The 144,179-nt window shown below is 35.7% G+C and overlaps 1 long non-coding RNA gene across 1 annotated transcript; it reads left to right on the forward strand.

The window, feature by feature from the left end:
- The first annotated feature begins 33,494 nt into the window (after positions 1 to 33,494).
- On the forward strand, positions 33,495 to 118,625 carry LOC115831795. Its single transcript, XR_004027291.1, has 4 exons — positions 33,495 to 33,569; positions 65,147 to 65,220; positions 116,675 to 116,736; positions 118,110 to 118,625. It is a non-coding gene; the product is annotated as an uncharacterized LOC115831795 (long non-coding RNA).
- The last annotated feature ends 25,554 nt before the right edge of the window (positions 118,626 to 144,179 follow it).

A 144,179-nucleotide genomic window follows, 5' to 3' on the forward strand; every position in this document is an offset into this window, starting at 1 on the left:
ACTTTGTATTAAAGATGTAGTTTTTACTTTAAATCCCAAACCAAGCAACCATGTTAATGCCTTCATCACCTTTTAAAGGCTTGAATAGATAAAATCTTAAACAGAATGAAAGAAACATTAACAGCACTTTGTCAAAAGACAGAAACACTGCTAATGTGTGAGGGATGCCTTTGTCCCACTAGATAGACAATATTCAAAAGTTCACAGGACTGAAAGGAATGTGAGTTCTTCCAACATTTCACTGAACTCAGTAGGAAAGAAGGTACCTATTAGAAGCACTACTATCTTTGAAGATGGAGGATCCTCTTTTTCAGTAACTAATCTTTTCTACTTTGTTTAGATGAATCCAATGGAAGCTTCAGAAGAAAAAACTGTTACTGATAATCATAGCATCTTTCAGCATAACCTGTTGCAGAGGAGGGTTGAAACTAGCACAGAAGACACATTCCTGGAGGGATGCGTGTCAGGAACAATCAATCCTAGGACCAAGTTTTCCTGACTGCAGTGACAAGTTCAAGGGTGAGCATATGGCACAAGAAAACCAATATGCCTGTTCTCTGAGAATCTTTTTTTTTTTAATAGACCTGGAGAATAAATCTTTTGCTTTGGGATCTTGCATTTTCGTAACGTGGGGGCCAAGCAAGACCTTTCCCCTTGGCCTTCTGAAAGTTCACAGGAAAATCAACTCTCAAAAGGCAGGTTAATAGGAGAAAAGGCACACAAATACATTTAACATGTATACATGGGAGCCTTTGAAACCATCTTTGCAAAAATTATAACTGAGGAATTTATGACAGCGAAAGAGATAGACTTAATGGACTCCATCTTGCTTCTGACCTTTAAGCTGTTCTTGTTCATTCCTGGGCATAGGCCGCACTAACCTGGGAAAGGAATTTAGTTTATAGTTTGACTCTGGAACAAAATTAATTATAGCCCTTTCCCAAAAAGACCCCCTTCTTGCCTTGGGACCAATCTGTCTTTGTAGGACTAACAAATTAACTCCAAGATTGGAAATTACATTTTAGGGGCCATACAGCCTCTGGCTGCAAGGGTCTGAACCTCCCCAAATTGCTCTTGGGGATAACATCACTAATGTAAAACATAAGATCAGTGCTTGAGATATTTTGCAGACCTTGCACTAGCTGGATCTGCTGACACCACCCAGACCTGTAATCTGGCTTCACCAGTTCTGCCATTCCCACCCAGAAACAGAAGACAGCAAGAAAACCTCACTTCAACCCCACTATGATTCCATCTCCAACCTGACCAATCAGCACTTCCCACTTCCCAAGCCCCTACCCGGCAAATTATCTTTAAAAATGCCCATCCTTGAATGCTCAGGGAGACTGATTTCAGTAAAAACAAAACCCTAGTCTTCCGCACAGCTGGCTCTGTGTGAATTAGCCTTTCACAATTCCAATTCCCCTGTCTTTATAAATTGGCTCTGTCTAGGCAGTGGGGAAGGTGAACCTGTTGGGTGGTTACACCTTTAGAGGGTAGGACCAAAGATACAAGGGCAATTTTCCATTTTTATGCTTGGCTTCAACAAAGTATAGACAGCCATGTAGAATATTATTGGACAAGAGAGCATGGACCCAGAAAATTGGAGGCAGGTCTCAGTTAATTTAGAAAGTTTACTTTTCCAAGGTTGAGGATTTAACTGTGACACAGCCTCAGCAAGTCCCGATGACACCCCAACGTAGTGGGGGCACAGTTGGATTTTATACATTTTAGGGAGACATGAGATATCAATCAATATATGTAATAAGTACATTGGTTTAGTATGGAAAGGCAGGACATCTTGAAGCAAGGGCAGGAAGACTCGAAATGGGGAGGGAGTTTCCAGGTCACAGATAAATTTCTGATTAGCCTTTCCAAAGGAGGCAATCAGATATGCATCTATCCCAGTGAGCAGAGGGCTAACTTTGAATAGAATGGGAAGCAGGTTGATTCTAAGCAGTTTCCAGCTTGAGTTTTCCTTAGTGATTTTAGGGGCCCAAGATATTTTCCTTTCACAAGAGTGTGGCCTAATGCTCATAGACTAAATGGGAAAACTCAGCAAGGTCTGTCTGTTCAGATTCTTGGCCTCTCTGAGCATGCCACCTTCCCTCTGGATGTGGGGCAGGAATCTCTCTGGAATAAGGGTCTTATGACCTATAGTCAAACGAGGTGGATCAGATCATTTCTTTATGACCAGTTTTTACACAGATGGAGCAAAAAGAAAATTAGAGTAATATTTTTATGTTTTATGGCTGGCTTTGGGAAAAGGGGTTCTGGTTTGTATGATCCCCCTTGGGGAACAGGGATTCTAGTTTCTATGGCTGGCCTCAGGGGAGAATGAAACTGAGAGATGGAAAGCAGAGAAAAACTTGTGCTTCTTAGACTGATGCTGAGGCCTTCATATTGGGGTATTGCTTTATGAGCCTCAACAATAATAACATAATGAAACCATGACCCCATGCACCTCATCATGTGCAGAAGCTTGTTAAGCAGTAGAGAAAATAAAATAAATTCTGTGGTGAAGCAGGAGAGAGAAAGATGAGAGAGCATGGGAATGAAAGCCTGCCTGTGAGAGGCTTACTCATGGTTAAATGTCTGAATTTTACATGGTTTGCTTTTTCTTAGTAATAAATTTCTCCAATTATGTACTTGTTTTTAAGATAAGTATAGAGAAAGGCTTAAATAAAAATCAACACAGCCTCGACCTAAAAAAATAACTCTTCTCAAGACCTGTACAAACCAATAGAAAACAAATTTTTAATTATGGTATGCTGAAAATGCCATAGAAGCAGGAAGATAAATGCATAGAGCTCCGCTTGCTCAATGGGAATACGGAGGGTTGAAAAGAGTCCTCAGGATCTGATTTTCCCAAAAAGGCATGGTTAAGCAAGGCAATGGAGCATGGTGTGTGAATTCAGGGTTCTGTGAGAGCACACATTGCATGCAGAAAATAGCAACTGGTTTTCGTGGCAAGATATGTGTGGGAGCCAGAAGGACAAGATCATACAACTAATTATTTGTCACACTCTACGTTATTCTGAAAATAATGATGGACTGCTGAAGACTTTTCCAAGTAGGGAACGGACATGCTGTGATCTGCATTGAGATAAATGATTTTGTCTTGTAATGTGGAGGATAAGCAGAAGGGGCTAATACTGCAGGAAAAGAGGCCACTTAGAAGGTGATTAAAATAGTTAACGTAAGAAATAACACAGGCATGTACCAAGATTGTCAGTAGGTTGGAGAAGAAAACACAGATTCAAAGAACATGAAGAATCAAATATTTTGCCACTGATTAAGAAAAAGGGTCATATATAAGAAAAATTGGAATGGGGGATAAGAGTAGGAAAACAAGGTGATAATTTGGTTTTAGCCTTTTTACATCGCTTATTCTTACAGTACTTTGCAATGGATGCTTCTAACAAGTGTTTGGGAATGTAGACCTTTTGTTTAGCACAGAGATGAATATAACTGCTAGAGATTCACAGCTGAGAAATATCAACAGAATTGTTAGCTGGTTGTATGACACTAGATACAAATTTCCAAACAGGGTATACAATAAAAAGTGAAGAAGTCAAAGATATCATAATCTAATGCAAAAATTATCTAGATATATTTTTAGAAGAAATATAACAATATATAAGTGTTATAAAGGAAATTATTGAGAGAAGAGATTTTACTGAATCCTGGAAGACTAGAGCACTGACTATTTTTCTCTTCCCCCTCATACCTACGGAGGTATGAATTTGTTTCAAAGAAAGAAGAGTTTTATAGTTATTAACATTTCTTTAAGTGGCAGTGAGTAGATAGACAGTCTGAGTTCTTCCATTGTGGAGGTATAAGCCTGAGTAATGCAGAGTTGTCCCCAACAGGATCTGCAGTTCTCCAATTTGGCAGTCACCTGCAGGTGCATACTGCTTTAGGTTGAGCCTTGGGCTCTAAAGCAACCTGTGTTGAGACTTGAGGTGTCTGCTCCTGTCTTGTGTGTATGTGTGGTATGTGTATGTGTGCTTGTGTGTGGGGTCTTGTGTGTCCATATGTATATGCATGTGTGTATACTTGGGTATATGTGTGTGCTCATGTGAATACATATATGATCGCTTTCTTCCAAACTGAAATCACCTGAAATGATGCAAAAGTCAGTTGACCCTGTTCAAGTTATTTGATAAATTAACTTCACCAAGCTCTAAAATTTTAAAATGATGTTGCAAGGTAACTATAAAGAGTGACTCCGATATGAAATATCTTTTGAAACTGTTTAAGACTCAGTATACTGTTTTATAATGCAACTGAGTAGATTATTCTAACTTAAATGAAAATTAGGATTTTTTCAAGTAGATATTTGATAAACCAAATTTGCCAGTTTCAGTTGTCTAAAGAAGACTTATATAATTAGATTAGCTTTTGTCCCACTTATTAATAATTTTCACAGATTAATTTTTGCAATTAAGGGTTCTTTTTCATTTTTACCATTTTTAACTGATTAATCGAACACAAGGTTGCATCTTCTTGTTCCAACTGGTTGCTCAAAATACTGATGTTCTAATTTTTATAAATTGCTCCTTTTTTGTCATTAATATATAGAAAATAAACTGCTGCTATTCAAAGTTCTGTTAGCTTATATAATTAGTAGATTACTTTTAAGAAATATATTTTTATATTCTCTATTATAAACAAAAAATTCTCTTTATTATTTTGTAGCAACAGACAAATTACAATTCTAAAATGCAAAACTCTCTCTGTGTGTGTGTGTGTATGTGTGTGTGTGTGTGCACGCACTATTACAATATACCCTATGAAGTCTGTGTTTTTTATTTCATAAATCAAGTGTCAAGGATAATTTCCAAAGACGTATGAGCACATAGGATGCATAAGAAAGGGCATCATGGTAATATAAATAGCTAGTGAATAAATACTTATAATTCTATAAAGACCACTCATTCCTCAAGCCAATCTAATCAGTATCTCTGATGTAATGGATGAGAGTCTGTTAATATTCAGGCAAGGTTCAGAAAATCACATTATCTAAATCAGGTAAGTGATAGATTGAAGAGCTATGTGTATAAATATTAATATATCCTGCCATTCCTGAATTTTCTTTTATCTATTGACTTGAAGTTTTGAGGACAATTATTAATTTCATTTTCTTTAATGTACAGAAAACAAGGTGCATATCTTACATGTACATACTACTGTTATAAACATCACTGCATATAGAAAACAACAAGTTTTGATTAATCAACTGGTTGACTAAAATACTGAGTAAAAAATACTTCTGTTTTAGAGACGGAGTTTCAAGACAATCTGAATGTTTTGAATTGATAAATATGTATACTGAAGAAACACATTTTTATAATTGTCCTTACTAAGGGGTAATTGTCTTAGTATTATTGCTATGGATAAAGAATTAAAGATTTAGAACATATCAATGCCTTACTTTTATTTCTGGCAGTTTGTTTTCATCAGTGCTTTAACATGAGAGTACAGAAGGCATAACAGGCCAAATTTTTTTCACCTGAAGAAAAAAAAAGATAACAATACATGCCTTATAAATAAGAAATTTAATTGTACATTTAATGAGCAATAGAAAAATACTATCACTCACCCATGAAAATGTTTTTTTTTTAAATATATTTTAGTTTTATTTTTGAGACGGCGTCTCCCTCTGTCGCCCAGGCTGGAGTGCAGTGGCGCGATCTCGGCTCACTGCAAGCTCCGCCCCCCAGGTTCACGTCATTCTCCCGCCTCAGCCTCCGGAGCAGCTGGGACTACAGGCGCCCGCCACCACGCCCAGGTAATTTTTTGTATTTTTAGTAGAGATGGGGTTTCACCGTGTTAGCCAGGATGGTCTCTATCTCCTGACCTTGTGATCCGCCCGCCTCTGCCTCCCAAAGTGCTGGGATTACAAGCGTGAGCCACCGCGCCCGGCTGAAAATGTTTTTTAAAAGTAAAGAAATAGAATTACAATTACAAACAATATTCAATATATTTAAGGCTTAATGTCTTGTCATTTCTTTTGTTTTCCTCATTCTGTCCTTACATACATATTGTGTGAGTTATTTATTGTGATATAGCAACTTACTTCAGAATTTAGTGGTTTACAGCAACACACATTTATGACCTCATGATTTCTGTGGGGTGGAAGGCCAGTTGTAACTTAGCTCGTTGCCATTACTGGCTCAACATCTGTAGTGTGGTTTCAGTCAAGCTGTTGATTAGAAATGCTGTCACCTGAAGACTCAACTGGAGTTGGAAAATGCACTTTTTTTTTTTTTTTGAGACAGAGTCTCGCTGTGGCCCGGGCTGGAGTGCAGCGGCGCGATCTCGGCTCACTGCAAGCTCCGCCCCCCGGGTTCACGTCATTCTCCCGCCTCAGCCTCCGGAGCAGCTGGGACTACAGGCGCCCGCCACCACGCCCAGGTAATTTTTTGTATTTTTAGTAGAGACGGGGTTTCACTGTGTTAGCCAGGATGGTCTCTATCTCCTGACCTCGTGATCCGCCTGCCTCGGCCTCCCAAAGTGCTGGGATTACAGGCATGAGCCACCGCGCCCGGAGGAAAATGCACTTTTATGGCTACAAAGTTGTTGCCAGGATTCAAAAATTCCATTGCTAAGCTCGCTCATGTGGCCTCTCCACAGGGTTCTCTGGCAGCTGGCTTCCCCCAGAATGAACAATCTAAAAGACAGTAACAGAAAGACCCAAATCGGAGGCTCTAGTCTTTTTATAATCTAATCTTGGAAGTGATATTCCATTACGTCTGACATATTAATTAGAAGTGAATTAATAAGTCCAATCAACAGACAAGGGGAGAGAATTGCCAGGTAGCAAGAATCATTGGAGGCTATCTTGGAAGCTGCCTGCCATACCTGTTAGCTCTCATTAGGGAAAGTGCCATTCTGTTTAGTTTTCTGGAGCCATCATGGCCACTATATAAACATAAATCCATCATAATATGTACAGGTTCTTGGATTGCTTTGTCAGAAGAGTACTCAACTGTCACTCTGCACTCTTCTGTATGTTTCTTACCTGTCCCCTCTCCCATTCCTCTCAGATATGTCCAACCTTCACCATATTCCTTGAGCCCCTGATGGCTCCCTGTCTTTCCCTCAGCCAGATGGCTGCATATTCCTTTTTCACAGAGAAAATAAAGTTCACCAAGCAGTAGCAATCTCAACTTCCCACCATATCCCCAGCACACACAAACTTACTGGATCACATATTCTTTCTCACTTTTTTCTTTTCAAACTTCCTCTGAAGGGTTTCCTGTGAAGTTTGGAAAGAAAACTTTCATTTTTTGCATTGTGGGGGTAGTTTTTTTTAATTTGCAAAATAATAGAGGTCAATAGACATTTTATTTATTTTTTCTATAATTTTACCCAGCCCTTCTGCGTTGCTGAAAGCAGATTAGGTCTGTTTTCCATGATGAATTAGAGTTTCCCAAACTTTCCTAATGAGAAGAAACATTTGGAAAGCTTTCTTCCTTGGAAATTCTGATTCAGTGCATTGGGTTGAGGGCTCAGGAATTTGAATCGTAAAGAACACTCCGGGTGATTCTTACCTTCAGATAACTTTGGGAAACACTAGGTAGTGTCATTTAAGTAAGATTATTTATTAAATAGTCATTTTAGGGAGAATATGTACTACTGTAGGGAGTAAAAAAACTATGTAATAGAAGGAACTTGGCCCCAAATTAGTTTCTTTGAGATAAAACAGAGCATTCCCTGAATTAAAATAGCTAAAAAGATGACAGACAGAAATATAAACACATTTTAGTCACAAACAAGATGTTGTAGTCTCTAAGTGTTCAAGTGATTGCAATTTCCTGGGCTTTCTTTGGGAAGATTTTCACAAGAAATTGGCTAGTATTGAGCAACGCTTTTAGTGACTTGAACATGTTCTTGTTTATGCTTTTGTTTTTCAGAGAGAAAATGGAAAAGCATTGTGGGAGGAGTTTGTTTTTGTTTTTTAATTTGCCAAATAATAGAGGTCAATGGATTAAGGGGGCTTACTTGGCTTGGAAGAACATGAATATTATTACATTATGCAGCAAAGATGCAGTTGGTGGGAGGCCTCTGCCTTGGCTTGAGTTGACCTGTTACTATAACACACAGATAATTCTTGTAGAAAAAGGTAGATTTGTGACTTAATGAAGCTTGAAGAAAACTAACAAGTTATTGAGTATCTCTTTGTGTGGTTCCAGGCTAAGACTTTTATAATCATTCTAAAGACTAATTCAGTTCTAAGCCAACTTTATTTACTATTACAGTATAGCCACATTTTTAATTAATAGATTAATGATTTGGATCGAATATCGTTCTTAAAGTCACATTTATAAAACACACAGACATACAGAGAGAAATAAATTCTATAAGCATCCTAAATGTTACATTGAAAAAAATAGTATTCCATATGTGTAATTGTGCCAGGCCAGGTGTCCATAAGCAGCCAGAGCAACTAGTTTCCACAAACCCTTTACTATTAATATAATTCTGATAAATGTGTAAATTACACATTAAAGAACTGGAGAAACTAGTACCTGAATAGGAGGGCTGGAATGTGAATACAAACCCATTTAGACCCCACCTGGGTTTTTTCAGACCCTAAAGTCTGATAGAATAATAAAAGCATTCTTACACATACACCTATAGCAGGGCCCACTTAAGATTAAGAAACTTTCCAAGGCTCTAGAGAAAATTTTCCAGATCCCAGACCCTAGTTAAAGATTAGATATAGATGGAATGAAACACTTCACTTGTAGGTGACCTTCCACATGTAGGCATAGAGCTTAAAATGTATATAAGGACTGGAGAAAAACGTATAACTTTAAGTTGGTCTGGTGAGTTACTCTGACGTTCTTCCTGTAACCCATTGCAGAAATAAAATACCTTCCTTCCCAGTCTGTCTATATATCTCGTTGTTGGGCCTCCTCCCAGAATAAGCAGCCAGACCATGTTTGTCCAGGAACGTAAAGATGGACAATCAAAACGCTAGGGTTCTTCCTTTACAGCTTGGAAAAAATCTGGCATTTTAAAATTCATTTAAAAAGTTTAAAATTATGGAATAAATTCACTGACATCATTTAGCTACTTTTATATCTGACTACAGCCTTTTTAAAAAACATGAAACTGAATAAAAATTGAATCTCTGAATGTTTTGAGTCAACATTTAAAACATTTTTTGTTAAAGTTTTCAAAATTAAAATTAGTAAAACATACCACAGAACTATCTCCATATGTCAGGGAGGAAATTGCAGGAGACAAAATAGTGTTTGATGTTAGTTACAACTTAGTAGCAGCGTAGTGAACACTTTGTTAAGCACATTTGAGGCTCTTATGAGACAAAGAAACCACCTCCTATTATGCTTATCTGAAGCAATTTCTAAGAGCAGCACTAGGAGTCTTCCACTTATAAAAATTTAGGTAGTAGGAGATAATCTGACCCTTTTTCTTTACAACCTATACCTCCCTGGGTCCAGCCCAGGCTTCCCTTTCTCAGGAGCCCTTCTGGCTATGACATCTTACATGAACAACCCACCCACTTCTCTGGTACAGCTGCTGATGAAGCAAATCCCAGTAACTATCCTGCAACCTAGGACTTCAACTTAACTTTCCAAAGCATAATTCCCCAGAAGCAGGCACTCTTGATAAATCTTTAGCTCCTACTCTAACAGCTGCTCTCAGACTCTCTTTGGCTGGCTCCTGAGGCCCAGGAAAGTTATGAAGATCCAATCAACAGAGGGGATATTATTTACAACCACTTTAAAAGCTATAAAGTGCTCTAGACCTGTAGAGATTTTTAGTAGTGCTTTTTCTCGTGAAAGGTTTTTATAGATCCCTTTAGAGTGGGCCAGAAGGATTTCAGCAATGTGGAGATATTACAAAAAAAAAAAAAAAAAATTCCCACATTTTTCCAGATGCCAAAATAGCCATAGAAGTAAACATTTATTACTGAATATTTACCATGGCAAAATAGCCATTTTAAGATGCAGTAACATTACTCTTTTTCGTTTCAATGTGATCAATCAGATAAGAATAAAATGAAGAAGAAATCTGCATTTGAGACAGAAATTATAGTGGGGCTGGAGTTTGATAAAATTAGGTAATAAAAAAAGTAATTCCATTTCTGGTATGGATTTTTGTTTTATCCTTTTATGTGGATGTTCCATGTGAACACTGAAATCTAGATGCATACTAATTAGTAATTAATATTCATCAACTTGTGTAACAGTACTCAACATAATGGTGATTAGCTTTATATATTTATAGTATCATGAATAACTAGTTAGAAAAATGCATCATTTTTGTTAAAATTACATTATGTTCTATAGGAGAATTTGTGCCCTGATATTGGGGGAAAATACAATGATGTTTTTAACCTCTGCATCCCAAGGAAGCTGAACGAATTTGTTCATATACCTGGAAAGTAGTAGATAATGAATTTATTTTCTAAAGAGTTCTTTTTTGTCTTATCATCTTATTGATTTTTTTTTTTTTTTACCCGTGGAAGAAATTAGTCTGCCAACAAGTATTTTGAACTCCAACAAGCCTTGGCCTAGGCCAAGGAAATATAGGCATAGGCAACAACTCTCAAGGTCCCATCCCCTCTTGGCTACTCAAAGACATAGCTCTAGCAGTTAACCATTGCCTCTCCTGCATCCTGTTGTTTTCTTTCTAGTGACTATTTCCCTTCAACTCACAAACATGCCGTCATCTTATTGTAAATGCAAAACCTTCCCTTGATGCTACTGTCCCGTTTCACCTTGAACTATCAGCAGCATTTGACCCAATTGATCATTGCTTGATTCTTGGCTTTCAGAACACACCACACTCTATACTTTTTCGTTTTATTTCACAGACAGCTCTTTCTGTTAACTTCTAGTCGCTCTGATTTTAAAATGTGAAATTTCCAGAGCTCTGTCCTTAGACATTTTCTGTTTTCTACCTCAGTTCTGTATGTGTTGATCTCCTCTAGTCTCATGGCCTTAAATTCTACCAATATGCCAACAACTTACAAATTTATGTCTCCAGGCTGGATCTCTTCCCTGAACCCTAGAATAATAAATGTGACTGATGACTTTACATCCCCACTTGGAGATAAGTATCTTAAACATAATATGTCTAAAATTAAATTTCTAATATTCTCCATGAAAGCTGTTCATCCCACAGCTTTCTCTATCTCAGTAAGTGGCAACTCTGTATTTCCATCTACCCAGGCTAGACATATTTAACTGAGTCTTGAATGTATTCTTTACAGCATATATTCAATTTATGATCAAATTCTGTTGACTCTACCTTCAAAATATAATCAGCACTGACTTTTTTTCAACTCCTTCGCTGCTACTACCCACATCTAAGCCTCCCTCATTTGCAACCCAGATTATAGTCTCCAAACTATGCTTATACTTCTTCTGTCTATTATCAACATGGAGCTTCTTAAAATGACAGATCATGAACCCCACTGCCTAAAAACCCAAAACGATTTCACTTTTAATTTAGAGCAATGGCTTAAATCCACACAGTGCCCATGTGTGGATCTAGCCCCCATTCATTCTTACAGCAGGGGCATCATGAATTGTTTCCCCACTCCCTCTGCAGGGTTGATGTTCTTATTGTTGCTTGAGCAGTTAAATATGGTTCTACCTTACTTTTTTTTTTTTTTTTTTTTTTTTTGTGGAGACGGAGTCTTGCTCTGTCGCCCAGGCTGGAGTGCAGTGGCGCAATCTCGGTTCACTGCAAGCTCCGCCTCCCGGGTTCACGCCATTCTCCTGCCTCAGCCTCTCTGAGTAGCTGGGACTACAGGCGCCCGCCACCACGCCCGGCTAATTTTTTGTATTTTTTAGTAGAGACGGGGTTTCACTGTGGTCTCGATCTCCTGACCTCGTGATCCGCCCGCCTCGGCCTCCCAAAGTGCTGGGATTACAAGCGTGAGCCACCACGCCCGGCCTCTACCTTACTTTTGCACTTGCTGTTCTCTCTCCCTGGTATGCTTTCCTTCCGTATATGCTTATAACCTGCTTCCTTACTTTCTTCAGAAAATAATCAACTTTTTTCTTGAGACGGAGTTTGCTTTTGTTGCCCAGGCTAGAGTGCAATGGTGTGATCTTGGCTCACCGCAACCTCCGCTTCCTGGATTCAAACGATTCTCCTGCCTCACCCTCCTGAGTAGCTGGGATTACAGGCATGTGCCAACACACCCGGCTAATTTTTAGTAGAGATGGGGTATCTCCATGTTGGCCAGGCTGGTCTCGAACTCCTGACCTCGTGATCCGCCCTCCTCAGCCTCCCAAAGTGCTGGGATTACAGGCATGAGCCCCCATGCCCGGCCAATAATCAACATTTTAATAAGGGTTTTTCTGGCCACACTATTTAATATTACACTTCATCAAAGCTTCCTATTTCTATGCGCTGTTTTATTTTCTATATAACACGTATCACTTTCTGACATATTATATAATGTACTTGTGATTGACTTTGTTTCTTCACTATCTTACTGTACTTTAGCTCCTTGAGAACAGAAATTTTTATCTGTTTGGTTCATTGCTGTATTCCCAGTGCTTGGCATATAGTAGGTGCCAGAAAATGTGAATGTTGAATGAACACATGAATGGATGAAACAAGCTTAAAATTTAGTTGTGAAAATAAGGTTAACACTTAAGAAAGAAAATAGAAATGGCAGAGGATGTATGGAATTATGACACTAAAGTTCAGAAAAAAAGATAGTAAGGTCTAGAAGCTTTAGTGAACATCTTTGCAGGCATTCTGGGCATTCAGTTACATTCTTAATAACCATAAAATAAAGTTAAATTGGGCATTTGATTAATGAGCTCTGAGAACCTGAATCTCCAACTATATATTTCAAAAAAGATACCCACTCTCTCTCATCTCAGATCACCTCATCAAACTTCTGTGCTGCTGCTGTATACAAATTGTCTATTATGCTTAAATAGTAACTTCTTCGTCTTTACAAGTGGGGAAAATAAGCTCATCTTCCTTGTCCAGGATCAAACACTACCTTCTCTTTGCATTAACTAGATGATAAACTCCATGAGGGTAGACACTGAATCTGTTTTGCAAACCACCATTTCTTCAGTACTCAGTACAAAATAGGAATAAGCATTTTATAGGTATTTGCTAAATGAATTAGTGAATCTTCTCTGACTCTTATATTACTACCACTTTGCCATTTTTGATTTCATGGTATATTTCTCATGCTCTTTGTAGTGTTGTATTATTGTAATGACATGTATTTGTCATATCCACAATAACTTTTCTTTCTTTCCAGCTTTATTGAGTTCTGATTGACCAATAAAAATTATATATATATGAGGGCATACAGTGTGCTTATTTGGTATAGGTGTGTATTGTAAAATGATTAGCACAATCAGGCTGATTAACATATCTATCACCTCACATAATTACCTTTCTTAATTTATGTTGCAAGAATATGCGAGATCTATTCTCTTAGAAAATTTCAAATACACAATACATTATTAAATATAGTCACCATGCTGTACATTAGATCTCCAGAACTTATTCAACTTATAAAAGTTTATAGACTTTGACCAACATCTCTACATTTTCCCTACCTCCCAGTTTCATGTAATTACCATTCCACTATTTCTATGAGTTTGACTCTTTCATTTTCCACATGTGATATCGTACAGTATTTGTCTTTCTGTGTCTGCCTTATTTCACTTAGTATATATATTTCAGGTTCATCTATGTTGTCAGAAATGACAGTATTTTTTTCTATTTATAGTGCCGAACAATATTCCATCGCATATGTACATATAACAGATTTTCTTTATTCATTTATCCATCAATGGACAGTTAGCTTGTTTCCCTATCTTGCTTATTGTAAATAAACAGCAATGAATTTGGGAGTGCAGATATCTTCTTGACATACTGATTTTATTTCCTTTGGAAATATACCCAGAAGTGGGATTGCTGAATCTTACAGTAGTTCTACTTTTAAATTTTGAAGAACCTTCATACTGTTTTCCATAATTGCTACACCAGTTAATATTCCCACCAAGAGTGTATAAGGATTTCCTTTTCTCCACATTCTCACAATACTTGTTATCTTTTATTTTTTTGATAATAACCAACCTGACAATTGTAAGGCAATATCTCATTGTGGTTTTTATTTGTATTTTCCTGATGATTAGTAATTACTTAAAAGAATGCCTTTTATTATACCTGTTAGCCTTTTAGATATCTTTTTTGGCAAGATGTCTTTTCAGGTCCTTAACCCATTTTTTAATAGGGTTATGTTTTTTTCCTATTGAGTTATAGGAATTCCTTGTATATTTTGGTTATTATCATACTATTATCAGCTATATGACCTGGACATATTTTCTCCTATTGCTATGCAGAAACTTTTTAACTTGATACAGTCCCATGTATTTATTTTGCTTTTGTTGTCCATGTTTTCATGTCCTATTCATGAATTAAGTGTCGTGACCAATGTCAAGGAGCTTTTCCTCCATGCTTTATCTTAGAAGTTTTGTGATTTCAAGTGTTAAGCTATTATGATTTGATTTTTGTACATGGTTAAGATAAGGGTTCAATTCATTCTCTGTATGTGGATATTCCAATTTTCCCAACACCATTTGTTGAAGAGATTATCCTTACCCATTGTGTATTCTTGGTGCCTTTGTCAAAAATTAGTTAACTACAAAGGTGTGACTAATTCTGGGCTTTATATTTTGTTCCATTGGTCTATAGTCTGTTTTTATGCCCGAACCATATTGTTTTGATTATTATACCTTTGCAAGATATTTAAAAATCAAGAAGTATGATACTTCCAGCTTTATTCTTCTTTCTTGAGATTGCTTTGGCTATTTTGGGTCTTTGTGGTTCCACATTAATTTTTAGAATTTTTTTCTTTTTGTGAAAAATGCCATGGAAATTTTGATGGGGATTTTGTTGAATTTGTAAATTACTTTGGGTAGTATGGTCATTTTAACAATATTACCTCTTCCAATCCACGAACATGGAATGTCTGTGCATTTATTTGATTTATTTGTGTTTTCCTCAATTTATTTTATCAGTGTTTTATACTTTTCAGTGTACAGATATTTCACCTAATTGGTTAAATTTATTCCTAAGTGTTTTATTGTTTTCGATGTTATTGTAAATGGGGTTGTTTTCTTAAACTTTTTGGATGCTTTGTTTTTAGTGTATTAAAAACACAACTCGTTTTGTATGTTGATTTTGAATTCTGTAACTTTACTGAATTTGTCTATTAATTCTTACAGTATTTGGTGGAGACGGAATAACTTTTAAACTCTTGAGAGTTGGGCTATATCTATTCCATGTTTGCCTTTTTCACTTTTCCCTCTCTAAGAATGTATCATTACAAGGTACTTAATTGGTAAGCATCTACATTGCATGATATATTAGTTAGCTGTTACTGCCTTAAAAATAACTACAAAATCTCAGGGACCCAAGACAATATGTATTTTGCTCATGCTTTTGCAATTCAGTAGGGGTTCGGCTAATGCAGTCTGGGCTTGGCTAGGAGGCTATAACCTGTAGGTTCAGCTTGAAAATGTTCCACATGTCTCTCGTCCGCCTTGGATCAATAAGTTAGCTGGGCTATGTTCTCATGGCAATGTTCTCAGACCAAACTGAGGGTCAGGCTGCTATTTCTCATGGCCCAATAACAAGATGCAGATGAACTGGGAAGGAAAAGAGTTTTATTTCTGTAAGAAAGCCTGGAAATTATTGTCAGGCCAACTCAAAATTACAAAGTTTTCCAGAGCTTATATACCTTCTTAGCTGTATGTCTACATGTAAGTGTGCATTCATCTAAAGACATAAGTGATTAAGTTATTTTAATCTATAACTAAGGTCTGAGCCCTGAAGACCTTCCTCTGGAGCCTCATTAAATTTACTTAATCTAAAGGAGTCCCGGTGCTGGGGTGATTGCCTTTATCTTGTCTCCTGCTAAATCACAGAGGTTTGGGGAGTGCCATCAGACCTCCAATAAACTTGTTTGTTTATTGGGAGTTTCTTCAGACCCCCAGTAGGACTTGTTTAATTCTAAATGGGTCCTGTTAAGAATTCTTTCATTACTTTGTCATGCTTTAAGGTCCAGGAAAGGCCTAGGCAAAACTCTTGGTGGGCTTTCGTTACATTCCACCTTTGTATAAGGGCACTGGCTTTTTTTTAGCATTTAATATTTAATATTTAATTTAACCACTCAGTACTGAAACAGTTGTTATGGAGGCCTGCATTAGTGAGACCTGGCCTGCCACAGTAATGGCAGAAAGCAAGAGAGCAAGCTGAACTGTGCAATGCCTCTGATGGCCTAGGCTTACCTAGAAAACTCGTTTGCACACACTTTCTTTTAATTCCAGGTCTAAGCCAGAAGACAATGGGCAAAGAAATGCACCTTGTCTGTCACTGGTAGAAAAGCTATAGAATCAAATGACAAAAATTGAAAAAATAGGCCAGGGTGAAGAACATGGGCTAAAAATGTCACATACATTGGCTTGATAATGCGATCAGCCACATACATTGGCTTAAAATGTCTGATCATTATACCAGAGCTTGGAGTGTGGAGCTTTACAGGGTTTCACGGCACTTTCATTCATTCCGGAAAACTTTTTAGAGTTCCTACCATGTGTTCAGGCCTTAGTCTAGCTCATGAGGATACAAAATAAATAAAAGACACAATAACATTGTAAAACAAACAGGCAAGTAGTGACCTATTTTACAAAAGAGTTAAGCGATTTGGTTTAGTTTATGCACATAGTAAACAGGAGATCTTAAAATTGAACATAGGTTGGTTTGTCATAAAAATAAAGTCTACACTATTTTCTAATTTACCTATAATTGTGACAGGATTAGAATGCCACTTAGAGTCCATAATGTAAATGCGGAGACAAGGGGAGAGAAAATCTAATTCTATTCTATATCTATATCACTGGATAAAAGAGGGCAGCTTTCTCAGTGAACCATTTATCCCAGGCCATGTGTAAGATATGCTGACATTAGCTAAGATGACTCCTGCGACCTACCTTCTCGTTTTCAGTGAGTGAGATTATACGCATTATTTTGGGGCAATGCCTCCAAAGGAAGAGCCTGTGAAAAGAGACATTACTATAAGTACATGAAAACACACCTTGGAACTTCATTAGTAAAATGAAATCCTGTATTTTTCTTTTGTTGTTACCTTGTGCACTTTAACATTGCCTTCCCTAGAAGCTGTTTCTCATAGGAACATATTGATTTAATCCAGTCTTTAAAGCTGGAGCTGGGAAGTGCCTTGAATAACAATAAGGTTTTTATATGGAATATGACTTAATTTATAGAATAACTGCTGATACAAGATGGCAGATTCATTAAACTGCCTAGCTGATCAATGTACTACCATTTGAAAAGCTAGACGGGGGACTAAATAGCTTTTCACATTGGTTGTCAGACACCCTTTTAAATGTCTTGTTATAAGTTATGACAGATGTATGAGAAACAGCTTTAGGTAATCAGAAAGTCAGGCCAGCAGTTTGAATCTACCAGTGGGGGAAATCACCTATGTACAACAGGTGCTGCTTCTCAGGCTTACATTTTTCAAGGAGCATTCTGTATCAAACCAGAAATAAAATGTGGTTTGCTCTTTCCCTGAGAGAGCAAACAATGGCAGTGGATTACAAATCCTTTATTATAAAGCAGATGCTTCCCCTGTTTTCTCAATTTGCAGTAAATAGAAAGCTCCCTAAGTTCAAGTGGGAGCCTGTTCTTCCTATAATCTGTGCCAGCACAGTTATTTTATATAAGAAAGTCACAGGAGCAGAGACCTTATTGAAGAATTTGGGGCTTCTGGTGCTTATTCTGGAAACATCCATGTCCCTGATACTTTCTAGCCATGAGCACCAGTTTGGGTTGCACAGTTCATTTTTTGGCTCCAAATCTTAGGGAGTTGTCTTAATCAGCCACAGCCAGCCCCGCTCTAACTAGCCCAGTTAGGATTAACAGAGGAGGGAAAAATTCTTGCCTCAAAGAACAGTCATGCAAACTGTACTCAGTTGGCAAGACATCCGAAGTATAGTCCACCAATGGGGAGCCACAGTTATGGACCTGAGAATTTTTAATTTTAGCTCATTTTCAGTGGGAGTTCTACAGCTGTAGCTATGATTTTGAAAATGCTCTAATTTGATATAATAGCGATTATCTTCTAATCGCTTCCCTGCTTGGTGAACTCCTATCCTCCTGTGAAAGGATGTGGATATTGAAGTCTTTTTCATAATTCTGCTCTTATTCCCTTTCATATAAAGTAAAGGTCAGAACATGCCTCCCCTCAAAAAATTCTCTGTACTTTTTCTGTCCTAAATGTCATTTCAAAGCAAGGAAATAAAAACAGTATGAACATAATGTATGTTAGAAATGGTACTTGTGGTTGGGAAAAGAAAAAGAATTGATGACCCCAGCCCCTTATCTGTGCTGTCATTGTCCTATCTGTAGGGTGCCAATGCATTTCAACTCACCTTCCTGTTGAGCTAGTTAGAACAAATGGACTGATAAAGAAAAACAGAGTTGCTTCATTAAAATATGTCATACTTAAGGCTTCATAATGGTCCAGATTCAGTGTAAGCAGGACATGCAGTATACACAGACATGAGTCAATTATAAGAGGTTTAACTAAGAGATTTAACGGGGTGGTCCAGCAGGCAGGTTTCTCAACTATAGGCAAAAAACAGTAGGTATAGACATAGTGAATGGAAAACCCCATTAGAGGTACCCAATGAGTCTGGATTTGAAAGACTAGTCTACGGGTTGGCAAACTTTTTATGTTAAGATCTAGATAGTAAATAATTTAGACTTTGCAGGTCATATGGTCTCTTTTGCAAGTAATGTACTCAACTTTGCTATTGTAGCATGAAAACAATGATAGTTGACATGCCAATGAATGAATGTGGCTATGTTTCAATAAAATGTTAGACTTAGTCAAAGATAAACCAGAGTATGCATCAAGGACTTAGGTTTGAGGTCACAGAGTATTGGGTCAGTTAACTAGATCCAAAATACAATTTCAGAACAGAATCCATGGTAAGACAGATAAGCTGAACCACTGGGGTATACTGTCTGGCAGATTCTTAGAAAACTCCCTGCTCAGACTAAAAGAAATGGTACTCAAATCTAGGTGATACTAAGTACAAAAATGTCCATCTCATCTAGTCCTAAGGCAAGTATAGTTACAGCAACTCTGGAAGATTAGATGAATGACGGAACTAGAACATGACATGAACTAGAACGTGATTAGAAGTAAAAGAATAAGAAAATTATTAATTTTGTCTAAGCAAAATAAAACACATACACTAATACTAATACTGTTTATATTACTTGAGAAATTGCTTATTTTCTCTGAGCTGCAACTTATCCCACAGTTCTATCTTTTATGTAAATGAAATAAAAAGGGTGCTTACTTACCTTAAAAAGTGTTGTGAGGCCAAAAATGAGTTGTGACATATGTAAAGCATTTAATCCAGTATACTTTTCCTGAATTAAGTCCCCTAATAAAAGGTAAGAGCCATTATTATTATTATTAGTTTTTGTGATCTCAATTTGTACTGCACTTAAAAATACACTCTGTCATGTTTTATTGATTTTTTAAAAACTGCTATATTCTATAAAATGGTCTTCTAAAATAATTCATTTTAGGAAAGAATAAATAAAAAAGCCATTGGATATAGATTGAGTGAAAACTTCATTGGATGTAGATATAGAGCAAATACCAAATTTTATTCTGACTAGGATATGACCACTGTGACATTGCACGACAAGGTGATTATTTCTCTCTCCTCCTACTTTTCTTACTCCTTTTCCTGTTTCTTTATGCCTGGACATAGGGAAAGGAAAGAGTGGGAAAAGTTATAGGGCAAATGCATAGCTTCATTTTACAAATCAAATGCAGAATAATGCTTAATGATAACGTGAAGATTGGGGAAAACAGAAAAAATCGATATGCAAATCTAATGGAAGAACTAATATCTTGGATAATAGTAATAGTTCAGAGCATTTTAGGATATATGCTCTACTCAAACTTTGTGGGAAGTCCAGTACTCGAATTTACTCTAAATTCTTTGCTATCTATTTGGCTGTAGCAACTAAAAACTCAACAATAAGAATAGCAATAGCAACTAAAATTAATGTGTTTACTCTAAGGCATTATATTCTGGACTATATACATTAACTAAATGCTCAAAATATACCTAAGAGGCAAACATCATTATTATGCCCATTTTACAGATGGAGAAAACTGACATGCAAACAGGTAAAGAATTTTACCAAGATGGTGCATTAAATAACAGAGCCAGGATTTTCACCCCGAGGAGCTAGCTCCAGAGCCTAAGCACTTAAGTACACAATGATGCTTCACATTTTCAAGAAGCCAATTCCAGCGTTAGTGTGGCCATCTTGTCCCATTAAACCAGAACTTTTTTTGGTTTTGTTACTGAAAGTCCTGCATCCTGGGAACCCTCTGGACAGTGGATCACCCTAACATATCTCACTTAATAAAGTTTGGCTTGTAAAAGAAAAAGACCCTAAGCTGTTAAAATAGATGTCACAAGATCCACTCACTAATGCTCAGGCATTCTGATTAAAAAGGAACTGTCCACACTATCACAAAGTGCATCTGACCTTAGTTTAGATGCAATTGTAACAGATTTGTTTAATTGGCTTCCCAACTAGGAAGGAAGTAGCTAAAGAAATCAAGAGTTGAAATTGACAGAGAAAAAAAGAAGCTAAAATTATAAGGACAAAGTATGAGGACATTTAATGACAATTAATAACATTTAATTGTGCATTAGTTAATGCACTATGTAGGTCAGTGACAAAAAATCTACTTGAATCATCCTCAGCAACAGGAAAAATTTATCAGAAATACTTGTAAAGAAGGGCATGGATGCCATTAGAAGGTGCTTCCTCTTATCACTGCTTCTCTTTCTTGTGGCTTTATTCTTCTCTCAGGCTGCCTCTCTCTTCATGGCTGAAGATAGGAAACAAACACATCCTAAATGTTATATCTTAAGTCATAGAAAAAAAATTGATTATTTTAGTCAAATTTTAAAATCCCACGAAAAGAACCATTGTCCTACTTTGGATCATGCAACCATTGCTGAGCCAAAATATCTGCTGCCAGAGTTGGGGGTCACATAATGGTATGGTTTGGCTGTGTCCCCACCCAAATCTCATCTTGAATTCCTATGTGTTGTGGGAGGGATCTGGTGGGAGGTAATTGAATCATGGAGTTGGGTCTTTCCTGTGCTATTCTCATGATAGTGAATAAGTCTCATGAGATCTGATGTGTGTGTGGTTTTTTTTTTTTTTTTTTTTTTTTTTTTTTTTTTGAGACGGAGTCTTGCTCTGTCACCCAGGCTGGTGTGCAGTGGCACGATCTTGGCTCACTGCAAGCTCCACCTCCCATGTTCACACCATTCTCCTGCCTCAGCCTCCTGAGTAGCTGGGACTACCATCACCCACCACCACGCCTGGCTAATTTTTTTGAATTTTTAGTAGAGACAGGGTTTCACCCTGTTAGCCAGGATGGTCTTGATCTCCTGACCACATGATCCACCCGCCTCAGCCTCCCAAAGTGCTGGGATTACAGGCATGGGCCACCGCGCCAGGCAGAGATCTGATGGTTTTTTACAGGGGAGTTTTCCTGCACAAGCTCTCTCTTGGCCTGCTGCCATCCATGAAAGACATGATTTGCTACAACAGGTGCTGGAGAGGATGTGGAGAAATAGGAACACTTTTACACTGTTGGTGGGACTGTAAACTAGTTCAACCATTGTGGAAGTCAGTGTGGCGATTCCTCAGGGATCTAGAACTAGAAATACCATTTGACCCAGCCATCCCATTACTGGGTATATACCCAAAGGACTATAAATCACGCTGCTATAAAGACACATGCACACGTATGTTTATTGCGGCACTATTCACAATAGCAAAGACTTGGAACCAACCCAAATGTCCAACAACAATAGACTGGATTAAGAAAATGTGGCACATATACTCCATGGAATACTATGCAGCCATACAAAATGATGAGTTCATGTCCTTTGTAGGGACATGGATGAAATTGTGAAACATCATTCTCAGTAAACTATCGCAAGGACAAAAAACCAAACACTGCATGTTCTCACTCACAGGTGGGAATTGAACAATGAGAACTCATGGACACAGGAAGGGGAACATCACACTCCGGGGACTGTTGTGGGGTTGGGGGAGGGGGGAGGGATAGCATTAGGAGATATACCTAATGCTAAATGACGAGTTAATGGGTGCAGGAAATCAACATGGCACATGGATACATATGTAACAAACCTGCACATTGTGCACATGTACCCTAAAACCTAAAGTATAATAATAAAAACAAAAAACAAACAAACAAACAAAAAAAGACATGATTTGCACTTCCTTGCCTTCTGCTGTGATTTTGAGGCTTCTCCAGCCATGTGGAACTCTAAGCCCATCAAACTTCTTTCTTTTGTAAATTTCCCTTCTCAGGTTTGTCTTTATCAGCAGCGTGAAAAAGGACTAATTAGAGTAACAACATGGCAGCCTTGTGTGGCAGACTGCCACTGCTACTATTTGAGACGGTCATTATAGCAGTTACTACTGTTACTGCTTGAGACCACCATTATGAGACTGAACAAAGGGGAATGAACGTAGAAATGAAAACTTAAGACAAAAAAACTGTTTTAAAGGGAGAGGCCAGGGAAAGAAGAAGAGAGCTCCCTGCTTCTAGTGAGCAAAGGCAGCCCCTGAGCTTCCACAGCCCTTCATATTTATTGGGTAGAAAGAGCAGGGAGGAGGAGGTAACGATTGGTCAGTTGCTTAATTGATCACAGTTCACATTATTGCTAACAGGCTTCAGATGTGCCTAATCACAAGAAACACTTGTGCCTGGGTTGTGACTGCCCTCAGCATTCCTTCTGGGTGGCAGACGCAGTTTGTCAGTTTGCCAACATTCTGCATTTATGAGAAGAGTTTGCTGTTTACTCATATAGCCTCCAGTGTTATACTGAGTTGATCATGACCCTCGATCTTTCAGCCTCCAATAGCCTTGAAGGAATCATATTGCTAAGTGGAAAAGAGTGCTTCACAGAAGGACATTGTGAAGATGTTCACCACCATTCTCTGCTGAGCTGTACAGCACACTCCCATACTGACTCTCAACCAACCCCAATACACATTCTCTTTTGCTCTTCCTTTTGTATGTAGATTATTAAAATGTCCCCCTTTAATGAATTTTAAATATCCTACATATAAACAAAAAAGTTTCTCCTCCCCCACCAAAGGGAAAAATTCAACACTTGTCCAGCTAACTATGATTTTTACAGAATTGTTATTTACAAAAATAAGCCAAGCCTGACAAACAGGGTGGAGGTGGAATGGGACAGCATAAAAGTTACTCTTATAAGTTTGGGCTTTCTGTGTGACAGCATAGCTAAAGTCATGGCCTCTTCAAATTAGTCTGCATCATGCCATGATCATACCTCAAACAGTACTTCACTCAATACTAATCAATTTAACAAGCCAAGATACCCAATATGTAATAATAGACAAAAAAAATCAAATTCCCTCTTAGTGAAGAGGAAAGTTAAAAACAGGATCAATATACCTTGATCTAACAGAACATAAGATGTATAGGGGTGGAGATATTTGTTTGTTTTATCGACTGATATATTCCTAGTACCAGTCACATAGCAGTCACTCAATATGTAATTATTTAATAAATGGGCCTCTTTTCTTTGTTGTATTACCTGGAAGTAGAGTGTGTTATTTGATCAACTGATATGGCTGCTGAAATTCTGTTAGTTGTTCTCAGTATTGCCTTGAGAGAGTAAAAGGGATGTATTAAGTTTCTTATGATACTGAGTGATAGATGACTTGCAGTTGACTGCACACTGAACTTCAATCATTAGTCAAAACTTGGGTATTGATCCTCAGTTACTCTCATTCATTGTATGTGTTTCATTTCCTAACTCAAGTACTCAGGTTCTGACAGTATAACCATGACTAAAAACGTAAGCAAGCAACTATCTAGGTTGCAAAGTTCATATGACTGTTTCTTTCTATGCTCCTCTTTTTTTACTGTTAGTTCTTAAATGTTAGCTCTGAAATTCAGGTATTTTGACAGGATTCAGAGAACCTGGTAAAACCTCAAATTTTCAATAATGCTGATTAAATGTCATAATATATTCCATGTTAGGTATGCCTATGGACTTACTGAATATCTTGAGACTAGCATATTATTTTTCATATCTCTAAAAATGGAAATATAGATGAAAGTATGAGTGTTATTTGTAGCTATATAAAGCTATGTGAATTAATAAGTTTGCAGGCTCTATACTTTCTTATATTGAGAAGTCGTGCCTGTATCTGCCATCTGTTATAGTGGCTTCAATGAGGCTGACTTCTGGCTTCAATGCAGGGTATGTAGTCCAAGCCCAGTTCACTAGAGTAGTTCATACCCTCACCCCAGTTAGTGATTCAAGAATGGGTCGGTGACTCCAGTTGAGCCAATAAAAGCCATCTCTGGGAGTTATTTTTCTGGGTTTATGAGTAAAATACAACTCTTACCTCTGGAAATATTAGTAATTCTAGTGCTTCCAGGGATCATATTTGCCAACAAGATAGAAAAGCATTCCTAAAACCAAAGACTACCCAGGGATGAAGACAGAGGCCTGATGATGTTTTCAATTCTTGAATACCAATATGTCTTAAGTCAAATCTACCCTGGAGTTTTCAGTTTTATAAGCCTCCAAATTTCATTTTGACTTACACTAGATATAGTTGTATGGAACTTAGATTGTTTCAACCAAAATGTCCTGATAGAGTTTATAGCAATTTGAAATGCAAATATATAATGAAATATTTATAGGGCTTTTTAATACATTATGGAAGAGTAATATTGAAATAATGCTGGTATGAGAATTTTAAGATATAAACATCTGTGAGGGTACAAATATTATACAAGCATAATTACTAAAGGACAAGTTATAAAGATAGAATGATGTACTCAAAACAATTCTCAGAAGCAGATTCGATTCAGAATAATAGTTTTAAAATCTCTCTATGATTCCAGCAGTACTATGAAATCAATGTGCAAATAATGTTTTCTAAGATCATATATAGTATTTATACTTATTATGTAAATTTTCTTAAAATGTACTTTGAGTTCAATTTTCACAATCAATAAATACAATTTCTTGTTGACTTTCAAATGATAACATGTAAGGAACAGTTTCTTTAACAGTAAGTGAAATTTCTTATTTCTGAAGTGTAAAAATGGAATATTGAGCCAAATAATTTCAACATAGCAATAAATAGCTCTTTTTCATTTAAAGATATAGAAAAGTGACTGCTTCTCAAGCCTATGTTAAATGTGCAGCCATTTGAGTAAAGAAGGGCAATTAAGATAATGTATCTTTTGTGAATATTAAGAACTTGTTTGTAAGACTTGGTAGGTAGGATCATATTTACTTACTGAAGCTAAGAAATCAACTGAGTAGCTCAAACAAAAAGGGCTGTTAGAATACAGCCTAATAATACAGTTTTAGGATAGCATCTTCCACAAAGCACACCTAATGAATTTAAAAGCTTTTTCTTTATAAAATAGACATTTATAAACAAAAGAAACTTTGGGAAGATTCATTGACTCTGTCAATCTCTTCTCTTTTCTTTTTAAAGCTAAGCCTAACTGACATTTTGGGATGATTACCAAAATCAATAGTAATAGAACTACCAACATAATAGCAAGATAGAGAAAAAATTAATGAAATACAAGATAATTTTGTTACATAGCCTCAGAAGAGCTGAAGGCTGTAGGGAAATATTTAAATAAATCTTTTACATCAGTAATAAGCATACACATACTAGTAGATAATAAAAATGACAAGCATGTATTTTGCATAGAAAAAATACATTTGCTAATATTGTCTGTGTGAATAGCATCAATTTCAGTATTCCTCACAAACACGGTTTGTGAAATGAGATTTACACAAGATTTGGCAGTGCATAAATTACTCTTAAGGCATGAAGTATGATTTTCAGAGCCAAATTTACTGTTTCAGAACAACCACACATCTTTAATAAAGTGCTGTGGTACTGTTCTGAATTTTTTCTAGAGGCCAAAAGAAGTCTATTCATTATGTTACAGGCATTTTTATGTCTTCTGAAGTTTAGGATTTTGCTATGCACTGAATAAAAAATAGACAAACAAAACACAGAAACAATAACAGGCACAGAACAAAATAACAGTAAAGATTCATGCTCTGGACAAAATCTTGAATTGGAAGTTGAAGCAAGAGACACAGGTGATAGCATTATTCTCCTAACAACCAAATCTGTGTCCCCAAATTGAACATATCCCAAACTATCTGGAAACAGTTTTGTTCTGTTTTTAAATCAACTGTAATTTGGTGCTAAACTCTTTTTTAAGGTCACTCCAGTCTCTACATTTCTATGATGTTACTGCATTTCATGTTTCCTGGGAAACAAAAAATCTAATTGATAGAAAACAGACACATGCTTTAAACAGCTCTGAATATATAGAAAGACATCCATTTAATTACAGGCAGTGAATTATATAAAAAACTTTGCAAGAATTCTTAAAAATTATTTGACTTCTCATCTCACCATTCTCTATTATAAATTGTTAGCTTTGTCCTTCTTAATAGCACTTTAACCATACCTTTATTACAGTAATCATCTCTTTGTAATAGTGTAGTTGTACAGTTCTCTGTCCTTTCTTTACCCTGCAGTGTGAGTTCCTTGAGGGAAGGACCTGGTTTTCTTTTTGTCTTTTTTTAAAATTTAATGTAATTCTATTTTATTTTCTTGTGATAAAAACATTTAACATGAGATCTACCCTCTTAATAATTGTTTTTCTTTTTTTTGAGATGGAGTCTCGCTCTGTCACCCAGGCTGGAGTGCAGCGGCACAATCTTGGCTCACTGCAACCTCTGCCTCCTAGGTGTCAGCAATTCTTCCACGTCAGCCTCCTGAGTAGCTGGGACTACAGGTGTGTGCCACCATGCCTGGCTAATTTTTGTATTTTTAATAGAGACGGGATTTGACCATATTGGCCAGGCTGGTCTCGAACACCTGACCTCGTGATCTGCCCGCCTCGGCCTCCCAAAGTGCTGGGATTACAGGCGTGAGCCACCGCGCCCAGCCTTAAGGAATTTTTAAGTGTACAATTCATTTTTGTTGACTATAGGTACAATGCTGTACAGCAGATCTCAGAGCTTGCTCATCTAGCTTGACTGAAATTTATGCCAGTTGATCAGTAGTAACTCCCCATTTAACCTCTCCCTAGCCCCTGGTAACCATCATTCCACTTTTTGATTCTGAATTTGACTATTTTAGATACCTCACATAAGGGGAATCATGCAGCATTTGTCTTTCTGTGACTGTCTTATTTCACTTGAAATCCGTGTTGTCGCATATCTCAGAGTTTCCTTTTTTGTTTTTAAAGCTGAATAATATCGCATTTTACGTATATCCCACATTTTTCTTTATCCATTCTCCTGTTTATGGGCATTTAAGTTATTTCCACATATTGGCTATTTTAATAATGATGCAATGAATATAGGATTGATAATATATTTTAAAGATTCTGATTGCAAATAGTTTGGAAAATTATCAGAAGTGGGATTGCCAGATCATATGGTAGGATGGTAGGTGTCTTTTTTGTGTGTGTGGAACTGTCATACTGTTTGCCATAGTGGCTGCACTACTTTGCATTCCCACCAATAATGGTCAAGTGTTCTAATTTCTCCTTATCCTCACCAGCATTTGCTATATATATGTATTAAAACTGAACTGAACCTGGAAATCACCATCATTTGTTACCTTTGGTGGTGTTTCTGTTTTTGAGATATATATATGTCAAATATATATATATGTCAAATATATATATATGTCAAATATATATGTATGCCAAATTATATATATATATATATGTCAAATATATATATATATAAAATAACCATTCTGGTAGGTGTGAGGTAATATATCATTGTGGTTTTGATTTGCATTTTTGTGATAATTAGTGATGTTGAGCACCTTTTATGTACCTTTTGGCCATTTGCATGTATTCTCTAGAGAAATATCTTTTCCACTCTTTAACCCATTTTTAAATCGGGTTATTAGGGTTTTTGTTTTGTTTACTATTGAGTTGTAGGAGTTCCTGTATATATTTTGGAAACTCAACCTTTATCAGATATATAGTTTTCTGATATTTTCTCCCATTGTTTACTTATTTTTTCATTCTATTGTTTCTTTTGACATATAGAAGCTTTTTAGTTTGATGTGGTCCCTGTTGCTTATTTTTGGTTTTGTTGCCTGTGGTCTTGGTGGCATATCCACGAAATCATTTTCAAGACCACTGATGTAAAGGTTTTTCCCTAGGTTTTCCTGCAGGAGTTTTATAGTTTCTCGTCTTGGGTTTAAACCTTTGTTCCATTTTCAGTTGATTTTTGTATATGGTGTAATAAAAAGGTCTAATTTCTTTCTCTTTTTTTTTTTTTGCATGTGGATATCCAGTTTTTCCACCATCATTTGTCAAAGAGACTGTGCTTTTCTCATTTTCTATTCTTGGAACCTTTATTGAAGATCAGTTGACCATACATGCTTGGGTTTATTTCTGGACTCTCTATTGAGTTCCATTGGCCTATATATCTGTCTTGATGTCAGTACTATACTGTTTTAGTTACTGTAACTTTGTAACACATTTTGAATTCAGAATGTTTGATGCTTCCAGTTTTTATCTTCTTTCTCAAGATTGACATAACTATTCATGTGTTTTCTTATCATATAAAAATTTTAGAATTTTATCTATTTCTGTGAAAAATGCCATGCAAATTTTGCTGGGGATTGCATTGAATCTGTAGATTACTTCCAGTAGTGTGGACATTTTAATAATATTAAGTCTTCCAGTCCATGAATGGGATAGCTTTCCATTTGTTTGTGTCTCATCTAACATAAATGTTTTGTTATTTTTAGTATTCAAGTTTTTCACCTTCTTAGTTACATTTTATTCCTAGTTATTTTATTCTTCTTAGTGCTATTGTACATGAAATTGTACAAAAATTTCCTTTTAAGATATTTCAATTTAGTGTATAAAAATGCAACTGATTGTTGTGTGTTGATCTTTTATCCTGAAACTTCACCAAATTCAGTTATTAGTTCTAATAGATTTTTAAGTAGACTCTTTAGAATTACTTATATATAAGATCATAACCTCTTAAAATGACAATTTTACTGTTTCATTTCCAATTTGGTGCCTTTTATTTCTATTGCTTGCTAAATTTCTATGGCTAGGACTTCTAATACTCTATTGAATAGAAACAGAGAAAGGAAACATTCTTGCCTTGTTCCTGATTTTATAGGAAAATCTTTTTTTCATCATTGAGTATGATGTTTAGCTCTGAGGTAATTTCCTTACATTCCAAATTTCTTTCCTTTGTTTTTTGGAGATAAGGTCTTGGTCTGTCAATTAGGCTGGATGCAGTGGTGCAATCATGGCTCACTGCAGCCTCGACCTCCTAGGCTCAAGTGATTTTTGTGCCTCAGCCTGCAAAGCAGCTGTGACTGCAGGTGCATGCCACCATATGCAGATAATTATTTATTTATTTATTTATTTATTTTGTAGAGATGAGGGCTCACTGTGTTGCCCAGGCTATTCTCAAACTCCTGAACTCAAGTGATGCTCCTGCCTCGGCATCCCAAAATTCTGGGATTACAGACTTGAGCAACCATACCTGGCCCTATCTCTGATATCTTGAGAGCTTTTATGATCAAAGAGTACTAAATTTTGTCAAATATTCAAATATTTTTCTACCTCTATTTAGATGATCATGCAAATTTTACTTTTTTCAGGTAATGTAGCGTATGACATTAACTGACTTCTGTGTATTGAACCATCATCTATGCATCATAGAAATAAATCCCACTCAGTTATGGTTGATGATCCTTTTAATGTAATTTTGGATTCAATTTGCTAGTATTTTGTTGAGGATTCTGTGTCTATATTCAGCAGGGATATTGACTTGTTGTTTTCTTTATCTTTGTCTGGCTTTGGTATCAGGAAAATACTGGACTTGTAAAATGAGTTTGGGACCTTTCCCTTCTATTTAGTTTTTTGGAAGAGTTTGAGAATGATGGGCATTTGTTCTTTAAATGTTTAGTAGAATTCACCAGTGAAGCCATCTGCTCCTGTGCTTTTTGTTTTTGGAGGTTTTTGATTAGGGATTCAATCTCCATACCAGCTATAAATCTGTTAACACTTTCTATTTCTTCAGGATTCATCTTGGTAGGTTTTATGTTTCTAGTAATTTATTGATTTCTTCTAAGTTATCCAGTTTGTTGGCATATAATTGGTCATAGTATTGTCTTATGTTCTTTTATTTATTTATTTATTTGAGATGGTGGTCTCACTCTGTCACCCAGGCTGCAGTGCAGTTGTGTGATCAGGGCTCACTGCAGCCTTGACTTCCCTGGGCTCAGGTAATCCTCTCATCTCAGCATTCTGAGTAGCTGAAACTACAGGCACATGCCACCATACCCAGCATTTTTTATTATTATTTCTTGTACAGATGGGGTTTTTGCCGTGTTTCCTAGGCTTATCTCGAACTCCTGAGCTCAAGTAATACTCCCACTCAGCCTCCCAAAGTGCTAGGATTACAAGCATGAGCTGCTGGGCTTAGCCGTCTAATCTTTTTTTTTTTTTGTAGAGTATGTGTTGCAATAACTGTTCCTTCATTTCTGAATTCACTTAAGTCTTCTCTTTTCCTTTTTTAGTTAGTCTAGCCAAAGATTGGTCTGTTTATCTTTCCAAAAAATATTATTACTTTTATTCTTTATTTTGATTCTTTTTCTGTTTTCTATTTTATTTATATTTGCACTAATTTTTGTTCTTTTTTTTCTTTATGCTGGGTGGCCAGACTGTGCTAAACCCATCAGAGTTCCAGGACTGGCAAGGAAGAAACCAGTCCTCTGGGAAGCCTTCTCAGAAAAGTTGGGGCACTGGATATATAACTGACCCTTTCCTTACCCTGGGTGAAGCTGGTGCTAGAGGATCTTATGGCCTTCCACCAGGGACAAGATCTCCAGTTAGGAAGTATCCCAAACTTTAAGCATAGTTTATTCTTCATTTTCTGATTAGTTGTGTAATATGAGTTTGCTTATTTGTTTTGGTGTGTTGTATTTATTTTAGTTTGTCGAAAGGTATTTTCTAAGTCCCTTTTTGATTTCTTCTTTGACCCAAAGGTTGTTCAAGAGTGTGTTGTTTAATTTCCACTTAGTTGTGAATTTTTTCATTTCCTTCGATACTGTTTTCTAGTTTCATTCCATTATGCTCAGAAAGTATATTAGGTACAATTAAAATCTTCTTATATTGTTCAGACTGGTTTTGTGACTGAATATGTAATCTATCCTGGAGAAAGATCCATGTATTCTTAAGAAGAATGTGTATTCTGCTGTTGCTGGGTGGAAGATTCTGTACATGTCTGTTAGGTTCATTCAGTATGTACTGTTATTTAAGTGCCTTATATCCTTATTCATCTTCCATCTTGATGTTCTGTCCATCTTTGAAGGTGTGATACTAAAGTTCCCAAGTAATATTGTATTGCTTGTCTATTTCTTTCTTCAGTTCTATCAATGTTTGCTTTATATATTTAGGTGCTCTGATGTAGGGCACACACACACACATATGTATAAATATTTATAACTGTTATATCTTTCTAGTGTATTGACCCTTTTATCATTTTATAATGACCTTCATTGTCTCTTATGACAGTTTTTGGGTTAAATTTTTTTAATATTTTACCTGGTGTAAATATAACTACCCCTGCTCTCTTTTACTTACCATTTGCATGACATACCTTTTTCCACCCCTTAACTGTTAGCTTGTGTGTGACCTTAAATATGAAATGATGTGGTTTGGCTCTGTGTCTCCACCCAAATCTCATTTCAAATTGTAATCCCTATGTTGAGCGAAGGTTATTGGATCATGTGGGCAGTTCCCTCATGTTGTTTTCATTGATAGTGAGTGAGTTCTCATGAGATCTGATGGTTTTATAAGGGGCTCTTCCCCCTCACTCTCTTTCTCTCTCTCAACTACCGCCATGTAAGATGTGCCTGTTTCCCCTTCCACCATGACGGTAAGTTTCCTGACGCCTCCCTATCCATAAGGAACTGTGAGTCAATTAAACCTCTTTTTATATATATAAATTACCCAGTCTCAGGTATTCTCTACAGCAGTGTGAAAATGGGATAATACAGTAAATTGGTACTGGTAGAGTGGTGTACTGCTACAAAGAAACTTGGAAATGTAGAAGCAACTTTAGAACTTGGTAGTGGTTAGAGGAATAGTTTGGAAGGCTCAGAAGAAGACAGGAAGATGTGAGAGAGTTCAGAACTTCCTAGAGACTTGTTGAATGGTTTTGACCAAAATGCTGATAGTAATGTTGACAATGAAGTCCAGGTTGAAGTGATCTCAGATAGAGATGAGGAACTTCTTGGGAACTGGAGTCAAGGTCACTCTTGCTACACTTTAGAAAAGAGACTGGTGGGGTTTTGCCCCTGCCCTAGAGATCTGTGGAACTTTGAACTTGAGAGATATTATTTGAAATTGGAATTTACATTTTTAAAAAAGAAGCAGAACATAAAAGTTTAGAAAATTGGAAGCCTGACTATATGGTAGAAAAGAAAAACCCATTTGCTGAAAAGAAATTCAAGACAGCTGCAGAATTTTGCATAAGTAACAAGGAGTCAAATGTTAATCACCAAGACAATGTGGAACATTTTTCCAGGCAATGTCATAGATAGACCTTCATGGCAGCCCCTCTCCTCACAGGCCTGGAGGCCTAAGAGAGAAAAATAATTATGTGGGCCTGGCACAGGGCTCCACTGTTTTGAGTAGCTTCAGGACTTGGTGCCCTGCGACTCAGCTGCTCCAGCTCCAGCCCTGGTAAAAGGGGCCAACATATAGTTCAGGCTGTTGTTTCAGAGGGTGCAAACCCTAAGCCTTGACAGGTTACATGTGATATTTGGCATATGCACAGAAGACAAGAATTGGGTGACTATATTTACCAAATGCCTGCACCCCCATTGTATCTAGGAAGTGACTAACTTGCTTTTGATTTTATAAGCTTATAGGTGGAAGGGACTTGCCTTGTCTCACATGAGATTTTGGACTGTGGACTTTTGAGTTAGTGCTGAAATGAGTTAAGACTTTGGGGGACTGTTGGGAAGGCGTGATTGGTTTTGAAATGTGAAAAGACATGAGATTTGGGAGGGGCCATGGTGAAATAATATAGTTTGGCTCTGTGTCCCCGCTCAAATCTCATCTCATTGTAATCCCCACATGTCAAAAGATGGAGGTGACTAGATTATTGGGTGGTTTCCTCCATGCTGCTCTCATGATAGTGAGTGAGATCTCATGAGATCTGATTGTTTTGTAATTGTTTGGAAGTTTCTCCTTCTCTCCTCTATCCTGCCACTTTGTGAAGAAGGTGCTTGCTTCTCCTTCACCTTGTACCATGATTGTAAGTTTCCTGAGGCCTCCCCAGCCATGTAGAACTGTGAGTCAATTAAACCTCTTTCCTTTATAAATTAGGCAGTCTCAGGTATTTCTTTATAGCAGTGTGAAAACGGGCTAATACATGAAGTGAGTTTCTTATAGACAGCATATTGTTGAATCTTGTTTTTGAATTCATTTAGCCAATCTATGTCTTTTGATTGTAGAATTTAATCAATTTACATTTCAATAATTATTGATATAAAAGGATTTACTATTTCCTTTTGTTGCTTTCTGTTTTTCTGTTAGTCTTGTTTGTCTTTATTTATATCCGTGGATTTTCTTAGTTGATATTACTTGATTCTTCTTTTTTCTTTTCTGTGACTTCTGTAGTTTGTTTATGTGTTTACCTGAAGGTTTACATAAAATATTATATAATTATAATAGTCTATTTTAAGCTTATAACAACATAAATTTAACCGCATACAAAACCCTATATGTTAACTACCATACCACCTTATGTTATTGTCATAATTTACATCTATTTATATTGTATATCTCTTAACATTTTTAGTTATGCTTATTTTCAACACATTTAACTGTTATTCTGTAATAAAAAGTGATTTACCTACTTGTATTTTTCTATATATTTACCTTTGCCAAAACTGTCATATTTTCTTATGCCATTGAATTTCTGTTCAGCATTCTGTATTAGTCAGGGTTCTCTTAGACAGACAGAACTAGTAGGATATATATATGTGTATATATATCTATATCTATATATATAGATATATATGTGTGTATATATCTATATCTATATATAGATATATATGTGTGTAGATATATCTACATCTATATATAGATATATATGTGTGTAGATATATCTACATCTATATATAGATATATATGTGTGTAGATATATCTATATCTATATATAGATATATTTTTTTTTTTTTTTTTTTTTTTTTTTTTTTTTTTTTTTTTTTTTTTTTTTTTATATTTATTATATATAGATATATATGTGTGTAGATATATCTATATCTATATATAGATATATATGTGTGTAGATATATCTATATCTATATATAGATATATATGTGTGTAGATATATCTATATCTATATATAGATATATATGTGTGTAGATATATCTATATCTATATATAGATATATATGTGTGTAGATATATCTATATCTATATATAGATATATATGTGTGTAGATATATCTATATCTATATATAGAAATATATGTGTGTAGATATATCTATATCTATAGATATATATGTGTGTATATATATCTATATCTATAGATACATATGTGTGTATATATATCTATATCTATATATAGGTATATATGTGTGTTTATATATCTATACCTATATATAGACATATATGTGTGTATATATATCTATATCAGTATCTATATCTATATGAGAGTTTATTAAGTATTAACTAACACGATCACAAGATCCCACAATAGGCTGTCTGCAAGCTTGGGGAGCAAGGAGAGCTAGTCTGAGTCCCAAAACTGAAGAACTTGGAGTCCGATATTCAAGGGCAGAAAGCATTCAGGATGAGAGAAAGATGTAGGCTGGAAGGCTAGGCCCTTCTTTCTTTCACGTTTTTTCTGCCTGCTTTTTATTCACTGGCAACTGGTTAGATTGTTCCCATCATATTAAGGGTGGATCTGCCTTCCCCAGTTCACTGACTCAAATGTTAATCTCTTTTGGCAACACCCAAACAGACACACCCAGGATCAATATCCTTTGATACTCAGTATTAACCATCAGAAGCCCACCTCTTGTCAACTTGAACCCATACACATCTCCTGAGATCATACATAATCTTCAAATAAACACAAAAATAGGGTCATAATTATGCCTAACATAACACAACTGTCCTTCAGACAACTGGAAATACACCAATCCCCAACCCAAATACTATCTCATAAAGTTAACAATACTTAAATGCTGATATGAAGTCAATAAATCTTATGTCACATAATAAAGGAGAAAGGAAATAAAGTGTATTTTCTTAGTAAAAGTGTATACATGCACAAACATGTTTTTAAGAAAAGAAGGAGGAAATAGTCGTGACAATTACAGTCCTCATTTCTGCAGCAGTCATGTGGTCATAGCTGGTATTGATGACTACCTTCTTCTACTACCCATTCTGTATTCCCTTTGCCTTCAGCAAGCACCTTGGCAGATCATGGTTTTTTTTCCTGGTGGAGTGACCCAAACCTTCATTCCTGAAAGGGTTTGGGTCATTTGTAGTCCTGCCTGGATTGGGATGTTGTAGTTTCCCATTAGCCTTAATCACAGGGCATGGTAATACTAAGACACCCTAATAGATCTCCTGTATTCCATGCGTACTCCTCCTTACTTTCATTATGGAGTACTAGACTGATTTCATTTTGATAGTCTGGGTCAATCACCCTAGCCAACAGTGTAACTCCCTTCTTAAACTCTTGACATAAAGGTAGGAGGAGCCCAAAGTGTCCCAGCATTAGATCTGACATACAGAGAAGAGCAATTACAGGACTCTTGAAAGATGCAGGTGGTATTTTGCAAGGTATTGCTCAAGAATTTATCTTCTGGACCTTCCCAGCTGGGATGCATAGGTCTAAAGTGACTAATCCTCTCCATCATCCCAATCTCCCTAAGCCTTTGGATCTCTTCCTCTACATTAAACCGAGGGAGATCAAGCGTTTCCAGCTCATTAACAGTGGGCCATCATTTAATCCATATTGCTTGCTACCCAAGCAAATAAACTGTTAGAACTTGTTTTAATGCCCCAAGCTGCAATATTGAAAGCAGAGTCCCAATTGAGTGGGCCAAAATCAATAAATTCAGCCTGATACACAACTCTGTGTTCCTCCCACCATTACCTGATACCCTTAATATCCATTCCCATGCCTGTTCTCCAGATTGCTGTTTATATAAATTAGAAAACTCAAACAGTTCTTTTTGAGCATAGTGCACCCACTCATGGGTCACACTCATGGGTCACACTCCCAACTTCACCTCTAGGGACCCGCCGGGACTTTAATCTAGTTATATTCTAGTAGCAAACAGGGGTGTTTGAGGTGGCTCCTGAGGAGAATCAACATTATTTTACCTGGCAACCGCCTCAGGGGAGGCCATCACTGTTGCCTCAGGCAGCATAGGGTTTATCTCTTCAGACAAAGGTGGAAAGACTGATGGCAGTATGGGTCAGGGAGCAGATGTTGCCACTACTGGGGATGGGGAAGCTGTTCTTTCTGGCAAAAAAAAGGTTCATCAGAGTTTACAAACTCAACGTCTCCAGCTTCGTCAGGGTCCCCCTACATGTCCATGTTCCAAGTTGTAGGGTTCCATTCTTTCCCAATCAATGCCTTCACTTTAACAGTAGACACTGGGCAAGGCTCTGCATGCACCTTTTATTGCAGGTCAGCCACTCGCATGATAAGTGCTTATGTCTGTTTTTCCACAGTTTCAGCTCTTTCTCTACAGGAGATAAGACTCCCATTCAGGGCAACCTTAGCAGATTCGAGGCTCATTATCTGCTTCTGAAGCCAGGAGACAGAATCCCTGAGTTCATCATTGTCTTTCATTACTTGTCCACTGAACTTAAGAGCAAACAACAAGCTTTATTATTTTCCTTAGTTCTCCACATATGGTCAAAGGTATTACTCATAGAGTCACTAAACTTGCCTCTTGCAAATGGTTAATCAGGAGTGTCAAATGCATTTATTTTGCATAACTCTTTAAACAGTTCACACCAAGGACTATCAGTGCTCTCCATACTACTAGAAGTAGAGTCCTTAGCATTTTTGGGGTCTAATCATATTAAGCAGCCAACTCCAGAAACCCCCAAAGCAATGAAAGAACTCCATCCTTAATATTCTGTTCCTCTAGAACCACTCCTGGTACCAAAATCTGTATTAGTCAGGGTTCTGTTAGAGGGACAGAACTAATAACATATATATATATATATATATGTGTGTGTGTGTATATATATATATGTGTATATATATATATATGTATATATATATGCTACGTAGCATATATATGTTTATATATGGGAGTTCATTAAGTATTTACTTACATGATCACAAGGTTCCACAACAGGCTGTCTGCAAGCTTGAGGAGCAAGGAGAGCCAGTCTGAGTCCCAAAACTGAAGAACATTGGAGTCAGATGTTCGAGGGCAGGAAGCATCCAGCAAGGGAGAAAGATGTAGGCTGGGAGTCGAGGCCTGTCTCTCCTTTTCATGTTTTTCTGCCTGCTATAGATTTGCTGGCAGCTGATTAGCTTGTGCCCACAAGGTTACTGGTCGACCTTCCTTCCCCAGCCCACTGACTCAATGTTAATCTCCTTTGGCAGCACCCTCACAAACACACCCAGGGTCAATAGTTTGTATCCTTCAATCCAATTAAGTTGACACTCAGTATTAACCATCACACATCTTTTCATTTCAACTTGAAGAACTTGCTTTCACATTTCTGCATTATGAGACCAGTGGTGATAAATTACCTCAGCTTTTGTTTGTCTAGAAAAGTCCGTATCTCTTTTTCATTTTTGAAGGAGATTTTTGTTGGACTTAGTGTTCTTGATTGGCAGTTGTTTTTCTTCAATACTTTTAATATACCATTCCACTCCCTTCTGTCCTGCAAGGTATCTGCTAAAAAAAAAGTCTAGTGATAGTCTTATGAAGTTTGTCATGTATGTGACAAGTGTCTTCTCTGCTGCTTTCAAAATTCTGTCTTTGTTTTCTGAAAATTTGATTATAATGTGTTTCATTATAATATAATGTAATAAATATAATGTTTGGTTTTTATCTTATTTGGTATGCTTCAGGCTTCTCAGATCAAAATATTTATTCCTTCCCCAGATTTGAGATGTTTTCAACCATTATTACACTCAATAAGCTTTCTGGTCCTTTCTCTCTTTGGGATGCCCATAATGCATATATTGGTCTGCTTGACATTTTCTGTAACTCCCTTGATATAGTTTGGCTGTTGCCCCACCCAAATCTCATCTTGAATTTTAGCTCCTATAATTCCTATGTGTTGTGGGAGGGATCTGGTGGGAGATAATTGAATCATGGGGGGTGGTTTCCTCCATACTGTTCTCATAGTAGTGAATAAGTTTCAGGAGATCTGACAGTTTTATAAGGGGAAATCCCTTTTGTTTGATTCTCATTCTCTCTTGCCTGCTGCCATGTAAGACATGTCTTTCGCCCTCTGCCATCATTGTGAAGCCTCCCCATCCTTACGGAACTGTGAGTCCATTAAATCTCTTTTTCTTTATAAATTACCCAGTCTTGGGTATGTCTTTATCAGTAGCATGAAAATGGACTAATACACCCCTTAACCTTTATTTATTATTTTTAGTTTATTTTTCCTTTTTGTTCTACTGACTGAATTATTTCCAGTAACCTGTATCTGAGTTTGCTGATCCTTTCTTCAACTTGATTTAGTCTGTTGTTGAACCCTTCTAGAGAATTTTTAGTTCAGTTATTGTTTTCGTCAGCTTTACGATTACTGTTTGATACTTTTATATTTTCTATCTCTTTGTTGAGTGCACTTCATTCATTCACTCTTCTCTTTACCTTGATGAGCAACTTCATAAGAGTAATTTTTCATTCTCTGTTTGGTAAATGATATAACTCCATTTTATTAGGATTGATTCCTGGAGATTCATCTTATTCCTTTGTTTGGAACATCTTTGCCTGATTTTTCATTTTCCTTGACAGTCTGTGTTGATGTCTGCACTTTAGATAAAGACTTCTCCCATTCTTCACTGACTGGCCTCATACAGGAAAAGACCCCTATCAATCAGCTTAGTCAGAGATTCTGGGGGCCTCTATCAATTCTTTCCCTCCCCAGGCAGAAGGCAGGTGGCTGTGGTTTTTATTTGTTCTTTCTGTGCTGAGCCAAGAATGAGAGCTCTGGCATCTATTCTTCTCCAGGCAGCTAACCCATGCTGGACCTGTCAGAACTCCAAAAATAGTGAGACAGATGTTAATTCCTTGAACAGCACCAGATGCATGAATCAACATTTTTACTGTCTAGGGAGAAGCTGAGAAATTGTATTTTTTTTATCTTCTCACTCTGTGCTGAGCAGGCAGAAGCACTGATAGTGCCTACCAGCCCAAGCCACTGCTGCCCTTCTCTCCTAGGCAGCTTGACTGTGATGAACTCATCAGGGTTGTGAGGCTGAAAAGACAGAATCCAGTCGTCTGAGAAGTCCCTTAAAGAAAGTTGGGACACTGAATGAGTGAACAAATCTGTCCCTTCTCCTCTGTGAAGATGGGTGCCAGGGAGACTTTTCCTGATCATATGTGCTTACCCCAGGGTCAGGGTTTTCAGTGGGTTTCCCAAATCTCTCTACATGCTTCAATGAATTGATTTTTACATCCTCTCTGGGTATTTGAGCCTTTCAACAGTTTCCAAGTTCTCACAAAGGGAGTTTGCCCATGAGTTGTTTCTCAGTTGGTATTTGTCAAGGGAAAGATGGTCTAGGGCTTCCTACCTTGTCATGTTGCTGTTATTACTCCTACCATGCCTTCTTATCTATGGTGTTTTCTTAACATAGATTGACACTCAAGAGATAGTTTGGATGAATAAATTAATGAGTGAACAGACATTTTTAGAGAAGAATAGTTAGAAAAAGAAGTTTTTACTCCCTAGAATAATGTATACAATCTTACTTCTAGGTAACACAAACAAACACACAAAAGATATAAAGTAAAGAAAATATTTTCATGGTGGCATTATCTGCTAAACCATTTTCCCCTTTAATCCTTAACAATCAACAATTTAATCTCATTTTTACATAGGTAGATTTTGTTTTTTAATATAATATGTGATTTTGAAATAGTAGCTTAGCAATTGGTATTTTTTTTCTCCTATCACAGATGGCCAGGGAGAATGCTAAAAGCTCTAGATGGCATAAACTATTTAAAAGACAAGTTATGGATTCTCTGAATGCAGTCATGCACTTACTGAATACCTTACTAAGGGAGTGTCTGCCCTTATACAATGCGGTTTAAAACAATGATGATAATAATGGTTGCAATGGTGGTGGTGATAATGGCAATGATCCCAATGTTGATGATAATTACAGCCAATACAGCTAATTATCTGCATTGAATGCCTGTGTATGAGACCTTTTAAACACATTATTTCATTTAGTTATTGTAACATCCTTTTGTACTTATTTGTTGTTGCTCCATTTATTAACAAGGAATTTGCATTAAGTACAATAGTAAATTGACTATTATCTCACAGTTTATAATTGGAAAAGTTGGTCTGAAACCGAGGTCTTTCCGAAGTATACACAGCACTCTACTGGCAATCAAACCAACAAGCTAAGTAAAAATTGAAAAATAATCAAAATCAAACTGTTAAATGTCATCAGCATGTTTGTGTTGCATTAATTCACCTTTAAAAATTTATTTTATCTGCACACGCAATTTTATATAAATGCATTTTGAATGTGATCATATAAATTTTTCTTTTTTGTGCCTTGTGTGTGAAGACTTTTTCATATTTTTTACCTGGTTCAGTACTGCAATCTCGTCCTTTATCATACTTTTTTCACACCAGGCAACCTATGTTAACAACTCAATATGTATCCTTTCATGTTTTTCTTCATGCTCATGTAAGAATGTATATATACACATAAATATATACACATAATATACATGTGTATGTACACATAAATATATACATATATGTAAGAGATAGACTTTTAAAACAATTGTGTTTTTTATAAAAGTGTCATCATATTATACTCACTTTTCCTTAACTTACTGTTCTCAATTGGCAATACTTACACCTTATTAAAATCCCTGAAATTTAATTTTCACAAGTCTAATTATGTTTAATGCATGTCACAGTTTGCATAGACTATAGTTGATTCAATTATTTAATTAATGTATATTCACTTTGTTTCTAGTGTTATGGAATTATGAACTATGCTTTTTTCCCTCCTATTTTTTATTGAGGTAAAACATGCATCTATATAATTTATCAACCTTACCAGGTTTAACTGTACACTTAATGGTAATAAATACATTGAAATTAATGGTAATAAATACATTGAAATGATGCTTTAATGAATATATTTGTATGAATATTCTTATTCACCTGTATTAATTCTGTCACAGTGCAATTATATTACCAAAAATTTTGTGACAATTCACATTTCCACCAGGGATATATGAAATTGCCTTTCATTCTGTTTCTCACATACATCATTATTCTTACAACAACATGTACTACCAAACAATTTTTTAACTCTGATACTTTAGAAATGGTATATTGTTGTTACTTTAATTTATAGTACATTAGTAGGGGGTTGGGACAGCCTATTATGTATTTATTGGCCACTGGAATTTTCTCATCTTTGAATTTGTTTTTAAAAATCTTTGCTCATTTATCTATAGGGATTTTTCCCCCAGCTTCAGAATTAATATCACCATTATGACTATTCTCTCTGCAAGAGAGAATTTTCCACAAAATTTATTTGTATTTAATACATTTGATAAGTACCTTTTGTGTAACTTAATATTTTTTTCTAAAAAATCTAATTTATACTTTCTGACTTTTTACTTAATCACAGAAATTGCCTGTTTGTAGAATATATTATCAGGACCTTAGATCTTCTTGCAAACTTTCTTATTGTTTTATCTTCTCTAGACCAGCAATGTCTGAAACGTAACGCTAGCAACAAATGTGAACCATATATGAAATTTTAAATTTCATATCAAATGTATTTTTTAAATGTAAAAAGAAACTAATAAAATTAAATTTAATAATATATTTTATAGGCCTAACATATTCAAAATGTTATTGTTTCCAACACAGTCCTTATAAAAATTATAAATTAGGTATGTACCATTTTTTTCAAACTGAGCATTTAAAATTTCATTTGCATTTTAGAAAACACGTCTCAATTTGCTTTTCCTCAATAGCCTCATATGGCTATTGTAATTTAGTTAACCAATACGCATACATGGCTACTGGTTACTGTGTGGGAAAGTGCATGTCTAGAATATGTTTTTTTTTGTGTGGCAAAGATGACTATAACTTATTTCCTTTTAATTTACAGACCTTTGTCATATTTTTACATTTTATCTATTCTTTTTGACAGATCTATTTTTAAATTCTTATGTCAGTAACATTGATTTGAATATAATAGTTTTAAAGTATATTGTGGTGATAGATAAGCACCCCCTTATTAGTCTTTTTTATCCAAGTTTTCTTGGGTACATTTGTTTGTATATATATTACATTATATTTTCTTGTATATTATGTGTATTTATTGTAATTATACACAAGTAATTCAAATTTTGGAAATTATATAGAAAAATAACATTTTTATACTTACCTTGTATCTAGTAACTTTGCAAAATTTATTTATTAGTTCTAGTATATTTTTTGTAAATTCCCTGATATTTTTACCTAGATGATCATGTTTTATATGGAAGAATTTTTTCTTCTTCTTGTAAAATCTGTATGTCTTTCAGTTATTTTTCTTGTCATATTGTGCTTGCTAGAACCACTACCATAATATCAAATAGAAGAGGTAGGAGAAAACATTCTTGTTTTGTTCCTCATACAAGAAGGAAAGCATTAAATCTTTTACTGTATGATATTTCATAGATGCCCTTTATCAGGTTGAGAAAATTTTTATTCTTTTTTTGCTATACGTTTTATTAGGAGTGGATACTACATTTTCTCAAATGTTCTTTCTGTATCTATTAAGATGATATGAATTGTATTTTTAAAGTTTCAAATGTAGTGAATTTTACTGATTAATTTTTTCCATGTTAAATCTCCCTCTCTTTCCTGAGATAAATCCAATTAATGGTTTTGAAGAGCTAGTATGTTTTAGAGATGAGTTCAAGTTAAAAAAATTTAAAAATCTTAATACCTGACTTGGAACTAAACACAGTATAGAGAACATAATTACATAGATGCACTACATGCTAAGTATATGGTATATCAATTATTGCAAATATGTCAAAATGAAATAACTCATCTTAAAGAAATGTTTCTCCAATATAGTCTCACCCATAATATACATTGACTCAAGACAGGAAATGTTTTTCTTTCATCAGCAATCTAAGTCAATATGAATAGCTCTATTATACTGCCAAGTATAATTCTGTATAGACCTAATATTTTTTAACCTTACATTCTCAGTCAAATGCTAGTTTGTCGTATTTCATAGACTTTAAAGATTTTCTCCTAAGAAAATGTTTGCCTACAACCCTAAAAATAAATAGTGAATTAAGAAAAATGTACCCTAAAAAAACTTCTTACCTTTAATTAAAGACAAACCTCACAAATCCTTAAAGTCAAGAAATAAACAGTTCTCCAAAAGGCCCTGGAAAATATACCAACTAATCCTGATTAACGTTATTAAAGTTAACATGGAATACATGAGATTTTATGTACTCTGCATGTATGGCAAAAGATTTTCCTCTTTCCAGAAACATTTCAAATTGTGTGAGTTTTATCCTATGCTAGGAGGTGACTTCCATAAGCTCATTAAAAATTAAGGAATGGACAGTGCCATTTTTTCAGTGCAATGACTGACATTGTAATTTCTTATCAGTGAAAATTACTTCAGCATCTGAGAATACAACCTCAAAATGTTTATGAGCCAATGTGGAACAAAAGTTAGATTACGAGAAGTTATATTTATAAAGGATTGTCTGAAGGATAAACAATTCATGCATCTCTCTAGGAAATCTCAAGTTAGTTTCTGGATAACTCTTAAAGTCAGAAAGCTGCACAATTTGACTACATTTTTTCACCCTATAAATTATTTCTTTTACTTTGGCATTCATGTAAAAAAAAAAGTCTTACTGTAAGTTCTATTGTAGGGATATAGTTGAGGTCACTTATTTAAATCATGGTACACAGAAGATTTTTGTCTCAGACCATTTCTAGTAAGTTTAATTATACTGAGTAACTGGCATTTTGTTTGTTTGTTTTAAGGGACATGCTAGTCTTACAAAGCACAGTTTTCTCTTGCTTTGGCAATTGGTACCATTAAAGTCAAATTTCTTGCCAACTTTGAATTATTAAGCATAGCTCAATGGCTTGCCATTCTGTGCATAGCACACTTTGAATTAATTTCATGATTTTTCTATTATTATCTTTTCCCTCTGATTATTTCACCATCATGTTATTTTTATTTCATGCTTTTTGATAATTATCTTCAATTTTTTTAAATGAAACAATTTGTTAATATGAAAAATGCTTCAGAATACTTGGAGTTTTAGGGACATGGATGAAGCTGGAAACCATCATTCTCAGCAAACTAACACAGGAACAGAAGACCAAACACCACATGTTCTCACTCATAAGTGGGAGTTGAACAATGAGAACACATGGATGCAAGGAGGGGAATATCACACACCAGGGCCTGTCAGCAGGTGCGGAACTAGGGAAGGGATAGCATTAGGAAAAATACCTAATGTAGATGACGGGTTGATGGGTGCAGCAAACCACCATGGCACGTGTATACCTATGTAACAAACCTGCCCGTTCTGCACATGTATCCCCGAACTTAAAGTATAATAAAAACAAAGCAATACAAAACAAAATTCTACACATAGATAAACTTTAAAAGTCAAAGAACAACCATAAAGGCACAAAACTAATAAATTTTTACGGTGGTCAAGAAAAGGGGACAGATACAGAGAATGGAAGTCTTCTTTGCCAGGTACTACTAAATTGTTTTCGTTGGTGTTCCTTGGTGAACAAATAAGAAGCATGGTACAGAGAAGTGAAATGAAGAAAACTGAAAGTAAACTCTACCCAAACAATTTGCCTAGATTTTATTCTGCCACTTCAAAAGTAAAAATAGCAAAACAACCTGGGTTTTCCCCACACAAAAACCTTTGTATTACCTCCATTTTAAGAAGAATGATGGTAAATATATAGTTGCCTAAAAGGATATAGAAATTCAAAGCATTTGTTCAGAATTTAGTTGTTAATAGAGCTGCTCTTCTCAAACATCAGAACTTTGGAAAGTGTGACCATGACTACATCCAATGATAGAATTGTTTTGAAATCCAAGAAAATGAAACAATTCAACAATCAAATATCTTGTAGCTTTTGTATAGATTTTGGTTCAAAGCACATTGTAAGATCAACTCAGATATGATTTCTTGGTATACTTAAGTCAGTTTAATAATTTATAATTAAAATTTAGATATCTTGTATGTTAACATATCATCATCAATTCAACATCATGTAATTCTCATTGGTTGCTATATTTGTTATCTATTGACATGTAAATGTATACAACAGACCACTTGGTGGCATATAAGAAGTGACACTTAAACTCATGTGGCTGTAAAGTTTAGCTAACTTGGGCCAGACTCACTCATGAGTCTGCATCAGCTGCAGGTCATCTGAACAGCTTTACTATTATTATATGGACTCACAGACACAAATATATATTAAAAATTGTCTGGTTGTTAGCTGATCTATGATGGCCTTGGCAGAAAGGACTTCAGTGAGCCAGAACAACTCCATGTATCTTTTATTGTCTAGCAGTCTAGCCTTGGCACGTTCAACAATGGCATAGATGTGAAAGAAGCCAAGCCCAATTGGGAAAGCATCTTTCAAACCTCATTTTGGTCACATTTGCTGATTTCCTACTAACCAAAGCAAGCTACATGGCCAAAGTTAAAGTTATAGTAAAAGGACACTACAAAGTTATGTGGGGAAGAAAATAGATATAGAGGAGGGTGAAAAATGAGGGCCATTTTGCAATGGTTGCACCACAGAGTTTTATTCTAGCTACTTTACAGGACTGGTGGATGATACAGTCCATGGTCTCATAGGATTCACGGGTCCAGTAATACTTAATTTGCTAATTAATATTTACCATGGTAGAAGAATTTCTTGACTCTATTATTGCTTTCAGAAATGACTATCACCTACGTTTTCCTCTTTCTTTTTTCATGCAGGAATTTGAAGGGCGTGATTTTTGTTTGGCTATCTTTTTATGAAGTGACTTGAAGTATTAGCTGACATTATTTAATGACAAGTGTAGAATAATGTTCTCTTGCATTCAGGAATGTTACAAGGACATAAAGTGAAAATGAAACAACAAAAGAAATGAGCCAGAAAATAAGACCTCTAGATAATTAAAATTCAGTGCCCAAACGAAGCAAGTGAAAATCTTTTAGGTTGATTATATAAATTCAGCTTATTATAGATTTTAAAGGAAAACAATTTTGAGATTACTTATCACCACGGGCAGCTGCTAGACTTCCAAATGGAATTTCCTAATGAGCATAGCAACAAATCTGTTTTGTTATTTCGAAGATACTTTGTATTTGCCTGGCCACCAACCAACACTGACCAGCAGCTGCTCTCTATTCTGCAGCCACCGGGTCTTATTGCTGACATTTGAGTTTGGAAGGAATGCATGCTTCTTTCTGAATATTCCAGATATTACCCCTTGTTTAGCCTGCTACTGGCTTCTGGATTGACCCTAATAGAAAATGGCAAAATCTCCCTGGTGTTTCTATAGGGCAAAATGAAGAGCTTGGAGGCTTCCATTGAGGACACTAAGGTGCCATTCCACTTTTTTTCTTCTGTGCTTGCCACTACACAGTTGAGGTTTAGAAAATTAAATCTGCATTTCCAAGACCCTTTTACTTTCAGGATTCTTGATATGATGTGGTTTGCCCAATTAGATTGGAATGTTAAAGGAAGCAAGAGTCATATTTCTGCAACTGCTGCTGTGACTGCTGCAAAACATGGTTAAGAAAACTGAGATTTTCTGCTGCTAAGTTAGCAGAAATTTCAGTGAACAGTCCAGGTTTGTAATTTGAGAGGTAGAGTGTGGTACTGAAGTACTGACTTCGTGATTCCTGGATGGAAGCCAAGGCATTTGAGGACCTACTAGTTCCTGGGAGTAAGCTCCCACTTTCTCATCTTCTCTGCTGAAGTAGCGGTAACAGCTCTCCTGGTAGGCTAGATTTGTAGTTTTGTTTTGAGCCTCATTTCTAGAGGGCTAGTAGCTTCCTTGCCTTCCAGTGATTTTTGTAAGAATTTAATTCTCTTCATTAAATGCTATTCTGCTTAAAATGCCTAGGTTTCTTTCTGTTATCAGCAACTGAATCCTGATAGATAACAATCATTCTCAAACCTGAGACATAGAGTTAGTTACATCCTTGCCTGGCTGCTAGAAATTAAATGTAAAATATAGTGTCGTGCTATTGCTTCACTCATTTTGTTTTCATTTTATTTATTACTCTTCAAAATTATAAAATATTTCAAGTACATAGAAAGAATATGAAAAGTATTACAACATTTCTTTGAGTATCCAATGCACAATAGATCAAATGTTGACATTTTTGTATATTTGTTTCCAATCTTGTTTTTTGACTAAAATGTTACAGATATATCTAAATCCCTCCACAATCTCACTCCTTTTTATCCTACCTCAGAGGTACCCAAAGTCTTACAGTGCTTTGTATATATGTCCCATGTGTATTTTTATGATATAACTACGTATTTATGAACTTATACCAATATGTAGTAGTTTTTCGTATTTTTATACTTTACATACGTGGTTTCATATTGCATAAATCACACACATTTCACTAGTTCTTTCAATCAGTGTTATATTACTAATATTTTTCTATTTTTATGTATGTATGTCCATTTAATGTATTTTAACTTATGCATGATTTTCATTGGCTGATTATACCATTTCAAGCCTGAGGTTGTTTCCAAGGATTGATTTTCCAATAACATCTCAAAATCAATATGCTAATAATTAAATTTGTAATTTCTCCTGACCCTTTACAATAGCTTTTATAATTGACCTCCTTGGTTTGGCAAGTGGTATTTACACCCCCAAATCTTTCAGCTTCAAATCTTTAGGATCATGTTGATACGTTATTTTCATTGTTGATCATTTCATTGAATACTTGCTCTTTGTCAGCCTTTAGGTTTGCTAAAATGTCATCTCCTAAGAGAGACGTTCCTGAAGTTGTCTCTTGACCCCAGGAATTACCTTAATCCAGCAACATGCTCCTCCTTCCTTTTAGGATATTTATCATTTATCATAGTGTATAATCAATATTGGCTCACATTCTGTTTTGCTTGTTGTCTGTCTTCTACATAAACTATAAGCTCTGTAAAATCTGAGACCAGGTCATTGTACCCAGAACTAGCATTAGAGCATGATAGAAGCTCAGTAGATATTTGTTAGATAGAGAGATGTGATGTGCAACCCATTGCATCCTAAATTCAACCTGTCACATTCTAAGGAATTTTTTTTCAAAACATCAATAATGTAAATATGAGCACATGACATTTAGAAGCAAAAGAAATATAAAAATAAGCAAATGCTTTCAGAGCTTACCACATTGCCTGGTTGATATTAGATGTTTAAAATTATAATCATTGAAATGGCAAATATTTTATGCATGTAAAATGTTCCTTTTATTTTTACCTTAGGATAAATGACCCGTAATAAGATTGCCTTGTCAAATATGTCACTATTTAGTTGTACGTAGTAGCTGGAGATATTCACATAAGTAATTTTCTACTAATAGCATGATTTTTTAAAAAAATTATTATATAAGATTTCATGTAATTTCAAATATGTAGAAGAAGAATTAAAAATACAGACATCTGTGTACTCGCCACTGAGATTAAACAGATGTTAACATTTTGCCATACGTTCATTAAATCTATCTTTAAAAATAGGAAGTAAAATGTTACAGATACAGCTAAATCCCCACCTTCTTCTGCTTCCTTTCCTCCCCACCAGTAACCAGTATCTTAAAGTTATTGTATGTCTTTCCTGTGTATGTCATGTCATGTATTTAAAAATAATATAACTATGTTTTGTGTATGTATGCCCTGGGGCCCTTATTTAAGAAAAAAGTACACAATTACAAAAATAAAATTAGATGCAAGAATATTTGTTTAGAGTAAGAAATCATAACACATTTAAAAATGTAAATAGATGATAAATGCCACAAGCACCAAAAATATACAAGTGAAATCTAATATTTTAAAGTTTCCCAACCTGCCTCTATAATAAATTTTTCTGTATATTTGTGACCACATAGTCTTTGATTACCTCTTCCTGTGACATTCTTAAATATTAATTCCTATGGTGGGATTAGAAAAAAATGTTTTCCCTCTAGCATGGATGAACTAAATTTGTTTTCAATTATTGATAACTGTATGCATTAACCTTACTACTTCATATGTGAGCTTTCTTGTTATAGTGTTGATAGAGGTGCATGCCCAACACACACAGGGATTGAGGAGAAAGAAACTCTTGCATTGCTGGTTTGAGGTCATAGCATTGCTGGAGTCAGGAGCAGCTGCCCAGGCAGAAAGAGACTGTCCTGCCTCAGGAAGGTAGCACATGCTTATCTTACTTCCTACTTATCCTGTTAAGAGACATAAATGTAAATATTGCACTAATCGAGTGTGTGTATCATCAATAATTTCTCTCTATATGGCCTACCCTTCAGCATTTTAAAACTAAAGATTTTATATTCAACCTGGAGTTAATACTCAGAATAAAAACTTCCTCCCTGGAAAGTGGCATATGTAATTGAAACTTCCCAGAACTAAAGGTTCACTAGCAACATGCTAAATCTGCCTTCATTTGTGTGTATTCATATTTTATATAAATAGATTCGTCTGTATATTTTTAAAACCTTAGAGGGTCATTCAACTTTATTTTGAGATTACTCATGTTGACACATGTAGAAATAATCTGTTCATTTTAACTGCTAAGTATTACATTGTACTAATCAACAACATTTAATTATTCTCTTCTTTTTCTAAGGAGCATTTAAAGTTTTTATGCTGGGTTGTTTTTGGTATTATAAATAGTGCTGCAGAAAACATTCTTCTACATAGATCCTGGAACATGTGTGTGGCACTGCCTCCAAGGTAGCCAGTCAATTGGAGAGAAACTCTGGGTTATGGAATGTGCCCACCTTAAGCAAATTGCTAAACAAATGACTCTAAAATTTTATATTCTGCTAATAATATGAGCCCCTGCTACATTTTCATTATACCTAACATTCCCATAGTTGGTAATTTTGATAGTCAGTTGGATGTGAGAGAGATTCTTACTGTTGTTTTCACTGGCATTTAACTATTTACTAATGATGTTGAACATTTAATGTATTTATGCTTATGTCCATGATGACTTCCTCAACTGCGAATTGCCTCTTTGCATCTTTGGATTAATTTTATTGGATTTGCTTTGTTTTTATTTTTATTTAGAACTGCCCATTGCATTTTCTAATTACAATTCTTTATTTGTTATACGTGATATAAGTATCTTCTTCTTGTCTTTGATGTGTCATCTTTGTTTCTAATATAGTTTGTCCTGCAGAGGATTTCGATTAAATGTAGTAAAATTTATTAACCTTTTATGAGTTCTTTTCAAGTGTATGTAGACCTCCTTTATTCTACCATAAAAATATAGTTTCATGCTTATTTTCTTTAAAAAATAGAGTTTTATTTCTTATATTGTGCTTTTTTTTTTTTTATGAAGTCTTGCTCTGTCATCTAGGCTGGAGTGCAGTGGCACCATCTCAGCTCACTGCAACCTCTGCCTCCCAGGTTCAAGCAATTCTCCTGCCTCAGCCTCCTGAGTAGCTGGAACTGTAGACGTGTGCCCCCACGTCTGACTAATTTTTGTATTTTTAGTAAAGACGAAATTTCACCATGTTGTCAAGGCTGGTCTCAACCTCCTGACCTCAAGTGACCCGCCTGCCTCAGCCTTGCAAAGTGCTGGGATTACAGGCATGAGCCACCACACCCAGCCTTATATTGTACTTACGATCCATTTGGAACCAATTTGGGAGTATTATATGAAGTAAGGAATATTTTCTGCATAATTAGAGCCCTATTTACTTGATATACCTTCCTTTTGCCACTGATTGGTAAGGCCAGTTTGTTAGTTCGTTTTATCAGAATTGAAATCCTGCCTCTATCCTTACTAAGCAGTATGATCCTAAGCAAGTTGTTTAACCTCTGGCATACACAGCTACAAAAAATGCACACATCATAGGGACTTTGTGAAAATTTAAATGAGTTAGCAGGCATGAAATTTTCAGGTGAGTTCTTGACATCTAAAAAACCCGAAACAGCACCTCAGCAAATTACACTCTTCTTTTCCCTGCCCCATTTCATGATACTTTGATAGCTGAAAGAGTAAAGGTGGCAATCAAAACATTACCTTTATTATTAAAGATGAGTTAAAGAGCATAGTTTGTAAGAGTAAACTAGGATGCCCATATATGGTGAACCTCAGAGTTGGGCAGACATATTGACTTAGTCACAGACAAGACGGAATACAGTAGGCTTCATATATGGAAGGCTTGTATGGATAAGAATATTGCTCAGACTTTCTTTGAAAATTTTGCATGTATGTTAAGAAGTTGTATTGGTCTGTTCATTTCTTGTACTGTCTTTGTCAAATATTGGTATATATATTACACTGCTTATTTTTCTTTCTTCCCCCTTCCTGGAAATTGCATAAAATAACAATTATTTTTACATTAGAAGTTGGTAAAACTTGCTTATAAAACTACCTAGACTTAAATCCCCCTACCCACTCACTTACCAACTAGAATTTTATTTGTGTGTATGTGTAGATTTTATTCTACTCTTCATTCTCTTTAATGATTATAAGACTATTCAGTTCTTCTACTTTTTGAGATTTAGTAAATCACATTTTTCCCAGAGCATTTTCATTTTATTTAAATTTTTAATTTTATTGCAAGAAAATCACATATAGTATTTTCTTATGATATTTTGAAGTCTTTAGTATATCAGTGAATATTTTCTCTTTTTTATTTCTAATAGCATGGGGATGTGTGTGTTGATGTGGTTATGTGTGTTTTTGTGGGTGCTTCCTTTCTTTTTTTCCTGGATAATCTCACCAAAATTTGTTTAATTTATTAATCTTCTCAAAGTGTCAAATTTTGGGGTTTGTTGATCTCTTCTTTTTGCCTTTTCCTATCGTATTTTACTGATAGCTCTGTCTGGCTTTTATTTTCTTATTTTTTATTTTTCTTGTTGGATGCTTATTTCTTATTTATCAATATTTCTTCTTTGCCAAAATCAATATTTAAGGATAAATATTTTTCTCCAATGTGATTTTTAGCTTCACCTCAACCAATTTGATATATAGTGTGTCAAAGATATTTAATTCTAAATATAGTTAAATTTTCTTTACATTTTCTGTGTATCCCATGATTTAAAGAATGTTATTTTTAGTTAGATTTTTGTAATTCATTTTATTGTAAGTGGTTATGTAATATCACTTGTTTTATACTTGTTTTACAATTTTTGAGACTTTTTCTGCTGTATCCTGGTACATGTTCACTTTGAAGAAAAATCCTATGATTACATGAAACTGAAATGCATCTTCTATTATATAGTTTTATATATCCAAATATATATTATTCTAACTTGTTAATTGTATCATTAAAATTTTGTTTATTCCTTCACTAAAGAAATACTGAGTCACTCCTCTGAGCCAGTCATTTTTTTCTAAGCATTGAGGATGCAGCAGTGAAAAATATAGCAACTCTCTATTTTTATGGAGCTTACATTTTAGTAGGGGGAGACAGTCAGTAAAATAAAAAAAAGTAAATATATATGATGTCTGATGATAATAAAAGATATGGAAAAACTAAAACTGAAAGGGCGGGGGTTAGGAGTGGTTATTTTTATGAGAAAAATGTATTTTCAAATAGGAGGAAGAACAAGTGTAATGGCCTTGAGGAAGGGATTCTCTGGTTAGAGGGGAGTGAGCAAAGATGAACTTGATAGAACATGAGGGCAGTGAGTTAGGGTAGCCAGATCAAGTGTAGACATCAAATTGATGAAGAGGTACTGCCAAATGAGACTTGGAAGGAGTAGGCAGTGAGGAAGAAGATCTGGGGTGGATGCTGTCTATGTTGGGTACTCAGAATTTATCTTAGGATTTTTCTTATGCCATCACTTCGTTGTATCCTTTTTCTTGAATTCCATTTTGCTTCTTTCTTTTTTGCCAAGCTTTAGTCAGCGGAGCGTTCTTTTTTCTAAGAAAGGATATATGGAAGGTGATTCTTTCGAGATGCATCACACTTGACAGTTTAACTGGAAAAAGACCTTTAACATAAAACTTTCACTCATTTTTAACAGACTTTTTTTTTTTTTTTTTTTTGAGGTGGAGTCTAGCTCTGTCGCCCAGGCTGGAGTGCAGTGGTGCGATCTCAGCTCACTGCGAGCTCTGCCTCCTGGGTTCACGCCATTCTCCTGCCTCAGCCTCCCGAGTAGCTGGGACTACAGGCATCCACCACCACGCCCGGCTAATTTTTTGTATTTTTAGTAGAGAGGGGTTTTCACTGTGTTAGCCAGGATGGTCTCGATCTCCCGACCTTGTGATCTGCCTGCCTGGGCCTTCCAAAGTGCTGGGATTACAGGCGTGAACCACCGCGCCTGGCCTTTAATAGACATTTTTAGAGCAGTTTTAGACTTACAGAAATATTGAGGAAGATAATTCAGAGTTCCTATAGACCCTCTATATTCAGTTTTGTCCATTGCCATCTTACATTTGGATGGTACATTTTTAAAGTAATAGGCCAATATTGATATATCATTATTATCTAAAGTCCGTAGTTTATTCACATTTCCATAGTTTTTAAACTAATATCTTTTTCTGTTCCAGGATCCCATCCAAGATATCAAATCACATTTACTTATCCTGTCTCCTTATGAACTTCATGGTTATGACAGTGTCTCAAACTTACTTTGTTTTGATGACCTGGATAGTTTTGGGGAGTACTGCTCAGCTATTTTGTAGGATGTTCCTCTATTAAAATTTGTCTTATGCTTTTCTCCTCATTAGAATGGGATTATGGTTTTCTGGGAGGAAGGCCATAAAGGTATGATTTTTATCACATTACATCAAGGGCACATGCTATTACCATGATTTTTCTCCATTAATATTGACCATAATCATTTAAATGAGGGAGCATTTGTCAAGTTTGTTCACTAGAAAGTTGCTCTTTTTTTCCCTTTTACCAGATTGTTCTCTTTGACAGGAAGTTACAATGAAAGACCTACATCTAAGGACTAGAGATTTATGGTACCCTTCCTGAAGCCTGAGATACATAATTATTTAGAAGATTTCTTTTTTTAAAAAATTGTCAACTTTTATTTTAGATACAAGGGGTACATGTACAGGTTTGGTACACAGGTATATTGCCCGCAGGTAGTGCATAGTACCCAATAGGTAGTTTTTCTAGCCTTTTCCTCTCCTGCCCCCAGCAGGCTGCAGTGTCCATTGTTCTCCTGTTTATAGTCATGTGTGCTCAATGTTTAGCTTCCACTTATAAATGAGAACATGCAGCATTTGGTTTTCTGTTATACTGCAGTTAATATGCTCATGATTATGGTCTTCGGCTCCAATCGGGTTGCTGCAAAGGACATGATTTTATTCTTTTTAATTGCTGCATAATATTCCATGGCCTATATGTACCACATTCTCTTTATCCAATCCACCATTGATGGGCTCCTAGGTTGATTCCATATCTTTGCTATTTTGAATAGTATGGTGATGAACAGATGAGTGCATGTGTCTTTTAGGCATAGTGATCTATTTTCTTTTAAGCATATACTCATTAATGGGATTGCTTGGTCAAATTGTATCTCTGTTGTAAGTTTTTTGAGAAATCTCTAAACTGCTTTCCACAGTCACTGAAGTAATTTACATTCCCACCAAGAGTTTATAAATATTCCCCTTTCTCCACAGCCTCATCAGCATCTGTTGTTTTTTGACTTTTTAGTAATAACTATTTAGACCGGTGTAAGATAGTATCTCATTGTGGTTTTAACTTACATTTCTCTGATGATATAATGATGATGGGAAGTTTTTCATTTCTTTTTTGGCCACTCATATGTCTTCTTCTGAAAAGTGTCTATTCATATCCTTTGCCCCCCCTTTTTAATGGGGTGATTTGATTATTGCTTATTGATTAAGTTCCTTATAGATTCTGGATATTAGACTTTGTTGGATGCATAGTTGGCAAATATTTTCTCCCACATTATAAACAGACAACCTACAGAATGCAAATTTTTCTATAAGAGACATCTGACTCCTATCCCCTGTTCTTTTATTTATTCAATCATTTATTTATGTGACTATGGGCTCATTAATATTTATTTTATGCTTTGGCATATAATTCAATACTATTTCCTTTTATGGCTCAAATTGTTCCAGCTTTAGCTATTGGGATCTTTCAATTGACTTCTGTGTCACTTTAACATATATCCATTAATGTGTCTTTTGTTTGCGTTTTCATTTTTAGCACTTTCTTACTTTCTGGCACTACAAGATACTCTAAACTCATCTTATACACTTCCTGATCCAATCGTAGGCCAACCTTATTTCTTCTTGGGAAGATACTAGAAACCATGATGTGGCTGCGAGTTGTGCTCCATGATACTAGGGCCACCCATCATTTTTATAATTAGTTAAATTGATAGAGACCATAAATGAGTCTATTTAAAGTATTTTGTCCTCTGTTTCTTCTTCTTACTGCTTATTATATATGATTTAGAAAGTAGAGAAATGTGTACGTATTTTATATACGTGTAAAAGGCTCAAAATGAATATATAATTATATGTATATTTTTTATTACTTTTAAGTAATATACATTTTTCTATGTCATTAAATGCCTTTTATACAATTTTTTATAATTACTACCTGTTATATGATGCAGAACATATATTTAATTATAATTCTAAAGTAAAATATTTAGGTATACTCAATTTTTAACATTTTAAATAAAAAATTAATTTATATTTAATTGCTTATTTCTAACCACTTTATTAAGGTATGAATGACATATAAAAGCTGTAAATATTTAATGTATATATATCTATAAATCTGGGATAAGTATACACCCATGAAAGTATCACCACCATCAAGGCCATAAACATATCTATCACTTCCCAAAGTTTTCTTCCACCCGTTTTGTTATTACTGTTGGGTTTCCCCTCCCAATTGCTTAAGTTAGATTTCTAAAAGTAGAATTTTCTGGTCAAAGAATTTTACATGTTAAATACATAATTTGTCAACTTATTTTTCAAAAAATTAACTAGTCATTTTCAAAACTAGTGTTTAAAAGTATTTATTATTCTAACCCTAGAGATCAATGAGTAAAAAAGTTTTAAAATATTAATTTATTAATTTTCCTCAGGAGTTTGGGTGCTGTTTCACTGTTTATTTGCCATACACAAATCAGTAATGGAAATGTCAGTGGGATCTCCACTTGTTAGCTCTCTCACTTGCTTCTAAAAAAAATCTGCCTAGGCATTTCATCAGCTCAGAACCTTCACTGGAGAGCTAGAAGGTCATAGGAAGGGGACATATCACATAGGTAGACCACAACATCGTTGTTCTGTCCCTTATTTCTACCAATGTATTGGGTTCATTACTAGATATTATTTTGAAAATAAACAAATACTACTTATTTACATAGTATTAACATATTCATTTATTAGACACTGGCAATATGCTAGACAGGAGACTTAGCACCGGGGATGGAAAGCAAACACCACAAGTTCTTACTTTCAACTTATTTACAACCTGGTGGGAGATACTTGCAGTCTCATGATTATTTTGAAGCAAATGAGGATTAATTATTTTAATCATAAGGATCTGTGAAGCTGATGTTAGAAGTATCTTACTACTTAAGCTAATAAGCAACCTCAGCAAAATCTCAGGAAACAAAATCAATGTGCAAAAATCACTAGCATTCCTGTACATCAACAACAGGTAAGCAGAGAGCCAAATCATGACTGAATTCCCATTCACAATTGCTACAAAAATAAAGAAATATCTAGGAATACAGCTAACAAGGGAAGTGAAGGACCTCTTCAAAAAGAACTACAAACCACTGGTCAAGGAAATCAGAGAGCACACAAACAAGTGGAAAAACATTCCATACTCATGGATAAGAAGAATCAGTATTGTGAAAATGGCCACACTGCCCAAAGTACTTTACTGATTCAATGCTATTCCCATTAAACTACCATTGACATTCTTCACAGAATTAGAAGAAACTATTTAAAAACACATATGGAAGCAAAAAAGAGCCTGAGTAGCCAAGAAAATCCTAACCAAAAAGAACAAAGCTGGAGGCATCATAATTCCTGACTTCAAACTATACGACAGGGCTACAATAACCAAAACAGCATGGTACGGTACAAAAACAGACACCTAGAACAATGGAACAGAATAGAGAACTCAGAAATAAGACCACAGACCTACAACCAGATATCTGATCTTTAACAAACTTCACAAAAACAAGCAATGGAGAAAGGAGTCCCTATTTAATAAATAGTGCTAGGAGAAGTGGCTAGCCATGTGCAGAAAATTGAAACTTGACCCCTTCCTTACACCTTATACAAAAAGTAACTCAAGATAGATTAAATACTTAAATGTAACACACAGAACTACAAAAATCCTAGAAGGAATTCTAGGCAAAACCGCTCAGGACATGGGCAAAGATTTCATGATGAAAACGCCAAAAGCAATTGCAACAAAAGCAAAAATTGACAAATGGAATCTAATTAAAAAGCTTCTGCACAGCAAAAGAAACTATCCTGAGAGTAAACTGACAACCTACAGAGTGGGAGAAATTTTTTGCAATCTGTTTATCTGACAGAAGTCTAATATCCAGTCCACAAGGAACTTAAACAAATTTACAAGAAAAAAAAAACATTAAAAAGTGGGCAAAGGACATGAGCAGATACTGCTCAAAAGAAGACATACATGTTGACAACAAACATGAAAAGAAGTCCAACATCACTGATCATTAAAGAAACGCAAATTAAAACAACAATGAGATATCATCTCATGCCAGTCAGAATGGTGATTATTAAAAAGTCAAAAAACAACAGATGCTGGTGAGGTTTCAGATAAAAAGGAATGTTTTTATACTGTTGGTGGGAGTGTAAATTAGTTCAACCATTGTGAAAGAGAGTATGGCTATTCCTCAAAGATCTGGAGGCAGAAATACCATTTGACTAAGCAATCCCATTACTGGGTATATGCCCAAAGGAATATAAATTATTCTATTATAAAGATACGTGGGCCAGGCATCGTGGCTCATGCCTGTAATCCCAGCACTTTGGGAAACTGAGGCGGGTGGATTACCTGAGATCGGGACCAGCCTGGATGGTGATGGATGAAACCCCATCTTTACTAAAAATACAAAAATTAGCCAGGCATGGTGGCACATGCCTATAATCCCAGCTACTCGGGGGGCTGAGGCAGAATTGCTTGAGCCTGGGAGACGGAGGATGCAATGAGCTGAGATCATGCCACTGCACACCAGCCTGGCCAATAGAGTGAGATTCTGTTTCAAAAAAAAAAAAAATAGATACATGCACATGTTTCATTCAGTGTAGCACTATTCATTCACAATAGTAAAGACATGGAGTCAACCCAAATTCCCATCAATGACAGACTGGATAAAGAAAATGTTGTACATATACACCATGGAATATTATGCAGCCATAAAAAGCAATGAGATCATGTTCTTTGCATGGACATGGAGGAAGCTGGAAGCCATTATCCTTAGCAAACTGACACAGGAACAGAAAACCAAACACTACATGTTCTCACTTATAAGTGGGATCTGAACAATGAGAACACATGGACACAGGGAGGGGAACAACACACACTGAGCCTGTCAGGGAAAGGGGTAGGTGGAGGGAGAGTATCAGGAAGGATAGCTAATGGTGTTGGGCATAGTACCAAGTGATGGGTTGATCTGTGTAGCAAATCACCATGGCACAAATTTACCCATGTAAAAACCTGCATATCCTGAACATGTACCACTGAACTTAAAAGTTGAAGAAAAATATTTTTTAAAAAAGAAAAATTAAAAGAAGTGCTGTTAGGAAGGCATTAGAATGGGAATGTGGCTCTGACTTTGGTAACTCCCCATGGAGACCATCTGTTAGTTCATTTTCACACTGCTGATAAAGACATACCAGAGACTGAGTAATTTATAAAGAAAAAGAGGTTTAATTGACTCACAGTTCCACGTAGCTGGGGAGGCCTCACGATCATGGTGGAAGGTGAAAAGCACACCTTACATGGCGGCAGACAAGAGAGAATGAGAGAGAAGTGAAAGTGGAAAATAAAACCATCAGATCTCATGAGACCCATTCACTGTCATGAAAACAGTATGGGGGAAACCACTCCCATGATTCAATTATCTCCCACTGGGTCCCTCCCACAACATGTGGGAATTATGGGAGCTATAATTTAAGATGAGATTTGGGTGGGAACACAGGGCCAAACCATATTATTCCATTCCCGGCACGTCTCACATCTCTTGTCCTCATATTTCAAAACCAATCATGCCTTCCCAACAGTGCCCCGAAGTCTTAACTCATTTAAGGATTAACTCAAAAGTGCACAGTCCAAAGTCTCATCTGAGACAAGGCAAGTCCCTTCTGCCTATGAGCCTGTAAAATCAAAAGCAAGTGATTACTTCCTAGATACAATATGGGTACAGACATTGGGTAAATACAGCCATTCCAAATGGAAGAAATTTACCAAAACAAAGGGGCTACAGATGCCACGCAAGTCCAAAATCCAACAGGGCAGCCAAATCTTAAAGCTCCAAAATGATCTCCTTTGACTCCATGTTTCACCTCCAGGGTTCACTGATGTAAGAGGTGGGTTCCCATGGTCTTGGGCAGCTCCATCTCTGTGACTTTTCAGGGTACACCCTCCCCCCCAGCTGCTTTCATGGGCTGGTGTTGAGTGTCTGTGGCTTTTCCAGGTACATGGTGCAAGCTGTTGGTGGATCTACCACTCTGGGGTCTGAAGGATGGTGGCCCTCTTCTCACAGCTCCACTAGGCAGTGACCCAGTGGGGACTCTGTGTGGAGGCTTCAACCCCACATTTCCCTTTTGCACTTCCCTAGCAGAGGTTCTCCATGAGGTCACCCTTCCTTTAGCAAACTTCTGCCTGGGCACCCAGATGTTTCTGTACATCCTCTGAAATCTAGGCATAGGTTCCCAAATGTTAATTCTTGACTTCCTATCACCCACAGTTTCAATACCACTTGGAAAGTGCCAAGGCTTGGGGCTTGTACCCTCTGGAGCACAACCCAAGCTGTACTTGGCCCTTTTTAGTCATAGTTAGAGTGGCTTAGACACAAGACACCAAGTCCCTAAGCTGCACACAGCAGGGGGACCCTGAGCCCTGCCCATGAAACCATTTTTCCCTCCTATGCCTCTGGGCCTGTGATGAGAGGGCCTGCCTCAAAGGTCTCTGACATGCCCTGGAGACATTTTCCCCATTGTCTTGGCAACTAACATTTGGCTTCTCGCTACTTATGCAAATTTCTGCAGCTGGCTTGAATTTCTCCTCAGAAATGTTTTTTGTTTGTTTGTTTAGCTGCAAATTTTCCAAACTTTTATGCTCTGTTTCCCTTTTAAAACTGAATAGTTTTAATATCACTGAAATCACCTCTGGAATGCTTTGCTGCTCAGAAATTTCTTTCACCAGATATCCTAAATCATCTTCCTCAAGTTTTAAGTTCCACAAATTTCTAGGGCAGGGACAAAATGCTGCGAGTCTCTTTGCTAAAACATAGCAAGAGTCACCTTTACTCCAGTTCCCAACAAGTTCTTCATCTCCATGTGAGACCAATGAAGCCTGAATTCTACTGTCCATATCATTATCAGCATTTTGACTGAAGCCATTCAACAAGTCTCTAGGAAGTTCCAAACTCTCCCACATTTTCCTGCCTTCTTCTGAGCCCTTCAAAATATTCCAACCTCTGCCTGTTACCCAGTTCCAAAGTCACTTCCACATTTTTGGATATCTTTACAACAGCGCCCCACTCTACAGTTCACAAAGGAGGAACCCAAGTCAGTTACAGACAGTAACAGAACCAAAACCAATCTCCCCCGTGATTCAATTATCTCCCACTGGGTCCTTTCCAGAACATGTGGGAATTACGGAAGCTACAATTAAAGATGAGATTTGGGTGGGGACACAGAACCAAACTATATCACCATCTGAGAACATATTCAAAATGTCAAAGAGACAAAGAATAAACCAACAAAACAAAACAAAACAAAACCTGAAAAATCTACAAATAGAAAGGGATGGAATGAAGGGAAAAGTTATGGGGAGGAGAGAAGGAAAGCTACAATGAAGAGATAGAGAAAACACTTGTGATCTGAAGATACAAGTGTGTCAATAAATTGAAAAGTTCAAGAAAGAACTAGAAAAAACAAAATACTTTTATATTTAAAACCTTTGCAGTGTGTTTAACTTCATCTTTTAGTCACTTATTTTTTCGGTCTCAAAAATAAAGCTAGCTCCAAATTTTGGTTATTGTTTTCCCTGCAAAGTTTCTCAAATTCAGTATCTTCTCTCCTTTTTCATCCACAGCCTTCACAATTCTAGGCCAGGCTCTTTACTCCTCTGTGGGCAAGAAGCCTCCAGGGGTGCATGATGTTCCTTCCTCTCTCTTCCCTCCTACAGCCTCAGGGTTTCTCCTGTCTGCTTCCTCCCTGCTATCATCATCAACGCTTCCATCTGTGTTATATTCCGCTTGGGCTCTGCTTGGAGCACTGTGCCAGACTCTAACTTTTCTCTATTCTGCTATTTTTAAAACAGCCACAAATCCTTACGGGTTCTTCAGTTTTTTCTTTGTTATTGATAATAATTAAATGAAAGACAGCAATAAACCATTAATAAATCATATCACTAACTAATAATTATGACTACTGTTATTGAACTCTATGTGCCTGGCTTTGGAATAAGACTCTTATGTTTGACATCCAATTTAATCCTAACAACGATTCCTGTGATAAGCATTTATGTTACTTCAGTTCACAAGGGAGGAACCCAAGTCAGTTACAGACAGTAACAGAACCAAAGTTACAGAACTGTAGGAGATCTTGATGTAACAGTAAGATTATTTTCACTGTTTTTTTGTTCAAATTTAAGTAGTGCTTGGGTCAGACTGCAGTCTCAATACTGACTCCTTATGGACATCTGTCTTGATGAGATCATCCTTAACCCTTCAGGTGATTATTCTTGCTCCTGGAAATACAACTTATTCTGACCCTTATGTATTTTTTTAAAAATTTTTTTCTCCCTGAGATCTCACATTAAAGTCTCTTCCCCTTTTCTCAGTTATTGAATTAATTTATTCACACACTTCCCAAACCTGTTGAGTTCCACTGAGTTTCACAGGCTGTTATAAATGCCATGAAATATAGCACTTAACAAGACAAGAAGAAGTTTTACCCTCTTGGAAATTATATTCTAGTAAGAGAAAAAAATAAGTCAACAACGCATAAATGAAATAACTATAGATTTTCTTAGCATTATGAAGATAATTAACAAACAAGTACAATAATACATCATAAGAGTGGCTTTCCTTAAATATGGTAATGGTTTTTTCTGAAGAGGTGACATTTTTGCCAACGTCTCAATGAATGATGAGAAGGAGACAAACATGAAATTCTCTGGGGAAATAGCATTTTCTTGAGTGGGAAGAATAAGTTCAAACTTCTGAGGCTAAGGTAGAAAGGAGATAAGGTCAAAATGGCGAGAAGACCTGGATTCAGTAGGGTACCATGGGCACTGATAAAAGAATTAGGGGTTTATTGGGATTCCAATAACTTGCTACTGGCAAGTTTTAAGTAAGGGAGTGATAAGATCTGATTAGCGTTTTTAAGAAACACACACTACAGATGCTGTTCGGCCAAGTGAAATTTTAGGTGCCAATGAGTGGGTGATTCAAATTCTCCAAGGCTCGTATGAATTTTATTTATATCTCAGAAGAAAACTCCATATTCTCAGAGTTGTTTGGCTTTTTGCGATAAACTTAATTTAAGAAAAACCTTGACTATATCTTGCTCCTAAAATCAGAGCACTTTCTTTCTTCATATTTTTTTTTCTTCCATGAAGAAAAAGCAATGAGATTTACCATCTCCATAAAAGGAAGTTAATGATCATGTTGATTAATATCCTTGATTTCCTACACCACTAGGATTCTTGTAAGAGCCATGTCTTTTCTGCCGTTTGGATCCAGTAGTTTGATTGCATGACTTGTTAGGGGCATAAAATGTTGAGCACGTGAGGCAGGGAGGGAGCCTCATATCTCTCCTGCTGTTGATACTTTGGTCTCCACACTGTCTGTGTGCATCTTATTCACCAACTGCAAACGGAAGGTGTGATCTGGAACAGAGATTCTGAAATGTAACACTATCGTGTGCTAGATAATCCTTTGTGATGAGAGGCTGCTTTTATCTTGCAGTATGTTTATCAGCATCTCTGTCTTTTACCTACTAGATGCCAGTAGCATCCCCTGGATAACTGAGAATATCTCCAGATGTCGTCAAATGTTCCCTGGGTGGATGGGGGTGGGGGAACAAAATCTATGACATTTGAAAACCACAGATCTAGGAGGACTGCTTAGTTCTCTCTTTGCACTTACATGTTAAATGCACCAAGAATTCCAGCAACAGTCAGAGACTATGGCACTTTTGATATTTTAGTTATTTAGGAAGACATTTTTTCTGTTAAGAAATGTCAAGCTTTCCACCCCCACCCCCCACCTTTTCCCTCTTCATTACCATGGTACCAAATTACTGTTCTCAAGTGACTTACTACAAAGAACAGTCCGTTAAAGCCAGTGTGGATAAAATATCCGCTTATCCTCAAAAGCTGATATGTAGAGAATCAAAGGTTGGTTGCTCTTCAAGTATATACAGTTCCTCTGTCTTTTTAAGGGCTAGTGATTCATTAAAGGAAGGAGAAATGTTTGTGCATTTGAGAACAAAAGAATATGAGGCAAATCTAAGTGAAGAAACTTACATTTCTAAATAACCACAATCTTACTGAAGTTGGAATTTTCTATTTATCATTTCCCAACAGTGTGGGAAAAATATAATAACTAGAATAATTCAGACTTCAACATATTGTATTTCCAGTTTAAATCAAATTTCTTCATTGCCTACAATGCTTCTCTAATAATCCCAGATGGGTCGCCACCCACACAGTCCTTGAGATTCTACCTGGCTGCTCTTGCCTTATTATATCTTGTTATCTGTGAGTCTTTGCTCACATTTTTCTTCATGAAATGTTTTTCATATATTTTCTGCCTGGCCAAATCCTGTTGATCCTTCAAAACTGATGTAAAATATCACTTTCTGGGAAGGCTTCCTGACCCCAACTCTTCAACGCGATTTTGAGATTGCTTTGCACACACAAATACTCCATGTATAGCAAGAAAAACTAACACGTTCAGTTTGGAGACTATACAATTTCCAAGGGAAAGATGATAATTAATTTTATTAGGGCAGTGGCAGAAATACTGGAAATAACTGTATCAATTTAAGATATAATTTATTTATGTCAAGCCAAGCTGGCAAAACTTCGTTGGGGATCAAATATGTGGGTGAAGGAAAAGAGATATCTATTGAGTTTTTTAAAAAGTGGTGACTTAACTGATTTTTAAACCTCTCTTTTCTTTAATGCAGTAGAAAAATAGAATATAAAAACTTCTCTACTTCCGACTCACCAATGCACCGGAACAACTTTTAGTCCTGCAATCATGGTAAGTGCCCTATACGGTGTACCATTTATAAATATTTTATATTGTATTTTTATTGTGTCTTTTCTATGTTTAGACACAAATATACTTATCCTTGTGTTACAGTTACCTACAGTATTCAGTAGAGTAACAGGAGGTACCAGATTGAAGCCTAGGAGCAATAGGCTATACCATATAGCTATCAGGCTGTAGTAGGCTGTACTATCTAGGCTTGTGTAAGTATGCTTTGTAATGTTTGCACAATGACAAAATCACCTAATGATGCATTTCTCAGAATGTATCCCTGTTATTGTGACGCATGACTGCACATTAATTATGCTAAATCCAACGTCACTCTATATCAAAGCCAAGAATTCACGCCCCATTGTACTTTTGATTCCAAGTTATTCCCAGGCTACATCAGTCATCACAGTTCTGCAATGAGACTATGAAAAATGAAAATAACAATGAAATGCCAATGCCTAGAGCTTCCCTAAATTTAAGTGAAATTCAAGTTCTAAGAAAGTTCAAAGCCATTATGAACTCTTATTCTTGTGAGTTCAAAGTCCAATGAAATTATAGAACAAAACTATCCTCAATTTCTCATTCTTGAGTATTCAATGATAGAAAATTCTTGATGCTTTGGGATAGTTGAGCTTTTTGCAGCAGTTGCAGTCTCCATGTCTTCCACTGAAATAGGTGTGGTTACTTCAGGACTTAGAACTAGAAGTTGTCCTTCAACAAAAAGAGACTGAGTGAATATTTACTTGATAAAATATGGTTTTTATTTTAGAATAGTTTTAAATTTACAGAAAAGTTGAGGATATTACACAGTTCCTATATACCCTACATCAGTGTCCCTATTGTCAGTATCTTACATTACTATAGAACACTTGTCACAAGTTATGAACCAATATCAACACATTAACTAAAGCCCATAGTTTCATCAGATTTCCTTTACCTATTATCTTTTTTTTTGTTCCAGAATTTTATCCAGGACATCATATTTAGTCATGATGTCTCCTTAGGCTCCTCTGGGCTATAACATTTCCTCAGATTTTCCTTGTTTTTAATGACCTTTTGAGGTTTTGAGGAGTAACAGTCAGATATTTTGTAGAATTTCCTTCAATTGGGATTTGTGTGTTGTTTTTCTCATGGTAAGCCCGGGGCTATGAGTTTTGTGGAGGAAGATCACAGAGATAAAATTCTACACTCATCGTATCAGGAGCACATGAAATCATTGTGACTTATTACCGTTGATGGTAACCTTGATCTTGTAGCTGGGGTAATGTTTTTCAGGCCTTTTTTTTTCACTATTTCCCCTTTCCATATTTTACTTTTTGGAAGAAAGTAACTATGTGCAGCCTCTCCATTCCCCAAGCCAAATCAGGCAGTATTAGTCTTTCTGGCTTATTTCACATAGGATATTATCCTTCAGGTTTATCCATATTGTCACAAATGACAGAATTTCTTTCTTTTTTAAAAAGGTATGAGGTGATATCTCATTGTGTTTTTAATTTTCATTTATCTGATGATTAATGACATTGAACACTTTTTTTCCTGAATGCTTTGGCCATTTTTATGTCTCTTTTTGAGAAATTTCTTTTGAAGTTATTTGCCCATTTTTAAATCACATATTTGTTTTCTTGCTATTGAGTTGACTCAGTTTTTATACATGTGAATATTCACTACTTATCAAATACGTGGTTTGTAAATATATTCTCCCACTCGATGGATTGTCTTTTTACTCTGTTTATTATTTTCTTTGCTATGTAGAAAATTTTTAGTTTGATGTGATTCCATTTGACTATTTTTGCTTTTGTTGCCTGTGTCTTTAAGGTTATATCCAAGAAAGTATTGCCCAGACCAATTCTGTAAAGTTTTCTCTTGTGTTTTATAGATTTGTGTATGTTAAACGATCCTAGTATCCCAGGGATAAATCCTACTTGGTCCTGGTAAATGAGCTTTTTAATATGCTTTTGGATTTTGTTTGCTAGTATTATTTTGAGGATTTTGCATCTATATTTATCAGGGATATCGGCCTATAGTTTTCTTTTCTTGAGGTGGCTTTGACTTTGGTATCAGTGTGCTGAACTTGTAAAATGAATTTGGAAGTATTGCTTCCTTTTCAATTTTTAGGAAGAGTTAGAGAAGAACTGGTACTATTTCTTCTTTAAATGTTTGGTATAATTAACCAGAAAAGCCATCCAGTCCTGAGCTTTTCTCTGATGGGAAACATTTTATTACTAACTTGATCTCCTTACTGGTTATTGGTCTATTTAGATTGTCTATTTCTTCGTGATTTAGTCTTGGTAGGTTATATGTTTCTAGGTATTTATCCATTTCTTCTAGGTTATCCAGTTTTTTTTAGTGTATAACTGCTTATAGTATTTTCTTACGATCCTTTGTATTTCTGTGCTATCAATTATAATAGATCATCTTTTATTTCTGATTTTATTCATTTGAGTCTTCTCTATTTTTACTGAATTAGCCTAGCCAAAGTTTTGTCAATTTTGTTTTATTATTAAAACAACTGTCTGTTTTGTTAATCTTTTGAGAAAATTAATTTCTGTTTTTATAAACTACCCATTCTCAGGTATTTTGTTACAGCAGCACAAAGATATCAGGGTAAAGTATTATTGGTTGACAGTTTTTATTCTTCTGCCACTTTGTATATATTATCTCATTCTCTCCAAGCCTGCTGGATTTCTGCTGAGAAGTATATTGATAGCCATATTAGAACTCCCTTATATGTAATGTGTCTTCTTACTTGCTGATTTCAGAATTTTTTCTTTGTCTTTGATTATGGATAGTTTGATTATGATGTGTTTTGGTGAACTCCACTTTGGGTCTGATTTGTTTGGAGACCTCTGCACTTCCTGCACATGGAAGTTGGTATCTTTCCCCAGATTGGGGAAGATTTCAGCCATTATTTCTTTAAATAGGCTTTCTGGTCTTTTTTTTCTCTCTAGCCTTTCTGAAACTTCTGTTGTGCTAAAGTTGGTTCTTTGATGGTGTCCCATAATTCCTGTAGGCTTTCTTTATTCTTCTCATTTTTTTCTTTTTGCTGCTCTGACAGAATAATTTCAAATATAATGTCATTGAGCTCACTGATTCTTTCTTCTTGATTGAGTGTGTTTTGAAGATTTTTATTAATTTTTGTATTTCTGTCACTGTACTTTCCATTTCTAGGATATTTTTCAATTGTTTCTAATTCTTTGTCAAACTTCTCATTTTATTCATACATTGAATTTCAGATTTTATTTTGTTTTCTATTTGTATTTTCTTGTTGTTCCCTGAACTTATTTAAAAGAATTATTCTGAATTTTTATCAGTCATTTTATAGGTCTCTATTTATTTAAGGTCCATGATTAGAGCTTTATTAGTTTTCTTTAAGGGGTGTCATAATTCCCTGATTCTTCATAATCACTGGTCTTTGCCTTAGTGTCTGCACATTTGAGGAAAATAGATTACCTCTGCCAGCCTTCACAGGTGTTCTTTGGCGGGGAAGAAACGTAACTATTTAATGTTTATTTATTTATTTTACTATAAGTTCTGGGATACATGTGCAGAATTTGTAGGTTTGTTACATAGTTATACATTTGCCATGGTAGTTTGCTGCACCATCATCTAGGTTTTAGGCCCTGGATGCATTAGGCATTTGTTCTAACGCTCTCCCTCCCCTTACCTCCATCCCCCAACAGGCCCCAGTGTGTCTTGTTCTCCTCCCTGTGTCCATGTGTTCTCATTGTTCAACTCCCACTTATGAGTGGGAACATGCTGTGTTTGGTTTTCTGTTTCTGTATTCTGTAAATCAAAACCACAATGAGATACTATCTCATGCCAGTTAGAATGGCAATCATTAAAAAGTCAGAAAACAAGAGAGGCTGGAGAGGATGTGGAGAAATAGGAATGCTCTTACACTGTTGGTGGGAGTGTAAATTGTGGAAGACAATGTGACGATTCCTCAAGGATCTAGAACCAGAAATACCATTTGATCCAGCAGTCCCATTACTGGGTATATACCCAAAGTATTATAAATCATTCTACCATAAAGATACATGCACACATATGTTTACTGCAGCACTGTTCACAATAGCAAACACTTGGAACCAACCCAGAAGCCCATCAATGATACACTGGATAAAGAAAATGTGGCACTGAGCTGAGATCGCGCCACTGCACTCCAGCCTGGGTGACAGAGCGAGACTCCGCCTCAAAAAAAAAAAAAAAAAATATATATATATATACACACACACACACACACACACAAATTAGCTGGGTGTGGTGGCGCATGCCTGTAATCCCAACTACTCAGGCTGAGGTAGGAGAACTGCTTGAATCCAGGAGGCGGAGGTTGCAGTGAGCCAAGATCACACCACTGCACTGCAGCCTGGGTGACAGAGCGAGACTCTGTCCTGGAAAAAAAAAAAAAGCGTCTCTGTTTCTCCACATCCTTACCAACATCTGTCGTTTCCTGACTTTTTAATAATTGTCATTCTAACATATTTAGTCTAGTCTGGCATTAAAGATGAGCCACTTGGTAAAAGCCACAGACAGGCAGATCTTGCTGTCAGGCTCTCTAGTTGGACTGAGTCACTTCCTTTGTTCTGAGGTCAGATGGGGCTGCTTCCTTGTCTCTGCTATCCAGTGAGACCGTGGCTAAACTCTGCAGTAAGACAGAGCTGCTGGCTGGGCACTTGAATTGCCTTGGATCAAGCAGGGTCACAGGCTGTATTACCTGGCCAGATGGTACTGTTGTTTCGAATCTTCAATTAGGAAGGAGTGCAGACTGAACTCCCAGGTCAGGTGGGGTTGCAACTTGGGATGGGTGTCTATGCTCCATAGTAATGGCATAGTTGAGGCTTGCCTTCCTGTCTGGGCAGAGTGTTGGGCTGAGCTTTGAGGCTGGGTCAAGTCATTTATTGGACTCCTGGGCTGGACAGGGCCAGCGCCTATGTTCTTCAGAAATTCACAGCTGTGGGGGTCTTCCCTGCCTGGGCAGAGCGTTGAGGGAAGCTCTGAGGTTGAACAAAGTCACGTTTGAACTCCTGGATTGGGCAGGGTCAATGCCTTTGTTCCACAGTGGTGTGCGGTGGCAGGTATCTCCGAGCCTGGGTGGAACTTTGAGGTGGTTTCTGAGGGTAGACAGGGTGGCTGGCTGAATAGAGAATCAAACCAGGTAGACCTCACTGTGCTTCTTGGAGCAACCAACTGAGTTTTGTGACTAGGCTACGTCATTCACTGATATTTTTGATAGGGCACCACTGCTGGCAGGAACTTAGAGCTACCACAAAGATGTGCATGATGGTTTCTCTGTGCCCTGACCTTTTTCTTTGTTTCTAGCTGACCTCAGGCAGCCTATTCCTGTTGTTATCCCCAGTATTTATTTTGATGTGAGACAGGAATGGGCATCCTAGGAAGTGCCGCTGAATGTAGGCAATGTTAGATGTCTGCCTTGGGTTCTCTTTTCCCAGTGTAGAAAGCACGGGGAATGCTCGCTGTGTGGTGCAGTGCCAACTTGGAGAAGGGGCAATATAGTTGAAGTGAGGCTGTTCCTTTTATTCATCTGTGTTTTTTTGCTTGTTTGTTTTTGTTTTTATGTTCAGTTTCCACGGTGTCCATGCTTAGTCTCATTTCTCAGTGTCTTAGTCTCATTTCCAGGTTTTGGGATTTTTACAAAGGTGTTCTTGTCTGTGGGTAGCTGCTGGATGGATTTTCTGAAGCCAGGCTTCAGAATCCCAGGATCTGAATCCCACCATCTTGTTTACTCAAGGTGCCATTTTAAAAATTGAATGTCCAAAACCTCCTAACTTTCATTCCCGCTTTAAACCTTTGTTTCAGGGGGCTTCTATCCCCGTAGAAAATTCATTTCTTTGTGTGAGTTCTTGGCCTCAGTTATTGTGGTGATGGGATCACATAGGCCTATGAAACATGACGTTCAGAGAAGATTCTCATAGCACGCATATCTATGACAACTGGAAATTCCCACCAGCTGCTTCAACTGTTGTGACTTCTACTGGTGTTTCAGAAGCCTGTGCCCTTAGGGGCTAATTAAGACCAATATTTTTGACATTTATTTCTCAAGATGTTATTTTTCTCAATAAATCCATTCTCAATCCTAATGGATTTATTTCTATGGAAATAATGGATTTTTTTCCATTGTGGGATATACTTAATGTTTTCTCTACCTAGACTGTGTCCCTCTTCCTTTTCTGCTGTAGACCCATAAGCATCTAATAGTTAAGTTTGTTTCTTAATTTGATTTCTTGATTTAACAAAGAGAGAGCTGACGCTGCTGTTGAATCTGAAAATTTGTTTCTTTTACTTACCCTTTGCTTGTTGGCTCAGATGTTTTTTTTCCTACCATATGCCTCTAGCTTTTATTTCCTACAGGGAAATATATAAAATCAATGACTCTGGGCCTGCCAAATGCAGAACATTGTTCTGACAATCTTGCCCATCTTTGCCTCCACCCAGACAATAAACTGTCCACACAGCAACATCATTCCCTTGTCTGGAATCTATAAATCATTATTCTCCCTGGCTCCACTTGAGAATGCCTCATTTTATTTATACTTTCCTTTAAAATCCTAAATCCATAGATGTCCTGAGCATGATACACACAGCCACGCCTACAATACATACTTCACCTACAACTGTGTCTAGTTGGAACTTACCAATTAATCTTTGTTTTGTGATAATTATCCCACCTTCCCTCATAAATCTACTCAGATGTTCTGTAAACAACTGATGAAATTGTGGCAATCATAAGGTGAAATGGATGGCACAAAGCCTAGATTTGATCCCTTTAGCTATTGGGGAGATGGGAAAGGTTAGAGATAACTAGAGTTCCTAGATTTGTCACCTCTGATATGAGAAGCTTTGTCCATTTGTCTGAATGTGCTACAAAAATATCATGTGCCATAATCTGAAAAAGGTTGTGAAGCGCTGCTTTAGAATTTTCTGGTTCCTGATTTCATTTAGTAGAGGAAATGTTAGGTCTCTGAAGACCTTACTTTTGTTGAGCCCCGTCACCAACTTTGATCCAGTAATGCTTGGAAGAGTTCTCTCCTTTTCTTTTAAGTTCTTTAAGAACATCTGGAGCTGGCTTCCTCTTCTCCCCTTTTTATTTTTCTATCCAGGCTCTTAAAGTTCATTCTCTAAATTTCCAAAATTTCTATCCTCTAATTCATCAATTTTCTTCTGAGATAACTGCTTCCTCCCATTTAAACAGCTTATCATTCTTTATTTGTTTTAATTCACTCACAGTTTCTCTTTTAAAATAAAACTTTATGAGTAAGATGTTTAATGTGAAGCACATTTTTCAGTTCTATGTCTACTTGTTTTTCTGAGCGGTCTTGATTCTTAGATTCCCTCAGGTTTTTTAAGCATGGGCATTTTAAGTTTCCACCTTAGCCTAAGTATTTACAATGATTTTATTGAGTTATTTCACAACTTCAACATGAGAAAATGTCAATTTAAACAATAAACGTCTCTCAACTTTTTTATGTATGCATTTATAAAATTCAACATCTCCTGTGAGTAAAGCAAAATGTTGGATCTCTGATATCTAAATCAATGTGTTTAAGTAATTTAAAAAATTCAGAATTGATTGAAGAACACATAATAAGAGGTGACTCCTGAGGCTATATTTAAGTATATAAATCCAAGAATAAACTCCTCCTTCTTATCCAAATTTAATTCAAAACTATAGAGAGCATTTGCATATGGTCAGCCAATCTTGGCCTAGAACCAATATGGTTATAGCCATTATAATATTAATACTTCTTAGTCTATGTGGAATGGAGCAGATTTTTTTACTGTGGTAAAACACTTATGACATAAAACTTACCAACTTAACCATTTTAAATGTGCAGTTGAGCAGTGTTGTTAAGTGTATGGATACTCTTGCAAAACAGATTTCCAAAACTTTTCCATCCTGCAAATCTAAAGCTCCATACCCATTAAAGAGCAAATCCCCTTTCTCCCTCCCTCCTGTTCCTGGTATTCTACATCCTACCTTCGGTTTCTATAATTTTGACTATTTTAGCTACCTTATATGAGTAGAATCACACAGTAAAGGCATAGCTCATTTCAATGCTCTTTGCTTTATTGTGCTTTGTAGATATTGAAGTTTTTACAAATTGAAGGTTTGTGGCAACCCTGCATCAAGCAAGTCTATCAGTGTCCTTTTTTTTTTTTTTCCAACATCATGTGCTCACTTCATGTCTCTGTGTCACATTTTGGTAATTCTCAGAATGTTTCAAACTTTTTCATTATTATCGTATCTGTTATCAATGATCTCTGATGATATTATTTTAATTATTTAGGGAGGCACCAAGAACCACACCCATGTAAGACAACAAATCCATAAATATTGTGTACGTTCTAACTGCTCCATTGACAGGCCATTCTCCCATCTTTCCCCCTCTCCTTGGGCCTCTCTATTTTCTGAGGCACAACAATATTAAAATTAGGCTAATTAATAATTCTACACTGGCCTCTAAGTTTTCAAGTGGAGAGAACAATCCCACTTCTCTCGCTGTAAATCAAAAGCTAGAAATGATTAAGCTGAGTGAGGAAGGCATGTTGAAAGTTGAGATGGGCTGCAACCTAGGCCTCTCGTACCAAACAATTAGCCAAGCTGCAAATGCGAAGGAAGAGTTCTTGAAGGAAATTAAAAATGCTACTCCACTGAACACACAAATGACAAATAAATGCAACAGCCTTATTGCTGGCAGGGAGACAGTTTATTGGTGTAGATAGAAGATTAAACCAGCCACAACATTCCCTTAAGCCAAAGCCTAACCCAGAGCAAAGCCCTAACTCTCTTCAATTCTATGAAGGCTGAGAGAGGTGAGGAAGCCACAGAAGACAACTTTGAAGCTAGTAGATCTATTTAAAATCACTGATTAAGGTGGCTGCACCAAACAACAGATTTTCAGTGCAGATGTAACAGCATTCTATTGACAAAAGATGTTGTCTAGGACTTTTATTGCTACAGAGAAGTCAATGCCTGGCCTCAAACCCTCAAAAGTTTAACAAGGCTGACATATTTATTAGGGGATAATGCAGTTGGAGACTTCAAGATGAAGCCAGTGCTCATTTACTATTGCTAATATCCTAGGGCCTTTTATTTATTTATGCATTCATTCATTCATTTGTTATTTTTAACGGTGGGTCTTCCTATGTTGTCCAGGCTGGTCTCAAATTCCTGGGCTCAAGCAATCCTCCTATCTCAGCCTCTCGAGTAGCTGGGACTAGAGGTATGCACCACTGTGCCCAGCTTTTTAGAACCCTTACATTTATTCTACCTGTGCTGTATAAATGAAACAATAAAGCCAGGATAACAACACATCTGTTTACAGCATAGTTTACTAAATATTTTAAACCCACTCTTGAAACCTACTGCACAGAAAAAAAAAAGCTCCTTTCAAATATTCCTGCTTATTGACTATGTATCTAATTCCCCAAGAGCTCTGATGAAGTTGTACAAGGAGATTAATGTTGTTCTCATGCCTGCTAACACAACATTGATTCTGCAGCTGTCAGATCAAGAATTAAGTTTGAATTTCAAGTCTTATTATTTCATAAATACATTTCATGAGGCTATACCTGTGACAGAGAGTGATTCCTCTGATCAAATTAAAAATCTTCTGGAAAGGACTCATCATTCTAGATTTTATTAAGAACACTCATGATTTATGGGAGAAAGTCAAAATATCAACATTAACAGGAGTTTTGAAGAAGTTGATTCCAACCATCATGAATGACTTTGAGAAATTCAAGGCTTCAGTGAAGGAAGTAACCACATATGTGGTGGAAATAGCAAGAGACCTAGAAGTGAAACCTGATGATGTGACTGAATTGCTGCCCTTGCATGACAAAACTTAATGAATGAGGAGTTGCTTCTCATGGGTAAGCAAATAAAGTGGTTTCTTGAGATGGAATCTACTCCTTGTGAAGAGGCCATGAACATCGTTGAAATGACAACAAATGATTTAGAATATTAGATAAACTTAGGTAATAAAGCAGCAACAGGATTTGAGAGTATTGACTCCAATCTGGAAAAAAGTTATACCGTGCTGTGGGTCAAATGCTGCCAAACAGTATTACATGTGGTTCCTCGTGGCGGACAGGAGGCAGGACAAGACTGCAGCTCCAACTCAGACAGAGCACTGTGCAGAGGCTTGCATTGTGAATTTTAGCTCCAGAATGACTGCAGGAATAAATCAGGAATCCCGAGAGGACCCACAGACTCTCTGAAGGAAGCGGACTGCTCCTGCAGGACCCAGGAGACACCCCATGTACTGTGAGTGTCCAAACTACAGAAGTGGTGCAGGGACATCCTCCACCCCCAAACACACACCCCCACTGGGGAGACTGAAGGTCTAGTTAGTGGGAGAAGATTCCGACCTTATCTGAAGCTGAATCAATTTAGAGAGCTGAGCAAAATGCAGGGGTAGAGGAAGCAGCAGGACAGGCCCTGGGAGCTTGCTGGGTCCCCAAGCAGGCCATTTCTGCCTGGCATCAAAGGGATCCTTTGGGAGGGTGGCCAGTGGCACAGGGAAAAATGGCACAGGGAGAAGGAAGTCTCCAGCAGAACTTTGTAACAATTTGAGCTGGTCGAGAAGCCTCTTGGCCAGAAAGAACTCTGAGGAGGGCATGAATCTGGCATGCAGACTCCACAGGTGGGGGAAGAACTAAAGCCCTTTCCTTTCGCAGCTGGGAGGTGGGTAGCCTGGGGAAAGGTCTCAGCTCTGCTTGCCCACTGCCTTGAAACAGACTTGCTGCTGTTAGCCGGGGCACGAAGGGAGTGAGACCAGCCCTTCAGATTGCATGGGAGCTAGGTGAGGCTTGTGACTGCTGGCTTTCCCCAACTTTCCTGACAACCTGCATGACTCAGCAAAGGCAGCCACAATCCTCCTAGGTACACAACTTCATTGACCTGGGAACCTCACCTCCATCCCCTGCAGCAGCTGCAGCAAGACCTGCCCAAGGAGAGTCTGAACTCAGACATGCCTCACCTTGCCCCCATCTGATGGTTCTTCCCTACACACTCTGGTAGCTGAGGACAAAGGGCATATACTCTTGGGAGTTCTAGGGCCCCGACCACCACCAGTTCCTCTCCATACTACCACAGCTGATGCTGTCTGGAAAGTGCCACCTCCCGGCAGGAGGCTAACCAGCACAAAAATGGAGTATTAAATCACCAAAGCTAAGAACCATCACAGAGTCCATTTCACTCCCCTGCCACCTCCACCGGAACAGGTGCTGGTATCTATGGCTGAGAGCCATAGATGGTTCACATCACAGGACTCTATGCAGACAACCCCTAGTACCAGCCTGGAGTCTGGTAGACTCACTGGGTGGCTAGACCCAGAAGAGAGATAACAACCTCTACAGCTCGGCTCTCAGGAAGCCACATCCATAGGAAAAGGGGGAGAGTATTATATCAAGTGAACACCCCGTGGGACAAAATAATCTGAACAACAGCCTTCGGTCCTAGACCTTCCCTCTGACAGTGCCTACCCAAATGAGAAGAAGCCATAAAACCAACTCTGGCAATATGACAAAACAAGACTCTTTAACACACCCCCAAAAATCACAGTAGCTCACGCAGCAATGGATCCAAACCAAGAAGAAATCCCTGATTTACCTGAAAAAGAATTCAGGAGGTTAGTTATTAAGCTAATCAGGGAGGCATCAGAGAAAGGCAAAGCCCAATGCAAGGAAATCCAAAAACCGATACAAGAAGTGAAGGGATAAACATTCAAGGAAATAAATAGCTTAACGAAAAAAACAATCAAAACTTCAGAAAACATTGGATACTCTTATAGAAATGCAAAATGCTCTGAGAAAGTCTCAGCAATAGAATTGAACAAGTAGAAGAAAGAAATTCAGAGCTTCAAGACAAGGTCTTTGAATTAACCCAATCCAACACAGACAAAGGAAAAAGAATAAAATATGAACAAAGCCTCCAAGAAGTCTGGGATTATGTTAAACAATCAAACCTAAGAATCATTGGTGTTCCTGAGGAAGAAGAGAAATCTAAAAGTTTTGAATACATATTTGGGGGAATAATTGAGGAAAACTTCCCTGGCCTTGCTAGAGAATTAGACATCCAGATACAAGAAACACAAAGAATACCTGGGAGATTCATCACAAAAAGATCATAACCCCAGCACATTGTCATCAGATATCTAAAGTTAAGATGAAGGAAAGAATCTTAAGAACTGTGAGAAAAAAGCACCAGGTAACCTATAAAGGAAAACCTATCAGATTAACAGCAGATTTCTCAGCAGAAGCCGTACAAGCTAGAATGGACTGGGGCCCTATCTTCAGCCTCCTCAAACAGAACAATTATCAGCCAACAATTTTGTGTCCAGCAAAATTAAACATCATATATGAAGGAAAGATACAGTCTTTCTCAGACAAACAAATGCTGAGAGAATTCACCAGTACCAAACCGCCACTACAAGAACTACTAAAAGAAGCTCTAAATCTTGAAACAAATCCTGGAAACACATCAAAACGGAAACTCTTTAAAGCATAAATCTCACAGGACCTATAAAACAAAATACAAGCCAACCCAAATGTCCAACAACGATAGATTGGATTAAGCAAATGTGGCGCATATACACCACGGAATACTATACAGCCATAAAAATGATGAGTTCATGTCCTTTGTAGGGACATGGATGAAACTGGAAAACATCATTCTCAGTTAACTATCACAAGGACAAAAAACCAAACACCGCATGTCTCACTCATAGGCGGGAATTGAACAATGAGAACTCATGGACACAGAAAGGGGAACATCACACTCCGGGGACTGTTGTGGGTTGGGGGGAGGGGGGAGGGACAGCATTAGGAGATATACCTAATGCTAAATGACGAGTTAATGGGTGCAGCAAACCAACACGGCACATGGATACATATGTAACAAACCTGCACATTGTGCACATGTACCCTAAAACCTAAAGTATAATAATAAAATAAAAAAAAAACAGAATACAATTTAAAAAGCAAAAACAAAAACAAGGTATACAGGCAACAAATAGCACAATGAATGGAATGGTACCTAACATCTCAATACTAACATGGAATGCAAATGGCCTAAATTCTCTATTTAAAAGATACAGAACTGCGAAATGGATAAGAATTTGCCAACCACCTATCTGCTGCCTTCTGTAGACTCACCTAACACATAAAGACTCATATAAACTTAAAAGAAAGGGATGGGAAAAGGTATTTCATGCAAATGAACACCAAATGTGAGCAGGGGTATCTATTCTTATATCAGACAAAACAAACTTTAAAGCAACAGCTGTTTAAAAAGACAAGAGGGACATTACATAGTGGTAAAGGGCCTTTTCCAACAGGAATATATCACAATCCTAAACATATATGCACTTAACATTGGTGCTCTCAAATTTATAAAACAATTACAAATAGACTTAAGAAATGATATAGACAGCAACACAGTAATAGTGAGGGACTTCAATACTCTACTGACAGCACTAGACAGGTCATCAAGACAGAAAGTCAACAAAGAAACAATGGATTTAAACTATACCTTGGAGAAATCGACTTAATAGATATATACAGAACATTCCATGTGACAACTGCAGAATACACATTCTATTCAACAGTGCTGGAAATATCTCCAAGATGGACCATATGATAGGCTGCAAAATGAGCATCAATAAATTTAAGAAAATTGAAACTATATCAAGCATTTTCTCAGAAAACTGGAAATCAACTACAAAAGGAACCTTCAAAACCATGCAAATACATAGAAATTAAATAATTTGCTCCTGAATGATCATTGGGTCAAAAATGAAATCAAAATGGAAATTAAAAAATTATTCGAACTGAATGACAGTAGTGACACAACCTATCAAAACTTTCTGGGATACAGCAATGCCAAGAGAAAAGCTCATAGCCCTAAATGCCTACATCAAAAAGACTGAAAGAGCACAAACTGACATTCTGAGGTCACACCTCAAGAAACTAGAGAAACAAGAACAAACCAAACCCAAACCCAGCAGAAGAAAGGAAATAATCAAGATCAGAGCATAACTAAATGAAATTAAAACCAAAAAAAATACAAAAGGTAAATGAAACAAAAAGCTGGTTCTTTGAAAAGATAAACAAAGTTGATAGACCATTAGCAAGATTAAGCAAGAAAAGAAGAGAGAAAATCCAAATAACCTCAATAAGGTAGGAAATGAGAGATATGACAACTGACACCACAGAAATACAAAAGATCATTTAAGGCTTCTATAAACACTTTTATGCATATAAAGTTGAAAACCTAGAAGAGATGGATAAATTCCTGGGAAAATACAACCCTCCTAGCTTAAATCACGAAGAAATAGACACCCTAAACAGACCAATAACAAACAGAGAGATTGAAATAGTAATTTAAAAATTACCAACCAAAAAACTTTACAGCCAGATGGATTCACAGCAGAATTCTACTAGACATTCAAAGAAGAATTGGTACCAATCCTATTGACAGTATTCCACAAGAGAGAGAAAGAGGGAACCCTCCCTAATTCTTTCTATGAAGCCAACATCATCCTAATACCAAAATCAGGAAAGGACATAACCAAAAAAGAAAACTACGGACTGATATCCCTGATGAACATAGATGCTAAAATCCTTAACAAAATACTAGCTAACCGAATCCAACAATATATCAGAACGATAACCCACCATGATTACATAGGTTTTATGACAGGGATACAGGGGTGGTTTAACATATGCAAGTCAATAAATGTGATATACCACATGAACAGAATTTTTAAAAAATTGCATGATCATCTCAATAGACATAAAAAAAGCATTTGACAAAATCCAGCATTGCTTTATGATTAAAACTCAGCAAAATTGGCATAAAAGGGACACACCTCAATGTAATAAAAGCCATCTTTGACAAACCCACAGCCAACATAACTCTGAATTGGGAAAAGTTGAAGGCATTTCCTCTGAGAACTGGAACAAGAAAAAGATGCCCACACTCACCACTTATCTTCAACATAGTACTGGAAGTCCTAGCCAGAGCAATCAAACAAGAGAAAGAAATAAAGGGTATCCAAATCGGTAAAGAGGAAGTCAAACTGTTACTGTTTGCTGATGATATGATTGTTTACTCAGAAAACCCTAAAGACTCCTCCAGAAAGCTCCTATAACTGATAAAAGTTTTCAGCAAAGTTTCTGGATACAAAATTAATGTACATAAAGCAGTAGTTCTCCTATACACCAATAGCGACCAAGCAGAGAATCAAATCAAGAACTCAACCCATTTTATAATAGCAGCAAAGAAAGTAAAATACTTAGGAATATACCTATCCAAGGAGGCAAAAGAATTCTACAAGGAAAACTACAAAACACTACTGAAAGAAAACATAGATGACACAAACAAATGGAAACCCATCTCATGCTCCTGGATGGGTAGAATCAATATTGTGAAAATGACTATACTGCCAAAAGCAATCTACAAATTGCCATGAATATATCATCATAGTTCTTCACAGAATTAGGAAAAACAATTCTAAAATTCACATGGAACCAAAAAAGGGCCCACATAGCCAAAGCAAGACTAAGCAAAAAGAGCAAATCTGGAGGCATCACATTGCCTGATTTCAAACTATACTATAAGGTCATAGTCACCAAAACAGCATAGTACTGGTATAAAAATAGGCACATAGACCAATGGAAGAGAATAGAGAACCCAGAAATAAACCCAAATACTTACAGCCAACTGATCTTTGACAAAACAAACAAAGACATAAAGTGGAGAAAGGACACCCTATTCAACAAATGGTGTTGAGATAATTGTCTAGCCACATGTAGGAGAATGAAACTGGATCCTCATCTCTCACCTTACACAAAAATCAACTCCAGATGGATTAAGAACTTAAATCTAAGACCTGAAACTACAAAAATTCTAGAATATAACACTGGAAAAACCTTTCTAGACATTGGCTTAGGCAAGGATCTCATGATCAAGAACCCAAAAGCAAATGAAATAAAAACAAAGATAAATAGTTGAGACCTAATTAAACTAAAGAGCTTTTGCATGGCAAAAGGAACCGTCAGCAGAGTCAACAGACAACCCACAGAGTGGGAGAAAATCTTCACAATCTGTACATCTGACAAAATACTAATATCCAGAATCTACAACGAACTCAGGCAAATCAGCAAGAAAAAACAAACAAACAATCTCATCAAAAAGTAGGCTAAGGACATGAACAGACAATTCTCAAAAGAAGATATACAAATGGCCAACAAACATATTAAAAAATGCTCAGCTTCACTAATGATCAGGGAAATGCAAGTCAAAACCACAATGCAATATCACCTTACTCCTGCAAGAATGGCCATAATCAAAAAATCAAAAAACAATAGATGTTGGTGTGGATGTGGTAAACATGGAACACTTCTACAGTGCTTGTGGGAATGTAAACTAGTACAGCCACTGTGGAAAACAGTGTGGAGATTCCTTAAAGAGCGAAAAGTAGAACCACCATTTGATCCAGCAATCCCACTACTGGGTGTCACCTCAGAGGAAAATAAGTCATTATTTGAAAAAGATACCTGCACACACTTGTTTATAGCAGCACTATTCACAATTGCAAAATCGTGGAACCAACCCAAATGCCCATCAATCAATGATTAGATAAAGAAACTGTGGTATATATATACTATGGAATACTACTCAGCCATAAAAAGGAATGAATTAATGGCATTCAGAGTGACCTGGATGAGATGGGAGACTATTATTCTAAGTGAAGTAATTCAGGAATGGAAAACCAAACATCATATGTCCTCACTGATATGTGGGAGCTAAGCTATGAGATGCAAAGGCATGGGAATTATACAATGGGTTGGGCGCAATGGCTCACACCTGTAATCCCAGCACTTTGGGAGGCCAGGGTGGGAGGATCACGAGGTCAGGATATCAAGACCATGGCCAACATGGTGAAGCCCTGTCTCTACTAAAAATACAAAAATTAGCTGGGAGTGGTGGTGCATGCCTGTAATCCCAGCTACTTGGGAGGCTGAGGCAGGAAAATCGCTTGAACCCAGGAGGCGGAGTTTGCAGTGAGCCCAGATCACGCCGTTGCACTCCAGCCTGGCAACAGAGTGAGACTCCATCTCAAAAAAAAAAAAAAAAAATTATACAATGGACTTTGGGGGATTGTGGGGGAGGGTGGGATGGGGATGAGGGATAAAAGACTACAAATAGGGTGTAGTGTATACTGCTTTGGTTATAGGTGGATCAAAATCTCACAAATCACCACTACAGAACTTACTCATGTAACCAAATACTATCTGTACTCCAAAAACCTATGGAAAAATTAAAAAAAAAGAAAAAAAAGTTTCACATGCTGTAGAGAAGTATTCCAGGAAAGGAACAGTCATTTGATATGGCAAACTTCATTGTTGTCTTATTTTAAGAAATTACTAAACTTCAACAAGCACCGTCCTGATCAGTGAACAGCTATCCACATTAAGGTGAGACTCTTCGCTAACAAAGAAATTATGACTTGCTGAAGGCTCAAATGATTGTTAGCCATTTTTAGCAATAAAGCATTTTTATTAAGGTATGTGCATTGTTTTTAGACATAATGCTATTGCATAATTAATAAACTATACTATAGTGTAAATGTTAATTTTATGTGCACTGGAAAACAGAAAAAAATTGTGCGACTCACTTTATTGCAATAGTTGCTTATTGAAGTCATCTGGAACAGAACCCTCAATATCTCCAAAGTATGCCTGTATTTGTCTTTTTTTTGACTCCCTTATTTCACCTAGTATGACATCCTCAAGGTTCATTCACGTTGTAGCATGTGATAAAAACTTCTTCCTTTTTAAAGTTGAATAATGTTTCATTGTATGTATATACCGCACTTTATTATTTATTGTTGATGTACATTTGGTTTCCTTTTATCTCTTGGTTATTGTAAATACTTCTGCTATGAACATGGGTGTGCAAATATTTCTTCAAGACCCGGGTTTCAATTCCTTTGGATATATAACCAGAAATTGTAATTCTATTTTCAATTTTTTGAGAAATCGACATCCTGTTTCCCATAACACTTATACCATTTCATAATCCTATTAACTGTGCACAGGGTTCTAGTTTCTCTACATCCTCTCAAATATTTATTTTGGTTTTTGTTTTTCATAGTAGCCATTGTGATGGTTGTGAGATAATATCTCCTGGTGGTTGATTTGCATTTCTCTAGCAATTAGTGATGTTGAGCATCTTTTCATTTGCTTGTTTGCCATTTATATGTCAAATTTGGGAAAATGCCTATTTATGTCCTTTGCTGACTTTTTAAATCCAGGTTATTGATTTTTGTTGTTGTTGACTTGTAGGAGTTTTTAAAATATATTCCAGATATTAACTTTTTATCAGATTTTTATCTCCAAATATTTTTCTAATTCTGTACATTGTCTTTTCACTCTATTGATTGTGACCTTTGATACAAAACATAGCACATTTTTAACTTTTAAATTCATGCCTTCTCAGCTGAGATACACTATAAAATGGCAAATATTTTCTCTACCTCTGTTACAAAACGATTTAATCCATACCAGGACCTCACTTGACATACTGGATAGTTGAGGTCAAACTGTAATAGCTCATATGCTTAAACTAACATTAGCACACATTGCGACTCCAAAAGGTCAGCATTTTCTAATGTCTTGGAAGTTCATGTTTGGTAAGAACTGATTATTCTGCATTTGCTTGAGACTCAATATTCTGTATTCGCCAAGCTCCGTATCTATTGAAAAAAGAAAAAGAAAATCTGCTTATATAAAGCAATTCTTTACCTGTAGACAAAGCCACCCGAGGCTGAGTGACCCTTCAAAGTCAGAGCCAAAAAATATACTCAACTACTAAAATATGGTGGTCCTACTTTACTATACCTATCTTCCCTATATAAGAAACTTTGCATTGTGCAGGTTGTATTTGGTCCTGAAAATTGAATCTCATAGGGTTTTCAAGTACATGGCAAACAAAGTTGTTGAGGTTGAAGGGATTTAATAATAATACTCCATTTCCTGCCGGAATTCAGAAAAAAATTAAAGATTGAAATGTGACGTTTAAATAATTATTCTTACTAGTGTGAGACGGTATCTCATTGTGAATTTCATTTGTATTTTTCTAATGATGAGTGATGTTGAGCATTTTTTTCATATGCTTATTGGCTGTGTGTATATGTCTTCTTTTGACAAGTGTCTGTTTATGTCGTGCCCTTTTTTTTCTTTTTTTTTGAGATGAAGTCTCGCTCTGTCTCCCAGGCTGGAGTGCAGTGGTGCGATCTCGGCTCACTGCAAGCTCCACCTCCCGGGTTCACGCCATTCTCCTGCCTCAGCCTCCCTAGTAGCTGGGACTACAGGCGCCTGCCACCACTTCTGGCTAATTTTTTTTGTATATTTTTTAGTAGAGACGAGGTTTCACTGTGTTAGCCAGGATGGTCTCAATCTCCTGACCTCGTGATCCACCCGCCTCAGCCTCCCAAAGTGCTGGGATTACAGGCGTGACCCACCACGCCTGTCGTCGTGCCCATTTTTAATTAGTGTTTTTTTTTTTTTCTGCTTGTTGATTTATTTAAGTTCATTATAGATTCTGGATATTAGATCTTTGTCATTTGCATAGTTTGCAAGTATTTTCTCCCATTTTGTAGGTTGTCCCTTTACTCTGTTTACAGTTTCTTCTGCTATGTAGAAGCTTAGTTTAATTAGGTCCCACTTGCCAATTTTTGTTTTTGTTGCAATTGCTTTTATCATGAAATGTTAAGTCTTTGTCATATTTGCTAAGGCCTATGTCCAGGATGGTATTTCCTAGGTTTTCTTCTAGGGTTTTTAGAGTTTTTGTTTTACATTTGTGTTTAATCAATCCTGAGTTGATTTTTACATATGGTATAAAGGAAGGGGTCCAGTTTCAAACCTCTGCATATGACTAGCCAGTTATCCCAGCACCTTTTATTAAATAGGCAGTCCTTCTCTGATTGCTTATTTTTGTTAACTTTCTCAAAGATCAAATGTCTGTAGGTAGATGATTTTATTTCTGGGTTTCCTATTCTGTTTCATTGGTCTATATGTCTATTTTTCTACTGGTATTATGCTGTTTCGGTTATTGTAGCCTTGATATGTACTTTGAAGTCAGGTAATGTGATGCCTCCAGCTTTGCTCTTTTGCTTAGACAAAACCATTTTTTTTTGTTTCATATTAATTTTGGAATAGTTTTTTTCTAATTCTGCAAAAAGTGGCATTGGTAATTTGATAGGATATATAGTTTGATAGCATTGAATCTGTAAATTGCTTTGGGCAATACAGCCATTTTAATGACATTGATTATTTCTCTCCATGAGTATGGAATGTTTTTGCATTTGTTTGTGTTATTTATGATTTCCTTCAATATTTTGTAATTTTTATTGTAGTGATGTCACCTTTCTGTTTAGCTACATTCCTAGGTATCTTATTCTCTTTTTTTGATTCTTGTTAATGGGATTGCATTTCTGATTTGGCTTTCCATTCAAATTTCATTGGCATATGGAAATGTACTAATTTTTGTCCATCGATTTTGTATCCTGAAACTTTACTGAAATTGTTTGTGAATTCTAGGAGCCTTTGTATAGAGACTATGGGGTTTTCTAGGTATAGAATCACATCATCTATCAAGAGAGACAGTTTGATTTCCTCTCTTCCTATTTGATGCCTTTTCTTTCTTTCATTTCTTTTTCTTATTTCAACTATTTTTCAACTTATTTCAACTTATTTTCGTTATTCAACTACATCGAATAAGAGTGGTGACAGTGGGCATCCTTGTCTTGTTCTGGTTCTCCTGGGGAAAGCTTCCAGCTTTTGCCCGCTTAGTATGATGTTGGCTGTGGGTTTGACAAAGGTGGCTTTTATTATTTTGAGATATTTATCTTCAATGCCTAGTTTGTTGAGGGTTTTTAACATGAAGGGATGTAGAATTTTGTCAAAAGCCTTTTCTTCATTTATTGAGATGCTCATGTGGTTTTAGTCTTTAGTCCTGTTTATGTAATGCATTATATTTATTGATTTGCCTATGTTAAACCAACCTTGCATCCCAGGAAAAAACTTAATCATGGTTAGCTTTTTGATGTGCTCCAGCAGCACATCAATCAGAGTTTAGCTTATCTCAATGAGAGATTAGCTTTTTGATGTGCTGCTGGATTCAGTTTGCTGGTATTTTGTTGAGGATTTTTGTAGCTATGTTCATTGAGGATATTGGTTTGGAGTTTTCTTTATTTTGTTGTTGTGTCTCTGCCAGATTTTGGTATCAGGATGATGCTGGCATCATAGAATGAGTAGGGGAAGAGTCTCTCCTCAGTTTCTTGGAACAGTTTCAGTAGGATTGGTACCTGCTCTTCTTCATATATCTGGTAGAATTCAGCTGTAAATCTGTGTGGTTTATGGTTTTTTCTGGTTATTAGAATTTTTATTACTGATTCAATTTTGCAACTTGTTATTGGTCTGTTTGGGAATTCAGTTTCTTCCTTTCTCACTCTTGGGAGGTTGTATGTTTCTAGGAATTTATCCATTTCTTCTAGGTTTCCTAGTTTATGTGTATAGAGGTCTCCATAATAGACTTTGAGGGTTTTTTTGTATTTCTGTAAGGTCAATGGTAATGTTACCTTTGTCATTTCTGCTTGTGTTTATTTGGATCTTCTCTCTTTTTTTTCTTTATTATTCTAACTACTGGTCTATCAATCTTATTTATTATTTCAATTAACCAACTTTTGATTTTGTTGATCTTTTGTATAAATTTTTTTTTCTTTTCTTTTTTTTTTTTTTGAGACAGAGTCTCGCTCTGTTGCCCAGGCTGGAGTGCAGTGGCGTGATCTTGGCTCATTCTGCAAACTCTGCCTCCTGGGTTCACACCATTCTCCTGCCTCAGCCTCCTGAGTAGCTAGGACTACAGGTGCATGCCACCACGCCTGACTAATTTTTTGTATTTTTAGTAGAGACGGGGTTTCACTGTGTTAGCCAGGAAGGTCTCGATCTCCTGACCTCGTGATCCACCCGCCTCGGCCTCCCAAAGTGCTGGGATTACAGGCGTGAGCCACTGCACCCGGCCTGTATAAATTTTTAAATCTCAATTTCATTCAGTTTAGCTGTGATTTTGTTTATTTCTTTTCTTCTGTTAGTTTTGGAGATGGTTTGCTTTTTTTTTTTTGTAGTTCCTTTAGGTGTGATGTTAGATTGTTAATTTGCAATCTTTCTAACTTTTTGATGTAGACATTTAGCACTATAAAATTAATCAATTCATAGAAACAGAAAAGGAATGGTGGTTAACAGGAGCATTGGGGAGAGGAGTTGTTTAATCAGTGTAATGTTTTCGTTGTGCAAAATGAATAACTTCTGGAGATCTTCTGTACAACTTAGTGCCTGTTGTTAACAGTGCTATATTGTGCTCTTAAAAATTTGTAAAGTGGTTCTCATGTTAAATGTTCTTGCCTCAATTAAAAAAAGAGAAAATCAAAGAAGGAGCATGATATTACATTTTCATACTTGAAATAGCTTGAGCTAAGGCAAAGATACAACTGCGGAATGGTCAAGTAGATAAATGACCCAACAAAGTCTAAATTGAATTAATACCACCCTTTAAAAAGAGTTTCTTTTTCATGATAATTATATGAAATATTCATGTTCACAATATTTTAATGAGAACAGTCCTTAGGAAATGAAGTCAACAGTTATCGGTGAGGAGCAACATATGGTATAACTAGCCCTGCCTTGGTGGGAGTTCTGCAAATAAGTTAGGAAAGAATCTACACAGTGAATACAGAGGGAGGAGGTCACAAGGGGAGAGTCTTGAGTTATAAATAAAGATAATCATGCTGAGCCTGCCAATCTGGGGAAGCCCTCGAATGTTGTTGTACCTCTTGATGACTTGGTTTTAGGTAGCAAAAAGGGACTAAAGTGTATAGATCAATATTGTCTAACCTGTTTTTCCTGGGGGACTATTGCTGCATAAGAACAATTACTTACCCTGAGGGTTACAGAGGTTCTTACTTCCCAGTGAGATTATTTTGCAAATAAACTTGGATAGCTTACTCACTCAGTGCCTTGATGGGGCTCCTAAATCCTCATTGCTATCAGTGGGGATTGAGTTTACCAAAAGAAGTTAATAAATGTATAGTGAAGTCCATATGATACCCATGAAATAGGACATGAGTGCAGAAGTTTCAGTTACATGGCAAAACCCTAGGAAGTTTTTTCTTTTTTATTCATTTCTATAATGTTAAAATATTTATTATTTTAAATCAAAAGTAAAAAATAATTTAAAAATAAATAACTATCCAAATCAAACAAATTCACCTTAAACAAAACTTTTTGCATTTGGTTCATCAAACATTCATTGATTACCCAACATGACCCAAACAATGTACTAGGAATTGACTGTACAGAGATGAATAAAGGATACCTTCTTTTTTCAAGGGACTTAACATTGGGTGGTGGTTTTCTGGGGTGGGAGTGGGAGAAGATTAAGTCATAAGGTGATTATTATGAATTACAATGTAATATCTTGATAATAAATGTTTATGAGTTCATTTTCATTAGTAATAAATTCAATACTATATGAATTTAAAAATAAACTGAAAATATTCTGTCTGGTCTCATGTCCCCAAATTTGCAAGATTTCCATCTAGCAGCAATTTACTTAAATTGTAAACACAAGGTCTCAAGGGCTTAGAAACTGCTAGGATTTATAAGAATATAATTAAATGCACATTAAAAGACATTTGACTTAACTGGTGGCTGTAGATAACATAGAATTTGTGACACATAACACAAATTTGCATTTAAATCTTAATCTAACTCTCTTAATAAGTAGAACCATATTATAGTATACTCTTTAACTTGAATTGTTTAGATATGACTTCAAATAAGTATAGAGATTCAGCCCTGGAAAGCATTTTTTAGACAGATGGTTATAGTAACATCACATTGTAATACACTTTAAAGTGACAGCATACTTTGCAGTAGAGTAGTCCCCCTTTATTGGTGGGGTATACATTCCAAGACCCCCAATAAATGCCTGAAACTGCAGATAGTATAAAATCTTGTATGTACTGTTTTTTCTTATACATACACAGTTATGAAAAAATTTAATTTATAAATTAGGCATCATAAAAGATCAGCAACGATAACTAATAATAAAATGTATGAACCCAGAAAATCTGAGAAGGTCTCAGTTAATTTAGAAAGTTTATTTTGCCAAGGTTGAGAATGCGTGTTGGTTACACAGCCTCAGGAGGTCCCGATGACGTGTGCCCAAGGTGGTCAGAGCACAGTTTGGTTTTACACTTTCTAGGGAGACATGAGCCATCAATCAACATATGAAAGATGAACATTGGTTCAATCTGGAAAGGGAGGACAACTCGAAGCAAAGGCCAAGGACAGGAAGACTCGAAGTGGGGAGGGGGTTTCCAGGTCATAGGTGAATAAGAGACAAAAGGTTGCATTCTTTTGAGTTCCTGATTAGCCTCTCCAAAAAAAAAAAGAAATCATATATGCATTTATTTCAGTGAGCAAAGGGGTGACTTTGAATAGAATGGGAGACAGGTTCACCTTAAGCAGTTCCCAGCTTGACTTTTCCCTTTAGCTTAGTGATTTGGGGGCCTCAAGATTCATTTTCCATTCACAAATGGAACAATTATAACAATATACAGCAATACAAGTTAGGCGAATGTTCTCCCTCCCTCTCCCTCTCACTTGCACTCTCAAAATGTTTTACTGTGTGTTATATTTCTAGACAGTGATTGATCTTGGATAACTGAAACCACAGAAAGCAAAACTGTGGATAAACGAGGACTACTGTAATCTGCTTTTTCTTTTAAAGTAAATTAATCCTTTTGTTATTTTCTTTTTGTTTTTACTTTTGTCAATATGGTGAACAAATTCTGACAAGTGTAATTTGAATCTTCTGAGACTTATATTTTAGGAAACAGAGGAGTAGTAAAATGAGGTGAATTGTCACTATGTATAGCACTTGCCGTCAAGGGTATTTTTTTTTTTTTTGTCTGAAGAAGAGCCATTAGTGATTTCAACAAAGTAAATGTTATCTTGCTCAAGTATTTCCTACTGTTCTTGTGGCATACACCGACTTGAAAATAAGATGGTGAGTCCAAATTAATGATTCTGTACTCCACAAGTTTAGTAAGCTCTAGGAAAATAGAAAAATAAAGTTTATTTCAAAATGATTTCATTTAGAAACCCAGTATAGCAGACCTGCTCTTATATATTAGTATGTAGTTGTTGTATTAGATTGGTGCAAAAGTAATTGTGTTTCTTGACATTATGCGATAGCAGAAACTGCAATTACTTTTGCACCAGCCTAATATTATTTATCCAGTTTATTTGACCTGCAGAAAGTCCTCTATTAGGGCCTTTAAATACTGAGGAGGTTAAAAGACATCGTCTGAATTACATGCTTTTTATACTCTTGAGCATGTGGCTTTCTTGTCTGCCAGTTCTGCTGCAAGGTAGGCCCCGACTTAGTACGTCCTTTTATTAGTTTGCATCACTCTATTTAAATTCTGTCCAAACTTACTGCAACTTCCTATTTCCCAAATAAGAACAGCAGAGATTCCTGCCATTTCTGACTTCCGTATTAAAAGTTGAGGTTTGGAGGCTAAACAGATTGATGAACACTTTCTCTAGTGACCAGTTTAGTCTTCCACATGTTGATGACAAAGGAGCTAACCAATCTCTTCTATAATTGAATAACAAGAGACACTTTTCTTTGCTCTTTATTCTAAATGTGAATCTTAAGCAGGATCTGTGCAGGCAGTGAAGTTGTGTATAACAGTCTTCTACAGGCTCTTCTTTGGAGAGAATTCAATAGCCCAGAATTACTCACCAGCCTTCCAGATTTCCTCCATCTACCCCAAATGTGAAACCGTCAATTTGGCATGCCTTTCCCTAGAAAGTGTCCAAGGAGTAAACATTTCTGCTCTCTGTATTCCTACCAAAATTTACTTGGTGCTTGTTTCAGAGGTCTCAAGAATATTCTCAAGTAGGTTTGCTCTCTAGGACTCACAAGATACAACAGAGGTTGTACTCATAGCCAAGTTTCATTAGAACAAAAGGATACAGAGAAAGAACAACAGGAAGGTATGCATTAGGCAGAGTTTAGAGAGGACAAATACAGGATTCCTAATCCTCATTGTATAGGATGTGCTTTTCTTTTGATGTGAACTACAAGGACATATAAAAGGAGAATCTGCCAAGAGAAGGCTTTTATGTAGGCTCTTTGTGTAGACACATCCTGCTGCACAACCAGCCATGGTAACAACAACTCAGGACCCCAACAATAAAACTAGGTACACATCATCAATCTTGATGTTAAGCTTGAGAAGCTCACATGGCATAGTCTATTCTCCAGGTGTAGACAACAGAATCATCAATCATCAACATAAAGAGTCTTCTGAGGCCCAGAGTACCAGAGGTTGGTCAAAGGTAAATTGTGGTTCCAAGGTTCCATGGAGGCATACAAGGAGCATGCTGTGCTAATTCTTTCACAGTTCTCTTTTCAGAATCAGATTCTATTTTTAAAAGAGCTAACAAATTCATAATAAGATAGTTGTTCTTAATCAAACATATTTGATTAAACTGCACATTTTCTCTAAAAAATATACATGCACACACACAGACACACAGAGAGACAATATGTGTATAAACTATTAGGATTCAAGGGCAAATAGTTAATTTGGCACAGGAGTGTGGAAATAAGAGAGGTAAAGAAAATAAGCCAATAAAATTTCATGATAAAGCCAGCTATCATTGCGGACAATCAGAACTCAATCCTACTGAGGAAATCTGGAGATAGTATACGATATTCCTCAGAGGTATCCCAACCAAGAGCAGAGAAATGGAAATATTTATCTACCAATGCCCATCAATAATTTTCAAATTGCTTCTATGATCATTATCTCCCAAGCACTTGTGGCTTGCTTTAGGTGCAAGTAAAATGTGCACACATAATATTTAAAAACCCTCAAAAAATTTGCAGTTTTTCATGTAAACAATCAGGTGTGTGTGAAAATTAATGCCAAGAGGTTATGGGCAGGGAATTAAAAGTATCTACTATATACACATGCACACACAAAAGTGTTAACACACACAATTTTAGGTTTATGAAGTTGTGAATTATAACCATGGATTTCTGGATCCTAGAGATTAGTCCAAAGTATTGCCAAACGAGATAGTATTCAGAGTTAAAGCTTTAGGAATAAACAATATTTACTTTTAAAGAATCGGTTACTAGTCTTGGAATGTCAGGCATCATGTGTGATAATCAGAGATTACAATCAGTTGTTTAGTCCCCTCTGAATCATACAATATAAGTTATTGTGTTTATAGAAATAACAAAAAAAAACAGCACTGTCTCCTTTTACCTCCTGAATAGAGAATGTCATTAATCTGAAGATAGCACTGATTATGAGACTTCATTATTTTGTTTCCCTGAAAAAGGAAGGAAAAAAAAAACACTGCCAATTTACAATCACATGATAAAATGCATTTCTATTTTCGAGATGGTAATATGTGGAAAACTCAAGTGTCTTAGAACTGATAAAATATGATAGTATCAATTAATTCAAAGAATGCTGGCAGGGAATGAACTGAAATATGGTAAGTGGGAACTGCAGCCTTGATCATTTGTAAAATAATCCTCATAACATATTTAGTGTTAATGTGAGCTTTTTTCAAGAATATTCATGCCTCTTTCTATGTTAGGTGCTTTCATCTCTGAACATCAAAACCTGTTTTAAGAACATTGCTATGTGGTCACAGGAAGCTAAATGTTCTTGCCAATATCAGCTGCAAAACGACTCATTCATCTTTCAAACATATCTTTTCTTACAAAATTACTGTCCCCAACTAAGAAAAAGGAAAGAGAGCAAAGCTTCATTTTTCCTTTCATCCTGGTTATCTCCCTAGCCCATCTTAGACTTTGTTCAAATACAACCTCTACAAAGCCTTGCGGCACACTGGCCTTTAGGAAGTAAGCTAAAAAGTTTAATCAGGATTTTGAAGTTCAAATCCCAAAAAGGAAACATTTTTAACAGCATGTTCATAAGCATGTTGGGATTTCCCACATAGCTTTCTAAGTCATCATCTTGGTTCAACTCACTGTGAAAGAAAAGAGTATGGCAGGCCAGGTGTCATTAACACAGGCCTCCATAACAACTGTTTCAGTACTGACTGAGTGGTTAAGTTAAATACTAAAAGCCAGTGCCCTTATACAAAGGCTGGAATGTAACAAAGAGCCCACCAAGAGTTTTGCCTAAGCTTTTCCTGGGCCTTAAAGCATGACAAAATAAAGAAGGAATTCTTAACAGGACCCATTTAGGATTAAACAAGTTTTATTGTGGGTCTGAAGAAACTCCCCAGGCCTCCATAAACAAGTTTGTTGGAAGCCTGAAAGAACTCCCCAAACCTCCGTGATTTAGCAGGAGACAAGATAATCACCCCAGCACCTGGGCCCATTTAGATTAAGTAAATTTACTGAGGCTCCAGAGGAAGGTCTTCAGGACTCAGACCTTAGTCATAGATTAAAAGAAGTTAATCACATATGTCTTTAGGTGAATCCACACTTACACATAGACATACAGCTTAGAAGGTTATATAAGCTCTGGGAAACTGTAATTTTGAGTTGGCCTGGCAATAATTTTCAGGCCTTCTCCCTGTAAATGGTTACAGAAATAAAAACTCTCTTCCTCCCCAGTTCATCTGCATCCAGTTATTGGGCCACAAGAAAGAGCAGCCTGACCCTCAGTTTGGTCTGGGAATAAGAGGGGTTGAGCTTGTTCTTCATTTATCTCTGTCTTCTGTCTTCTTCCCATTGTCTTTACTACCTGCTACAATCTGAATGTTTCTCTCCACCACTCTCTGAAATCCATATATTAAAACATTCACCAATATTATGGTATTAGGAGGTGGGGGCCTTTGAAAGATGATAAAGTCATGAGGGTGGGGCTCTCATGAGTGAGATTCATGCTCTTATAAAAGGAACCCCAGAGAGGTCTCTCACCATCTTTCTGCCATGTGAGAATGCAGTGAAAAGTTGTCAGTCTGCAGCCTAGAATACAGTCCTCACCAGACATCACCTCTACCAGCACTTTGACTTTGAACTTCCCAGGCTTCAGAACTCTGGGAAAAGAGTTTCTGTTGTTTATAAGCCACCTAGTTCATAGTGCATCCTGGATGGACTAAGACACTAGCATTCTTACTTTAAAAAAAAAATTGTGTGGATGCAAAGGTAGGTTTGAATTTACATGTGCACATGAAGCTCCTGAAAGATAGAACTTATCTTTGATGAGTGATTCTGTGAATTATTTGAGGAATGTAATGTACAATTGGGTGCAAAATACTTATGATACGAGGAAGTTCTACATGGTACTTCCTTTCTTTTTCAAGTGAAGTGTTTGGGAACAGTACAGCTAAGTGGTTAGCTGTGGGCACTCTGGAGCTCGCCACTTGAATGTATTCTAGCTCAGGAAGCAATGCCATTTTTATTATTTTATCCTTTATTTTAATCTCTTCATCTGTAGAGTGGGAATAATTCTAATATGTATGTCATAGTGTTGTTAAGATTAAATGAAATAAACCTCTAGTGTCCTGCACATATACAATTTCAGAATGAGTACTTCATAAATATCATTAATATTATTTTTTATTGCTAATGGGACTTAATAAAAATGGCATTAAATATGGAGTCAACATTTTGGGGCTCACAGTTTTGCCCCATATTTTCTAGCAACACAAACTTGTGTCCTCTAACTACCCAAAGCCTCGTACTTTTTTTCTGAAATATAGAGGAAGTAACCCAAAATGAAAGAAACTATGTGAGAGAAACTAACTCAGTCTTTGGTCACATGATAGTTCTGCATTTCCTATTAAATAGATACAAATTCAACTAGATTAATGGAGAAAATAATCTTTGTTGGTTGCATGAACAAATATTTTTATTGCTTAAGATACATTTTAAAGCTGTATTTGAACATTAGTTTTGAGTGTTGTTATCACTGGGTATGTTTGAAAAGGAATGGGAAACTTATTCTCCTAACATTAAGCACTTGTAAGACAGGCATATCAATTACACTGAAAGAGCCTTGCCTCTGAAAGTATGAGTTATAGAAATAAAATGAAAATGAAATATAAATCTAAAGATTAGACTTAGGGTTAAAAAAACTCTTGGTCACATAGCAAGGTAAAATATGGCTCTAAAAGTGAGGGAAAAATTATAATGTGATAGAGATTTCACAGGCTTTACTATTGCTAAAATACAATTGCTTTTTTGGAATTGCAGTAAGAGTGAGACTAGAATTTTGTTTTATTGCTTCTAGACCATCCTTCCTTCTCTAACACTCTGACCACATGTATCAGTATTCAGAAAAAAGCAAGAGCTTCTTCTCGCAGGCGGGATTGCCATTGAAGAAGATGTCAAGAAGGATGAGTCACTGTTAGGATTGATTCAAGATACTCTATTGCCAAGCTGCATTTGTTGATAGAGTCATCTATATCCTGGTATCCATGGAACACAGTGGAAGAGAAATCTGTCCTTGTCATTACCTGGCCACAGGCCTCTTTTAAAAGATACTAGAAAATTAATTAGACTGCAAATTCACCCATAAAATTAAAGTAAAAGCTACCTGGGCTCAGGGCTTTGAAAGAGGATAACTTACTTGGATTAGAAAATTTGTCATGTTCAGCTCGAGTAGCATTAATTTGTTTAGAATAGATAATGATATTTCATTATTATTCCCAACCCTGAAGTTAGTCAAGAAATAACTAAAATAAATACCTTGTAAATACTGACTACACATGATACTTATACTCTATAGCAACATGACCACACTGAGTAATCTTGACAAGTTTAGGAAAGCATTTAAATAAAATAAAACTTGAGCCACATAAACTCTGGAAGATCTTTAAATTTAAATATAATAGTTACTGTGTAGAGTGAATGGAAAGCTATACCAGAAATAGAAATTGTGCCTTACTCTTATAATTTCAACCATGACAATATAAATAAATAGTATGCTGTTAAAAAATAATTTGACCATTGGGAGCATTTAAGATTTCTATGTGCTTTTCCTATTTTACAGAAAGAAAAAATTTTTAAAGAATGCAGAACATGAAAACATTTCTTTTTACCTCAAAACTGTTCCTTATTTCTGACTGTTGAGCAATATGATTTTCCTGAAATGATAGAAACAAATTTTATATAGTTGAGAATAGAGCAACTGAAAGATTCCCAACCATTTTGCTGAAGGAAGTAAATGGCTTTTCTGGTTGTGCACTGTTTTCAGAACTTGGGAAACCTAAGAGAAGACGTGACTAACATTAGCTGTCACTGGCAAAATAGCATAGATTTTGACATAATATATACAGGAGAGAAAAAAATTAGACTTAACTTATAGCAAGTAGCTTTGCACTCTCCCATTTATCATATATAGGAAGGAAAAGAGCCATAAAAATTGAATTTTGTATGCTTCACAGGCACCATTCCATTAGATGGGTTACAGAAAAGTAGTGTTGTGTCATATCTGTATTAAAATGCTAAATATAAACATCAAAATTGGAAGAATAAGAAATATTTAATAGTCATCATTTCAAAAGGGAACAAGTGATGATTGAATCACATAATAAATTCTGTGTTTATAGGGGAAGGGATAATCAGGTCTTTATTTCTGAAAATTTCTATCACCTTCTATTTATCTCACTCACCATCTAGGCTTTCAGGCTTTCAGTTCATTCAGAATAAAGACCACAAAATAATATCAGCACACTAGAGTTGGCTTGATGGATACAAAATACCTCCACAGATACATCCAAAAAGAAATTTTAAAAATTTTGCTTTGAGAAACAAATTAACCTGATGTTCTTACTCTGTCTCTTATTTCTCTTACTGCACTTAAATTTTACGTAATCTTGCTTTATAACCAGCATTTCTAGTGTTGACAAAGAAAGCATTTAGTTTTCATTTTCTTAAAAACCCAACAGGCAAGATAAACATTAAGTTCATTATTGAAGGAAATGAGTTTGACAACAAAAAAGATAATATAGAATGAAATGAATTCTCAAAATAGGACAAGGAGAGTACAGGTTGCCATAAAGCTAGATAATCAAAAGTGTTGAAAAATTTGTAAAGCTGTGATATGGTTAGGCTTTGTGTTCCTACCCAAATCTCATCTTAAATTATAATCCCCATAATCTCTATATATTGAGGGCGGGACCTGGTGGGAGGTGACTGGATCATGGGGGTGATTTTCCCTATGCTGTTCTCTTGATAGTGAGTGAGTTATCATGAGATCTGATGGTTTTATAAGCATTTGACAGTTCCTCCTACACACATTCACTCTCTGTCTCACTTGTCACCATGTAAGATGTACCTGTTTCCCCTTCCACCATAATTGTAAGTTTCCTGAGGCCTTTCCAGCTATATGTAACTCTGAGTCAATTAAACCTCTTTCCTTTGTAAATTATCCAGTCTCAGGAAACTCTTTATAGTGTGAAAACGAACTAATACAAGCTGTAATTAGAATCCACTATTCACTATGCACTGTGTAAGCCACAGAGAAAATACAAATAAAAGATAAGAGACAAAGTCTACTGTCAATGTGTTTTAACCCTCATTGGGAAGACAAACTAATACCACTTTTTCATCATGAAAAGCAAGGGGTTTAGTAGTATCAGGATTAATAATATTTTGTCTTCAGTAATTTAAAATTATATTAAAAGTTGCATTAGTGCTATAGTAGAAGACTTATGTCCCTTTAGTAACTACTACTATATCATCAGGAACTACTACTACCACCACAACCACCCCACCATTGACTTACTGAGTGTCTACAGTGTTCCAGTCACAGTTTTAATTCCTGTAGATTTGTTAGCTCATTCAACTTATGAAACAATCTAATTGTTCTTGAGGTAGTTGCAATTATTGCCCTCATTTTCAAAAACAAGGAAACTAATGTGGAGAGATATTGAAGTAACTGCCTCAGGATTCTGAACACAGTCAGTCTGCTGCTTGAAAAACAAAAGCTAAAGGATGCCATATTTCTAAAACAGACAAAACTAGATACTTTGAAAGGCCCCTGATGACATATAGTTACTAGATAAAAGAGAAAAAGCTTTTAATGCACTTCTAAACTCTGAAGTCTTTTTAACCAATGAGAAGAAATGCGATCGGTCAATAATGAGGTGTAAGAGGATGAGCGCTAAATTACAATTAGTCCAACAGTAGACTTCTTCATAGAAACAGCAGGAAAAAAAGACAAAGAAATTATATTGTCAAAATGCTAGGAAGGTGGAGGAAAAACTGTCAGTCTAGAATTGCGTGTTCACAACAATTACCTTTCAAGAATGAGAGTGAAAAAAGGTATATTTCACATACAGAAAACTTGATTTTGTCACCTGCAGACTGCAGGTTCTAGTTTAGAATTCAAACTAGATTCTAACATATAATATTTTAAAAGAATAATTATCCCAGAGCAAATGTTTAGGATGCAAGAAGAAATAATGAATACAGAAATTAATAAACAAAAAATATAACAAACATTATTTATATAGAAAAATGGAAAACAAATATGGGGGTTACTAAAAGAAATAAATACCGAATGCTGGTTTAATAAGGAAACAAACAATAAAACAAAACATTATTTTAGAAAAGTCAAATAGCCAAAAATATGAAGACTCTATTTGACAACAGGTCAAGTAGAAAGCACAAGGAAAGCCTGAAGACATGAGTTACAAATATAGTAGCAATAACAAAACAAATGTAGGTATGGTATATTCACTAGCTATCAGCTAGATATTATTATAATGTTAGATGGAAAACCAGGTCAATTATATTGATTCATAAGAAATGCACCTAAACCATACAGATATGAAAGGTTGAAAACATCACAAGAAAAGTACCTGTACTATGTTAATAAAATAAAAAAAGTATTTAAAACAAAAGAAATATTATTTTGGAAACAAAGTACTGTATATCAATAGATTAAAGGAGGAGGAAGAAATGCAAATTTTAAATTTGCATGTTCAAAACAAAATAGCCTTAAAATATAGAAAGTCAAAATTGTTAAATCTAATAGCAGAAATTGACAAAACATCTATTATCATGAGGAATTTCAAAACTTATCTTTTTATTTTTGTTAAGTAGGAAACCAGATAAAAAGTTGGTTAAGGCATGCTATATTTGAACAATACAATTCACAAGGTTGATTTAATAGGCATATGTAGAACCCTGCACTCAAGGATTAAGAATGCACATTGTTCTCAAGTGTATATATACAAGATTTATAAAATGTGATCTTATAGTAGTCTATGAATGGAATCTCAAACTTTAAAGCAGGGGTCCCCAACCCCTGGGCCATGGACCATTGCCAGTCTGTGGCCTATTAGGAACCCTCACAGAAGGAGGTGAACGGTGGGAGAGGAAGTGAAGCTTATCTGTATTTATGGCCACTCCCCATTGCTCACATACCACCTGAATTCTGCCTCATGTCAGATCAATGGCAGCATTAGACCCTCATAGGAACAAGAACCCTGTTGTGAACTGCACATGTGAGGGATCTAGGTTGCATGCTCCATATGAGAACCTAATGCCTGGCTGGGTGCTATGGCTCATGCCTGTAATCCCAACAGTTTGGGAGGGTGAGACAGGCAGATCACCTGAGATGGGGAGGTCAAGGCCAGCTTGACCAACATGGAGAAACCCTGTCTACTAAAAATGCAAAATTAGCTGGGCATGGTGGCATATGCCTGTAATTCCAGCTACTCAGGAGGCTGAGGCAGGAGAATCGCTTGAACCCGGGAGGCGGAGGTTGCGGTGAGGTGAGATTGCGCCACTGCACTCCAGCCTGGGCAACAAGAGCGAAACTCTATCTCAAAAAAAAAAAAATCTAATGCCTGATGATCTGCCACTGTCTCCCATCACCCTCAGATGGGGCTGTCTAGTTGCAGGAAATCAAGCTCAGGGCTCACACTGATTCTACGTTATGTTGTGTTGTATAATTATTTCATTATATATGACAATATAATAATAATAGAAATACAGTCCACAATAAATGCAGTGCATTTGAAGCATCCCAAAATTATCTACTCCCAAGTCCATGGAAAGTGGAGGTGTCTTTCTCCATGAAACCAGTGTCTTCCATGAAACCAGTCCCTGATTCCAAAAACGTTGGGGACCACTGCTTTAAAGTACCTTAAAAGTGCCTAATGAAACATTTTCTAAACAAAATGCAGTTAAGTTAGAAAAAAAAAAAACACAAGGATAAACTAAAATCCTTATATATTAGAAAATTATATAACACACATAAATATATCTATGATCAAAGAAGAAATCACAATGGAAATTTAAAATGTGTAGAAACAAATTATAATAAAAATACTACAGCAAAACGTGGAGGATGAAGTGGCTATGGCACTCTTAAGGGAATTTAGTCTTGAAAATTTACATTGAAAGAGAAGAAAAGTTACAAACAATGAAACAACTATCTAATTAAAGAAATTAGAAAGGCAAAAAAGAATTAACTCATAGAAAGTAGAAGCAAAAGGCAATAAATTAAAAACATACATGAAAACAAAAAAAAGATAAAATGGGATTGATAAACCAGAATAGAATTCTTAAAAAGTATTAATAAAACAGATAATATTTGAAGAGATTGATAAAGGAAATGGAAAAAAATACACAAATCATCTGTATTAGAAGTTTACCAGAGGATACAAATATAGATATAAGAAAGATTTTAAAGATAAAAGAATAGTGAGATAACTTCACATTAATACATTACAGATCTTAGAGAAACTAGACAAATTCTAGAGGCCAAAACTCACCAGTTTTACTCTTTGTACTGATCAACATCAGAGTTATTATCAAGAGTAGAACACCTTGTTTAATGAAGTGTTTAAATTTATATTTTTCTGAACATAGTGGTGTTGTCAGGATCTCCATGACATAACTTTTTTTTTTTCTTTTTTTGAGACGGGGTCTTGCTCTGTTGCCCAGGCTAGAGTGCAGTGGCACCATCTTGGCTCATGGCTCACTGCAGCCTCCACCTCCCGGGTTCAAGTGATTCTCCTGCCCCAGCCTCCCCAGTAGCTGGGACTACAGGCGAGTGCCACCGCACCTGGCTAATTTTTAGTATTTTAGTAGAAACAGGGTTTCACCATGTTGCCCAGGCTGGTGTCGAACTCCTGAGCTCAGTCAGTCCACCCACCTCGGCCTCCCAAAGTGCTAGAATTAAAGTCCTAAGCCACTGCGTCCAGCCAACATAACTTTCATAGCAACCAGCTTCCACATAAATGGCATCCATTGTTTAATGCTGCCTGAGACTGAGGAGAAAGTTGTCCTTAGACTGACATGTGGTGTTGAATCCACTTCTATCACAGATGTGAAGGAATGTTCTCCAATATAGCCTTTCTCATTGATAAAGGTGATATTTTCCTCCTTTCCCTTTTGATTAAGAAATCCATCTTTAAGTGTTTTTCTCTCTTCTCATACTTTACTGTTAGCATTCAAGAGAAGCCAAACTGCACCTTCAATAGTTTGCTAAGAAGTTTCTTCAACCAGGCGGGGCTCGGTGGCTCACGCCTGTAATCCCAACACTTTGGAAGGCCAAGGCGGGCAGATTACCTGAGGTCAGGAGTTCCAGACCAGCCTGGCCAACATGGTGAAACCCCGTCTCTACTAGCCGGATGTGGTGGCACACTCCTGTAATCCCAGCTACTTGGGAGGCTGAGGGAGGAGTATTGCTTGAGCCTGGGAGGCACAGGTTGCAGTGAGCCAAGATCGTGCCACTGCACTCCAGCCTGGCCGACAGAGCGAGACTGTCTCAAAAAAAAAAAAGAGGTCTCTTCAGGCAAGTGTTCTGTCTCTCACAAGTTATTCTTTTCATAAAATGTTACGACATAAACACAATTCAGCCAAGTTCTTTGACAATTTATAACAAGAATGATCTTTCCTTAAGTTTTCAATATGTTCCTCATTTCCATCTGAAACCTCATCAGAATGGCTTTCATTAGTTGAAAGAGTGAGTATGTTCTAGATATAATTATGGGACCTTGTTCCACTTAATTCTAATGTGCATGCTTCAAGTAATTCTGTTTATTAAAAAATTGTCTTCAAATGTTTCCTTCTGTGTAAATGTTTTCCTCATACCACCCCCGGCCCCCCGCCACCTCAGGGGGCTATGTAGTGATGTAGTGATGTAGGGTACTGTCCAGGGGATAGGAAAAATAATAATTATACATTCTGAATTGTAATTTAATATATTAAGCCTCATTACATAAAAAAATGTATTCCTCAGAAAGTTACTTGGTATCATCTGGCACAACGTAGATGACAGCTGTTTATAAAACCCTGTTTAGTGAGCTTATTAGTACTTAAACAACTCACAGTTTCATGGTTTATTAACTGTAGAATTTCCTTAGAAAGAGGAACAATTCCTCCAACTGCTAGAGAAATACAGTTAATATACTACAAATAGGATCAAACTGAAAAGTATTTAATTTATATTAAGCTGCTACCAAATATATATTTGAGCAAACACATACTTGGAATCTTTTAGTGTACTAGACATTTAGTGTATATCAGGTATTACAAACTTTAAAAGGGAAGACTTTGACCTTTAAGTAGAATTATGTTGCGCTGCTACACTATGGTCTTTCTTACTGTAATAGCAGTAACAATAAAATGAAATTAGAAACATTAATTCATGTTTGCTCCATGTAATTATTTAAAATGTTTTTTAATCTTCTCTACTTTTTGTAACATGTTCTGAAATTGAGAAGATAAGCATTTATTATCCACAGTGTTCAGAATGTCTAATTCCTCAAGTCAGCAAAAAAAAAAAAAAACAAAACAAAACAAAACAAAAATTCAGATCTCTTCAAATTTCTTTTTTTATTATTATTATACTTTAAGTATTGGGATACGTGTGCAGAATGTGCAGGTTTATGTGTATACACATGCCATGGTGGCTTGCTGCACCCATCAACCCATCATCTACATTAGGTATTTCTCCTAATGCTATCCATCCCCTGGCCCCCCACCCCCCGACAGGCCCTGGAGTGTGCTGTCCCCCTCCCTGTGTCCATATGTTCTCTTTGTTCAACTCCCACTCATTAGTGAGAACATGTGGTGTTTGGTTTTCTGTTCCTGTGTTAGTTTGCTGAGAATGATGGTTTCCAGCTCCATCCATGTCCCTGCAAAGGACATGAACTCATCCTTTTTTTGTGGCTGCATAGCATTCCCTGGTGTATATGTGCCACATTTTCTTTATCCAGTCTGTCATTGATGGGCATTTGGGTTGGTTCCAAGTCTTTGCTATCGTGAATAGTGCTGCAATAAACATACTTGTGCATGTGTCTTTGTAGTAGAATGATTTATAATCCTTTGGGTATATACTCAGTAATGGGATTGCTGGGTCAAATGGTATTTCTGGTTCTAGATCATTAACATATTGGTGATCAGGCCATCAATAAAGTCATTAGAATGGCTGAGACTGCCTAAGAATACAGTATTAAGAAGGTAGAGAAGATGGCCAAAGAGAGATACACGGATGATACCAACACTTCAAAGGTGATGGGCTTCCGGAAGAGAATAGATTACTTGATTAAACAGTGAAAAGAAAATATGGTAACCACTGGAGAATTTTAAGGGGATCATGCTAAAATTCAAGAAGATAAAATAAATTAATGACTAAAAAGTAACCACTGGATTTATCCATTAGATCATTGGAGACTTTAACAAGAATAAATTATTATAAATAGAGGGCTATTGTATAATCCTGACTCCACCGGGTTGACTGGTAGATGGGTGATAAGAGTGGTTTTACTCAGTACAGATTACTATTCTGAAGAGTGGAGATAATAAAGAAAGTAAAGATAGAGTCAAAAGATGGTGGCAGAAAAGTTAAGCAAATTGAGAGGAACATGTAAGTAGAGAGAAAGTGAAGACAGAGGAATGAAGGTATAACTGATTAGCAATGTTCTAGGTGGAGACAGGAGAAGATGAGATCACAGTTATGACCGGAGGAAAAAACCCAACTCTCAGACTGGATAAAATAGAATAAAGATGATGTATTTGTTTGCTAGGGCTGCCATACTGAAGTATAATTAACTGAATGGCTTAAACAATAGAAATTTCTATTTTCACCATTCTGGGCACTAGAAGTCCATAAGCTTTGGGCAGTGTTGCTCTCTTCTGTGGCCTTTTTCCTTGACTTATAGAAGGCCATCTTGTCCTAGTGTCTTCTCATAGTCTTACCTCTATACATGCTGTGTCCCCATTTCCTCTTCTTATAAGGATATTTGTCATATTAGGTCATTAGTCATATTCCTAGTAACTTCATTTTAATTTCATTACTTATTTAAAGATCTTATCTCCAGATGTGGTCACATTCAGAGATAATGGGAGTTATGACTTTAGCATACAAATTTTGGGGAGATGCAATTCAGTCCATAAAAATGGGTAGATACTTCTAATAATTAAATAAAAGTCATATTGAATATCTAACCAAATGTTTAACACATATTTTTAAAGCATGCTTATAAAATGCAGGTTGCACAATTGGAATCATATGGGCAGAAGACTATGGAAAGTAGGTCTCACAGCTAAAGAATATTCAAAACAAAGTTTCTGCATTCAGAGGACACAAGAGATTAAACCCTGAACATCTCTGCTGTTCTGCTTTCAACCATATTTCAAATCTGCTTTCTGGCAATAGACACTGATTGTCACTGGAGGTCATGCTTCAGGGTAAATAGTATAGAGTCATTGACAAATAGCTTCTGTGCTGTAAGGTGAAAATGATGAAATATTCTTCTATGTCTCAAGCATTGTCCCTTCCACTTATATCATCTTTGAAAACATCAAAAAGCCTAAACAGTTGCTAAGAAGAATATATCCAATCCTCTATATGTCTATAGGGATTGTCAAATTTAATGATTTATTTATCTTTCACTCTTCATCAGATTTACTGAGCTTCATTGTATAAGAAAAATATATAGATTTAACGCAATGCTTATTAAGAACAGAGTAAATGCAGACTCAGTCAAAAAATGGCATTTTATCAACTGTCAGAAAATATGAGCAATCTTTCAAATTATCTGCCTTCATTAAAATCAATTTTTAAATTAAATGGTATAAACATATGGTATAAGGTTATTCCTTTAGGAAATGTCATTTTATTTCCTCTATGTATAAACCTTTGCATACAATTTCAATGCTCCTTATGCATCTTCTGTATAACAAACTGAGGCAGGACCTCCAAGCTGCATGACTCGAGTCCCTGTGGAACACGGCAGATCCTCAAATAACACTGTTTTGTTGAGTGTTGCTTCCTTAGAACATTGATGATAAACCTAAATAAATCGATTACCATTGAGGCCACTGTCTGTGTGGTGTGCACATTCTTCTCATGTCTGGAGGGTTTTCTCTGAGTACTCTAGTTTCCTCCTACATCTCAAAGCTGTACACGTTACACTGATTAGTGTGTCTCAGTGGTCCCTGTCTGAGTGAATGTGTGTGTGTGAGTGCACCCTGTGATAAGATGGCATCTTGTCCAGGGTAAATTCCCACTTTGTACCCTGAGCTGTAGAGAGAGACTCCAGCCACCTGCAACTATAAACTGGAGTAAGCGGGTACAATAATTACCTTGCTTGTTTTTATTAATCTGTCTTAAATGTCTGTATAGCACACACTTACTCTAATGTTTAATATTAGAAGTGTTTTCCTCTTCATTTAGAAGCTGGTGATGTTTTTGTGACCAGAAATATGCTGTAGGAACTTAACTCTTGTTTATATCAATTAGTCTATGGTAAAATTTGCTTCATTGCACTTCATTTTGATTAAAGTTACAGTTTCCAAGAACTTATCAAGACAGTAAGTGAGGATTTACTGTACTCTGGCTGCTGGATAACCCTGGCTGGTGGCATCCGCTTGCTGCCAGAATTGCTGGAAACCAGAAGGAACCAATCAAATGTAGTCATTTCAATTGGCTCCGCATTAACACAATATTGGATGCAAATTGCCACCACTTGCTCATGACCATTTTCATGGGCTGGGTCTTAGGAATTTCTTCTCCTATTATTTTAATACAAAAATCTACAGATAGTTTCCTTCAAGGAGCATGGACGGTGTTCGTTTCATTATTTTCAAATTCATATTAGGCAAAGCTGTTGGACTCTGCAGCTATAGTGACCCCAGCCAGGAAGCTCCAACCACAGCACTTTCTAAGTATATATTTTTCATCCCCAGGGGTACTCAGGAGCACTGAAAGGGAAGTGATCTTCATTTTAAGTGGCTTCATGGAAGTGTTCATACTTAACAAATGCTTGATTGATGTTTTCTATTGTGTCTATTCAGCTGCAAATCCACTCTTTGTTCCAGATATTGGGAGGGTTACTGAATTCATGGATAATACAGATATGATAGACAGGGGTAGAGACCACTGAATAACTTCTGCTCCAAAGGTAGTGCGTTTACCTGCTACATTGGGCATAGGTATATGATATGATTTCTTTCAGGAGGCATCCTTAGTATCTAGTCTAATGTCTAATCCATGTTTAGTTTTTTGTATTGTACATAGTCAAATTAATTTACAATTGGTGCATTTTCGATTTTTAGATGTTTCAGTAATTTGTGCCTGATAATATGAATGAACATCATCTTGGAACAGTTTCTCAGCACTAGATCTGTGACTTCATAGTTTGTCATAATTATTTCAACAAGATTTTTGGATTTTAATACAAAGACCTGCACATGGTCACTCTTTATCACAGGATCATTGATACTGATGGGATTATCTGCCATCTACTTCGGCTTCATGGCATGGTGTGACTTTGTTTTGGCAACCTCTGACAATTCTCTGGACTACACTGACTCTCTGATTTGTAATTTAAGCTCAGAGTAATTGACAAGCACCCTTCTTAAGAGTCCAGACTTCTTGAAGTTCTAGATTGTCTTTTTCATCATCACTCTGAATAATGAACAGTAACTGGTGTTGGTTTTACTCCATACTGAAGACAACTGGGTCTTGCTTATTTCTCATTAGTGTTCACAAAAATAACTGCCTATTAGCTGGAGTATTATTTCCACTCTCAGCCACCACCTTTCCATCTTCTTGCACTTGTCTTCCATCTCATTCAACGTGTCAGCTGCAAACTGCTGCTGTCCTGGTTGCAGGTCTTGCTGAAAGTCATTGTCCTCGTTTGAGTTATCTTTGAGATGGTGATTATTGTCTTAGGATGTTGGCATTGTTATTCTGGGCATTATTATCGTTGTTACTGTTGGAGATCTGTTTGCTAACAAGGGCCAAGGAAACCCAAATTCCTATGCCTGCACTGAAGCAAACTCAAGTATAGCCCTTGAGTAGTTGACAAAACAATGTAGTCCAGTAAAATAAACTCCAACTGGGCAACAATTCAATAAACTGGCCAAAGGAATCAGGCTTCAGTATATGGCACTGAACTAGGCTGATATTAACCAATCAATTCCATCTCGAGTGGTCTGAGATCCAATTGTATGGTTTATATAGATGAGACAGTTATAAATTACAGATATTTGATACAGGAAAAAACTTCATTGATTACCTTTATTCCTATAATGATTATGATACCAGGATATTCTACCACATCAGTCAAACCATACTTTACCAGATCTGCATGAGCCATTCTGCTCTGAAGCTAACTCATCTACATATCCCAGATGGTGGGTTTCACACTGGTAGAACTTCAACTCTGACATCTTAATGAAAAAAAAAAGACATAATTGTTGGTTCAGGAATCCTGGATTCAAACTTTATGTAAGCAACAGGGCAGTGAGGGTGAAGAACTAAGATCTTTTTCAAGAGCCTTTTTGCAAACTCTCCAAAGAATACTGCACAAATTTCTAAAATCATGTGATCTTTAACTGTCTCCAATTACACATCAGATGAGACCTACAATGAAAGGAACTGGAACCATTTCTAGGTGTTCCTAGTTTCAGGAAGAGGCTAAATATGTTACTAAAAATATGTATTTTCAGGAATTTAAGGGTCCTTTACATTTCCTCATGATGAAAGATCTTAAGCTGATGCACAGAAAGCTTTTAAACAGCTGTGGTTTAGTAACTTTTAACTACTCCAAATTGAGGTGTCTGAGGGTTGAACGATAAAGAATTTCAGGAATATTTACCCTGACTAAACATGAAGTTTTTATTCTGGATCTCATAGAAATTTTCAGTTTATTTTTAGGAGGAGTCAGAAATGATTCATCATTCATTACAAGAATTTCCCCAAAATATAACCCACAGCAGCAGTAGGTTATGCTGTAGGTAACCTACAGAACATGTGCCATATTTGTCCAAATGGACTCTGTCAACTACAAATGAGAGATTTCCATACCTAGTAACTTTGGATGTGCTTGCAAAGCTTCTAGGACTCCTAGAATGCTAAATGTCTCATGGTCTTGTACTCTCCACCTCTCAAGGTATCTAGAATGAAGGCCATGTAGTTGTTTGATATCTGACATCTTATTAAAGTGTTAGAAAACTGGAAATCTGTAAAGCCACTTGGGATGTATTTTCACCTCCACTCTGCACAGGACCCACAACCTTCACAACTCTCAGATACAAGGACATTGCTTCCTTTAGCTTTCTGAAAACATTCCATACACATGATATCCTACAGAAGGAGGTAATTAAAAATAAGGCAATGCACATCAGGTGAAAGTTGATTTACATAGTCCCTTAGTTCATCTGATATTATTTCCAGGGGGATTTCATTATTCACGAAACACCTTTTAACACTCTTCTTTCATGGCCCTATTGCTGCCTTGTCTGTAGTATCAAAGAGCACATCTCCTCTCTTGGTTACTTGAGTTCAAAACACTTACACTGGCCTTCACAGTCTGTTACTGTGATTGAGAGGGAGGGAGAAATGTGACAGACACTTCTGGTAGTACTCACCGCCTTGGCTCCAGGGATTGGAAAATCTAATATAATTAGAAGGCACATAATTTTTAAGGACTAGTAATATGTAATTTTGTCAAAGAATAAATCTATGCAGACAATTGTGGAGGGCGGTGTTTTAGAAATAAGATTGGATTGGTTAAAGGAGTAAATCTTCAAAATACTTTTCTTTTTCTTACCTATATTTACAAGAATGTTTCAAACAAAATGTTTCATTGCTATCATAAAACATGTCTCTTCAAATATTGTGTGTAAATTTGGTTCTAAAATTCATTTTAAGTCATTTAAGCCACTAACAATCTGTGCTAAGATGTTCTTAAAAGAAATTGGGCATATTTTCAATATTTGGTGGAGAAAATTAATAGCAAATGTTTAAATAACCAACACAAAATTCCAGGTTCTCATGATAACAGCTATATTAAACTCTATTTTTTTCTTCTTAAATAAGCTTTATATACATTGTACAAGCATTAGAACATTTATTCCATGAACATAGATTTCATCTGTCTAGTTTATTGCTAATTCTCATTGCTAGACCAGTTTCTGGCATTCGATAGTCACTCAATACATATTAGTTACACAAATGTTCGCCAAGGAAATAGAGTTGCTGGATAATGACTTAGAGCCATTTTTTAAAAGTGATGACTTGGAATTATTACGAATGCCACTATAGTATTTAGCCAGAAAGCAGTCTTGCTTAAAGTGTTTGGGATTTAGGAGAATTTCCTCCTACTTTCAATGGTGCCAACTTGCGATATTTTATCTTTTATATTTGAGATTTTGTCTCTTTAGTTTTATCCCTTTATATAGAATCTTAGATACCAATTCTTGATGTTCTCAGCAAACATTTCTGGCAATGTCAATAATGATCTTTGCTGTCCTAAAATCTCTTCTAGAAGCCGTAAAAGCAGACGCTGATCCTTTTCTTTCCTCCCCTAATATCCAGTGCCAAGCCCAGCACCTGGATTTTGGCAGACAATTCATAAATATAGTTGAACTAAGTAATAAGAAGGGTATCTTTGGAGGACAAAGACTACCAGAATCAGTCATCCTTCCTTTCATTTAGAGAAATCATCTGATATTCCCTTTGTTTCATTTTGTATCCTTTTCAAAAGTTTTTTTTTTTTAATTTGTCAATACTATGCATTTGAAAGAATGGGGGGATGGATTTTTTCCTTGTATTTCTACAAACAAATGAAGCTGTTCTAAAAATTTTCAAATGTGATTAGAATGAAAGGACATTAGATTTATAATGATATTTCTATTTAGAATTGGCACAGATGAAATCACACATAATCCTTGTTTTGAGTATTTTATAAAAAGAATAACTAGACATGCAGCCACTGAGAAGAAAATGTCTTCTTAACCCATAATAGAGTTTATTTCTTTATTTTTAAGTACTTCAACTTGACACGATTATCCTACTTGACAAAAATGAAAATGTCTGCAAAAAATATACAAAATAACTCATAAAAATAATTTATGAATAATTTTAATTAAAATTATAAATAGCCACTTATGTCCTGGAAAAAAATCTAAATTTCCATGCAAAAACATAATTCCAAATTCAAACTTTACAATTTAGAAATCAATTTTGATATTTTACAAAATAATTACTAATTATTAAGATTTAATCAAATTGCCTTTATAATGAGTGAAGAAATCTATGATCTGGTCCCTTATTTGTTTCTTTCCTACATTTCACAAATGTTACTTGGCCTGGTTTTCTAGAACACAAGTATTTTCCCATATTCATTAATATGACTGTTAGAACATGTTTCTAACTTGGACAATTTCAAAAGTATTTTGAAGCATTCCAAATGGAACTAATTAGTAGCTCATGAGGTAAAAGTACTGCCATATGACTATATCTTGTACACCAAACTATAAAGAGTAATTACTGAATCAGTTAAATAGCACATACAATCCGTATGCATTGTTTCTTTTAATTGCAAAGGACAGCAGTTTCACCGAGCTAACTAACACACAATCCCCAAAACTGAGAATTTATTTGAATCATGCTGGGGGAATACCATTAAAGCCAAGGAAAAAATTAAACTGTGATGATATTGTGATAGGAGCTCCCAAGACCTCAACAGCAGAACTTCTGAAACTTCCAACTGGGCCTTTACTGACATAAGTTAGCTCCCAATTCGTAGCATCGTCTTTTCCCCTTCCTCTAAGTTGAAATTTGTGAGCACATCCATATGCATATGAACATTCAAAAGAAAGAGGGAAAGACAGACAGAGAGACAGAAAGAGATGGAGATTTGAATGGTCCACATTATTCAGATGTCCACATCTCAGTCAGTCAACTCTTGTCTTGGGGCGGGGTCGCAGAGTGAAACATGTGGCCTGGTAATTACAGCTAATGTTTGTTGACCATGTACTGGGCACTAAATACTGTTCTCAGCACTGTCTATGTTCTAACTCATCTAAGCCTTTCAATGACTCTAGGGTCTCTTTACTATTAACCCATTTTACATATATACAAGCATATACAACAATAAGTGTCTTAAAATGTCCTTTCTTGCCTAGGAAAATGAGAAGTATTCAAAATCTCAGATTTATGTAACACCTTATGTTTATCTGTGATGATCTTAGACATTTCTAATAATCATTCAGGTCAGATTATACTGCATGAGTATCTTCATTTTACCTATGAAGCCACTGAGTCAAAACAATTGTGTGATCAACAATGGCCACAAAATTAATGCATAATAGAATAGAGACTAGAGGACTCAGGACCCCTTAGGAGAGGTCTGGAAAACACTCAAAGCATGTGGCCTGGGCCTTTCTTTTCACAGACTAGTAAATTTATTTTTATTTTGACAAGATCTTCTATAGTTTATTAATAAAATTAGGAAAAACACATTAAATATATGAAAGAATAAGCACTTGACACATTAACAATTAAGCATAATACTTCTATTTCTTGGGTTTACTGATACAGATCTATGTACATTCAATCAGAAGGCTTCTATGTGGAAAACAAAGAAAATTATATTTTTGGACAAAAATTTGAGGAAATAACTATATCATAATAGTACCCTAGGTCTGATATACTCATTTCTCCCAGCCAATCCCAGCCTAAATGTTAGTTTCCTATTAAATAGACCAGACCATATTTACTAGGTCAATATGTAAATATTAATAGCGAAAGTTTCAAAGTGAAACCTAAACCTTACTGTGGGCACTGGAAAACATAGCATAACTAACATAGCATAACTCTAGGCCCTGATGAATGACTGACCATACAGTAAGGAAGAAAAATAAGGTTGAAAGAAGGTGGAGAGAAATACATAGTACTACAGAATGTATGTCTTAGAGGTTAGAACTCTGATAAGCCTCTTAACTGAGCCTGAGACCTAAAGGAGACCCACCCATAGCAAGAACATGGAGAAACTCCTTTCATTAAATGTGATTCACTGAAAGTTCAATTGTGAGTCATAAGCAGCATTACTTTTATGTCTTTGTGACAAAGGCTAAATTTAAGAGAGATTGAATATAGAATATATTTCCATTTCTTTGTGTCTTCTTCAATTTCTTTCATCAATGGTATAGTTTTCAGTGTAGAGATCTTTTACCTGCTTGATTAAATTTATTTCTAAGTATTTTTTGTAGCTATTATAAATGAGCCTCTTTTATTTTTCAGATAGTTTTCTATTAATGTATAGAAATGCTATAGCTTTTTGTATGTTTATTTTGTATCTTAAAACTTTACTGAATTTGATTATTAGTTCCAAGAGTTTTTTTAGTGAAATATTTAGAGTTTTCTATACACATGATCATGTCAGCTGCAAACAGGGCAATTTTGCTCATAGATTGGAAGAATTCATATTGTTAAAATGTCTAAAGTGATCTGCAGATTTGGTGTAAGCAATATCAAAATAACAATGATATTCTTCCACAGAAATAAAAAAGTACAATACTAAAATTTATATGGAACCACAAAAGACCTCAAATAGCCAAAGCAATCTTGAGCAAAAAGACCAAAGCTTGATGCATTACACTTCCTGACTTCAAAATATACTACAAAGCAATAATAAACAGAATAGCATGGTAGTAGCAATAAAAATAGACAAATAGATCAAAGGAAGAGAATAGAGAACACAGAAATAAATCCATGCTCTTATAGCTAACTGATTTTTGACAAAGTTGCCAAGCATGCACAATGGAGAAAGGACAATCTCTTCTATAAATCATGTTGGGAAAGCTGGATATCCACATGCAGAAGAATCAGAAGAATAAAGCTAGATTTTCATCTCTTATCATATTAAAAAAATCAACTCGACCAGGCACCATGGCTCATGCCTGTAATCCTAGCACCTTGGGAGGCTGAAGGTGGCAGATCACCTGAGGTCAGGTGTTTGAGACCAGCCTGGTCAACATGGTGAAACCCCGTCTCTACTGAAAATACAAAAATTAGCCAGGCATATTGTTGCATGCCTGTAATCCCAGCTACCCAGGAGGCTGAGGCAGGAGAATCACTGGAACCTGGGAGATGGAGGCTGCAGGAAGCCAAGATCACGCCACTGCACTCCAGCCTGGGCGATGGAGCAAGATTCCATCTCAAGAAAAAAAAAAAAGACAACTCAAAATGAATTAAAGATATAAATGTAAGACCTGAAATGATGCAAGTATTAGAAGAAAACATAGAGGAAACACTTTATCCTATTGGTCTGGGCAAGGAATTTTGGATGAGATAAAAGCACAAGCAATGAAAGCAAATGTAGAGAAATAGAATTATATCAAACCAAAAAGCTTTTGCACAGCAAAGGAAATAACCAATAGAGTAAAAAGACAACTTACAAAATGGTAAAAAAAACTACAAACTATGTATCTGACAAAGGGTTAATCTTCATAATAAGAAACTCAACAGGAAAAAAAAATATAATAATAATCCAATTTAAAAATGGATAAAAGACCTGAATAGACATTTCTCAATAGGAGACTTACAAATGGCCATAAGGTATATGAAGAAATGTCCAGCTTTGTTTAATTAATTAATTTATTTATTTATTTGAGACGGAGTCTTGCTCTGTCACCAGGCTAGAGTGCAGTGGCGCCATCTCAGCCCACTGCAACTTCCACCTCCCTGGTTCAAGCGATTCTCCTGCCTCAGCGTCCTGAGTAGCTGGGACTACAGGCGCGCGTCCCCACACCCAGTTAATTTTTGTATTTTTAGTAGAGACGGGGTTTCACTGTGTTGGCCAGGATGGTCTCCATCTCTTGACCTCGTGATCCACCCTCCTCGGCCTCCCAAAGTGCTGGGATTACAGGCGTGAGCCACTGCGCCTGACTTAAGAAATGTTCAGCAGTATTAATCAGTAGTAAAATACAAATCAAAACTTTAGAGAAAAAAATCACCCCAAGCCTGATAGAATGGCTATTATCAAAAACATATAAAATAACAAATGTTGGCAAGAATGTGGAGAAAGAGGGACTTATACACAGGTGGGAACATAAATTAGTCCAGCCATTATGGAAAACAGTATGTAGATTCCACAAAATATATAAATAGAGCTACCATATATTCTAGCAATCCCACAACTGGGTTCATATCCAAAGGAAATGCAATCAGTATGCTGAAGAGATATCTACACTCTCATGTTTATTGCCACACTCTTCACAATAGACAAGAAATGGAATCAAGTTAAGTATCCATCAATAGATGAATGAATAAAGAAAATGTGGTATATTCATACAATGGAATACTATTCATCCATAGAAAACAATGAAATCCTGTCATTTGTGGCAACATGGGTGAACCTGAAGGACATTAGAGTAGGTGAAATAAGCCAAGCACAAAAAGCAAAACTGGATGATCTCATTCATATGTGGTATCTAAAAGTTGATCTCATAGTAGTAGGGAGTAGAATAGTAGCTACTGGGACCTGGGGAGAGCAGGAGAGATGAGAGAATAGGGAGAGATTGGTCAATGAGTACAGCATTACAGATAGGAAAAATAAGTTTGGTGTTCTATTGCAGAGTAGGTTGACTAGGGTTAACAATATTATATTGTATATTTCAAAATAGCTAGAAGAGAGAATTTTGAATATTCTCACCACAAAGAAATAAATCTATGAGCCAATAGATATGCTAAATACTCTGATTTGATTTTACATATTGTATACATGTAACAAAATATCACACTGTACTCCACAAATATGTATAATTATTGTATGTCCACTATAATAATTTTTTAAATTAAAACAATAAAAAGCTTAAGGAGAAGATATTCTCTTTATTTATACTAGACACAGCCTATCTTTGGGGAAACTTAGGTCTAGGAGAACATATACCTAATGGGTTGAAGAGGGATTTTTATTAGTAGCAGCTGGCTCTATCACTGGGTAGTTACGGTAACAGCAGGAAACTAAGATCCTTACCAAGAAAACAAAGTGAGAAGAAAACCATAGATGCCCAGCATGCATTGAGACCCTGCCATATGGGCATTCCCAGTATCATCACGGGGCTAAAGTCCTGGTTTGGCAGATGAGGTCACAAGTCCTTTAAACGTCAATTTACATATGGCCATTTTCACTTTGCAGGATTTTCTCTTTCAACCACTCCAGAAATTTTACATTCAATATCAAGTGATATATCTTATTTATATCATTTATAACAAGAATTGTCTTGTTACCTACATAATAATGATTAACATTCAGGAATTTTATCGCATTAAGGGCCTGGTATGCAATATATATGATTGGGGACATGTATGGCAAAATCTACCCTAATGGGGTCTCTAAATTATATTCAAAGAGCAAATCTCCACCCAGTCTCCATCCTTACTTTTCATGTATCATATGGCTTTAAAATGTTGTGATTAAATCTGGATAAATAAAACATTATTTCTGCAATGGAAATGTTGACAATGATCTTTCTCACTGAAATCTCTGCAATTTCAGATTAACTCTACAGTTAATAATATCTTTGGGTGGAAGAAAAGATTCTTAGAGAAGGACTCTTCTGAAGGTTACATGTATTATTTTTTAATACATCTCAGCCTTTCTGAATTCTCCTGGCAATCACTGTAATATAAAATATGGATTTCACAAACAGAAACAGAAGCTCAAACTCATTTTTTCTTTTTGTATTAGTTCTGCCAAGTCCTTGATGCCTACTATAGGAAAAAATCTATATGTTTTTCTTGTAAAAGCTATCAGTTCAGTCCATTCCCTCAGAAGCCTTTGTTACTCCATAGACACATTTTCTCATAGGATAAAAGATGAAACTAATGTTTCATCACAATATTACAACATAATTTTAAATCATTGTAAATAGGTTGGTGGTGCTGGGGAATGGAAGAATAAAAGGTGAAACGTTAAAGAATTTTGTACCTTAACCTCTTGTTCCTTGAAAATTGAATGCATCTTTTTTTGCCTCATTAAGGTTTTATCCATTCAACCATTTATTCACTTATTCTTACTTTCCTAGAAGCATTCATTGAACATCATCGACATATTATCTTCACCCTGGATGCTACAAAAACAAAGAAGGTAAGTACTTAACTACAAAGAGCTCAATGCAATCATTTCTAATAAAGAGCTATGAAAAAATTGCTGCCACAACCCGGAAGAGCCATAAAGCAGGCCTTGTGGATGGAGCCAGATTTTCCTATACGGTAACAAAAGAGGTACAAATGCTTCTCTTTCCTGTATGCAACTACCATCTTTATTCAATGAAGACACTTAATTGTCTAATGGTGCAAGCTCTCAAAGTGAATATAAAGAAGTCATTAACGATAGAGATTAGAATAAACTAAAAACAAAAATAGTAAATTCAGAAATATTTCTTTAATCCTTGCATGAAAGTAATATTTGATATTATAATCATGAAATAAATCAAATCATATTTCCCCACAACCCACATTATGTTCCTTCAGTTAAACAGATACTTAGTAGATGTGGTCATTAACAGTCATTACTTTAAAAACATACTGCATTTGCATTTAACAGATGTTTAGTGAGTGCCAAGTGTTGAAGGTATTATTTTGGAAATTAACATTTATGATGGGAGATTCATAAATTGTTGTTTCAGCTAGAAAGTGAATCTCTTCTAGATAATTGATAAAGCATAGAAAAAATATGTGTGATTTTTGTACCCAAAGAGCAAATTGAGTTTTCTTCTATTTTCTATTTCCTGTGCCTACATAATTTTTCTCCCTAAACTTCATGACGTTGAAATAGGATATTTAAGCCTCTAGGTCTTCATAGACTCCTGAACTAATGGGACTTAACTTGGACAACTGGCCTTTTCTTTTTTCAAGTTAATATTATTCACCATAATGTACTCAGTAGAGTAGAGGTACAAATCTACCCAAAGATAATAAAAGTGACTGTTCTTTTGTACAATTTTGCATTAACAAATATGGTGATTAAAAAACAAACCGGTGATTATAAACACATAAACCCACATTAAGAGACTGTGAATAAGGCTGATATATTTCACACTGTGCTTACGTTGTAATATTTTAAAATTTTCTTTAGGAGCTCTGGGGCCAGAGCACATCCTTATAAGTTAGGTTGCTGATATTGTTCCCTAAGAGATTTGATGTTCCTGCTGTCATTCATCCTAGACAACTAAGACCTTGAGTTGGCAAGCTTTTTTAAAAGCTGGAGGGTAAAGTTGCTCTATGGGTCTTGGTGGAAACGGGAGATAGAGAAGAGAAAGGAAACCTTCCAGACTCTAAGTGGTTTCAGATGTTAAGGGATGGGAGGGATACTGTGATCTTCCCTAAGTGACATAGAACTGATATAAACCAAAGAACTGGTACAGTAAGAGATCCCAAGACAGATCTGGAATTGGCAGTAGTTTTTGCTTAACTTACTATTCTCCCATATCATTTTACCTACCTTCTGTTTCCTTAAAGTCAACACTAGTTTCAATTTGTGGAAAGCTGGAAATGGGATGATTCCCATGCACTGAGTATGTGCTCCAGACACCAGGTGGGGGCATGGCAATTGTGATTGGAGAGAGTGGAGGGGTCATCTTATCCGCCACATCAGAAGCTGAGGTTAGGATATTGTGGCAAGAGATGAAAAGTGAAGTAATGTGAGGAAACTTCATCCTGAATTCAACTAAAGCCCTGGAATACTTGTTCAAATAACCAGCTGACAACTTGGGGTTAAGCTATCTTGAATTTAACCTATTTAGCTCAGCCAATACAATTATGAAATAAAAAGTTAACAGTCTACTATTTTGTAGTACCTGGATAAAGAGGCCTAAGTGGTATCCTGTAAAGTTATGCAGAGTACTATCTGCATAGATCTAGTCAATGACCTTGTCAAGTAGCATCATTTGGTTTCCAGCTTTATGTGCATCAATTCTTCTTTATATGCAGCAGTTAATTTAATGTACCATATATCTTATCTCTAACTCCTTGGGAAACATTTGAATTTAGTTATTTTCCATTCTACTATTGACAATCTGTCTTCACAAGTCACATACCGCTGTTACAAACACAAATCACTTGGCATACACAATCCAAATTAAGTATACATTTTGCTTGTGTTGCTATTTCATGGTAAATTTTATTTTCCATTTTCTTATTTTCATTTTCTTTTATTACCTTCTGATGACACTGAAATGCTGAAGAAGTAGATAAATATCTTGTTCTAACTTTGCTGATTAAAAAGAAAACAGTTAAGCCTTGTACATTTCACAGTAATGAAGAAAGGTTCATAAACATTTTATCAGGTCTGAAAATTTGACACCAGATTTATGTGGAAACTGTCTGGGTGAACCTGCCTTCGTGCAAATTTGAAATGTCTTATTAAACTTAAAAATAAACATTGTTTCTTTTTCTTATTTATTAATAGTGAATGTAATTTTGTTTTATGATTCAAATTTTCTTTAGAAAGTGGCTTTATAATTGCACAGGAGACAAGAATTAATTCTACTGGGGCTTTATATCAAAATGCTTCATTTCTAAGTGGATGAGGTTTTTTGTGTATGCATCTTGTGCCTATTTTTTATGTTAATGGTATAATCTATCTTTTCCTCAGTTTGATAGAGGAAGCTGGCAATTAAGAATCTAATTTTGTATTTGATTTTGCCAAAGCTTCCTTCCATTTTAACTCATGAATTTTTTTTTTTTTTTGAGACAGAGTCTCTGTCACCCAGGCTGGAATGCAGTGGCGTGATCTCAGCTCACTGCAACCTCCACCCTCCGAGTCAATTCTCCTGCCTCAGCCTCCCAAGTAGCTGGGATTACAGGCGCCTGCCACTGCGCTGGGCTAATTTTTTGTATTTTTAGTAGAGATGGGGTTTCACCATCTTGGCTAGGCTGGTCTTGAACTCCTGACCCCTTGATCCACCCGCCTCAGCCTCCCAAAGTGCTGGGATTACAGGTGTGAGCCACCGTGCCCGGCTGAAATTTTTAACTTAACACACCCCAATCCACATCCCCATCCCGAACGTTTTTGTTTCTCTGGGTTTTCTTAGCCTTAGCCTGTTTAAATGAGTAACAATGCATGTTCATCATACAAAACTTGTACCCCTTCTGGTAGATGTCCAAATGGAAGCTGGATATACCTATCTTTTGCTTGTCAGGGTACCTTCCAGATGACTGCTCGCTTCCTATTCTCTTCCTTTAACACTTTTTTTTTCCTAATTTAAAATTATTTTGACCTTTTGAAAGTCTAGTTTGCTTGCTCTAAAAAAATAAACTTGGGTTTTGAACTGCTTTTAATTGTACCTTTTGATTTTTCCATTAATGTTTTTTAATCCTCCCCAACTCCAAATGCTTAACAAAATTGTAATAACCTAGATACTGTTAACCATCAAAGCCCTATTTAATTATTCATTTGACCTCCATTTCCCTCTACCTTTGCCATTCACCCATTCTAAAGTACATTTTAGACACGTCAGAATTTAGAGTCCATTCATTTCAACCCTTTTATATTCTTCCTACACAGTCTACATACATCTAGAAACTAATGACATAACCTTATAAATGAGAAAACTACGTAATGAAAACTAAAATGTCCTGTCACATCCTCTGGTAACTTACTCACCTAGATAGCTATAAATGGCATTGTTAAAATGACCTATGGCATTTCCTTCTACTGGGGGCTCTAGAGGCTTTTCGTGTATGCAACTGAAAAATAATTGTGTTCTTTATAATTCTACATTCCAGATTGTTCTTGCTGCTAATATTAGAAAGAAAATAAAACTTCTTGGTAATACATTTCTCAAAAACATGAATTCTGAATATAACATGGGTTAGCAATGAACAATTTGGCCATCTACTTTCTTTAATATTAAAATAACAGAACCCCTCATTTTGCACGAGTAAAATATTTTTGTACACCACCTCTGGTATTAAGGTTTCATCGTTACTTAGAGCACAATTAACTCGCTGTACATGTGCAATTAAATGCATCATTTTCATTTTTTAAAGTTTCAAAATGATTATGATAAAGTTGTAACGTAAGTAGTAAAGGAAGTAGAAAAAGAAAGATCTACTACAGGTCAATCTCTCAGTCCATAAAATTGATACAATTTACTTTTAAATCTTGCCTTTTACCCTAGACTCTTTTTAAATGTAAAGGAAAAATATTCTAAAGTATCAAATGAAGGTCTTCTGATATTTCTATGATGGCAGTCTCATAATTATCACCCCCACTGGCACCCAATCAGTACTACCAAAGGTGAGTGTTGCTTCAGGGAAACGTGGCTCCTGCCCAGACTGAAGTCATCATTGCTTATTGTGGTGCCTGAAAGCTGACCTCATAGAGTCTCTAGCAAAACAATACTTTTGAAAGTCATACTTTCTTAAGAAAGAAGTCTTCTAAACTCTAAAAGTTCCTCTTTAATATTAGTCAAACATAGTTTACCTTAATCATACAATCTCACCATAGGTAGTGTGATGACAAGGACGTCGATTTCAGCCAAAATTTTGTTCAGTCATTCATCCAGTTTAGCATTTGCCCTTCTTTTTACTTTCAATATTGTTCCATTTTCAAGACTAATTTATATATTTACTTCAACTATACGGATGGGTAAGGAAGATAATGTAAATGAAGATCCTATGCAACATGAATTCATGATCGAAAGCTCTTCTATTGTTGAAAAGAAGAGTAAAAATTGGCAGAACAAAATGTCAGATGTGGGTGTCCCTAGTGTCAACCTCACCTGGTGGTCAACCAGATGGGAGAGAATGGTAGACATAGCCAAATAGGTTTAATGTAAAAAACTAATGCATGTGTGTTTTGAGGTGAAAAAAAATAAAAATAAAAAATAAAACTTCCAGGCTTGCTCCTTGCTTTATTTCCCATATCCTGGGAAAGTTGCTAAACCTTTGGAAAACTTATTTACTCAGCATGATGCCACAGTCCCCCTGGTGTCCATCCTGTGTTAGCTTCACAGTGGCTGAGAGAGTGTCCTAGATTCCCTACAACCTACATATGATGTAATGCATTCTCATATGCCTAATAATACATTTAGAAATGACATAATAAACCAATGGGTTAAGTAAGTACAGTGTCAAAGCAAGGAAGTCTCAGAAGCTAATTGAGGGATGACCAACTTTGGCAGTAGAGACCAAAGTCATTCAACCACACAAGAGACCTACATGTGGTTCCAGGATTCTTCCTGCCACCGTGAAAACACCCAATGCTATCTTGAAAACAACAAAAGGAGAGACTTAAAAGAGAGACAGCACTAGTAGGAAATTTAGTTTTTGATTAGACTAACATCCCAGCATTTGGTCAGAGATTTTTTCCTGCACTCTTCATTTTATCACATCAATATCATACATCTACACATAAACACACACACAAACACACATCCATCTTAACAGAGGCTTATTTGGTTTTAAAATACAAACAAATAATGTTCATGGTATAAAAGAATTTTAGAAAATATCTAGTCCAGCTTGCATTTTTTTTACTCTACATGGACAATTGAAGATGATCTAGAGGTTCAATAAATTGCTAAAGGTCACATAATTAGTAAACAAATAACCAAAATCCTAAGAGTTTATCACAGCCATGTAATAACTAGGTCAGTGTTTTTTTACACACAAAAGAGTTTATTAAAGTCACTTGGTTTTCATCATTTCAAATACAGAACTAGTTGATTCGTTGCCTTATCTATCAGAAAAATATTTCGTTATATTATGAGTCAGCATTATTATGAACAATTTGGATGGAAAGTTAAATACATCCATGTTCCTTGCTATTGAGTTTACAATTGTTAGAAATGTAAATGAAAAATACATAAGAACACATTATTTTCATAAAAAGAAAGGGAGAAAACGCATGTATAAAAGATTAGAATCCAAAATTGCTTATCAGTTTATTACGGATTACAGCATAACTGGGGTGTCACAGACCCTGCCAATTGTTGAGTACAACTCTATAAATTTACAATCTAAAACTCAGTTTGACTAAAAGATCCCCCTAACTTCTAATATTCTTTATCTCATATACTCCTGAGAATCCTCAGTGATACTCAGATAAATTAATTAAATGAAGAGACTTTAAACTCTCCCAGTAGAAGATCCTAGGTAAAATCACTTTCTCTCTTAAAATTGCTGGGTCAGAGATGGGCATTGAGAATGTCTCATAGAATTAGAGGTGCTTCCTACTGCGCTGCGGTCCTTTTCTCCAGGATCACTGCTCTTGTCACCCCTCTGCTGTCTTTCCTGCTTTGCTGTGTGGTGTCAATGCATTGCCCAGGCTGCTGCCATCTCCATCAAAAGAGATATGACCTTTAGACTGTCTCCAGTGGCCTACTGCTCTGCTATCCATCTGGGGAAAAAGCTTTTCTGCTTTGTCTCTAGCCTTCTATAAAGCAAGGCCTTTTATTTATATTAGAATTCATGCATTAAAAGAATATAGAAATATATCAAACATATATCCAACTTCTTGCTTGATTCTAATAAAAATTGTTTTGTGATTTTATTTTTGCATTGTTTTATACTTTCACTCCTTTTATCTGTATCTTATCGTGTACATTTTCTAATTACTTTGTGCAGAAGCAAAGAATGGTTTTATTCTTGTTTTGTAAAGGATGACATTTAGAATGAGAATGCTGTAGTTCACAGTGCTAGTGACAAGGTTGAAATGAGAATACAAGTCTCCTGGCTTTAATTTTCTGGCATTTTCATAACCATGCATCATTTAATACTTTCATTTAGCATTATGGGCAAAGACCCTTGACAAATGTCTTGATATATATAAAATACTAAATAATTTAAACACAATTTCTTCCCCAAATAGACTTTTTAAAATAAAAAAATTATTCATTCATTTAAGTAATAAATCGTAGGCACCCTCCATCTTAACAGGAGGCTATAGAGCAGCTTTGGGTCATTGGTGACCAAGAAATGCCCTACATTTACACAGACGTAGTGCCCTTAAGCCCTATACTGTTGCACCAATGAACCTGCTTCCAAAAGTCTTACTCGTCTGTCAGGATTTTCTCTCAAGAGCCCTATATTTTTTCCTACACCCATGGAGGAGGAAGTGTAAATTAAGGCATCCAGATTGGGATCAAGAAAATCTTTTTCCCTCCAGTTCTAATATAGAGTAGGTTCAAAATATCTATTGAAAAAATGATGCAGAAGGTTGATCAAACATGACTTCACATAAATTATGGATAAGGTTTGATGTTTTTTTCCAAACGATCTTCTGGGAGCCAGAAAAGTCAGGAAATATCCTTGTAAGTTAAGAAATTTTTTCTCTGGGTTCGCAATTATAAAATTATTCTTCCTAGAGAAAGTAGATTAAATCCAGGTGAGGGTGGGAAATGGAATTATTTTATTACCCAGCAGCCTATTACAATCTTAATGTATTTCCAGGAAGACTATATTGTTTTATATGAAATGTGTACAGAGCTAGAATAATTTTATAGAAAATGGCAATTACTTTTCTAATACCCCTGAAATCAGATGTCATTCAGAATGTAAAATTTTCAGGTTTGGAAAAAAATAATAAGGTTCATACATCAAAGACACGTGGTACCTGCTGAACAGTCTGAGATAGCAATGCCAAAATCAAATCCAGAAATATTTTTTGGAAGCAAAATGTATGACTATCTCCTTTAAGCAGGAAATGAAGATTATAAATTGTCTCATATCATTTCAAACAGGCTTTGCTGCCAAAAGAGTAAAGGACAGATGAAGTTATTACCAAATGAATGGCAAATCTCTTTTTGGTTTTCAAAACTTTTAGGATTTTGGAAAAGGAGATAAGTGATGGTGGCAGACAAATAATTGCAGCAGAGATAGCAGATAAAGCACCTGTGTTGCTTTATCTGTTATCTCTGAAGATAATTGAGAATTATAAGAACTCAATTCTGACCTCCAGATTAGGAACAGATACAGGTACCTATGGCCTACATGGGCAATATTGGCAGAAATCGCCAAATATAGTTGGATTAGAATGCACAGCAGGGTAAATAATCATAAATATTTCTTCTTTGATTGAATCCTAACATGCCATGTTGTCTCAGTTTTACTGCAATGTCACTAGCTGCTCCTTCATATTCTCCTTTGCTCTTGCCTCATTTTCTTAACTGCTCAATACTGAAGAGCTAAAGTACTTGGACATACCCCTTTTTGGAATGCATTTGCTCTATTGGTAATCTCATTCAGTCTGAAGGCTTTAAAGCCATATAAGTGCTTTCTAATTTATTCTGTGTCTGATTCTTCTCTGAACTACGGACCCATTAATACTGCTGTCTTCTCTACATCTCCACTTGAATGATGTATGAGCATCTTCAGGCATAACATGTTCAAAACTGAATATTTATTATCCCACAAACTCCACTCCCTCTTGCAGCCGTCCAAAATGTTTTCATAGTTGTTCTAGACACATATAGTTACTCCATTCTTTTAGCCATCTTATTATTCACACATCACTATCATCTTATACCATAATTTGTTTATATCTTTCTCCTATTAGAATCTGTGATTCATGAAGGTGGGAAGAATGACTTACAATGTTGGAATTTAATATTGTTCAACATTATTTGAGATAGATTGTTTGATGATCAAACTGCTATTCTTAACAATGGCATGCCCTAACATTATTGCTTGCCAAGATTAGAGGATCTGTAGCCACACAAAAGAAAGATCCAACACATATCATGGCATCATTACAACAATATTCTTACTTTGATTTTCTCAAAATGTGTTCCTCAGAAATATAGTCCTATGAGCCTCTCCCACCAAAAATATTTTATAGTCATTCAAGTATGTAACAGGTGGCACATATAGAATAGTCTCCTCTTTGAGGTTCACAATCTCAGTTTCTGACAATCTTTCAGTAAAGTTGTTTTATCTAGAGTTTTCCAGTTATTCAACAATGGAACACTTTTTTGCATAATGTCTATTAGCACATTATTAAAACTATTATGTTTTCTGAGATATTTCTCTAACCTACTTAAACCTGTGTAAAAAGATAAAAACCTAAAGGGAAAATCCCCTAGACTAAACAGAGGCCTACTTAAATGCCGTCATTCAAATCTTTCCTTTGAATGTTTAGGCAAGCTGTCCAGGCCTGGCATAGGGAGGAGATCTAGCAGGCCTATGTGCAACTTCCTAGAATGCTTTTTAAGGGGAAATATCTGTGTCTACTTCAAATAAATAGATACCAAATGGCTGCTGTCCATAACTGTACTAGCTGCTGGCTGAGCTAGAGGAGCCTAGGGAAACATGAGATTCCAAGATTCCTTGTGATGGAATTGTACAGCATGACTAAAATTAAAAGCAGAAGCAGGCCAAGCACTTAACTCCAGTGCAGGTCCAGGGAAGGCATATTTATCTGGACACCAAGTGACTCTAGGGTATTTAGAGATCTCCTCTTGCTCAAGTCAATAGGACAGATGCTTTGGGTGTCAAGTTAGAGCTGGTTGCCTGAAAGCTCCAGGTAGACTGAGAGCATGCTCATAAAAATAGGCGCTATAATTGGAATGTATAATAAAACATTGGAATGTATTTGTTCTGTGCAAAATTCATATTGAAACTTAACCCCCAGTACAACTGTATTAATAATATATATTATATATTAACTATATTATATATTAACTATATATAATATATATTAACTAATATATATAATATGTACTAATATATAATATATATTCGCTAATATTATATATTCGCTAATATATATAATATATATTAACTAATATATAATATATAAACTAATATATAATATATTATATATAAGCTAATATATAATATATATTAACTAATATATTAGTTAATATATTAGCTAATATATATGTATTAACTAATATATAATATATATTAGCTAATATATATGTATTAACTAATATATAATATATATTAGCTAATATATAATATATAAACTAATATATAATATATAAACTAATATATAATATATATTAACTAATATATAATATATAAACTAATATATAATATATAAACTAATATATAATATATATTAACTAATAATATTAACTAATATATAATATATATAAACTAATATATATTATATATTAAGTAATATATTATATATTAACTAATATATAATATAAACTAATATATATTATATATTAACTAATATATTATATATAAACTAATATATATTATATATTAACTAATATATATTATATATAAACTTTTAAACTATATTATATATAAATATAATATATAAACTAATATATATTATATATAAACTAATATAATATATATTAACTAATATATAATATATATTTAATCTATTATATATAAACTAATATATATTATATATTAACTAATATAATATATTATATATTAACTAATATATAATATAAACTAATATAATATATTATATATTAACTAATATATAAACTAATATATAATATATAAACTAATATATAATATATAAACTAATATATAATATATATTAAATAATTAATATATTAAATATATTAATATATTATTATATATAATAATTATTTAATATAAATATATTAAATAATTAATATAGTGATATTAATATATTAAATGATTAATATATTAATATATTAAATAATATATATCAACTAATATATTATATGTTAACTAATATATATTATATATAAACTAATATATATTATATATTAGCTAATATATAATATATAAACTAATATATGTAATATATATTAACTCATATATTATATATAAATTAATATATAATATATATTAACTCATATATAATATATATTAACTAATATATGTTATATATTAACTCATATATAATATATATTAACTAATATATGTTATATATTAACTCATATAATATATATTAACTCATATATATTATATATAAACTAATATATAATATATATTAACTCATATATATTATATATATTAACTCATATATATTATATATATTAACTCATATATTATATATTAACTCATATATTATATATATTAACTCGTATATATAATATATATTAACTCCTATATATTATATATATTAACTCATATAATATATATTAACTAATATATATTAACTCATATATAATATATAAACTTATATATAAACTAATATATTATATATAAACTTATATATATATAGTGTGTGTGCGTGTGTGTGTGTGAGACAGAGTCTTACTCTTGTCACTCAAGCTGGAGTGCAATGGCGTGATCTCAGCTCACTGCAATCTCTGCCTTCTGGATTCAAGCAATTCTCCTGCCTCAGCCTCTCAAGTATCTGGGATTACAGGTGCCTGCCATCATGCCCAGCTAATTTTTTTTTTTTTTTTTAAATGAGACGGAGTCTTACTCTGTCACCCAGGCTGGAGCGCAGTGGCACGATCTTGGCTCACTACAAGCTTCGCCTCCCGTGTTCACGCCATTCTTCTGCCTCAGCCTCCCGAGTAGCTGGGACTATGCCAGGCTACTTTTTGTATTTTTAGTACAGACGGGGTTTCACTATGTTGGCCAGGCTGGTCTCGCACACCTGACCTCTGGTGATCCACCCGCCTCGGCCTCCCAAACTGCTGGGATTACAGGTGTGAGCCAACGTGCCCGGCCAATGGTATATATTTTTTATATACATTGCTGAATTATATTTGCTTAGATTTTTTAGGGATCTTTATATTCATGGGGAATATGGTAAATTGGTATGCGTATAATTGTGTATTAATATAGACTCATGTTAGTCATCTTTCATCATAGAATACTCAAAATTTAAAGACAGTCAAGGATTTGAATGACAATCTCATTTTTTGACTCTTACCTCTCACCTAGCTTTGTTACTTAGAATACAATTGCATGTTCTTTTTTTTGTTGTGATTTTTTAAAATGTTTCCTCTAGGTAGCTACAGTTGTTATTCTTCCTTCATTACTGGTACCGTCACCACTGTTGGTTACCTTAGAATCACTGTCCTCCACACCATTGTGTTTGAGGTCCTCTTCCATTCCTCTTCTCATATTGAACCTAAAACTCAAAGGATATCATATCTCCCAATTGTATATTGGCATTCAATTAGTGTAAGAAATTCTTTTCGTTGAGATATTCTACTTATGTTAAACCCTACATTTATTTGTTTTTTTGTTTGTCTGTTTTCTTTTGAAAAAAGAATTAAAAGCATGTCCTGCAGCCATGCCAAAGGACATTTGAGTGGCTCACTACACGCTCAAACAAAAAGAGAATATGCACTACAAATCCTATGGAGAAGGGTTAGAGAGGGCTCCCTGCCTTCCAGATAGGCAATATTACCAGTAACAAACAAACAAACAAACAACAACAGAAAAATGAGACTGCCAAGTTGCCATTTCTGTTTGTATATAGTTTATAACATAATTGGTACCTTTTGGAGCTGATGTATCAAACAGCATATATATTTCAGCCCTGAGTTGCAATTCATCAGGTCATAAGTAAATTGAATCTTCTTTTAAGTTTTTTGTGCTAGAAAGAATCAGGAAAATTTGGTAATGAAAAGTGAATGCCTGCCCAAAAGTTTAATGGGTTAAAAATTTGTGAGAATTACTAAATGAATTAAACTAGCATGAATTGACTTAAAAGAATAAATCAAATCACCACCAGTAAAATTGGAAAACTTTAGAAACTACCTAAAGAAATAAATAAGACTAATATATTTTAATGTCTACCAATGACATATGATCTTTTTATGAGTTTTTTTATAAGAAGAAAAAAGATAAAAGAGTTTGTATTATTAAAGAGTAAGTAAATTATATTTTTTAATAGATATTGAATAAATGTTAGCTGAAATTACTCCAGAGACAGAATCATAGTGGGAAATGGCATTCTGTGATTTTCTTTGCCCCATTTTCAATTAAGAAACACGAATTTGTATTTTGACTCCTCTGCATAGCTCTCTCTGGGCTTTCTGGGTGAAGCAAGCAGAAAAGGATTCTGAAATTGTCTACTCAGAGGTCATCAAAATAGTTCTCCTTTTATTTATGTCATATGTTGAGTTTAACTATTTTTTCTTTTTTTTTTTTTGAAGAGACATCCTACAATTTTTGCTGATATGTATCAGGTAGCTTGAAATCACAACTGAAATTGAATTAAAAATAGATTATAAGCCTTACTTCCCCATGATTTTTTGTCATAGAATGTAGTAAAAGTGTTCTAGCACAGTGCTCTTCACATAGTTATGAGAAACTAGAGCGTAGACTTTTATTATGTATTCTCCAAGTATCTGCTCTAGCAAAGAAGCATATTAAATCTCTAGGAAAGTCATTGAAGTTTAAATTTATGGGCAGACTTAGCCCATAAAATTGGGATGATACACAAACATATTTAGTCATACTGCTAAATCAACCAACACTATGAATTAATTCAACATGCCATTAAAAACACATTTCTTTCACTGCAGAGTAAATATATCTATGACTTACAGCCTAACAAGTAATGGGACTTTAAAATACTATTATATGTCATCTTGGATGTGAAATACACTACATCAGACTTGATCTATGCAATGGACCTTTTTCACTGAATATGGATCCAGGCACAATTTTTCTTGTCCTTAATTTATATGTAAAATCATGATCTGAAACTAATAAATTATGTTTTTAAGTTCTTTTGAATAACTTTATGTATTTTAACTTGATTTTGTACTCTCTAATTTTATTGTACCAATATCATTTGCATTATCCATTTTTCCATTTAGCTTATCATGTGAAATCGATGCAGCAAGAATGTTCATTATAGCTATATTTAACAAGATATAATGTAGATATTTTTATAATTATAAAATTCAAGAGGGAGCATGTATTGAAGTCCATGATCTTTCTGTAAGTTGCAAAACTAAATATTATAAAATAATATGTGTGATAAATAGTGAATGAATTTTGAGTGCATATTCTGTACCAGACTCTGGGATAAATGCTTTACAAATATGAACTCACTTAAATCACTTAAGCAGCCCCTAGCATAAAAATTATTATCCCCATTTTAGAAAGAAGAAAATTGGGGTTTCAATAGGTTAAATAACTGATCCAACAACAACAGTTAGCATCTTATAACTGCCATTTAGAACTCTTTATTTACTTTAAAGTGGTTTATGAGTTCTACGGGCATACCGCCCTGCCCAATCTTGTCTAAAATGGTTTATGAGGTTGCACATGTAGAGAGATGAAAAAGAGTCTTCATGGAATTTTCTGGTATGGTTTAGATCCTAAGTAGAGAGACTGGTCTGCATTGGTGATTTGGCTCAGAAATGGGCGTCTATGAAGATACAAGATTCAAAGGTGGGTGTGGAGAGATGGATTCTGCTTGAACTTAAATTGATAGTGAAGGGCTCTAGAGCACTCTGTTTACCCTATGTCCAAACATTGGATAAGGTAGGTCTTTCTGACAAGAATTTTAAAATGGACATAATCTTGCTTAGGTCTGCAAATAATTGACTAGCAATATCTTAAGGAAGTGTGGTCTCAACTATGCAAAAGAAAAGACATAGTTTTCAAGTATATATTATTTAAAAACAAGCAAAATTTTGGAAAACATTTAAAGTAAACTTGGACTCCAAACTAACAGTTAGAAGATTAAAAGAAAGAGGAACAGACAGAGATGGGAGGAGAAAACTTAAACAGAAAAATAAAATAATGAAATAAAATGAAATATCAATCAAGAAGTAAAACTTGCAGTGGTGGTAAAAAACGAAATGGCATCTAGAAATCCAAGTCAGTGATGCATATCACATTGAGGCAAAAATAAAGAAGAAAACTATAAGAATTATGATAAGAGTGGAGAAAAAAAAGATATAGGTATGATGGGCATTCCTGAAGAGAAAAAACAGAGCAAGTGAAAAAGTAGCAACTATTAAAATCAAAATATCCTAGACTACTGATCAAAATTTCTTACCATTCACAAAGCAAAATCAATGGAAGAGATTAGTGTCTAAATGCATCCTACGTCTTGTCTTGTGTTGTTATTTAAGGGATAAATATCCCTTCATCCAGGCAGATAAAAATGATGTAATAATATGGTTAATTGCATGATTTTCATTAATGCTAAATTCAAGAAGGAAAGTATTAAACTCTGAAGAGTACTGAAAGAAAAATTTGTGATCCAACAATTCTATACCCATTCAGGTTTTATTCATGTATGTGACTAAGAAGACTTAAATCCTAAATGGCTAAATAGAATGTCTTTCATAAAATAAGTATTTTATGAATGGTGATAAAGTTAATTGAGCCAGAATGCAGCTGACTACATTTTCCTCTTCATCAAAATGTTTAGCAGAATTTTTTTTTGGGGGGAGAGAGGCAATTCCTGAAAAAATTGGTATTTTAAATGCATTTGTGAAAACAATCTCCAAATTAAAGTTCATTCTGCTTAATAAACTCCTGGGTTCTTAGTACCAGTGTTTTACCTCTGCCAACACTACTAGAGCTATTAAAATTTAACAAAAGATTAAGAGAATGAGAAGACAAGCCACAGACTAGTAGAAAACATTTGCAAAAGACATTTGGTAAAGAACTATTATCCAAAATATACAAAGAACTCTTAAAATTCAACAATAAGAAAACAAACAACATGATTTAAAAATCGGAAAAAGACCTGAACAACCACTTCACCAAAGAAGATACACAGATGTCAAATAAGCACATGAAAAGATGCTCAACACTATATATCATTAGAGAATTGTAAATAATTAAACAGCAATAAACTACCACTACAACCGATTAGAATGGCCAAAATCCAAAACACTGGTTAACACCAATGCTCATGAGAATATGGAGCAACTTCAGGAACTCTCATTCATTGCTGGTGGGAATGAACACTGGTGCAGCAACATAGAAAGTCAGCTTGGCAATTTGTTTCCAAACTAAATATACTTTTACCATGCAATCCAGCAATCAATAACACTCCTTGGTACTTACCTAAAGGAGTTGAAAACATGTCCATACAATAACCTGCAGATGATGTTTATACAGCAGCTTTATTCATTGCCAATACTTGGAAGCAACAGATATGCCCTTCAATAGGTGAGTGGATAAATAAATTGTGGTACATGCTGATAATGGGATATTATTCTGAAAAAGCTCTGTTCTACATGATTCCAACTACATGACATTCTGGAAAAGGCAGAACTGTGTAGACAATGAAAAGATCAGTGATTGCCAGGGGCTGGAGAGAAGGAAGGACGAATAGGCCAAATACAGAGGGTTTTTAGGACACTGTCCTAAAAAACTTATAGAATGTAGAACCAAAGAGTGAACTCTAATGTCAAAACTCATAGAAGGTACAACACCAACAGTGAACTCTAATGTAAATGGTGGATTTCAGTGATAAAGCCATATCAATGTAGGTTTATCAATTATAAAATATGTGCTACTCTATTATGGGATGTTGATAATGGAAGAAGCTATGCATGTGTAAAGGCAAGTGCTATATGGGAAATGTGTGTTTTCTGCTCAATTTTGCTGTGAGCCTATTAATATAACTGCTCAAAAAATAAGCTTATTTTTAAAATTAATTATGTAATTAATTAATAAAGGATTGGTTTGACATCTGTTTCATCTCTGTTATCTGACTACCTTTCTGTGGAATATAAAGGAGAAATTAACCTTTTAAAGAGGCTTTCTGGAATAGAATGAGAATCAAAAAGTCCTCCAAACCTGGAACTTGTATCTCAATCCCAGGGTAGTTGAAAACTAGCTGTATTTAATTATAAATCAACATGACACTCTACTCCCAGAATCAGTGCTTATACTTGATCCACAAAGCAGTGGGTAATATTAACTGGACAGAATTTTTATAATAATTAGAAAAATAGAAATAACAGCAACCATTATTTTCTGTAACATGCTTTTATTGTAAGTGCTTTAACTATATTTTAATTTATTTATTTCCTACAATGACATTTTGATGTAGTTATTACCATTCCCATCTTGGAGTTGGGGAAATTAATAACAAATGACTTATTCAATGTCACACAGCTAGGAAATGATGGAACTGGAATTTAAACTCAGGATTTTGTTTATTTATCTGTTTATTTATTTATTTCCTCATGCTGCCATCTAAAAAATCCATCTATTTCTTATTTTGTCACTCTTAAGTCTGAGTCTCAGAGTAGGGTATTTTTTTTTCAACTTAACCATTTGTCTTAGTCTGTTTGTGAGGCTACAGCAAAATGTCATAGACAAGGGGGCTTATAAATAACAGAAATTTATTTCTCACGGTCAGGAGGCTGGAAAGTCCAAGACCAAAGCACCAGCAGTTCGCTTCCTCATAGAATGCCATCTTCTTCCTCTTACCTCACATGACAGAAGAGGCAAGCAAGCTCTCTCCAGCTTCTTATAAGGACCCTGATCCTATTCATGAGGGCTTTGCCCCCTATCTAATCACTTTCTAAAGGCCCCACCTCCTAATATCATCACGTTGCAGGTTAGGATTTTAACCTATGAATTTGGAGCAGGGGACATCAACATTCAGATCATAGCAACATTTATACATTGATTGTTAAAGTTTATTGATATCTGTTGTTCCTTGATCTCTAGCAACCTTTTTCTGAAATTTATCTAACCTTATTAGGGACTAAAGAGTGGCATTCAATACCAACTAATGCTGGTAAGTCAGAAATTATAATCACTTGTAGCTCACATGCTTCTACAAGTTCATGATGGAGGTGTTTTGCTCTATGAAATAAGTGTCAACAATTACTTTGATCTGATAAATCAATAGTCAGAAGCCATGACTGAATGCTGAGCCTGGATAATGCCTTATGCTAGCATATTATTAAAAACCTTGTTCAAGTTGGATTCAGCTTTTACATACACACATTTTTGCCTTGGAAAGCAAAACCATGGCTGCATTCCAATAATCAAGAACACATGGATTTAGGCATAAAATGGTTCTCCTTTCCTCCCTCTTTGGCCTTAGCTTGTTACTGAGATTTTCAGTAATCTTGAGACTCTAACTTGCCTTCCTGCCAATTCCTTCTTTATCCATCTGTTCACCTAAAATAATGAAATAACAAAAAAGTACCAAGTTCAATAGAGTTAGTCATAGGTTCATTCATTCTTTCAACACTCACTGAGTGACTATATTGTAAATGCTATGCCAGGCACTTGTCTACTTTTATCATGTGTAGATAAAAGTCAGTAATACAACTTTATTGATGAGATATCCAGTTTATTTACAATGTAATTTAATATGATTCTATAAATTTGGAACTCATTATTGGGTGAGTTTTTAAATTTTAATTCTATTACTTTTTCTGTGAAAGTTATTTTTAACTCTGAATTGTCTTTACTCTTTATTTTCCTGCTTTGCCTCAGATCTATTTGTCAGATGGATAAACTTGGAATAAGAAATACCTCACAGAATTGATCTAAGAATTAAATGAATATTCACTATCAGAGGGTACCCTGCACATAGTACATGCCAACATATGTTGTGATCTCTGTTTTCTTCTTCTCGTTGGCCTGTGACTGGACTAGCACTTACAGTTGTTAAGTATCTTAAGCCCACTCTTTATACAAATCAGAAAACTGAAAGTTAAGATAGAATTCCAGTTTCCTAAATGTCACTGCAATGCTTATCAACAACCCTTGCTATTACTTTTATTCAGAGCTTTTATAGCGTAGCCCAGTATGCTTCTCCCACTGTCATAATACGTGATATTGTATAAAACTTTGTTGGTTTGCCTCCTAATTTTAGCTGACATATAAAAGGTAGTCTTAACACACTAAGCATACATGCATATGGAATGTCATCAAACAGAAAACTAGCTATGTAGGCCATGAAGCATTGTGTAAGGCAAGGTCGCTGGCAATGAATAAGAATTAAGTTTGTGTGTTACGGACTTCATAAAGACTTTTCCTCATGAATATGCAAGGGAGAAAATATGAGCAGAAAACCATTATATTCAAACGGTAAAAAAAAATGCGAATTGTTGGGTTAAGAAAATAATAATGATGTGAGAATCTGAAAATGATAATAAAGTAGCTAATTTTTCTTGAACATCTAATTGTACTGGGCATCATACAAAGTATGTTACATAGATTATCTCATATAAATTTCAAAGAATGCCAAAAGTGTAAAAAGTCGTGGACCTTGACCAAAATTACTCAGCTAGTGAATAGTGAAGACTAAGTTTAGATCCAGGCAGTCTGTGGATGCTTTTAGAGTTTTTGCAAGACATTGCTATAGTTAAGTAGTAATTATGTAATAATGATTGATGACTCATCCTGTGAAGTTGTATTCCTTCAATATGCTGCCAAAATTTTTAGCATTCAAATGTATGAGCATTCAAATGTTCCTACAGTGAGAACTAAGAAAATATTGGGTAGAGATTTTGAGACCCCAAAGGGTTCTCTACAGGATCAATTACACAATTGCTTTCTATCTGCAGGCTGGAGATTCACTTAGAGCCACAGAAACCTGTACAAAAAGGGGTTCTATACGGAAGAATCCTGGCAACTTTTTCATATCAATGTTGCAAGACCTAGAGTCCCCTAGAGAATAAGCCAATGTAGGCTGGTGGGTAAGAATTAGCCGGAGTACCGGCCACTCTTTGAAGCACTTTCCAGGTGCAACAATTAGACAGCCACACTGCAGAGACAAGGACATTAACAGCAGTGGGGAGGAATTAATGGCATGTGAAAATGGCCAAAAAGAGGAAAAACAAATGCTGAAAATCACTTTGAGTCTCTGAGCACAGAGTAGACCATGTCAGAGAATAGTGAGTATTCATCCCAACCCCTTTGGGTTTTTTGTTTTTTTTCTGAGATGGAGTTTCGCTCTGTCACCCAGAATAAGATAAAGCCCATGACTCTTTCTCTTTAGATGATTAAAATTATTAGGAACTCTGATGTTTCAAGATAATGTCAGTCAAAGTTCTCTTCTAGGAGTGCAGTGGTGCGATCTCAGCTCACTGCAACCTCCACCTCTCTGGTTCAAGCAATTCCCCTGCCTCAGCCTCGCGAGTAGCTGGGATTACAAGCGCATGCCAGCACGCCCGGCTAATTTTTTTGTATTTTTAGTAGAGACAGGGTTTCACCATGTTGGCCAGACTGGTCTTGAACCCCTGATCTCAGGCAATCCGCCCTTGGCCTCCCAAAGTGCTGGGATTACAGGCGTGAGCCACCGTGCCCAGCAACGTCTTTGTTTTAAAATCACTTCAGTTTCTGTAGAATCCATCACTGCCTTCCGAGCCACTTTCTGTAGGACACGTCCAATCTCATTCGTGTGTGCGCTCCATCTATTATTTCTCATATTTTATAACAGAACTTTTTTATCCTTTATACTTTTAAAAATAAGATTGGTGGTCAAATTCAATTTTTATGCAGACCCCCAAAATAAAGACAGGTAAAAGAAAAGTGAAAATGGTTTAAGTAAAAACCTACATCCCTATCAGTTTCACTTCTAAGTTCCTTTTGCCCTGGCTCACATCCTTGAATTATCAGTGGCCCTGGAGATCCTTCGAAGATCATTAAGACTCCAAGAAGTACCATTTGAAAGTTAATGATCTAAAAGAAAGTGTCTGAACTTCTCAGCAAGATGCAGGAAACTCATTGAGTTCCTATGACCCTATTTCTGATCTTTCCCCTTCATACCTATGGTTCAAACAATTCCAGACAACATGCAGTCCCTGATTAGCCCAGGCAGTTTCCTACCATTGTGGATTTGTAGGTGCTATTCCCATTGCATAGACAGTGTTACCACTACACATTTTTCTCTGTCAGAAAAGAATCCAGAACTAGTACATAACATCTCTGTAAAACCTTCATTAACCCTCCTTTTAGGCAAATCACTCTCTTCCCTCTGTTCTCATGCACTTTTCACTAGCTAATTAAGACCTAATGTCAATGCTCTTAACTTACTTGATGGTGATTATTGATGTATATAGTTATACATTTATTACTCTTCAAGCTCCTTTAGCTTAAGGATAGTGCCTTATTATTCTTTTAATTTAAGTGACCTAGTATGGCATCTTGTACATGAAAATGATAAATTAGTGATTTCATGTGAAAATTAAAATTTGGGGTACTGTCAGTGATATGGAACTTGTCAATTATTATACAGCTAATTGCCAGCAAAGGCAATATTGCAATCCAGATCCCCCTGGAAACCATTTCAATTACTTGGACACAGCACAAACTAGCCTCTAAACCTCTGCTGTGGTTAGAAGGTCTGTGTACTTTCACATTTTTTGGGTTGCAACTTAATTACCAATGTGATAGTCTGAAGAGGTGGGGACTTTAAAGATGATTAACTCATAAGGGCAGAGCCTCATAAATTGGATTAGTGACCTTATGAAAGAGGTGCAAGGGCACGTTTGTCTCTTTTGTCCTTCTATGTCCTCTGCCATATGAGGACACAGAAATCATTCATTTTGCTCATGTGAGGATGCAGCAAGTAGATGCAAACCCTCACCAAACAAGTAGATGCAAACCCTCACCAAACATCAGATCTGCCGGTGCCATGATCTTGGACTTCCCAGCCTCCAGGATGGTGAGAAATAGATTTCTCTTACTTATAAACTACTCAGGCTGTAGTATTTTGTCATAGAAGCAGAAATCAACTAAGACATATATCGAACAAATTTAGGACCATCCTACCATTCTCCAGGTTTGTGCCTCAGAATTTACTGTCCCAACTGGATTTCTCCTACAGCTAAATTTAGAGAGAGTAATTAAAGGTTCAATAATTTGAAAGTGAATTAGATTGTAATGATGCTGACAGATCAATTAGTAACATCAACATTACTATTCAACTATGTACGTCCTCTGCCTAGGCATCATAGGTTAAACAAAGGAAATTAAGAGTTCACCCTTGTTTTCTAATAGATTACTATCTATTGTGGGAGATAAGATGCAGCCCTCAATTGCTATACATTATGTATATGATAAATACTGTTAAAGTGATACCAACTGGTTGTCACAGAAGAAGAGAGTTCTTTTGAAGCTAAACTCGTTTTCTAAGGAGACTTTCTGGAAGAATTGGAATTTGAGGAGCTGAAAGTTGGCCTTCAACAAACATCTGGAACAGCTGTTAAACATGATATTTAGGTGGTGTATGAAAAGGCCAGATATGATAAAAAGGAACAAAAATGAACCACTCAGGTAAAGTGTGTTTAGGAAGAACTAGGATCAGACTAGGTGTATAATCCTGGAAAGGAGGTTGGGGCTAGATTGGCAATCCACTACTTATAAAATATAGATTTTAAAATATAATCTAAATGTCCATTTTAAAAATGTCTTTTTAATAGCATACATTACTTTCTTCTTCACTCAGAGCAAAATAGTATTTCCCATTAAGGAATCCTCTGCTGTACACATTGTCAAAAGAGGATTTGACCTTTGTGCTATCCCAAGGGCAAATGCTTGCAGCACCGATGATGTGGAGATAATGCCTTGTTGTAGTTGAGTTACTCAGTGAATTAGGTGTCACTTCTCTGCGTCACTAACGCTTTTTTTACTTGGTCCTTTAATCAGACCCTAAAATTGCAGTATTAGGGATAAAAGTCATTTGACATGATTTGATCTTGAGTGAGTTAGGAGGATTCCGAATTTGCCCTTCTTTACAATGGGCCATTTCTGGTGCTGCTCTTTCATATTGGTTGAGATGTGATTAACTTTGATTGATTCAATGATACTGATTTAAATAAACCATTTTTGCCTTACTGATTTGCAATCAATTGATATTCACACTCTTACTTTTTAGCTATAATGAGTCAGAAATGGCTAATTTTAATTCCAAACAGCAAAATAATTTTTCACATTGATTTCATGGTGTTTTTTTCTAGCTCCATTTTTAGTTCTGATGAAAATTTCTGTCAATTAAGAAATATTGTTAGTGTGGAAGTAATGTATTCAACAAAATTGCAACATGTTCTACTGTGCTGTATATGGAATTTTTTCTTTTTTTAGAAGGATCTTCACTCTTGTTGCCCAGGCTGGAGTGCGGTAGCACGATCTCGGCTCACTGCAACCTCCGCCTCCCAGGTTCAAGTGATTCTCGTGCCTCAGCCTCCTGAGTAGCTGGGATTACAGACATGCGCTACCACACCCGGCTAATTTTTGTATTTTTAGTAGAGACAGGGTTTCACCATGTTGGCCAGGCTGGTCTCAAACTCCTGACCGCAGGTGATCCACCTGCCTTGGCCTCCCAAAAGTGCTGAGATTACGGGCGTGAGTCACCATGCCCAACCATATATGGAAATTGATATTGTATTTGTAAAATGACTTATTGTTTCAAAGTCATTTATTTTTCTTATATTTTTTCAAAGAATTCTGTTGTCATGCACCCTATATCTTTATTATGTGCATGTATGTGAACTTCCCTTTTCTCCACACGCCCACACAAAATACACCTCATTTAATGAGCAGTCACGATATTCTCATTTGGAGAGTCCTTGCTACTTACTAACGAGGCACAAGAGAAATCTCCTCCTGTAATAGGCTGAAGAATTGGCACATTGTAGCTGAAAGAACTTTTAAAAAGTCCCCTGCTTCTAACTTAAACTTGAAACAGTAAGGAAGTATCATAGAAAATACAATTTTCTGAATTTCTTTTTATATTTTTACCAAAGTGAATGAGGGAACTGAACAATATTGACTCTAGAAATACTTGCCTGAAAAGAAAACTAAAGCATCTTGTGATATTGTTTTCATTAAGAATTTTAAGCAAAAATTGCAAGACAGAGGTTCAGGTTAATATTACATATTTTGGGAAATGTGAAGACAAAACAAACCTATGTCTTATAGATTATGACAAAAAAGAGATGTTATACATAAATGCATAGTACCTACCATACCAGTTAATTTATCAGTTTTCACTCCTTCCTCACCACTGCCTTATTCATTTAACGAGTAGATTCAGGGGAGGGAAAGGCAAGAATAATAGATATTAACTGCTCTTTTCTGAGAAGAGAATGTAGTCTCATGGGGAATACATATAATCATGTAAATTTAGTAGTCTGTTATTCAGCCAATAGCTCAGCATACAATAATAATAATAATAGCTTTTATCAGTTTATCTGTTATTCAGTTTACTTTCTAGCTTGAACTCCATTATACTAGGGGGCAGAAATTAAACCTCAGCCAATTCTGTTAACTTTAGCTGATTCGGGGTAATCTCCTGTGTAGTTTTCCCTTGTCTTTTCCTTGGATAGTTTTTAAATCAGTGGCAAGAGGATGAGATATTTATGTAGTGCCATGGTGTCATGTAGGGGTCCTTGACTGGCATCTGTCCACTTTGTCACTTGGTGAGACATCTTGTTCCATGTGGTCTTGATGATTGGTAGAGACAAATTGCTATTGTATCTACTTTGACCCTCATCAAGGACTCTTGGCCCCATTGGCTCTTTGTGTGAGATGCTGTTCCTTCTCTGCAACTGAGTACACCATGCTGCTATTCCTGTGACCTCCCTAGAATGGATGGAGACTTTCTTAGTCTGTTTGTGCTGCTATAAGGAAATACCACTACCTGGGCAACTTTTAAAGAACAGAAATGTATTTCTTACACTTCTGAAGGCTGGAAAGGCCAAGATCAGGGCACTGGCAGGTTCAGTGTTTGGTGAGGGCCCAATGTTTCTGCTTCCAGGATGGCACCTTGTTGCCGTGTCCTCACATGGCAGAAGGGATGAAACAGCAACAATGGGACAAACACTGAGTCTTCATATGGCAGAAGAACAGAAGCTCCTTTATAAGGGCCCTACTCTCATGTATGAGTGCTCCACTCTCGCAGTTTAATCACCTCCTAAACTCCTGATCTCTTAATACTTTCATCTAGTTTCATCAAGCTTTAACAAATGAATTTAGGGGGACACATTCAGACCATAGCAGAGACTCTGTGAACCTATCTGATGAATCTGCCTGGACACTATGCATGACTACGCATTCACCACAACCCTATAAGCCTGGCTGCCTTCTCAGTTATGATCAAGAAAGCAAAGCACAAGCGTTCTCTGTTGTCAGTGCTCTTCACCTATCTGGAGTTTCATTGATCCAAATCCATTCCATTTAGGGAATCTCTTATTAAGGACAGAGAAAATTGTAAGTTTTTCTTTCTCTACCAATTCTCATTTTTGTCCCAGAAATAATTTTCTTTGTTTATTTGGATAAAGAGAGGAAAGAATCAGAAATGTGGCTCCCTCCTAAATAGTCTATAAATCTGTTGTCTATGGTTTTCAACTAAAACTCTAAAAGATCATAAGGTCTTAGATCCTTAGAGCCTTAGAGTTTAATATGCAATACCAAGATTTTTGAACACAAAACACTTTTTAAAAAATTGAATCTTATTTTTGTTTCACTCAGCATTCTTACTTGACATTGAGGACACAGATGTCAGAATATAATTTAATGGGGAAGAGCCATATGGTCAAAACGAATGACCAGAGTGAAAATAAATATTAATTAATGTCAAAATATTATAATGTCACACAAGTAACTATAGGATGTAATAAATGTTATAGTACAGGGCATTGTGGCAACAGAGAAGAAAGTAATATTGGCCAAGTAGTAATATTATAAATTACATATATTTGCTATTTTTATAGGAATAAGAAGTTTAATATTTTCCTTCTGATCTCAACTCCAGCTAGAGTTTTGCTCATAGGAAATGTCTACATTGATGGATTGTACTGTATGTGAAATATGTTTATCTAGGATTAGATTTTAGATTTTCATATTTGTTAATTTTGTCATGAATGAATATACAAGGTTTGTGAATCAGAGACAGATTATCACTATTCATTTAAAACCGATTATTAATCATTTGGTTCCCCACATCACAATTCTTACCCCTGGGGAGATATTATAAAATTAGGTCAAGTGCTCTATACATAAAGAAATGTTTAAAAAAATAAACCTGGATATTTGTTATTTATGTAGAAGAAAGACACAACTGTTTCAATTTTCTACTATTAAAAAAAGTAGATAAACCTTTACTTCTCAGAGATGGGATGAAAAGGATACTGCATTCTCATTTTCATCTTTTGAAATATAAATAAATCAAAGGGCCCAATAATCCTAATGTCTTTAATTTTGCAGCCTATAGATGTTTCCAAAGTCCTAAGCCTCATTACCCATTTGAAACGTAAATACACAACTCTAGAGTTGGTACTTTTCTTTTGAGTTCTCACTATCTCTACAGTTGTAAATTATTTCTAGGGTTTGCTTTTAGTCCAATATCCAAAATTTCAGTAAAATTTTAATTTAATTTTAATTTAAAACATCAGTAACTGTACAAAAGCACAAAGATATTTTCTCTGCATCATACATCTCAGATGCCATAGAAGATGCATGAATTGCATTGGATATTCAGAGTTTATTCCATTCAAGTGCATCAACCATCCCCAAAGTCTGTAAATCTCAGTTGTAATGAGCTAATATTTATTTTTCACAATCTATAAAAATCCCTTTTATTTGTAATAAGAATCTATTACAAAATCCCTTTTACTTTTCTGCCCAATATATGTCTCTGGCCTTAGTGTCAGCTTGAACTAATATTCAGTTGAACACAAGGTATAAGAGGATGCTTGACAACCAGAGATGATATCTTTTTGGAAGACCAAGAGTGGACTTTGACAAAACTAATTTTACTGTATTTCTTACTGTATGTAACTCTCAGATAAACTTTATGAATAAAATATAACACATTTGCTAAAAATTAAGTCAAAGTTCACAAATAAAGCTAGATCTCTAATTTTTAGATCAATGGCACTGGAAATATTCTGATGATAGACTTAAATAGTCACTGTCCAGACAGACTTATGTGCTATTTCATAAAAGTTTTTCTTTTCTAGTGCAAGAAGTAAATCATTTTTCCTTTACCTACCCATTATATTTTCTATAGCCACTTACTCAATTATTTACTGTTTCAGGACCAAAGACCAAATTGTTAAAGTAAGCAAAAATTATTTTTAAAGAACTTGAAAAATATTTTTAATCCTTTGAATTAATATAGAAGATATTTGTTAATATGGAATTGACCAAAAATTGAAAACTGAATTAAAAATTAAAAAATCTTGCTTGTTAAAGTATATCGTTTAGCTCTAAAAAATTTGTCTTAAAAGCTCTGAAACATTGAAATCAATATTTATTTGTCTTTGAACAGATCTCATAACTTAGTAGCAACACTGTGACACAACCAAGACCTCTGTACAACCACCATTTATGAATATATTCACAAATTGAGACTGTAGTAAAATGGCTTGAATAAGACATTAAGCATTAGGAACATTAAACATTCATCTGAATGCTGAGCTAAGAGAAATTTAATAAGTTTAAATTTGCATTTTCTCATTATTTCTAGTTAATAACACCTCATCCACTTCATCAGACTATTGTATAAATGATAACAGCAAAGCTATTCAAAAACTAAAGAGTTATATTAATTCAAATTGAAAAAAAAATCCATTATGTTAATTAACTGAGTGTTTCTAAATTGCTTCATGACATTTTCAACATAACAATACGTGACTATCTTTTGCATTTCTAAATGTGAAGGTGCGATTCGTGGTCTATATGACTGCTTTGAGTTCATCTATAAAGTGCTCATAAAATATGAAT

Source organism: Nomascus leucogenys, chromosome 20 (assembly GCF_006542625.1).
Source record: "Nomascus leucogenys isolate Asia chromosome 20, Asia_NLE_v1, whole genome shotgun sequence".
Taxonomy (NCBI): domain Eukaryota; kingdom Metazoa; phylum Chordata; class Mammalia; order Primates; family Hylobatidae; genus Nomascus; species Nomascus leucogenys.